Raw genomic sequence first — 135691 nt, forward strand, 5'->3', positions numbered from 1 at the left:
ATTAGGATTCCTAGAAAAAGGGGGAGGTGCGCAAAGGTGACAAAAAATCTAAAGAGGGGGATCGTTTTGCGCAACGATCGACCCCTATAAAAACGGCCACCGATCACTCGATCGTCCTCTTGGTTTCTACCACCAGATTCGTCATCTTGTTCCGGTACAGTCTCGCGGTAAAATCCTTTTACCTTTTGCATTTAAACTTTTCATACAACGTTCAGCTCCATCTTGTCATAGCAAGTTTAAGATCTTACACTGTGTAACTCCGTTTTGTGACTTGAAATATTAAACTTATAAAATAAATCGAAGTTAATCAAAGTATTCAAATATATTAGAGTCAGTTATTCCGTTAAATCCTCTCACCAATCTACGCTGCAACTCGTCACATCCAGAGTATCCTCAAGAGGTAAGCCAATTAATTAAATCTTTTATCCAATAATTACTCCTTCTTCGGTTCGTTCGATTAGAGCGACAGAATGCCCGTTGTCCGGTGTATTTCAATACTTGATCGGTAATTGGTGACCCAAACTACTGATGTGAGTCTATCTGTGGCTGTGTGAATGATTCCAGTGTCTAGCATCTGGAAATTTCCACCAGGTACCGTTCGACGTCACAGTAGGAAAAATGCGTCCCGTAAATCAGTGGAGCCGGAACGCCTCTGATTGGGGCTTGAAAAGTCACTGGATTCCGGGTTCGTGGACACGGAACAAATTCCGGACTATGGGACGGCAGCCTTGCTCTGGACCGATAGCTATATGTATATTAAATATAATAGTCTCCATGATGCCGCACATATTTACGTTTATTATAATTATTATAATTTTGGTCACTATATCACTATATTACTATATTTAAAGGATCAGAACGTCCGGAGCGACGCTGGTGATAAAACCGTGCACTATTAAATCTCAGAGTTTCGCGGACGCCTGTTCTGCCTCTCCGCCTTAGAGATTGGACTCTTGTACCCTAGTCTCCGTGGTCAACTGCTTCGCCGGCTATAGACACATAAAACACGAGAAGAAAGGAGATAAAAGTCGAAAAAATAAAGTTAGACACGGTGCATGCATCAATTACTGTACATACATACGTAACCGTTGCTGAGAACACAGCCGTCCCCTTCCACTTATTTGAGAACTCTGATAGCATTGCATTACCACAGCAAGAAAAATAAATGTTGCCACACAAATTGACTAGTAGGAGTGGTAGCATTGATATAATAATAGGAAACATTGAAAATTTGTTTGCTTTCTATCTCGAGAGTGCGCTGGTGGTGCGCTGCGATAAAATTGTGTTACCAACAAACGTGAAGGAAAACTCAAAAGTTCTACTATCCTTTGGTTATTTCATCACCCAGCTCGATTCAAGTGGTAATACTTGCAATCTGTGTCGAATCAAGAATCCTGTCCTAAACTGTCCTAAAGCAGTGAGTGTCACCCCACTGCACTAATCTTCAGTCGAATGAGCCTTTAGTTTGAAATAGACAGAAATACTTAACTGAAATATTTTGCTGTTGTGTGGTTCGTAATGAAAGAGTAATGACTGGGTGTTCAGTTCGAGGATGTTCGAATTCCCGAGAAAAAGGTTTTCTAATGAAAACATTACCAACCGATCCAGATAGGAGAAGACTTTGGCTGACAGCTATCAATCGGCCTGCTCTTATGAAGAGTAAAGCACCTGCTTTATGTGAGGTATGCGAATGTATGTATGTGTATATCTTTCCATCATACGACATTCAGTAAAAATATGTTATTGACTAGAACCATAGTCTTGTATACAAGACCGTGATCAGAACTGTATAAGCTGAAAGTATTTAGTTGCTTATAATAAAGTTAATGCATTCTGCCCCACAAATGCCAGGTACATTTTGACAATGATTGCTGGGAAATGCCGGGTGTTGGTGGGAAACGGAAGCTGAAAGATGATGCAATGCCAACCCTCTTCCTGAATTACGTTGGCAGAAAACAGCGTGATGATGTGCCAATTGTTACTCCACCTCCAAATTATGTATTCGAAGTAATGGTTCCCGACCTAATCATCCAAACAGACATGACCAGGGTGAACCAGCAACACGCAGTTATTACTCCATCTTCAAACTATGTATATGAAGTGATGGTTCCAGAACTAATCGTCAAGGCAGATGTGAACAAGTCGACAGAAGAACCAAAACCTCAAAGTTCAAACACAGATCACGAACATTGTAATAAATTATATGACAGATGCTACCAAAGATTGATGTACTTAAAAAAAAAATTAAAAGCGTATCGAGCTGAAAATAAGCGGTTGCGAGCCTTGACTTGTGATGGAGATACATGTAAAGGCATCCTGAATGATGCCGAGATAGAAATACTTGAAAAAAGATATAAGAGGTGTGAAAAGTGGTCCAAAGATACATTAGAACAAGCTTTGTGGCTCAAGTTAGCGTGTGGAAATGCTGGATACACTCAACTAAGAAAACAAAATATTCCACTGCCATCACTGCAAACACTAGCCCACATGCGACACGTTGAATTTGACTGCTGAATTAAAATACAGTAGAATCTCAATTAACTTATTCTACAAAACTTCACACGATAGAAATAAAACACTACTTTTTATGTCATAGTTGCATGTTGCAAACAACATATTGTTTGTTATAAAATGTAAAGCAAGGCAACAAATTAAATTACATTTCACTTTCTGTCATCCAAGTACAAATAAGATCTTGAAATTCAGTAGTCACTGCGTGATGGATGGAAAGGAAAAATCATAAAGTAATAAGTAACAAAGTTCTATAAATCAAGATTCATCATTTACTGTATGAAACGAAATGACTGTACATCATACTGAGACCCTGGTTTGATTACATTCATAACAACGGGTATGTGGGATAATTGTTTTTTACTACTGAACACGATAATGAGATCAAATTACAAGATACTAAGTTACTAAAGATCACGGAAATGATAGCCAGATTTCCCATAATGAGTTTGCAACTTGGTGCTAGTAAGAACAAAAGCAACTACATGGTTCACAGTTGGATCAGAGATTAAAGCAGCTAAACTTAGATAGTGATCTATACAGAGTGTTTCTATCGAAGTGCTAACAAGATATAATAGGATTTAAAAAAAAGGAAAGAATCTAGCCAAAAAATTTTCGGTTTAGAAAATTACATAATGAGATAGACTCAGACGAAATATTAATTATTTTGCATCGCTTGCCAATAGGGATCTAGATACAATAAATCAACACAATACATACGTTCACAAACACAATACGTAGAATTTTTACGTGTGGATTAATTTATATTCCGTTTTCATTGCAGTCTCAGTTGTAAAATGGTGAACTCATAGGTTTGTTGGCATTGTAAAGCATATTGTTCAAAATGGAAGTCAAACTCTTTAAAGCTTACTTTGGACTCACAAGGAAACAGAAAAATTTATTTTACATTGTGAATAAACGTTAAAGACTATCAGTTATTTGATTGGATTGATTGTTACTCCTACTACTCCATGTCAATTACATTTCTAACTCTTAAGTTTACTTTTTTCGTTCTCACCCTGATACATCTCCAAATCATCACAATATAAGGTTATTAAATATAATTGACGTGTGTAAATATTGTAAATCAGATGTTATGCAAATAATTATTTGATATATGAACTATCATATCATTTCCGAACAATGTGACGTATATAGGGCATTCCATGCCAACTCAAACAATGTTGAATCCTCATCACTTTTGATATTGTTCAAAAAAATTTTACCAGATTGTCCCAACTCCAAAACAGTACCCAGAATTGTTTTAGATTTTTTTGAGTAAATTTGTATTACTGATGATTTTCGAAAAACAACATGTCTTATACCGTAAATTGAAAATTTGAAAAAATATTCAAAAACCTTGTGTCAAGTATAAAAATTTTTAGGCCTAGACCCAGCGTGGGCTGGCGATCCCTTCTGCTCTTTTCTGAGCTTTCTAAAGAAATAAAAAAGAATTGAAAAAATTATCAGAATATACATTAGGGTGGTATTTTTTTTAATTTAATTTTTTTCTTCTTACGTACCCGTTGAAGTTAGTTGTTGGCCTCAAACGAAGCTTTGTAAAACCGGAATTCTGTATCAAAATACTAAAAGATGACTCGTCCAGTTTAAATGTTTCAAACACTAACCGCCATAACTCGAAAACTATCCCAGTTGGGAAGCTGTTTTTAGTTTCATATTATAAATAATGAAATTTTCTAAAAAAAAAAAGATCCAGACTACTATACACCTAAATATTCATCTTCTATTCGATTCGAACGTGTGTAAAGTGGATGGAAAGTTGCTCAATTCGAGTGGAGACTTCATTACTTCCCTAGGGAAGTAATATGCAATATAACAAAACTGAATGATTTTATTTATGAATCAGTGTTCTTACATTTGATTTATATAAGTAAAATCAAATATGAAACGTAATTATTTTATTTTTCCCTACATCATACATGCACAAAAAAGGGCCTATACGTGCACTTATTGAAAACAGTACTGTGTGTAACAGGAGGAGCAGGCAATTACTTACTACTCGTATAAGATGATGATGCTCAAGTCGAAGTCGCGGTTGCCGAGGACACCCGGCATAATCTTACCCAAGTTAGACATGGCCCATTTCCCTCCTTTGTTGCACGATGTACTATTATAGATTTCCGGCAGGAACAGGATATGTATATTTCGTTCAGCTACCATTATTTTTCGAGTCAACTATTCACACCAAATGAGAGAAAGCTCGGGATTGTCACGGTATTGTAGTTTGCAAATAATGATTCAAGCAAAATTCAAAGATAAATTTACTTTTGCGAAAAACCATAGTTCATACCTAAATTCGGAAGTTAGGTATCCAAGAGATCGATAACGCGATTCTTAGAATACAATTTTGAAGAAATTATTACTGACACGATTGCTTTTACTTTTATTTTAAGGATCGGTATTTGTCCTCACAACATATAGTCTTCTCGGAAATCGGTTACAACGATATGTTTGACATATTGTCTTAAAATCTAATTGAAAGTATGACAATTCATACATATCTTCGAAATTTACGAAAGCAAATATCCATTTATTATTTCTCCCTTCCCCAATGTCCCTATTTTCAATATATTCTGTAAATATGAAATTTTGTTTCTGAATAATCCAAAAGTGTTGCATGAACTCTGAAAATATTAGATATATTTTGATACAACTTCGTAAATCTTACAATTATCTATAGTACTATAATTTCTTTGTAAACTTGGCTACCAAGTTGTCCAGAGCTACTGCAAGTTCCACACAACATAATGCAAAGTTAACCGATACAGATTCTTCCTTTTTCAGCTTATCGCAGTTTACTGAAAATGTTTTGCAGTGATAAAAATAATCATGCGATTCTGTTCATGCAGTGTTTCGCGTATCATGCCACATGAAGTACCTTGCTACTTTCATTTCGACGATCGGGGTCGCGGCTTTTTTTACTTCTCTCGCACTTGCCCATTTATACGTGGCACAATTTTTTTCGAGTCGCCGTGTGTATCTCTCACGCACGTCTTTATTCACTACACGCGTACAATAAATCCCGCGTCAATAATAAAATACAGCGTATTGCAAATATTCTATATTCACCGTACGTGATCTTCAAATCATCTGATAGCCAATAGAATCCTGACGTACCGGTGTCCTTAGTATTGGCCTGTAACATAATCTACAACATGCACATACAAAGAAAGAAAATTAATCGTAATTGTTGAATGTACAATTTGACAACGTTTATCATTACATGAACTGTGGTAGTGCTAGAAGTGGCGAATAACTTTATAGTTAATCCAACGATCCAAACCTCTTATATTCTCGCAGCGTGTAATCATTATTGTACCGAAAAGCTGTTGATTTTTCTCGGTATTTTCTTACCAGAAAGTTGTGTAATCGCTTGCATCGATTACTATAACTAATTTTCGGTTCGTGAAGTACATACCATCTCAATCTTGAATATTATATATTCAAAATTTTTTGGTAACTGATTATGTCATGTCCTTCAAATTTGTCAGGTGTAAATTTCACGTAACAGCAATGAGAGTGAGGATGTTAATAATGATAAATACGCACGGAGCACGGTGAAAGTTGGGCGAAAAGCGAATTACACGCACGTGCATTGGTGAGCATCTGAAAGTGTGATTGAAATGATTGAATTTAGACTATAAATTCTGAGCTTGACATTGGTTCGAAATTATTTTTTATCGATGCTTGGCACGCAGCAAAGGCTGTGGAACTCAAAAGTACTCGCAATTCGCAGCTTTCTCCAAGTTCATTCTGGGTCAAAATCACGGTTACACGAGTTCCGTGATATCTTTACTAAAGTTTTAACTGTAATTATCAACCAAGTAGGTTTATGCATCCCCAAGTGGCACATCAACGTAGCCTAGAATTATTTTCAACGTATTGTTGGCGAACAATTGCTGAATCACCTAATTCAGATGATAAAAAGTGCTCATATTTCAAGGCTGCGATAATTAATTGAGTGCCATCTATGAATACACTATCTCGTCTGAAAAAATCAAGCGGTAATCAAAATAGGAACCTACCGGCAGTTGACCTAGATAGTATGCAAATTCTCATGTCTTATGTGTCCGTGTAGGAATTCCGTATTTTAGTTTTCACGTTTCCAGTACGAGTGCTAATAGATTAAATTCCAAATATCCGCACATCCCTGCAGACAGTGATCGATCTTGCATGGTTTTCTTCTATATAAGATTATTTACAACCACTAACATACATGACAGCCAGTAGTACAACAGTTAAATACAAGTCGGTAGGAAATTTTTCATGGGATGGTCAAAAGAAAGTATCTGCAGTTTCGGATAACTCGACGTGGCTTTTGAAGTATCGCTCGTTTCTAAGAAGTATTATTTATTGAGTTCTCGACAACTTAACAATATTTTGTTGCTGTCGGTCATTTTGGTTTTCAATTTGATATAATTTAACAGGACGGGCATATACAAGTGGCACAATGTTGGCATAAGATCGTTCTTTTGTGTAGTTTTATGGAATTCTGCGTTGTTCTACAAAGAGTCGCATAATGGCTCATGAAAGTATCAAGCCATACTCAACGCATGTTACTCAACTTGATGTTTTTTTGGTATCTTGAACATGCGTGATATGCTGTACGCATAACGACTGACAGAATTAAATTGTAATATAATAATTTAGTAAGAAAGTATTCAAAAGTCACTCATCCTGAAGCCAACATCACAATAGCACTTTAAAAATTGAATCGTATAATTACCGAAATAGATAAATAATTTTTTCAAACATGCGAACATGAAAGCTACGGATAATATTAATTGAAACATTGAAAACATACATGTGGCTAGAGCTCAATTAAACGTAACGTTTTAACAAAAGGTGTGATTTAGCAATGGATTGTAATTTATAGTTTTTTTAATGTATTTAAAGTAATATACATAACGCATTAAAGATATTGGAAAGTAGCGAAAATAGTCGGCTGCTGTGCGAAGATGTATATTTGAATTTTAGAGATCTACCATCGAGTGAAATCCCGCAGGCCTTGGTGACTAAACTGCCATAATGACGGATTAAAATCAAGCGCGAAGCAAGTTCAGAATAAATCTGAACGTCTCTGTATCACGAAACCTACACAGTAGGTCTTCGCAATATCTAAATTCCTGAGGCAAGTAAGAGGACGTCATTTGGACGTGCAGACGAAGTGAACGCAATAAGCAAAGAACCTCGGATAGCCGGAGAAGAGAACCGGTACCCTCCACTAAGCCGACTTCAACCGAGTTTCGGCTTGGATATAAAAGCTACCTCCAGGTATGCTCCGTTTAGTTTCGTTCCAGTACATCTGATCATAAGTCCGAATACGTAAAGTGAGTACCTTAGCCAAATATTATGCTGATTGATGCATCAACATCCGGTTACCAACGTAGAACGTGTTTCTAACAATGTTAAAAAGTGGTATCAATTTATGTGTGATTATAATATGCAAGCTAATACGCTATAGTGAAGGATTACGTAGAAATTAGGCGAATGTTAATTTCATTTCTTCATTATTCAAATCTAGGGAAAAAACAGTTTCCGTTTGATAAATTACATCACCAGTAAAAGAAACGTCATCCGGATTTAATACGAGTCAATCGAATTCTTTGACACAATTATAGTCAATTCTTTGGAAGTGCTTGTGTAGCTACAGAACACAAAGTGACCAGTACATGGTCACGTGACATACACTTTTATCCAGATATTTCTTCTTATTTATACTAGAATCTTGGGGTAAAATAACCATGGTTCAATAATTGTATATTTCCCGAGTTATTTCCATATTTTCACGGTTGTCCGTTACGTGCAGGGAATATTTAAATACGCTCTGGCTGATGAATATGATACTTTACTGTCGACATCGAAAGTCGAGATATTTTTAACATGCGAATCCCAGCTATTATACTAATTCATATTTTGTCATTAAAATAGAGAAAGTTGAATATTGAATACGTGATAGTCTCACCACGGTGAAAGTATTGTATCTTCACTGGGCAATTCGCTCACGATTATCTTACCTCGGTTATTGCTAAATCAGAACATGCATTCATTTTTCCAACGTTCATCATTACGACATTATCGGTAATAGTTTGAACAGCAGCTTTTGTCGTTTACTTCGTGATATTCACTGTAATTACGTATCCTATATAGCATGCAGATTATCGCGGTTCGCACTTTCGCTACTTTACTTACTGTGCAACTTATCTCACGATTAAATATACTATTCAAACTTACATCTAATGCACAATGGGGAAAAATGGCTCTGGAAAAATTCGAAGGAAAAACGACCGTTGAATGAGGACATTTTTTTTCCTTCTACATTTCAGTTTTTCGGCCCATTTTTAAACTCGCGGGCCACGGAAATAATTATTTCTTTTGCTTGCACCATTGACCTTTACTTATGTTTCAGATGAATACGTACGTGCTCTTTTTGGTTGCGGCATTGGGCGTTCTATCAATAGCAACTGCATTTCCGCAGAAGGAGGGGCAAATCTTCAGTAACGAAGCAATAAAGCAGGCCCAAAACACTTTCCTAATCCCCAAAGATGCTACCATCCAGAAAGTCCAGGAAGGCATTGAGTTGGCAGCTTACGAATCGATCCCTGGCGACCAGAAGATCAACCTTTTCGAAATCCTTGGCGAACAGTTCCCTCCTGAGGTCGTAAATAATCTTCAAGCGCAAGTTGACCAAGTTGGACGCAACTGATTATTATTCAAGACGCAGCCTATTCGACTAGCTACATAAGATGGTCGACTTGATATCAACCTGCACTCAATTATCGTATTTATTCATTAAGTCATGCCCTGTACGATCACGAGTTGTATACCTTTTATATTTTCGTAAATAAATATGTACAAATTTTTAACCGATTGACAATCGTATCGCCAAACTTTTCAAAATTTATGCGAAAACAAAAAACAAAAACGAAAAATCTCGCAACGAAACAAAAAAAAAACTGATATTGTGATAAATCAATCATGCGATAATTGACTCCAATATGAAAAATTAATTTCAACGGCGTTATGAAATAAATACATAAAAATACGTAGATATTTTGTCAAATAATGTATCTAACTTGGCAATTCTGTCCCGAGAAAGTTACCGCACAGTTTAAAAGGTACACTTTCACTTCATGCCATGCAAGTGTAGTTAAGCAACACTTCGATCTTTCGCGTCATATTGATGCACGGCGTCGGTAATTATTTTTTGAAGACAAATAATGCAAGTTATATAACTGCGTATGAATTATGTACTTGGATGAGAAGCTTGAATATCACGTTACGGTGTTATCGATATTAATTAGTGATAAATAATCAATAAACTAACTTGAATGTACTAGATTTGATTTGTAGTCAAAGTTATTTTGCACGGAAAGACGGAGATCAAGATTTTAATTCAAACAGATTTGATATCTACGAATCTACATAAATTGAGGAATTTCAGCTATTTTCACCTATTTCGAAATCAGAAAATTAATTTTTCTTTGTTAAATTTCTATTGGCACGAAAAATCGATCTTCAACGATGCAATATTTGAAAGCTATAAATTAAATCAAAAGAAAGAAAAATACGAGTGTTCTTGCAGGTGGTACTACTGGGTGCCTGAAAAAAGATGGGCTTGCACATTTATGATTTTCAAATTCGGTATAGAGTACCAGCATTATACATACGTAGTATTAATCCAATCTGAGGAAACAGACATCCCTGTATTTTGTTGATCAATAACCTGGACAACGTGAGAATTACTAAGATGTAAGTTTCACAATATTTAATTTATTTAATAAAAACAATTGACGGTCGCTATAGTAAATATAGTAAAGTTGCGTATATTTTGGGATATAAAAATCATGAGATAATGTTTGTACAGTAATGATAAATAAGTTACAAATGATGAGAGCTTGAATCTATAGTGTTAAAGGAAAATATATTTGAACAGAATTATGAAAAGTTGCCTAATATGCAGTTTTTTCTCGTGTACAATTGCATATGATTAATATCTTCAATTGTAAAACTTCTTGTTGCATTGAAATATCAGTAGTTTTGTTAAAGACAGTACATAATATCTGTACCCAACTACTTTACCGATCTGATTCAACCAGAAATTCAGAATTGTATCATAAATTTTTGCACATTAAACCGTTTTTACATCTGAAAAATTGAGTAGAATGTACGAATCGAATCTCTCGACTGTTCCCAGAAAATTAGTTCAATTTTGTTTTGATTGCAAGTATTAAAGAATAAATTTTCGAATAGCTAACTATCCATTGGATAAAAATATCTGACAATTTCAATTTTCGTCAAATTAATTTGTTAGTGTAATCGAAAAATCTACTTGTAATTCTATAATTAGCAGTATAACTTATAGAGCAATCAAGATGCATATTGATGTATGAAGTTGAACGTGAGTTGAATTCAGATAACAAAGTTTGCGCTTAATTACGGTATTTTAATAATTATAGCAATAACTGTTTTCACGTTGAAATTATATTAAATTCCAAACTGTAGTTATTTGGTGAATGGTAAGTAAATAAGAATTATTGTAAATTATTTTACAAAAAATCCTACCATATCATTTAAATTTTCAGTTTATGCTCGAATTTGTATCATTATTTATTCAGCATAAAGAGGAAATCATAAAACATATTTGATCGTGGAATAAAATGAAGAATGCTATTTAGATTCAATAAACTTAAGTTGCTAGGGCAAAATTATATCAACAGAACGAAAAGAATTTTGATACTTTATTCTGCACTATCTTTTATGGGAATTATGCACAACTTCGATGCGAAAATAAATATTGAACTTGACCTCCGAATCATACGTGTATGTAGTTGTAATATCGTAAGTCTTGTAGTAGTTGCAGACCTCTCGAATGAAGCATCACAAGCTGTTGTTCATTCCAACATATAATTGTTGTTTTTCGCTGTGATTTTCAGTCCATAACATTTCTTTTAATTATTATATTATTATCATTATTCAGTGTCGTTTAGGGTAGCGATAGACTATGGTTTTTAAAAATTTTTCTTTACCATTATCATTTTTTTCTCGGTTGAAGATATTTGTAAGTGATTCTTAAGCCTCATTGTACACCGAGTAAGAAAAATGACGTTATGTGATTACACATCATTAAATGTGCATACTAAGAAATGTATGCAAAAAAAAATGTAATACTTAAAAGTAGCAATACAACGGATATACAAAGTAAAAAAAAAATTATCAAGTTCTGCTTATGTTCACCACGCATTTAGGTTTATGTGATGCACTGTTTAAGACTGTATTAGTCCCGGCTTAAGATTTATTTCCTGTAACATAAACATACACATCAGTTTAACGATTATATCATACTCCGAAAATGACGTATAAATAAAATAACACTAAATAAAGTGATCAAACAATAACATATACCCATTAGTCGTTTTACGTACCTAGACCTCTTGGAACTTTTTCCATTTCTCTCAGAGCTCTGATCACGGGAGCGTTTTCTGCTACTGGATGATGAATGTGAAGATTTGTGTTTGTCGTGTCTGTCACTCTTCTTGGGGCTAATTGAAATAAACATTGAACAGAGTTTAGTTTTTTTGAAAAATAATGTTGAGAAAATGTGAATCACCTGTGTCTGGATGATTTGGAAGGAGACACTTTCTTGTGTGACCCTCCACTCCGAGACCGATCCGATCTTTATCAAATGATAAATTCCATTTTAGTAGCAATGCAGCACAAATATAAGAAATTAAAAATTAAGATTTGGTTTTATTGAGTGTTGTTTGCGTAATACCTGTGTTTTTCTGAGGATTTTCTGTCTCTGCCGCTCGATGAGTTTCTGCTCTTTGAACTGGATGAACTCTTATGCTTTGAACTATGCCTTGTGAATAAATAAAATAGGATAAGTATCTATTTTACTGTTTTCATTGGAATGAATTATGTATTGAAGTCGATATTATTTACATGGATTTACCACATCTACAAAAATTCAATTTTTCTGTTCATCACTATCATAACTTTAGCACTACTTTTGAAAAGTTATACACACCTATTCTTGGAAGGAGATGATGATGACCCTTTCCCAGATTTTTGTTTACCAACATTATTGTAATCATCCTGAAATCGAACGTCTCCTCTTTCTTTATCTTCTTCTGCAGCCTCTCGTTCGAGATCAGACCAATCCTTCCCAGATTCTTCAGAGGTCCCTAATTCCTCTGTTGTGAAAATCAGAGTAATCGAAAATCATTATCACGGGTTATATGGTTTTTATTTATATACTTGCGACATTATCCCTATTCCTTTCATGTTGAATGTTATCAATAAAGCGATGGAATAATATACTCGTATGTTATACGTAATTAAAGATTGCATTCTTATATCTCATAAATTAGAAAAATATTAAACTAGGACTTTGAACCGACTAATAATTGTAAGTTTGAGTTGAAGTATGAATGAACAATTTAAATCAGGAATGTTATTGATTACCTTCACTATCAGAATCTTCGGAAGCCTCCGAATATTCTGAGTCATCATCAGATTCGTCCTCACTTTCGATGTCTGTTGGCTGAAAACGAGAATAAATATGATAATGGAGAAGATGTAATTCACATTTCGAATTTACAATTATCATTAATCTTCTCTCTATTCATTATAATTTACCTCATAGGCATCATCTTCCTCTTCTTCTTCATCTACATCTTCATTATCATCATCGGACTCTGGGTCAAGGAAAGTCCAACCACCGCTATCGAAAAATCCCTCAGGATCATCCGTGATTGTTTTCATAATTTTTGTCCAATTTAAGGATTGTACACCTTCGGAGTATCTGATATCACAAGAGCTGGAAAGAAGCAAATTTTTTAAAAATAATATTCATCTCGTTTTATGACATTTTAAGCATTTAGACATTTATATAACCATAGAAGTTCAAGTGTCCAACTTACTTTAGCCACTCTTTAACATGATCGATCATGTTCATTGGGACTGCATTGACCATAGATACTTTTCGATGGTAATCCTTAAATACAAATATCATGTCGAAATTCTTCAAATGAAATTGAACTCGTTCAAAGTGAACGAGCTCCACATCTTCAAGTGTGATCACAAATGGGGGCTGGAATAATACACTTTTAGTTATACCATTTTCAGAAGTAAACACAGCTATACTAAACCAAGTAATTGAGCAATATATTTTAGCAGAGTAATTATTATGAATTGTCTACTGTGTATTGGTAATATTGATATTTTACCCATTCTGTAAGGTTAACAAGACAACCGCTTGTAGGTTGCAGTAGTACAGTGCTGCGGAAAGGTGCACCTGGGAAACCCAGCTCCCTGAATGGTGTATCAAATTCTATCTCTTGCTTGGTCATTCCTTCTACCTAGAGGGCAAGTATTAGTAAAGGAGATTCAATATTTGGGTTGCGGTAGCAGAGTTATAACAGCTTGAAATAACTTACAATCCATTTCAAATTACAGGGCTCAAGGTAGCGAGAAAAATTAATTTCTCATTCTGGGCCGTTTTCAAATTTGATTAGTCAACCTAGCTCAATGTTCAAGATTCTCCAAGTTTCCAAGATATATTCGAAAAATATTTGGCGGAATAATTTCGCAAGCAATAAAATTTTTGATACCTCGATAAGATGTATGTTTAATCCTCTACTAATAACATTAATTATTATGTGCACTATCATTTAGATGATTTAAGGTCAGAGTGTTATACACATCATTCTGCTCATCGTGAACAAAAGTTTGTACGAAATTAACGGTCTGCTAAACATTATAAAATACTATGACAAAATTAACTTCAAGTTTCTGGTGCACAGTGAGACATAAATGTTATTCACGGAGTCTTTGGTTATTCTGTTTCCTACTCTCAATTTTTGATATAGGTAGAATGTAAGGGATTCAAATCCTTCGTGTACTTCGCTTCAAACGAAAGTTAATCATACATTACGAATTTTCTAGACTTTCTTTCGTCAGTTAAAAAAAATCTTCTTGATTCTTTCAACTTCTGCCCGATTATTAAAATTCTTAGTTTTTATGATTACTCCGAATGTTGTAGATTGACCCTGGTGAAATGAGTAAAATACAAAAGCGTAGAAGATATACCATGAGGATTTGATGAAACAGACCTTTTCAGCCAACCAAGGATACTCAGGGCTTTACGTAAAATGCTACAGGTTGGCTTCATCACCAGCGTGATGGGTCAGGTTCACCCAATCCTTACGGTACATATTCAAATGTACCGTCCATGTCGTACTTTTTCGCAAAAACTCTTGAAAGCAGTTTTCAATTTGTGACGAAGTTCGCGTTCTGACTGCTCAGCAGCTAGATCATCACGGTCATGCATGTGTTGATGTTTCCCCAGATCTGTTGTAATTTCTCCCACTTCTGTGTAGAATTGAACATCGACATGTTTTTTCTTGCCAAACATGATAGCGTGCTGAAATCCATCAAAAATAAATATAACATCAGATGATTAGGTTTGTAAAAAAGATTACAGTGAAATTTACACTTACAGGAAAATTTGCGATTTTCAAATACTCACTTTGAGATGGAAGTGTAGAAGAATGATCATTTCTCCGTCACATGGTTGGAAAAATGCATTTTTAATATTATTATACAGAATGTCTACTTTGTCTCCTCTAACTGAAGTGTAACGGAAGCCATTTGTATGAGCTTCTAGACCTCCCGTCATCCTTTTGCTAACAATATTTGGTCGAATATACAGATCTTTTAACTTTGGATTTCCTTTGTTTTGAGAAAGAACAAGTGTATCTTGTTTTACTAGATCTTCCTTTTCTCTTTCTTCTGCTTCTCTATTTTTGAACTTTTTCTGTACTTCTTTTATTAGTCTGAACGCAGTATTCAAATTCGATGATGGCGCAGATATTTCGCCAGGCTCTTTGACATTTGTACTTCGATATGTTCTGAAAATTGTTTAAAAGAAAATAAAAGACACTTCAATATTACAGTCAATCCCGTGTTTTCCGAGTATAAGCTGACTCCTAATTCTGGAACAGTATTTCAGGGAGTTTTTCTTAGTTACCCACGTATAAGATGGGGGCGATTTTGGCGAGTATTATAAATGACAAAAAACCTCAGTTTATAATCGGAACAATACGGTACTTGATTTGGGTATTAAAAATAATCCAACACTTAATGTAATCTTAGTATAATCATTTGTACTAAAAATTCTGTCAATATTTAACATTTTCAAGGTATAATCATATACTGACACTTCTTTGACAAACGTAGCATCCGGTTGTGGATAGGTACCACCTTCATTTCGGCCCATCGTTGCTCCGGGATGAAAGAAGTTTATTCTGAGGTAGGTATAGTCTCCTTCAACGGACTGAGATATATTCTTTATAGTTGAAATGTGAAATGGTACTGGTATACTGAATATTGGCAGGATAACGGTTTCGTATTTTTTATCTGAAAGTAAAACAAATATTGCGTATTGTTGATACTATTTTCAGGCGTTTGATCATCTGAAATAGCAAATGTAGGCATATTATCCTTACCAACATAGAGCTTTAGTTCTTTCACTTCCGTTTCGCGCGGCATGTGACTGAGACTCTTATAAGACACGGTAGATTTTCTCACTTTCTCTTCTTCTTTTCCTCCAGATTGTTGGGCCAAGCGAGCTTTTGCAATTTCGTTGAGTTGCTGCGCTAGTTCCTTTTGATGCTGTTTCCGCTTCTCTTCTGAACTATGTTCTGTACGCAGCTTTGATTCTATAACAGCTGTGCGCTTACCTCGTCCCAAAATTTCTGGTTTTGGTGTATTTTCTTTGCCACTTTCCTCTTCTTCCTCCTCTTCATCGTCCTTCAAATATATTCCAATATTCTTTACCTTTTTTTTAGATGGAGTCAAGACAGTAGCTGGTTGGCCCTGAAATATTATACAAATTATCATTCAATATAATAAGTTAGTAAATGTACTTCTGAGAATTCGTATTTAAAGTTTATAACTTTTTGAATATGAGGACCCCACCTCGTTAACCACGACTGTATCTCCTAAAAACAGGGCGTAAATTTTTCCTTCTTTTTCAGTTGCATCAGGGTTTGCAAGGTTTGAAAGACCGATATTAATATTAAAAACCATTCCCTTCTTAGCCAATGAATTCGTTTTAGGAGCCAGTAGCAAAGAGCTCTCCCTAAATTCAATGCCCATAGCAAATCCAAAGTTTTTTGTCAGATGGTCCAATAACTCAGGTCTCTCTGACTTGACGTATTGATGGCCAGTCTCATATACCTCGCTGATTTTTGCACCAGCTATCAATTTTTTCAATATTTCCTCTTCCAATTGAAGAAGAAAGTTATAATTGTCCTGAGAAAAAATGACGGCTTCGATAACAAATAGTAGTACAACATATTTGATACAGAAAATTCGCTGAAGTTTACTCTATACCTCGATACTTTTCGTTGGGTTCACCAGAAGTGTTCGAACTATGTTGGAACAGTAAGACTTGTAGCGAACTCCTAAGGAACAGACGATAACACCAAAGTGAAGTGTATTTTTATCGCTGACAACACTGAACTTTAAAGAGTAGTTGCCTCCGCTTTGAATAATTGCAGGGTAACACATATCAACTTGCGTCAAATCGACTCCAGTAACATATTTTTTGTTTGTTATAGCTGCATCTACTCCTTCAGCCAGTTTGGAATGTTTGACTTTCTGTAAAACACAAGCTTATGAATAAACATAATAATGTTTCATCACGTCGAAGGATTTGTCATTTAGATTCAGGTGTACTTTCGAAAAAATAAACTCCAGTACCTTATCAGAATCAATTATTTCCATAATTTGGTCTTTCAGGTATTTTGTAAAAACGTCTACCGATACTAGACAAGCTTTTTTTATAGCTAATATTTCCATGTCTTCTTTTGGGCACATTACATAGGCTGCTGCGGCACTGATGTCAACCTAAAAATAGAAAAAAAGTTGACAAATAAAATTACAGAAAAAATTCAAGCATTTAGGTTAAATGAATACAATTAAATTAGCATACTGTTTCAAAGGATTTTGCTTTCAAAGCAGCCCTCCACGAATCCATAAATGGACCCGGGTAATGTTCCTTTGAAAAAACTCCCAGAGTTTTGCCCTTTTTGCTGTTCTTTATTACCTCGATTAGCTTGGCAAAATTAGCTTTATCCTCGTCCGTCTATATAACAAATAATGTAATTTCAGATTAAGAAATTTATTTCAATTTTAAAATGCATTTGAAATAAAATGATCAATAATAACACACTAAAATATACCAACCAGACCTCAAGGCTTACTGCTAATAATTAAAAATGCGATAAAACATGAAAAATGAAGTCTCTTTACATGCTTTCTACTTTGCACTACTGCTATGTCTTTTGATCTTCATAGTGTAATATTGTTCGATATCTTATTTAAGTGTAACCAGGATATTCTCGAGTAACATTATTTATCAATAGTGAGTTTCATTGTGAGATAGAATTTATTTTGCTTATGGTATTAGATTATGACCATATCTTAAATAAATAATGCTTAGTCTAGATGGTCAGAATCTAACGAGCTAAGTATACTTCAATTCCAAATAAATGCTACAGTTAAATTACTCACCCTATCACGAACAAACAATTTTACTGGAGGGACTCCAGTGTCTTCAGTTTTCTGATTTTCTACACTACGTAAAAATTCAATCTTCTTCTTGCTGGCAAGAAAATTGATCGAGTCTTCAGCTAATATCATAATAGTATCGGTGAGCTCGTAACTAAGTAGCCAAGTCTGAAAAAGTTCCATGCATCTTTAAATATTTTATAGATATGCGGCATGAAGAACTATTGAAAAGATTGATGTTTAAAGATGTGAAAGATCGAAGACATCAAAATTCTACAAGATTGTAGTTTGCATTGTTGATGCAACAAAACATTGAAGAATAAAGAACCATGTTTTGGAACTTTAGAATTACTTCGAAGGAGTTGAGTTTGCAAAATAGAGATTTTTCTCAACATAGTTTTACATTGACATTATAAACTTTGACTTGATAAAATTCTTTTTATCAGTATACGTAGCCGGATGATGACAAGCTTATGAAAATTGCAGTCAATAACAGACCAGCAAACCAAAGACACCTTTTGTGAAATGATACAAATATCATAAGATCGTTAAATAATGGTTACGATTAATGACGAATTCAAACTATCAATAACGTTAAAAATAGGTCTGGCCAAAATTGAACCTTAAATTGACTATACTGTGCTTCCAAATGCCATGAACTCTAGGTTTCGCCAAATTTATTAATTAAGCAAGAATAATACAATGTTTACAACTTGGATTCAATCGTTTGTTTACATTAATTTTTTGTACACTCTGTAAAACAATTTATGATAGTTATACATCTAGAAATATAGAATGGATAATTGATAAATTTAGTTATATGATCAGTATCATACCTGGAGGGCTGTAGACTTGCTGTATACAATATCTTCGTCAATTCCGACCGCCGACACGAGACTATCCATCTTCGCAAAACTATCATCCGTGCCGGATTCACCATCCTGTATAAGAAGTGGACATGTTTATAAAGGCCAATGTATTAAGTAAAAGTTTTCAAAACGAGACTAACATCGTTATACTCACTTTCCACGCTGCGTATAAGCGTTTTATTCGCCGGAAAAATGTGTCTTTATCGAGAGATACGTTTGCCATGGTACAAAGTTTTTAGGTTGATCTTTGTACACAATAAATTACTATGTGAAGGATGACGTACTCCTTCTGAATTAAGGCGAGAATGATAAGACTTGTTGAAACATTCACGGTACACCGTTCAACTTCAACTCATCACGCATACTTGTGTTACCAAGATTCCAAAATTCCGACGGCACGCTCAAACTCCGACTTCCGATGCGGACATGGCGGGATTACAACCAAAGCCTGAGAGTTTGTATATGAAAGAAGGGGCAGCTTGTATCCCTTCCGAATTTCCGGAAATGTGGTTATGGTGGCTTTTACAGGCGTTTTTCACAGCCCTGTAATATCCGTCCGGAACAACCACGGGTATGTTCCGATATACACTGCGAGCACTGTTCAGTGTTCTTACTGGGGAGAAATTCGGTCCGTTATAGACAGTATACAGTCGCAGTATCCTAGGGAAATAAATGACGTCATGAATCGTCGTCATTTTTCTACTCTGAACACTGGTGTTTTCGAGGTAAGGTGCTATCAGTGCTTTGCTCACGTGATCAACAGCGTTCAGAAATTTAACAGCTTCCATTATTGATAATTATTATTATTGAATATTGTCATTTAAAAATACCGGTCGTTAAAAACAAATATGGAAAATTTGAATAAATTGTGTTTATTGCAGTGTGAAACAAATATGATGTATGAAATGAAAGTAACGCCAAAAAATGTCGATCACAGTATACTGTACTGCGTTCCGTTTAAACAGTAACCAGTATAGCTAACTATAAAGGAACGGCTTCGCAGTATACTAAATTGACGTCACACCTTACAGTGCTCGCAGTGTATGTCGGAACATACCCCACATGTATATGTAGCTCAGTTCGTTTTAGTTACACTTTTCTACACTTTTTTTACACTTACCCTGAATTTAGCCAATGGAAGGTGCCCTTTCCTAGGGAAAGTGTAAAAAGTGTAGAAATTGTAACTAAAACGAACAGAGCTATCAGGTTTGTTCGTGCTAGCTACACTCTACACTCGCGAGTGTTTAAAGAACTACGGTAGTGTACTAGGGATTGCTGGGGAGGTACGTCGGCTTCTCGAGTGTAGCTAACACCCGTATTCATAGTCCCTCCTTATCTCAAGTATAAAGGACGCCTTGATGAAGGCTTCCTTGAATCTCAGCGGCGTCCTCGTTTCATAGTCACAACTTGGCTCTCCTTTCCAGAAGGAAGACATATTTAGGGATATGTGATTGCTTATGGTGGTAAAACTGCTGATCGAAGCGCCACTCGGCTATATTTAAATCTAACTTAATCCGCTTGGCTCTCATTGTCAAGTTGCGTCGGTTGATTTCACGTTTCATAGACCTTCCTCGACAGACTGAGTAGCCGTATTGGCCTCCTTCTTTCAAGGCAGGTCTCGAGCTTCCTTGAGGAAATCTTCGGCACTGCGATTGGCTGTTTCGTTTCATGTAGCCAACGCTTGCGCTTGCGCTTGGCGTCTATGCACTTATGACCCGTATGACGCAGGATCACAGCCAGTCTACAGGTTAACTTCTTTGAGGTTATACACACTCTCATCACCGACGCAACTTGACAATGAGAGCCAAGCGGATTAAGTTAGATTTAAATATAGCCGAGTGGCGCTTCGATCAGCAGTTTTACCACCATAAGCAATCACATATCCCCAAATATGTCTTCTTTCTGGAAGGGAGAGCCAAGTTGTGACTATGAAACGAGGACGCCTCTGAGATTCGAAGAAGCCTTCATCAAGGCGTCCTTTATCCTTGAGATAAGGAGGGATTATGAATACGGGTGAAAGTGTAACGAAAGTCTAGTGACATTTGTAAAACGAACAGCGCTATCGACGTCACGTCCGCTGCAGCGAACGCGCAAGTGTACACTCCCCACGAAAGTGTAGAAAGTGTAGCTAGCACGAACAAACCTATTGTTTCCAATTATTCCGTAACACTGGTACCAACTAACGTAATTCGAAATGTAAGAATCTTGTGCTAAATCATTCAAGAAAACTGCTTAACTATCCAAATATCTCTAGGTGAGGTATAGAGATTGTCACATCCATAGACTTATAAAGATAGACTGAGCGCTCCTATAAGAGGCACTGACAATTACATACATATAAAGGACAGAGATATACCGGGAGTACTGCTTTCTCTTTTCAATCGGCGTCAGTGGAACAGCTATAGATATAGGCGCATAATTTCGCCTCGTTCTCCTCTACCGCCTCGACCCCCGCCACAAATATCGTCAGAGAGAGAAAGGAGTACTCCCGGCATATTTCTGACCTTTAAATGTTTGCTTCAAGCGGCTCATAAGAGCGCCCAGTCTATCTTTACAACCCTATGCGCGCAAGCTTGTCAGACAACCACTAGCGCCACTAATGGTGGAGATTGGCGGCAGAATCGAGGGACATTTTGCGAACCATTTTTAGCAGCGTGTGTCAGGAGGCTATCCACGGGCATCAAAATGCCTACGCAGTGCTCGCAGTATTTTGCCGCAGAGTTACATCCGTATTCATAGTCCTTCCTTGAGGAACAAGGATTCCTTATTCCTCATTTCACGTTTCATAGACTTTCCTCGACAGACTGAGGAGCCTTATTGGCCTCCTTCTTTCAAGGCAGGGCTCGAGCTTCCTTGAGGAAATCTTCGGCACTGCGATTGGCTGTTTCGTTTCACGTAGCCAACGCTTGCGCTTGCGCTTGGCGTCTATGCACTTATGACCCGTATGACGCAGTCACAGCAAGTCTATAGGTTAACTTCCTTGAGGTTATACACTCTCATCACCGTCGCAACCTGACAGTGAGAGCTAAGCAGTTCAAGTTAGATTTAAATGTAGCCGAGTGGCGCTTCGATCAGCAGTTTTACCACCATAAGCAATCACATATCCCTAAATATGTCTTCTTTCTGGAAGGGAGAGCCAAGTTGTGACTATGAAACGAGGACGCCTCTGAGATTAAGGAAGCCTTCATCAAGGCGTCCTTTATCCTTGAGACAAGGCGGGACTATGAATACGGGTGTTATTATTTATAAATAGAGGTGCGTTCCGAAACTAACTGTTGACAAGCCTTTATTTCTTTTGCGCTGCCGAGTTCGTAAGTAGCTTTGTCTCTGCCCTAGGGGAGTTTTCAGCGCTACCAGCTAATTCCGGAACGCACCTATAAAATATTCCTCACAGCACTGCGAGCTAACACATCGGAACCACGTCTTATAGACGTGATCGGAACGCATTCCTGGTGTATACTGAATACGAATTACCTATTTTATTGGTATTCCTATTGGTTAAGAACTAGGCAGCAAAAGTCCTTCCGCGGTATTTTACTGCCCATGAAAATGCAGACTTCGCATGGGAAAACGCCACGAAGTAATGAAAACGCTATCAAATGACAGCACAAGAAATCATAATAATGAAATAAACCGAACGCTTTGCCCGCCATTTTAATTGATCGTAGTAAATCTGTTATCACCCACATCCATGGTTATTACCTGTTCAGTTGATTCAGATTCTCTCTGCCTTGTGTGTGTCGGTCAATCGTAAATTTGTGAAGAAGCAAGTGCTTGTTTATTCGATCAGTATAAAAGAAGCAATATTTGTAAAATAGTGCGCAGAAGGCTGTAAGCCATGGATTCAATTCCACGAACCCACGAAGGTAGGTTTTGCAAATTAGACTTCACGCTAGCCGAGGCATGACCTGAGCTGAGAATGTTGAATTGATAACGTCGCGCCGACGAAGCTTGACAATATATTGTATTGTATTGCTGATGATGCACACTTTCATTTCTTTGCATATTTTCGCCGAATATTTACACTCCCGGCACACACCTAAGTAAGCAATATATCCTCTGTAAGAAAGTCAGCCGACATACACACAACACACCTTAAACAGTTGACGGTTATAATTGGTATATAGTTTTTAATAGTTGTATTACAGTCGTACACCGTTATGACCTTTTACATGCATTACAGACATCGAAGCTCAGATCCGTGAAATACAATCGAAAAAGGAGATACAGAATAAAGAGCTGACTGAAAAAGAGCAAGTAGGGTTGGGAAAGACTGGATTCTATGATCAGGACATATATGATGGTAGCAACAACAAATACGATGGTTATGTCACCTCTATTGCAGCTAATGACGAGGTTGAGGTAAATATCTATGTTTATTCGCAAAAACGGATTGCCAAACAAAATTGAAATAGCTTAGGTTGAATGGGGATAATGAAGAATTGAAATAATCAGGTATACGTAAGTCTGATCAAAATATTCTTTTCAGGATGAAGATTATGAACCAAGTACATTTAGTCAAAGCAAGAGGCCAGGCTACAATGCTCCGGCAGCGCTGCTTAATGATGTTGCTCAGGTAAATAATGGTTTACTGAAAATTCGAATGCCAGACCGTCAAAACTTGCAGTATAAGTAAACGAGTTTTGCTTTTGTCTCAGGAGGTCCAACAGGATTGTAAAAATTGTTCATTTTGTAACTATAGAGAAACTGTCCGTTTAAGATTTGAAATTGATCTATTTCATAAGTTTTCCGATACATTCCATTTGCCAAATTTACGGAGAGGCGGCGCAAAAGGGTTGGGGTCAATGAGGGGGTTATGTAACATCAGTCATATTGAAATAGTTGGAATTATTTAAATTGCAGGACCAAAGATGATACTTCCATTTATTTCAAAATGTGACTAATTTTTCATTTCCTGTATGACTACTCGTATTTAATTTCAATAACAAGTGTTATCTAATTATCAATATTTTTCACAATATTCCACAACCTGTTAAGAATGTTTCCTCTCCAATCTGATTTTTTTTTTAATTCATAGGGGTTTCCGCAATCGCTTAGAAGCACCTAATTCTACAAGGTTGAAATTCGTAATGTAAATGTAACAATTACACTTTGTAAAAACCATTACTTTATAACTAGGGTTGTCGGAAATTCGGCCAACTATAACAATGCAGAAAACACTCATATTCTTCAAACTCAACTCTTTTGAAGTTATTTTAATATTGTAAAATAGTGACTTCGTGTTCAGTGTTCTATTACATTGGCATTATAGTCGAACCTAGATATATGGCCTTGTCATGGGGCCCGAGAAGAGAAAAAATTCTCTATGAAAAAACTAAAACTAAGGGTTCCTCTTACAATTAAACTAAATCACATCATGCTATTTCTCCTTTAAAATCCATGATTATATTTAACAGCTGAATAATTTTTTCTTCAAAAGTATTCCTTTTTTTAGTTACGCATACCATGTCATTGAACATCTTTTTTCTTTAGTTATTGAATACTTGAGTTTTGCGAATATACTTTTTTTTTTATTAAATATTCACATGAACAGATTTCATCAGTTTGTATAGTACCAAAAAAAAAAAAAATAAATCTAAAAATATCAAGACTGTACAACTGTTTCACAATCCATAATTGAAAAATAATGTTCTGGATATGCTCCGTCTCCATGCATGCTTTCAAAATAAGATTTAGTCATTAATGAAGATATCACTATCTTGTGATATTGAAAAGACTTGAAACAGTTGAGTTCTCACAACAAGAGTATGATTTGCTTTATTGTGGCTTACTTAATTTCAGACAATGCCAAAGTTATGAAATAATAATTTATCCTGAAGGTTCATTGTTACATGATCGTTATCAACTTTAACTTCATCTTTGAGACACTGTCTCCAAGTGTGGCAGTTTTGCAGTGTAGTCGGATACTTCATCTGACTTCAAGTTTTTGGGAAACTCATTTTAAAATACCATGTCATTCCTGATTGATACTTTTTACAATATCAATAAATTAAATCTTGTAATCCAGTTAAATATTAAGTAATGGTTATGTAATCACTTTCAGAATTTGAAAACTGAAAATATGAAGATATCAATGTTGACGTTCGTATGAAAAATTGCGGTATTAATCTACAAATGGAAATTTAGCATCTTATCAAAGTTGAGCTTACCTGGGAAAAATGTTTTTATATGATCAGAGAAAGTTCTATGAAATTATATCTAGAATTTGACCTGATAAAAATATATAAAACTATATGCATGTGATTTCACGTGATTTTGTATAATTTTATCTAAGTTAATATTTTCAAATTTGCGTTATAATTTCACATGAATTTATCTGATTATATAAAAACATTTATTCCCAGGCAGATAGAAAGTGATAGTTCAGTTTAATAACGATGCTCTTGAAAATGCAATTTACACCCATTAATATTATCTAATTGTAAGACCCTGATTTGCAGATTGCCATGTAAACATCATATCTAGACCAAGCATTATGTTTAGAAATTTTTTTACATTTCCTGGAAATATCTGTATTTCTCAAGGAATATTTCTTATATTTCAGTAGATACTCTGTCTTGCTTTATTTGATCATCTCCTCGTTGAGTGCTGAGAGTATATTGATACATTGAGATTATTGTAATTTGTATCACATAAGCCTCCCTTCAGTTTGCCTTTTTGAAATAGATTTTTTGCTCATTTTGAATAGAGTGAAAAGGACTATGATCCGTTTGCTGATAGACGACGGCCGACAATTGCGGATAGAGAAGATGAGTACAGGCAAAAGAGACGACGGATGATCATCTCACCAGAACGTGTCGATCCATTTGCTGAAGGTTGGTAGTATTTTTTGTAAGGCTATAAATTACATTTTAAGTACACTGCAGGTGATTTATATTTATACATTCTATACCCATAAGTACATCATACAACAATTTTATTTTTGTGACTTCATTTTCCAATATATTTTTTAATGCATCCCCTCATTTATTTACTTAATCAGTTGTCTCAAGACTAATGCATACGGTTTACACAACCGTGAAGTCAACAATTGATCGGGTTTTGCAGAATTGATGGAAATGTAACATTTTTTTACATCTTACGCAAATTTGTCAGGCATCATAACTATCAGATAATTGAGTGGGTGGATTTAATACTTTAGCGTGAGTCGCTTCATTTACGTGCTTTCATTGAATACTGCTTGGTCGAGTTTAATTAATTTATCACTTTCACATTGCTATTGTTCGTACCTTTCATCATCATATAATAATTTGGGCAATATCAAATCCTGTTGAAACTTGAAAATCCTTTTTCTGGTTGATGATGTACCATTGAATAAAAATGGGCCTATCTGTTTTCAAGCATGAAGATATTATCCAAAACTACAATCTGCGGCGTGTGACAGTAGGTTAATCAACTTTGACATTTCTTGCCAATAAATGTTTGGGAAAAAACAAAATAATGTCGAAGACCACAAGATCCCATGTTTGGAATCGTGCAGTAGCAATTAGATTTTGGATATTTCTTGCATGGATATAATTTGTATTACAAAGGATAACTGAATTATTTCATTTCAACAAAGTCAACCTTATCTCTGGAATAGTGAAAAGTCTTTCATTAGACTGTTCAATACCATCTTGAGGTTCCATGCATGTGTTGCTACATGACTAGTTGTGCTTTGGCTATTTAATGAAACCAAACAGGAAAATTGGCATTTGTATTTGAAGAGTCAGTTAAATCTTGAAGTCAAATTTGATATTACCAATTGACTTTCACAGACGAAAGCAATGCATTCCTCTTTACGACCAACCGAAGGGATCTTGCGAATTCAATGAGTACGAAACATCTGTAAAGATACAATAAAATTGTAAGGGGTTTGAATGGAATGAGCGAGTGAGTTTCTTGAAAATACATACTAATGTAAACATTTTTTTCCAATCTTAGTGACGGTCTGCACATTTGGAATCATCTACTTACCCAGGATACTATGTCGAAGGTTAAACGACATTAAGTCGTCGCCATTTTTAAAGATTGTCTGTTTCAATAAAAGATATGATGAAACTTTTTTTTAAGACATGCAACAAAATTTTAGTGAATAGTTATATAAAATACTGAAGTTGGTACACTTTAGATAACTTGGAAAAGTACCAAATTTTTTCTGTTCACCTACATGGACTAGATAGTTTTAGATAATGTTCTAAATCCTGAAAGTCAGTACATTTGTGACAATCTGAATATAAATTTATCAAAGCGTAACTTCTACTACATAGACTGCGAACTTACACAACTACATTGTAATCTGTATCACGCTTCATTTTCATGTCTGTTTATTCTCTATGTTACTTGTTTTCTTTCCAACTTCCTTTTCATAATAGAGAATCTGTTCTTCTATATTAGTTAAAATTGTTTATCTCTATCGTTTTTTTTTTTTTCAGTTTTTTGTATCATCACAAAACTGCATGATTTAGTTTGAAAAGTTTCATCATATGTTACAGGCTGTACGGAGTCTTACATAGATTCTGACACATTCGATATCCCTAGAAATTTTACGACTCACGATGTTGGATAAATACCGTTAGCATTGCCGGCCACCCGCCGCAGACTCTGCTTGGCTTCTGCTCGGGCCTAAGCGCGCGGCCGCTAGTGCAAACGGTGTTCAATCAACACTGTGAGTCGTAAAATTCCTAGGGATATCGAACATGTCAGAATTTATCTAAGTTTCTGTACATAAGAATATTCAGTCAAATAGAATGAGTGGTCTGAATGCAAATATTATTAATAACGAGAATGAGTTGATTTTTAGATGGCTAAAGTATTTTACGATGTGGAAGACTTGAGCGGGGCTCTGCTCCCTATGGCACCAAACATTCACGTACGTATGCCAAATGTCGGCTACTGTTGCAGCTCTCTTACACAAGACAATGAAATTTCGTGCAAATATATTCTCAATGAATTTATAAATCGTTGAGTTACATTTGTTATTTTCGTAATGTTCTTCACTAATCTGTTGATACGAGGCACATATTTTACAGCGAAGTAATGCTATGAATAATCATTATTCCAATGTAGTAATTACAGCAGGAGAGCGAATTCAGTAGCTTACTTGGAATATTAATTAATATTCTGAGGGCATTGACCAGATCTTATAAAGAAATCGTATAGGAAACAATGAAAGAAAAATCAGCAAACGTTTTTGGAAATTGAAAATTTTCTAGACAATCGACTAACAGTTACGCTTTGCGTGACGTTTGATTCATGGTTACAGGCGGTAAGACTCCAGATGTCGGCTCAAGGACTTACACAGAGATCATGCGCGAGCAGTTTCTTAAAGGGGAAGAATCTGAGGTAAATAAATTCAATATCAGGCCACAGATAATCCCATTCGCTTTTTTGTACAGTGTCACGTGCAGTCTTGATTTTTGTTGTTTACAATTTTCCTGAGATATACTGCATATTAAATAATTGTCAAGTATACGAAATAGGGGTACAATTTTCTGACAATATCATTGCTGCTATTTATTGTGTAGAATTATTCTTACATTAGGAGAAGAACGCAAGTTTTGAAGAAAAAGTCAATTTTTGAAACTAGTCGAAAATATCTCAAAATTGTTCAAAAACTCAAATAAAGGCATTTTGAGTAATATTTTCATTTTAAAGTGAACGGATTATTTTATGAATAATTTCTGTACCGCACTAAGTGTTTTATTTAAAAGCTAATTCTGATTAAATTACCGTATACCATATCTTCGATGCCCTAATTCTTCATTAATACTTTAATATTATATTTACAGTTGAGAAAAAAATTAGTGGAGAAAGCTAAAGATGGCACTTTGAAGGCCAATGGAGAGCCGAAGCCTGCACCGAAAAAACGAGGTCGTTGGGATCAGACAGAGGACACGCCTGTTGCAAAAAAACCAGCCGGTACAGCAGCTACTCCTACATCCTGGGATAATGCTGATGTAAGATGAAGAACGGTGGTCGAGTTTTGAGATATCAATGGAATCACCAAGTTTTTGTACCAGGTTTAATGAATTCGAATTTACATGCTTTAAAATTCACTTCCAGGTTACACCAGCTGCTATAAGATGGGATGAAACTCCTGGCCATGGCAAAGGTGGTGAAACTCCAGGAGCCACTCCTGGGGTTAGTACAAGAATGTGGGAAGCTACTCCAGGTCATGCTACACCAGGTGCAGTGACTCCAGGGCGTGAAACACCATCGCATGACAAAGCCGCATCCAGCCGCAGAAATCGTTGGGATGAAACCCCGAAAACTGAAAGAGGTAAGCAAGTTGTAGATGGTGGCCAGTGGTAAGTGAAATTCTGGAAGTTCTGGAAATATCCTTGCATTTAAGAGTCCTCATTTATCTATTCTTCTATTAGCTTTCATGAATTTTAAAGAGTTCGAAAGTGGTTAATGTTTTTCCCGTAACCTCAATTTGTTCCGGAATTATTAGAGTCAAATTTCTCCACTACATAATGTAATTATTTTTTCTGTCAAAACACGAATTAGCTTCGAAAAACTGTTGTCAATCTTTAATAATATTTTATTGTTGTTTGTTCAATAACGCAAAAGAAATTCATACTAACCTCAGCTTCAAAACTTGTAGAAACTCCTGGTCATAATAGCGGTTGGGCGGAAACTCCAAGAACCGATAGAGTTGCCGGTGATTTAATACAAGAAACACCTACACCGTCAGCCAGCAAACGACGCAGTCGTTGGGATGAAACACCCTCTAATCAAACACCTGGATCTATGACTCCGCAAACACCTGCCACACCGCTGACAACACCTCATCAAAGTTCTATCTTAACACCCAGCGGCGTAACACCTACGGGACCCAAAGCAATGGGACTAGCAACACCGACACCCGGGCACTTGATGTCTATGACGCCCGAGCAATTGCAGGCTTATCGTTGGGAGCGTGAAATTGACGAACGTAATCGACCTCTGTCGGACGATGAACTTGATGCCATGTTTCCCCCGGGTTACAAAGTGCTGCAGCCACCTGCAGGTATGCATTCCGTTGACAAAGTAAAAAGTGATCAGTCTTCACTCATCTGTTGATTGATCGATTAATAAAACTTTTGTTTCAGGGTATATTCCAATTCGTACTCCAGCAAGAAAGTTGACCGCAACTCCGACGCCGATAGCAGGCACGCCGCAAGGATTTTTCATACAGCAAGAAGATAAGAGTGCCAAGTTCGTTGACAATCAACCCAAAGGCAACCTTCCATTCATGAAACCAGAGGACGCTCAATACTTCGACAAGCTTTTAGTTGATGTTGATGAGGAATCTCTCAGCCCTGAGGAACAGAAAGAAAGGAAGATAATGAAACTCCTTCTCAAAATAAAGAATGGTACTCCGCCAATGCGAAAGGCAGCGCTCAGACAAATTACAGACAAAGCCCGGGAGTTTGGAGCAGGTCCTCTTTTCAATCAAATTCTACCGCTCCTCATGTCACCCACATTAGAGGATCAAGAGCGACATCTACTTGTTAAAGTTATCGACCGCATTCTGTACAAATTAGACGATTTGGTCAGACCGTACGTGCACAAAGTAAGTTTGTCCATCATTATCGTTAAATATAATTTTATACCTGTTATTAATTCGGAATAAGTGACTATTCTTTTATGGTAGTAATCAATCGACAGGACTTGTTTTTATCTAGAGTCTAAAACTGTTATTTTTTAGATCCTTGTTGTAATTGAACCCTTGCTGATTGATGAAGATTACTATGCTCGAGTAGAGGGTCGAGAAATTATTTCTAATCTGGCAAAGGCCGCTGGATTGGCTACAATGATTTCCACAATGCGACCTGACATCGACAACATTGATGAATATGTGAGAAACACGACAGCTAGAGCATTTGCTGTCGTTGCCTCTGCGCTTGGAATTCCATCTTTACTACCTTTCTTGAAAGCTGTGTGTCGCAGTAAAAAATCATGGCAAGCTCGCCACACCGGTATTAAAATTGTGCAGCAAATTGCAATTCTTATGGGATGTGCTATCTTACCACATCTGAAGAGCTTGGTAGAAATTATTGAGCATGGTACGAGAATTTTACGTGTCTAATTCCTTGTAAACTTATATTGTCTAGTTTTATTTTGTCATTGATATTTTTCTCTGTCACATTTACTTCTTAATTAATATTTTGCATTCTAAACTGTGTTTCGAAACGGCATTAGAAGAAAACAATGTTCACAGGTCTCGTAGATGAACAACAAAAAGTTCGAACCATCACAGCGTTGGCCATAGCTGCATTGGCTGAAGCAGCTACTCCCTACGGTATTGAGAGCTTCGATTCCGTCTTGAAGCCCTTGTGGAAGGGTATTCGTACTCACAGAGGAAAAGGATTGGCAGCGTTTTTGAAAGCAATTGGTTATCTGATTCCGCTTATGGACGCAGAATATGCAAACTATTATACTCGTGAAGTAATGCTGATTTTGATCAGAGAGTTTCAATCTCCTGACGAGGAGATGAAAAAAATTGTCCTGAAAGTAGGTTCAAACCTTGATCCAGGAGATTAGCTTAGCTGCAAATTTTACAACTCATTTCGTTATCTCACTTTAAATTTTAGGTTGTTAAACAATGTTGCGGTACAGATGGTGTCGAAGCTCAGTATATAAAGGATGAGATACTTCCACACTTCTTCAAACACTTTTGGAATCATCGTATGGCTTTAGATCGCAGAAATTACAGACAGGTAAAGTGAAAGGAAACAAGATTTACGGCATTACCTATATTGTATTGATTGACTAATAGTGCGTTACTAATCTTTAAATTTATTCTGTCAGTTGGTAGATACCACAGTCGAAATAGCAAATAAGGTTGGTGCATCTGAGATAATAAACAGAGTCGTCGACGATCTGAAAGATGAAAATGAGCAGTACAGAAAAATGGTCATGGAAACAATTGAAAAAATAATGGGCAATTTGGGAGCCGCCGACGTCGATTCTCGATTAGAAGAGCAACTAATTGATGGCATTCTTTATGCATTCCAAGAACAGACCACTGAGGTATTTATTTGTTTTTTTTCGAATCAATCCTATTATTTATTGTATATTATGAACTTGTAGAAATTCAATAACATAATACGTAATTGTATGATTCTCGTATAGGACGTCGTAATGCTCAATGGATTCGGAACTATAGTCAATACGCTCGGTAAAAGAGTAAAAGCTTACTTGCCGCAGATTTGTGGTACGATTCTTTGGCGTCTCAATAATAAATCCGCTAAAGTACGTCAGCAAGCCGCGGATCTCATTTCACGAATTGCTGTTGTAATGAAGACATGTCAAGAGGTAAATAAAAACTTCATTTAACGATATATCTGGTGAAGAGTCCGAAACTCGAATGAGTAGACAGATGTAAAATCTCAATGAATGTACACAACCCGCCATATAAATTACATTAAATTGTTCACTCATTGGCACCATTACCTTATATTATTTGTATTGTAATAATCGGTTTTCTGCTTCCAGTATAAAATTGATTTTCTAAGCAATGATTTCCCACGCGATTTTCGCACTAAAATGTCACATGATGTGTGACTGTTTGGATTTATACGTAAACTTTTTTATACATAATATTTTTCTGTACTATTGGTATTGTTACTGTGTTACCGAAGTGACATTCGCTTCATTGGTGAAATAATCCTACTCGTGCAGAATCAGTTTTAACTGGAAACAAATACTTATCTGAAAAAAAATTTCAAATGATCTATCTGCTCACTGTTCTTAACGTTTATAGGAAAAACTGATGGGTCACTTGGGTGTCGTGTTGTACGAATATCTGGGGGAAGAGTATCCTGAAGTATTGGGAAGTATTTTAGGTGCCTTGAAAGCTATTGTGAACGTTATAGGCATGACAAAAATGACGCCGCCTATCAAAGACCTGTTGCCACGTCTCACGCCAATTCTGAAAAATAGGCACGAAAAGGTTCGTTAGTCTGTGATTATTCTTCAGTTTTTGAAAGTAAAACTATCGTCATCTGAAATTGTTTGTAAAATTTTATCATTACTTCATTCATTTATAGGTACAAGAAAATTGTATCGATTTGGTAGGAAGAATCGCAGACAGGGGACCTGAGTATGTTTCCGCACGAGAGTGGATGCGAATCTGTTTCGAATTACTGGAATTACTCAAAGCGCATAAGAAAGCAATTAGAAGAGCTACGGTCAACACCTTTGGATACATCGCGAAGGCTATTGGGTAAGTTGACCAAGTGAAACGAATAATGAATAAAATTGCCACTTGAAAGATACTTTGTTTTATATTTATTACTTTTTTGTTAACGTTTATTTTAGGCCTCACGACGTTTTGGCAACGTTACTCAATAATCTCAAAGTTCAAGAACGACAAAATCGCGTTTGCACAACAGTCGCCATTGCTATAGTTGCGGAAACTTGTAGTCCTTTCACAGTTTTGCCAGCATTGATGAACGAGTACAGAGTTCCCGAGCTTAATGTTCAAAACGGTGTATTAAAATCGCTTTCCTTTTTATTTGAATATATTGGAGAAATGGGCAAAGATTACATATATGCCGTTAGTCCATTACTGGAGGATGCCCTTATGGACAGGTAAGTGCATGCATTATTCACGACTTTATTAACGATTCGTCATTCCATTTAGCTCAAATTAGTTTGATACAATTTCTTCTTGTTTCCTGATCACTAGGGACCTGGTACACAGACAGACTGCTTGTGCTGCAATCAAACACATGGCTTTAGGAGTTTACGGCTTTGGCTGTGAAGATGCTCTGATCCATCTCCTGAATCACGTTTGGCCTAATGTTTTTGAAACCTCTCCCCATTTGGTTCAGGCTTTCATGGATGCTGTAGATGGTCTTCGTGTCGCATTGGGCCCGATAAAAATTCTTCAGTATACATTACAAGTAATTGCAAATATTAAGCAATCGTTAATTCTAACTCAGTTGTCAGTTTGTATATGCAATAAGTGTTATTATCAATCATTGAAAATTAAATATGCTATTTTTTTACAGGGGCTATTTCACCCAGCTAGAAAAGTTCGAGACGTCTATTGGAAAATATATAATTCTCTTTATATTGGCGGACAGGATGCGCTTGTGGCCGGGTATCCACGGATTTTAAATGACCCGAAGAACCAATACATTAGGTACGAATTAGACTATGTTTTATAACTGACATTATTTGAGATGTAATTTATAAATCATTTCATCAAATCGCAACGTGGTGACTTTTGCAAGAATTCTTTGCAGAATTTGGTGATTGATCACAATTTATAAATTGTACTTGGCATATTATCTATAACAATGAAATCACACTCTAATTTGTATATGTATCAGGGGAACCCAAAAGTCATTAATAAAAATTATGACTATATTTGAAATTGAAATAAAATAGGGTTTGTAAAATTGGAATTCAGGTACATTAAACAACTCTGTAAAATGAATGACAATACCCAACACTAATCTAGTAATATACTTAACTCTATTAATGGATGCAGAAAATTATGGCATAGATATTTTAGTGAGAAAACAATTATCATTTAGTTGTGCTGCAATTGGTATGTAAGGAATCTTATTTGTGTCACAAACTTTCACGAGAACCCAGTCACGACATTTCTTACACAGGCTTAAAGTCATTGTTTGATATATAAAACACACTTCTGCCTTAATATTAAAAATTGCACTTCAACAGTTTGGTTTGGTTAAACTGGATTAATCCCAAAAGTATTATTACTATACACACATATCTATGTTCACTCGTGATCGATAATTTATAACTCTGTGAACAAAACAAGATACCTCAATTTCTGGACATCAATTCATAACTCTTGCAGAAAATACTGTAAATTTAGTAATGGCGTACCCTCTATGGAAATGCACTAAAACAATCGTGATTACGAACATCTAATAAATATCTAAAGTAATGGTGATGTGCATGGTATCATTTTAAATTTCGGAGGTGGCTTTTTATGGCTTGAAGTCTGCATAAAGTATTTCATGACTAGGATTCCGCGATACAGTAAATGTCATCACCAGGCCTTCCATGGACTTGTGATGTAAATAAATTGAGAAGACGAAGCAAAATTATGTCTTTATCGTCACAGCATAATTAGTCACATTAATTGGTCACTTGACTGCAATGGTTTCACGAAATTACAATTAACTATTTGCAATTTATATGTTCACTGACCCGCTACTATCCACTAAACGCGAATTTACTTTGTACCAATTTAGTATCTATAAGCGTATAGTGTACACTCGCAACTATTTAGTGCTCTTGAGTAAACCACCTTTTTCATAGTTAATGATCGAGTGTCACAGCAAATAATAAATATTGTATCATGTTCATCTGTTCTAATTTGTCGAATTAACACCTGTTAGTCGCTACTCCTAGTGAGACTTTGACATCACCCCTCTGTAGCCTTTACTACTACTCAGTCGTATATTCACATCATTTGAGCAGATAGCCTGTACGTGATAATCATTGAGCTTGTATTGAATTAGCCTGAAGAAGTAAGCGACGCAAGTGGGAGCTCAAACTTTATTTTCAGTCCAGTTATTCGCAATGTATTTGATGCTTCAGTTTCGGAAAGATTAGGAATTAATAATATTGAATTTAAACCACTTTTGTTATCAATTTGATGGCGAAATATCTAAGAATTGAAAATTATATTCATTTTGGTGTAAATTTACGTCGTTATCAAACAAAGTACAATAAGTACTAACCTATAATATAGTTGTATAGACCAGTAAAGTTGTCGACCCTTTCCTTACCTGGGGCTTACTGTATTATTAGTTGAATATTCAGTTTTACGAATCAAATTACAGCTGATATACCTATATGCATTTACATGCAATATGTATCTATATTGGTGTATGACCAACTGGCTATCGTAATAATTTTATGTATCAATGAAGAAAATTGAATACCCATATTTATGTTTTACAAGTTTGATATTGATCTGCTAAAATAAAAAAATGATATTGCTAGAATGATGTAGATACGAGTGTGGCAATTATCTCTTATTATTATTATTATATGTATATGTATTTAACACTACTGTTTTTAGTCACCCGATCGTGGAAATAATTTTGTAACATAGTATTGTATTTAGCGTTCGTCTCATCAAATAGTTTCATCATGATATTTGCAGATTGACCGAGTAATCCTTAATCTAGTAGTCTTTGTGAGTAAGTTCGATAATAAATCTAAATGTACCAGAATGTATGTAAATTATGGTTTTCTTCACGATCCGCTATCATGAAATTGATTCCTATAATTACAGTAGAGACGCCGTTTGGGGTGCTATCTTTGGCAAGCCATCTAACTACTCAACTTTCAATTACTTCAAGTACTGAAAATCTTCTACAGTAAATGTCGATGGAACTTTTGACCACTCGATTGTTTGCAAAACAAATGTTACAACGATCAAAGCTCGTAACACTTTTGTGGCATTTCTGGTCAGATCTTTATTTACATGCAATTGGTCAAATAGATCAATTCAATTAGATGGTCACATATGGTACTAAAGTAGCCAAAAATGGTACTTAAATCTTATGTAGGCATCATGGAGGTTGATAGAGGTAAGTAGCAAAATATGTTTAATATAAAATAGATATATTTTAAACTGTGATACACTTATTTTTTTCTTTTGCCTTTTTATAATCAATTTCAACAAACACAATAGGTACAATTAAAAAAAAGATTTCATCTACGGAAAACTATCATTGTTATACATTATTGACTCAAAGTTACTGGAATATTTTGGAGAAGGAAGAACAAAGTGTTACAGGAATAGGACAGCCATGAAGCTTGAAACAAGCCCAGCATAAAAAAGTGTGCTAAATCATGAATGGACCAATTTAAATACTATGAAGTAACTATTTGTATTCTAAATGTATCAAAAAGAACGCGAAACTCCTCAAGTGAATAAATAATTTCAACAGCTAGAGGTACTTTCAGACTAATACATCAGAATCCATATTTTTGTTTGTAAGAAATTTCGTTAGTTCTCCAAAATATCCTCATTGAAAGTATTGAAATACGTTCTTTGCTAAAGTTTTTGAGCAGATTGTATTATCGAAACGTTTACTTTTATAATATAAAATTAATTTAAAATTGCATTTCAATGAAACAATGAACTAAGTTACTCTAGTTATTTTTACATTTCCCTCTCTGATGAATGCACAAACGTAGATATATCTCCTTCAGATAGAAGTTCTACACATTCGACATTAATCATGTAGCCCAAGAGTATAATTAGAGAAAGAATGCTGGACAATAAAGAAACTTGCTGTAATGAACAGCAAGCACCACAATGGCAAGTTACTTACACGTTATAGTGCAGCTTGCATGCTTTGATTTACCAATTTCTGTATGTTAATATGCTGGTATTTGACAGAGTAATAAGTATCGAAGAGTGGCTAAAAAAATGTTATATTCACATTATACCCAACACGCTTTCTTTGTGTATACTCTTTTTCCGGTTCAATCTGCGGAAAAAACATTCGCGTGAATCGCAAAGTATCGTTTACTTCCGTTTTCATTTATGTATATAGTAGTAGTCGCATCACAACTGTTAAAATATGTGTGATATTTTGTGTAAATTCAACTAGTAATAATAAAAAAAAAACAAAAATAAAGCAATTACTTTCTGTTCATTCAGATTTTTTCCATTATTGATCGAGATGAGGGTCAAATTAGAAATCGTTTTTTGAAAAAAAAAAAAAAACACCGTTCAAAATAAAATAAGGAAACTGTAACTCTCTGCACCTAATAATTTCAAATGCAAAAAACAACTGTATGGATTTTCCGATATCTCATGTTAGACAATAATAAATGGATCTAAAAGGTTTTGATATAAGTATGTAAATTTTAATTCTTTCACAGTTGCATTATGAGTGAAAAGGTATTTACAAGTGAAAATAAACGCACTGTGATACAACGTCAAGTAGATGAATGCAAAGCTGGTTGACCCACGCAATATAATCATTTCACTCTGTCCATTTTTAAAAAACCCACATTCATCTCACAATCAGCCACGTACACATACATACAATATTATTTAAAAATGTAATACATACTCTAGGAGGAAATTATATTTAATTATTTATATTGATACAGTTCTATAGTTTGATATATATTTAAAAGTCCTTGCCATAAGGATTAAAATTTTGTGCTTTTCGTTCTTGAGAATCTTCTATTTTCAGGAAACTGCCGCTGACTAAATAAATTCATATAATTGAATTGCCGACATATACTCACATTGTATATGTGTGCATGGATAATACTACCATGTCAATTTTCAATCTGCGAGATTACAAGGAACAAACTCACAAATTTCATGCTCAGGAGCTCAGATCTCTAAAAAGTAATGACATTCAGAATACAAATTGTACCTAAGAACATCAATGACTAAATGCAAGTTACTGGTTTACACACATATCTCGGTATCGACATTGAAAGATAAGCCATTTGTGTTTTAAACTGGTTGCAAATAATCAATACCATTAATCAATACCATGCATTAGAGGCTTGCGATGCATGTGTGTGATTTGAAGTTTGGATTTTATGGTCCGAATTATAACATTTGCTAAGTAAAAGTGTAGTTAAACTTTGAATATCCTCCCTTTTGGATTATTTATACACAAATATATAGAAGATCTTATGCAATGTAAAAACAATCTCGAATTCTTATCAATAAGTTATAGAATGATAAAAAGTTCACTTATACAATATGGGGTATTTATAATAAGTGATCTTATGTCTAGAAAATTCATTTTCTAATACAATGAAACATAAAAGTAAATAGTCTTAATTAAAAGTAATAATTGCTTCGAGTTTTAAAGTAGTAGAAATAAAAAATTTCTAGATATAAGATCGAATAACAATCCGTACAATCGCAAAATATCACAATAAGTATTTTCAGATCGTAGAAATTATGCAAAATTGTTTGGCATTCTAATATGGCTTTGTCCACAGTGAAAACGATAAAAGAAAACAAATATTCAAGGAGAAATAACTTAGAAACCATTCAAATCATCAGGTTTCATTGAACACACTCATCGAAAGAACGTAACGTTAATAATAATTGATAACATATTTATTAATAATTTCTCCCTATCATAATGATATGCTAAATGAAAATGTGAATCTGATAAACTTATGGCAGAGAAATATGTTAACCAATTATTATCTTTGTTTGTATAGATGCTGATTATACCTCTGATAAATTAGGAACTAATTGCAGAAAAAATATCGAGTTAGGTTTTTGTATTACAATATAATTGATATATAACCAGTTAGTAACTAACGAGAACATATAAAAACTTTTTTTGTATTCCGTCTTTGAGAAAAATGCAATATTTATGTTTTGTTTTAAGCCTTGAACTTTTTAATGTCACACTTTATTTCTAAGCAATTCTTTTTCAAAGTAACTTCGTCAGCTTCTCAAAAAAGCTTCATCCGCAGCACCCTGAAGAAATTCCCAATAAACAGAATTGCTTACAAATCATTTTAAAACAGTCTATTCTATCTTGGTCTCTGAATTTTGATGTTTTAATGAGTCGTGGCATGCACGTTGACCCTCTTCGTTAGACATAATCCCATTTGTTTTTAGATCTATCCTTCTGTCTTTGGGTTCGCTTATAGCTGCGTGTCAAGCTGTGCGTCGCTGCACTGCTGAGTGCAGTCTTGGTACATGCCACGGTACCTATTTCCTAATTTCTGTCCCTGAAAAATAAGTAAAAGTTTGTAAAGAAGTTCGTTGTGAATGATAGCATGATAAATTATTGAATCTTGAAGCACATCAAGTTAAGTAAGTTAAGTAAATTCACCACCACCAATATTTTTGTAGAAACTACATATATTCAGCCTCTAAAAATTTTGTAAATGACATCTTGGCATGAGGTACGATTCTGTCCAATTGCCTACCGAAGCAGAATATTTTTGAATCAAATTCTGAGGTACGTCATTGTTAAACTAAATTCTAAAATATTTATGAATCAAATTCTGAATTACAATGTTGTTAAAACATATTCTGAAGTACGGTGTTGTTCTGCTAAGCTGTCCACCTTAGAATAGACTTACCCTGGTCCAGGATAGTAGTAAGGGGGAGGTCGCTCATACTCGGTGCTGAGGGGTGGTGCTGCAGCAGCTGGTTGATACCTTGGTGGTCCCCCGTTTGGAAAATCCCAATTTCTAAAACAAAAAATATTTGTTTTATTCCTAATAATGCCAATGTCTATTGTATACTTGAAGACTTGCTAAAGTATATCAAAGTCTCATACAGTATATCAAGATATTCCGTAAACGAAACTGCAACTTCTCGGTCTCTTTACATTTTTGTGTAAGTGTCAATCACATGAAAAAATTATTGAAATAAATGTCAGCAAACATGACCATGATTTATTAAAGAACATTGCTGTTCGGCTAATTATGGATGCCGTTTGAAAAGTATTGAAGTATACTGCATGTCAGGTGGAAATTTGTACTACATTACTAAGAATTTTCTGGAATTTTCACCCAGTTTTTGCAGAAAAAAGTGACTGAACTACATGAATTAATAAACAAAAACTACCTTAACACATTAGAGATGTAACGTAGAATCATTTATTTCTTTACCATAACACACGTAACATAGAAGCATGTGCATGACATGAACAGATCCGTCATTAGGTGGCCACGGAATATTAGATGTGACTTTCAAGTTTCCCAAGACAGAAGGTTCATTTGTTTCCTGCTTATTATTTCACGATAAAGATTGTAACACCAAGTATGAAATGTGTTAAAGAAGATCGATGTATCAATTTAAAATTACTGTATTATGTATCTTTTTACACATATTACGCTTCACAAAAGTAAACATTTTACCCCAAATCAACCGTTAACATTCCCAAAGTATACAATCTCTTGACGATTATCAAACAGTGAATAATGGGTTTTAAAACTCTCAATTTCTTTACCACCCAGATTATATTGGTTTTCTTTTCAGCTATTTTGAATTATACGGAAATATATCGTTTGCTTTGATAACTTTACAGAAAAAACCTCTAGTAAACTAGTTCATTTGGTATAAACAATCCTTAAAAAACGACAATAGTAATATTTGTCCGCTAAAAACATCTTTCCAAAAGAAATAACCCAGGTCACTATGAGAATAACTTCACTAAAAGGTCTGATATTTAAGCTACAGTAACATAATACGTAATAAGAATCAATTATTTGGTTAAAATTTTAAGATTGAATCATTATTTACAATATATTACTAAAGAATAAATATTAAGCGTATTTTTTATCAATTAATATTGTTTGTGCATTACAATGAAAACTAATATGCAGGAAACTACCGGCTTTGCAATGACCTTTTTTTCAATAAAGCTGCTTATGCCTTAGAGCATATACCATGGAGGTAGCCTGGTATACCCTTTCGTGTAAATGGAAAACGGCACAGAGAGGGGAATACTAAACGAGAGTACCTTTGTCTCGCACGCTCGCGATTGATTGCTGTAGAAAGAGAGAAATACTCATCTTACTATGTTCCTCTCTTTCGCACTCGGGAACACTTTTTCCGTTGCCAGGCTTCCTCCATGGCATATGCTCTAAGGTCTATGTACACTTGGGGTCAATGAATCTGAGACGGCTAATTTTTTCCACTAGACAGTTATGTTGGCAACACAAAGAAACTTACAGCGCTACAGTCGGCCGAGCGCGAAACAAACTCAATCTCAATAAACATAATATAACCTTAGGATATGTGTCAATCACTGAACTCTAAAGTTCAGTCGTGTCAATCTAGCAAGTCATCATCCCCGCGGTATTTTGAGATTAGATTCGACGGTCATGGGTTATATTATGTTTGCTGAGATTGAGTTTGTTTAGCGCTCGGCCGACTATGGCGCTGTAGATTTCTCTGTGTTGCCAACATAACTGTCTAGTGTAAGAAGAGATAATGACTTTTTGGATTGACATGTCAATTCTAAGGTTAGATTCGGCAGAAATAACGATTTGTTGACGTGTCAATCCAACACGGTATTCTAAGGTTAGATTCGGTGATCATGGATTATGTTGTGTTTATTGAGATTGAGTTTGTTTCGCGCTTGGCCGACTATGGCGCTGTAGGTTTCTCAGTGTGGCCAACATAACTGTCTAGTGTAAGAAGAGATAATGACTTGTTGGATTGACATGTCAATTCTAAGGTTAGATTCGGCAGAAATAACGATTTGTTGACGTGTCAATCCAACACGGTATTCTAAGGTTAGATTCGGTGATCATGGATTATGTTGTGTTTATTGAGATTGAGTTTGTTTCGCGCTTGGCCGACTATGGCGCTGTAGGTTTCTCTGTGTTGCCAACATAACTGTCTAGTGTATAAAACTAGCCGTCTCAGATTCATTGTCCCCAAGTGTACGTACATAAGTAAAGATTGAATCTATACGCATCTTTGATACAGATTTTATGATATTGAGCAACGCGTGAAGCTGCGCAATTGAATCCAGTATCGAGAGGCAACAGTGAAATTTAATAGGCTGAGTGACCGACTAAGCATGGGCAAAATAATTAAACTATTGGCTGGCAAAATCGTACCGCAGTGATATTTTCGTTTGCAAGGCAGGGGAGCTAACTTACTCAAAGCGGAGCATGAGATGTCTAACTCTCCTCCATCAAACGGCAATTTGAAATTATGTCGTTACAATGGCTCGTAGTAGTCATCAGCGAGCAGGTAGTTAACTACTTAAATAAAATTTAACCAACATTTTCAAATTACCACATCAAATATTCTCTGATCTGAGACCTGATTGACCTAAAAAACTTCGGATCGTTTACATAATCTTCATACGTCACGTTTGATAGTTAAAGCTCGAGGTGGTCAATCTGCATAAAAATTCGGAAAAGCTCGCGCAAGCGCAGTCGGAAGCTCAATCTGCTAAGTTTCATCGCTTCTTGTCGGTCTGTGAAATTGGTTGAGTTGAGTGTCATAAAATCAAAATGGGTCTTGCGACTTACGTGTGGAGGTGTTTTGAGAGATGTGAGAGGCCTCCCCTCAAGGTTCCCACTCACCTGGAAATAACCAGGACAACAATTTCACGACCGCTACACGAAATTGATCAATTAATAATTAAATTCAAAAGAAGACAGATATTCTACGTAAAAAAAGAATATATCTGATGAGTGGGAACCCTGTTAAAAATAAATCGTAAATAAAAACCTCATACATAGTTATAACACGGGTTCGGTAAATAAATCTTTTCAAAACACCAAAAAATATAGTCGAAGAAAAGTAAGAGTAAAATACCAAGATTAACAATAGTGCTCATAATCATAAAAATATAAATAACTCATACAAATAATAATTTTTGCGAAACGTGAACTCTCGCCAACAGAACATCCTGAAGGCGGACTTGAAGATTTACTGAACATATAACGACATACAAGATTGTACGATATCGGTTGATACCTGAAATTTAAGATTAAGACCAACCAATGAAAATTGTGATCTTTGGCGAGGGAGAAATAACTCGAGATTTGAGTGACACAATGATTTTTTGAGTTAAATTAATTTAAAATAATCCATGTCATTCAACTTGAATTTTCTATTTCAGATAAATTTCTTGAAATCAACTTAATTCATTGAAATTAATGAATTTCAATTTTTATTTCCTCGATAATTCTCGATAAATCTCTTTACCTCGAGTGAGTTCAAAAAAATTTCAATTTATTCGCTCGCATTTCCTGTTAATTGAAATAATTTTTTTTTTAATTCTACGTTAATGGCGTCATCTAGTTAGGCGCAGATGTATATTCGAGTGAACTAGGACAATTGTGATTGCTTTAGTAGTTTTTTTATGAACTAAACAAATGGGAAAAATGCAAATTAAAATTTTGTTCTATCGAACTGTGTAAAAATATTAAATTCAAAGATTTTGAGTTCATTCTACTTCATTTCATAGTCACAAGCCTAAAGACTGAAATTCCGTTCGTTTTTTTGATTTTAGATGAGCAGAACAGCCGGATTCATGTCAACACTCTAACAAATTTTTTTTCCATATGCTCCTATCGGGCAGTATACATTAGATTATATTCAACAGTTCGTCTCCAAAAAATGTACAAGGTTTCTTTAAATGGCAATAAATATAATGTAAAAAGTCTGACAAATTTTATTTCAATGGTTTGTCTTAAAAAATTACCCAAAAAACCACACTAGACGACTCCCTTCATTTTTTTATTTCAATTTAATTTTTGGTTTTCTCTGAACATATAATGCTGGCACGAACCAAATTGATTCAAATCAACTTGATTTCATTTTTAATAATTCAGTTAACTTTCATTAATTCAGGTGAATTATAATCAACTCACAAACCTATTGACATGTCAATTCAAGTCGTTTCCCCCTCGATCTTTGGTGTAACAATTGCATTGTCGTCAAACTGAAAAATGGATTTATATGAATAATATCACAACGTAACGTAAGTTGATAAATTTCCACCCTAATAGAAATGGTACCTAATGTATATAAAATTGGTAATATTTCAATAATAGCTTGAAACATTAGGTCACTTTCCAATAACGAACGTTAACGTAATGAAATATTAAGAATAGAAAATCCGTTTTTGCAATATCAGAGTGAGTTTACAGGATTCAAGTATCAAATACTAAATGTGTACACTTTTCTGGTTTACTGAATTTTACGACCCTAAACTTACAAAATACCGAATTTTCTTGAACCGGTATGGTTACATTAACGTCCGAAATTCACCTTTAAACCGAAACGGGCTCACAGATCGAAATATACTTTGATGATCTGACATCGGAACGTATCCGTGTATATGAATGTAAGTTCAAATAATTTCAGAAATATTGAAAAATACTACGAGAGGCAAATTCTCACTGATTTTACCCTGTATACAAGTATGATGCGAATGTGATATTTCGTCATAGTAGGCGTAAAATACGCTCGAATATGCACCATTTGCATGCATAAAGTTGAATTTTCTTTACGTCCAGTAAGCGTAAAGTAATAAATTTAAATTGATTAAAAAGCGTGATTTAACGTGAAACAAATGATTGCACGCAATATAACGCCATCTGGTAACTACCACAGAAACTAATTGGTAAAATGCGTGTATACACATTTCACAAATGATATCAAATTCAAATGAATACAACGCTATCCCGAAGCGCATCGCACGATAAAATGACCGCTGGTGTGTCTTGGCAGTTCGCGTCATAGCGTGATAGCAATAGCTTTTAATTAAATAGTTATTTTCGCGATTTTAAATAGCAATTGAGGAAGATCAAAGTGCAGACGGTGTAGACTTTATCCCTTTGAAATTACTCGCGGCTGCCAATAAGAATAAGAATTATATTTAATAAAATTTACTTTCTTTCAATAATAGATTTTCTTTACTTATTTTTATTCTCTCATTGCTTTTTTCAATTTCTCATAGAATATTTTTGACTACAAGCCGCCAACCCCCCCTCTGCCAGGGGCTGCCCGTTGGACCCCCTCTCCCGCTCTGACCTCGCAGCTTTTCTTTTTTATTATTCGTTTCAATTAATGTTCCACCAAATGCTTTTTCCTCCGACCTTGGTTGCGTACTTTCCATATACTATGACGAAATAGTACATTCTGTATCTAGGGTGGAAAGTGAGCGATTGACGCCAGTGCGAGGCTCAGCTGAAATTCGCACGCGCGTATATCGCTTTTCGCGCATGGAGCACACGATACTTTTTGTCCACAACCTGTACCGAAAGTTTGCCTTTGAGTGCACCAGAGAAGCGGTATACCACTTCATTTTGCGCCCGGAATTCGTCGAAGCGGTCGCAAAAACATTTTACGATACGCTATTTGTGCCCGCCAGCATTTTGCGCCCGCTCATTTGTCAACGCACGGGAAATAGTGTTTTTCGATACTAGTGCGCGAAGGTGGCAATGCTCGCACAAGCGTGAAGGCGCAGCACGAGCCCGGAGACGAATTGAAGGGCGAGTGTAGCGCATTCACGCGAGATAGGTACTGCCATCTTTCGCGCGTGTATCGAACTCTATTTTTTGCTACACCTGTAATGGAAAGTCCGACATACACGATTATATTTACACGAAACCACGGCACGATGTCTGTTCAGTGACGATGTCGAGCACGGCAAAGAGTGACAAACTATTCCGTCGGTGGCGCTAGTGCAGCTGTTTGCGAAATGCGCAACTGTGGATAAAAGCGCGACCGTCTTTTTCGCACACCGCTAGCAATGTGCGAAGGTTTATCTTATACCGCCGGCAATGTGCGAAGGTTTTTTTCTCACACCGCTAGCGATGCGCGAAAGTTTTTCCCGCACGTGTGTATAAAAGACTACTTTCGGTGCTTGTAAATGGTGCATAAAAATGGACTTTCCATGCAGGTGTTGCAAAAAAGTCATTTTGCGCGCACTTTACATGCACGAAAAATCATACTTTCGGCGCAGGTTGTACAAAAAATATTGTTCACACCACGGGCCTAAACCTTTGTACTGCGGGTTCAACTTTACGCCCTAGATACGAAAACTATTATTACTGATAGCTCATTTGCAAATACGTATAAAAGTTCCATGATAATCTGACACTATTGTCATGTAAAACTTTTCAAGTTTTCTACCGTCTTTTAAGGATAATTATCCAGACTTGTTACGTTTATATCAGGGGAATCCGGATTATCATTTCACCCACCTTTAAACGCTCACCACTTTCATTTCAATGAAATAATATAAGCATTTTGTAACACTGTCAAATAGAGATAATTTCACATCTTTTATTCTCAATTTTGTTTTCTGTTTCAGAGTTGTACGCACCATTTACTATTGACCAATTTTATTATTATTTTCTTATTAAATAAAAGGACGAACGTAAAATATTTAGTCACTAAATTCTTAACTGATGTTGAAAAAAATACATTCGAACTATCACATGATCGATATGGATTTATAAAGGATTTATTTAGAAACAAAACTAGGTCGAATTAATCTAAATTCGATGAGTGATGTCCTTTTTTCATTTATTCCAAAGTTTGAATATTGCACAATATTCAACAGTATAAAAGGGTACGTTTTACATTTTTTGTTATTATTTTGGAATGAAAATCTGTCGCAAACGAGGCTCTTAAGTGGCTGTAATTCTTATGGAACGACAATGTGGTGTCAGAAAGAGCAGCAAGTAAGCCCAGCGAGTTTAATCGTTGCACTAAACGAAGCGCCAAAAAATGTTCTTAATAAATATTGGCAAGAAAGGAAAGTAAACGCGATCATGAAGGATGCCAAGGTCTGTAATTTTTAAGGTGGAAATTTGTATTCAACATTACATTAGAATTGCGCTAGCTATTAAATTTTTTTGTGTCAGTGATGCCGAGGTTTTTATCGTAGTCGAAATAATTAGCATTTAACACGTTCGGTAAGTACTGACTGCAGTCCCGCATCCTTCTGGGGATGGATCGACAGATATTAAGCGTCTGAATCAAAACTTGGGAAAAGAGGAAAAAATGTTTGAAAAATGTCCAGTAGTGATATTTGCACCAGTAGAACAAAGCAAATTCGTATAGCACAAGGTGAAGTATCAATCGTATTAGAAGAGGATTTACAATCAGAACGTTGAAAATTTTATCGGGATGATTTTGTTCATGACAGAGATTTTCAGATCTCTGGAGTGAATAAAAATAGCTTTGTGTAACTGTGGTACAGCAGATTTTTTTTCTATAATTACAATTGTACGAATCTCTGTGCAACGTGCGAAATAAACCTAAAAATATTAGAACTGGATGAAAAACGGCTGAATTTGATCATTTCGGATGTACTTACTAATTATAAAATCTTTTTCCAAATTGGTGATATCTTGACTTGCGCTATTAGAATTTGCCCGAATTTAATTTTATCACATAGACGTCATTTTGTTTCATGCGTATTCCTTACCATTGACGCAAATAACATTGTTGGAGATTTATTAGACAGTTTTTTATCTTTTCCCAAGATTAGATTTAGACGATCCAGTCAATTCACCCTTCATCCGTGTCCGCAGAAGATTGATTTTTTTGACACCGTGATTATAGATCAAGATGATCATGATTACCTACTTGTCTCCCTTTTCAATCTACGATGGTGAAAAAATAAACAACCAACCTTATTCAGTTTGATGATCACAGTTGCCAAAATGATGCATCAAAAATATTAAAACTGGTTCACTGGCCACTAGCCTGTATGAATTGATAATTAACTCGAAATATTTCAATTAACTGGGATTATCGTTACGAAGACTCACAATGATCAAGTTTTCTCTGTTCAGAGGCTGCGTTTTTTTAATTACGTTTGATTCGATTGACTTCGGTTGCACCATTGAAAACATAATCTCATCACTTTTTCATGCGTTGAAAATGTTTTTGATAGAACTACTATCTATTATGTTGTGTCATATTTTTAAGACATCCACCACCAGTTGTATTGCTGTAGTATTCGTGCTAATTGTAAGATAGAAGTATTTACTCTTAATATAAGACAGTGTTGTAAGGAAAAAATCGACCCTGAACAATCAAATAATTTGAGAATGAACAAGTCTGACTGCAGTTAATTTTTTTCACTTTTCAAAGAATACGCCAATCAAATCTTCTCTGTTCCCGAATAATGAAGCTAAAGTGTAGAAAATTTTGGCAACTGTGAAGAGGCTGATTACCGATTGATAGGCAAAAAACCGATGCCTGAAGAGATTGGCCAGTGCCGGATTTAAGGGGGGGGGGGGGGGGGGGGGCCTCCACAATTTTTGGTAAAATTTGCTAGCAAATGGTATGTTAAATTACTCTTCTGACAAAACAAAATTTGACAGTGAAATATGTATAAAGAAATTTTTCTGTATGGACGTTTTTAAATCAATTCTCTGAGGAAATCCAACTAATCTGCGATTTGTGTTATATTTCCCATTGCTTGGTCTCTCGCGATATTTAATATTCAAGTACACTTCAAGACAGTGACAGTGCATTCAGTATTATATCGGTTCATTTTATTCGATTCTAGCTATCGTTGGATAAATATCTTCACTTGAGCCAACGTGGATAATGGTTATACATGCATACGTGTGTTATCATTTGTCACAGATTATTGGCTGTAGCAAATAAACTGCAAATCTCTAGCACGAGTGATCGAAAGAAAGTTGAAGCTATCTGTCAAAGTCAGTAGTCGAATGTACTGAATACTGATTAAAAATTAGGTAGTAAAGCTTGACAGTCAGAATTTTGTCATGGAATGAAATTTAACGTGTTTAGTTGCTATGTCTGGCTGCTAATTTCACAAAAGGTTCCTGTTCAAGTACCACAGTTTGTTTACTTGGCATGGAATAACCTGTTTTCAGAATTGATTCTAGAATAATCACAACTTTGAAAGATCTATAATAATTAATTAACTCGATGCTATAAAAATCTATCTTTCACAGGGTGGCGACAATTTTGCTCAAAGAAAATTCCCTGACCTTTCCCGACAAAAAATTCCGGATCCCCTTTTCGTTTTCCCACGAAACTCAGGTAATGTTAGGCAGCTTTTATGATAAAAAGCTTCCAGAAGTTGCGCTCCTTGAATACATGAATTTGGATCTAAAAAATATATAGTATTGATTTGTTTTATACAAGTAATTAGAAATTGAACAATACCATTTCCGAAAGTTAGCTTAGCTGAATTCACGAAGCATAGCTGAAGTTTAAAACGATTTGTAAAGAAAGTATGTTTTTCCCTATGGTTGGTCATAGTTCTCCGATTTTTTCAATAGTCAAAATTCTCTGACTATTTCGTGTTTCCCGGTCAGTCGCCACCCTGTTTCAAGACTGGATAAAAGATTTTGCATAACTATAATGCAAGAAGCGATTTAACTACAAAGCTGTTTGTGGTATTTGCATAGATAAATGTACATGTTTACAAACAAACGTACTCAACATAACACTTGAGGTAATGTGCAGAAGTATTCTAGCTCGCAGGCCTACAAATAAACCAACAGCTTTATTGTATTGTTAGTTACTAGTTAACCGAGGGGTTCAGGCTCCGTAATTTTATGTAATCCGCTTGCATCCCTCATATTATATTGGAAATCATTGAAAAGATTGCAATCTTTCTAATCCCTTTGATTCTTATAATCACTTGTGATCTGTGCAATCTGTGTAATCTTACTGTAATCTTTGCAATTCCTGCAAGTTCTGTAATCAACTTGTAGATTTTATAATCACATTCAGTGTACGCCATTTTTAGATAGTGATTTTAGATTTCTATCTATCTAACTTGCTTTTGGGAACAAATCTGCCATGTTTTTCACGTTATATTCATTGGCTTTTTTAAACCGTTTACGTTCTAAATAATTATAATCTCAATTTACTCACTTCGGCGCTAGATCCGCATATCTTGAATCGTGGTTGGACGAGCTTTGATGAGCATCGGACACCCTTTCTCGATCACTATATGCAACCGCGGGTCCGTCGTAGCTTTCAACATAGGGTGCCGGATGGTGCCTACTGTGAGCACCATGTTTTTTATCGTGAACACTGTAATTGAATGGAAAAAAAAGATGTGTAGTTGCATTTTCAATTAAACCCCTTGTCGTCATGCAAGCTAGCACTACCATATAAATTATGAAATGGATTGTACGAGTAAGTATATTGAATCTGGTGGTCGTTTCGCAATGCGGGGTAAAAAAGAAAGTGATCGAAAAAATCGGGATCATTTACATCCAATAGTGGTGTGAAATATTTTACAAGGTACGTATTTGACAAGATGACTAACCATACCTTGATGGAAATTCACTACTGCGCTATCGGGTTATTTAACAATAAGTACCACGTTAAAAAAAAGATTGTTGGAAAAGTGATTGAAAATGAATAATCTGGATTAGTTGCCAATAATATTTTTTGTCTCCTGTCAGTTTTTTACTGTAATTTTCAATTTTTATACCAATTTTCGCCACTATACCAGTCATGCAAAATTGGAGTATGTGCTAATGAAATACCATTTGTGCAAAATAACAACTACATTTGAAATGAAACCTAATTGTGATGACATATCATTATCAATTGTAATGAAGATTTGATTTCGTTGGATCAATTGTAATGTCGATATACATAGGATATTCATTTTTTTCTTCGGTGTATTGTTATTCTAGAATTATCATCAACTGGATTTCAGAGGAAGGCGAATGAATTACGATAGTTTCAATATTATGGGGAATGTGCATTATCAAATTTAATAACAAACTCTAAAAAAATACTACTCAAACCAACAGCGAGAACTTATTAGTCTAGTGAAAGCTGAAACTCGACATTACTGGAGATCAGTACACTGAAAAAACTGTACCATCCATTTTACTAAAAATTCATTATAAACCATTGTCCTCTCAGCGTTATAGAACTTTTTTTTATAACACTGAAAAATGCACTTATACAAACTACTTTTTTATGCTGACTGGTATTATACTTAAATTGCTGTTGGTTTAACTATAATATTTTCTAGTTGCACTAGGCATGTCGTTTTTTTTCAAACAAATTAATTACTGGAAATCAGTAATTAAAGGACGAATTCCAGTAATATTAGAGAAATGCTGTAAAATGAAAAATAATTTGTGTGATCGATATTTACATATGAGTATATCAAACAAATAGAACATAATAATTATTCTAAGCATGAATGTTAAAAGTGTACAACATAGCCAAGTGTAAAATTGATTTTATTGAGTAAAACGTGGTATTTGTAAAAAAAAAGAAAGATAACTTTATTTCGAGGAAAATAAAACTAAGTAAATATAATATATATAAATAATACTCCTTTCATTTACAAGCATTATTCATCAACAGAATGTAACATTACAAGGGTAACATAAAATTAACGTGCAAGTATATTACGTACAAATATAAATATGCAATGGAAGTAAATGTTAGAGGCTTCTCATACAGAAGATTTACAATTCTCAAATACGTGCATACATAATAATAACAACAATAATAACAATAACAATGGTAACAGTTCAATTTGTGAAAATTTCGTGCTTAAAACTTTATTTTGTTACTTTGCATACACGAAAACTGCTATAACGTAGTTTTATGAGGTACATATCACTACACAGCCAAAAACGGTAACCAATTGTCAAAAAATTTTTTCATTCCAGCTGCAACGTTGTACACATGCAACCGAAAATTGACATATTTGAAATTTTAGTCACTTCGCGTATTGACCGCACGCAGCATAAAATTTTTGAGAAACGATTTTTTTCAAATTTCAAGAGAAATATACACTATCCGTTTACGTGTGATTAATGATAGGAAAAAATTTGCTCGACGTCCTGTTTAGCAAAATCTGTAAAAGACAGTAGACTCTTATTGGAGTGTATTCAACACAATTAATGCGGGTGCAGAAACTGGATAGAAACGGATAGCGAACTGACTTTTCATATCAATCCGTGTCGGCATGATTTTTTTCTTTGCCAGGGCGTGTCCTAAACTATCAACATGCTTGATGACATGCTACTGATTGACTTGTAAAAATACTTACTGGGCAAGGGGTATGTTATCCCTGTCAGCATATGCGTCATACAAATATTCACTGGAACGGAGTTTGAGTTAGCAGTTAGATTCCGATAGCCATTCCAGACATTAAACAACTATTTAATAACCTACTTGATTAACTTGATGGGATAAGTATAATTTCCTAGTTGTTTATTTTACAGAAAGCAAAACAAAAAAAAAAAAAAAATGGGTGTTCAGTATAATATGCTAATTTTATAGGTATACATGAAGTAGAGGATTGAAAAAAATTGAAGTAATCAATTATTGGCGTAAATGGTGTCACGCAAATCGAGCTTGGGAAATATGAAAATCATAGTATAATCAAAGTTCAGAAGAGGAAATTCAGATCGATAAGGCGGTCACAAATTTTTGGGGAAAAAATCGAATGATATTTTTAGATTTTCCAGGACCTAAAACCTGAAGAACCTAAAGAAAAAATTTTCTCAGTTCTAGTAAGTTACTAAAATCTAAATCGTTCAGCTTTTTAACTCACTTTTCGGTTCAAATGCGATTCGAATTGAAGGAAAAATGTACAAAAAAGTTCGTTTAAGCCAATTTGTTTCGTTCACGAAAAAAAGTTAACTTGTCACCTTGATATTTTCAGTTTTTTCCACGACCAAATTAATAATCCCCTGACAATTCCACGTTTTACGTAACCCGTTTTAAAAACCCTGACTTTTCGAGGTTTCCCAGGTTTACCAGGTGTGTGGCTACCCTGATCGAATTAGAGTGAATGAAAATAAATGGTGAGAAAATGTAAATTTGAACAACTGGTGAATTTGAAAAATTAACGACGGAGCCAGGAATCGAACCTGGAATCTAGCGATGCTTTACCGGAGACTTACTCCACTAGACCACCTAGCCGCCCTGACTCTGTTGTCTTTAATTTCTCTCATAACCAGTGAGTTCAAATTTGTTTTCATGTGCCCGATTTGTATGAGTAAGAATTTCTTCTCTGCATGCACGATGTAAGGAGACTGTAGTGTGTAGATGTTTATGTTTACCCCTTTCAATCCTTCGCTTCCGATGAGAAGCCCGTAAGACAGAATGCTGTCTAATAAATGAGATGCGGGTGTGCAAATCATTAATCTACGAGAGAATATTTGTTGAGAAAATGTAAATTTGAACAACTGGTGAATTTGAAAAATTAACGACGGAGCCAGGAATCGAACCTGGAATCTAGCGATGCTTTACCGGAGACTTACTCCACTAGACCAAGGGAAAATAAATGGTGTACAATGGATAGCGAAGAATATTATATAATGGGGGATAAATATTTATAAAAAAGAGAAAATGAAAACGATAACTTCAAAATGATCCAAGAAATTTTGATATACGCTGCATTGAAATTTTCTTGTCAACATTCTATAAAATTTAAAATATTTTAATCACTAGCTGCCATACCATATCACTGTTTTTATACGCGTAAGAAAAAAAAAATCATTTCTTGTTCACTTCAACTTCGGTAAATAAAATTTAATACAAGTTACCTTTTTATCATAATGTGGACGTCAGTCGCCAATAGCGAGCCGTCGATTCACAAAAAGTTCTTATATACAGTGATTTTCACGAAAAAACTACTACTGTGAATTGGCGTTTCGCTATCGACATCTAGCGTCAGCCTAAGGAATGAATGAGTAATATGCAAAGTAATGAACCTCTGTGGAAAAACCATGGTGATGTAGATATCATACTTTTTTCCTATGGACATAATCTTGAACTGATTTAAAAGCCTATTCCGAAGGACTGATATTGATAATTTAAAATTACCCATGATGCTTCATTTCACCTACGATTAAACCGAATAGACAATCTGTAATTGGGACGAGTATAAATACATGTTACATTTGTGATTTGTAACCAGAGAAAAATAAAATACGACTTACATTTTTATTTATAGTTAAATTCAATATTATATACATATACATGGCGGTACTGGTGGTTGGTTGCTTTTGCTAACTTTTCTCAGTTTCGCTTTGTTGTGTGTCCTAATTCTTTGCTGATGCCAAAACTAATGTAAGTCGAGCTTACTATTAAATTGCGAGTTGTATTTTTTTCCTAAAAATTACTATTCTTGCCTTTATTATTGGTAATTAATTTGAACTTTCTTAATATAACATATAATTCGCGTTGTGCTTACTTTGATATGCATTCCGAGACGTGAAATGCTTCATGTGCAAGAACAAAGATGAAAACTTGGCTATCAATAAAGCTACACGTTGCACGTCCTGTGGTGCCTGTTTTCATAAATCCTGTGCCGTTCGTGTTTCGCTTAATAGGCGTGATAATGAGAATATTTGTTATGCCAGAGAAAGCTGGCAATGCTGGAAATACAACTAAACTGGTGAGGCAGCGCTCTCAGCCAGTGAAGCAGTTGGATAAAGCTGATGATTCTGACATTTTTTCACATCTCGATCCTTTTTTGCACGGTCTCTGGAAGCGCATTGGTAAACATATTGTTACTAAGCTGATGTTCTTTCTGGCCTGGATGATCGGATCGACTACGTAGAGGATAGAATGAACATCCTGAAGGATAATCGGTAATTGATGAAATAAATGAACGCGTAAAGTGAGCGAAGAATATAAATATTTTTAATTATAACGATTCGCCTGGTGCTTCAAAGAATGACCTTGCCTTGGTCAAGTCATTGTTGAATGACTGCTCACTGGATATACCATTTGAAATTAATGACTTCTCCTTTGTTAGACTGGGCAAAGTGTTTGTAAGTGGAAAACAGGGACCCCTACGCTTTTCTTTTAATTCCAAGTCCGATGTTGACCGGGTCTTTCTGAACAAGAGGTCGCTCGGAGGGGTGAGCTTTTGATTAAGGGTGGTTTAACTCCCAAGCAACTTGCCACTTATAACAAACTTAGGCAGGAACTGAAATCCAGGATTGCCAAGGGAAGGCATGATCTTTTCATTGGTTATCGGAACCGCATTTTGTACATTGCAAAGAAGAAACGTGTCAGACCTTCATTGAGTACCGGGAAACAATATGATGTCAGTGACGAATAGATTAAAGGATTGGCGAACGTATCTCAAAATATTTTATCAAAATCTAAGGAGTTTGAATGTAAGGACAACCAAATTCAGATCAAGGATCAGGATTATTCTGGATTATGATCTTATTGTCATCACCGAAATGTGGCTATGTGACGATATAACTGACTCTGAACTTGGCCTTGACTCTTGAGTCTTTCAACATTGCCAGATGCGATAGATAAATAGTTACGAGTATTAATTTAAAATGTGTTAATCTTCCTTTTTTCGATATTTCCTTCGAATGTTTGCTGGTAAAAATATTCTTTGCTCACTCTTTTCTCTACGTCAGTTCGGTTTACATCTCTCTTAATGCCCTGGCTATATTCTTACTACATCAACTTCTTTGCTAGTCTTGTAAATTCCTTTGCTGATCGGGTCACTAGTGTTGATCTAGAAAATCATGGCAATAGTGCCATAAATTCATGCTTTAATGTGCTGGATCTTGTTTTCTCTAACTATCGAAGTATTACGTGCGTTGTATCACCCGACCCTTTCTTTGATTGTGACCGGTTTCACTCCGCTCTCGGATCTCTTATCCTATTACTATTTTTATAATGATTAAGCTGAACAAAGAAATTTTTAATTTTAAGAAACCTAATTTTGAGCTGCTACTTGCGGACTTAACCTGTTTTGGAATTGATCCTCCTAGTCATGATGATGCGTCGATTTCTAGTCTTAGCCGATAAATAGTTTAACTCTCTAAATACGCTTATTTCTAATTTGGTTGATAAATATTTCCCCAAATCTACCATTAGGCCGCATTCTTATCCCAAGTGGTTCTCCGCTGAACTTCTCAGATCGCTGGGTGATAAAAAGCAGTACCAAAAGTTATATAAGATGTTCAATTTCCAATATTATTATAGTTTATTTAAAGAACGGCGATCTTTGTGTGAGACATTATATGCTCGGGATGAGAATATTCACATCTGTAATGTTGAAGACTGTTTCTAGTGACCCCGAGTCATTTTTTCACTTTGTAAACTCGGTTAATAATAGCCGGTCCTTGCCTTCTTCAATGTCTGACGATTCTGATATTGCCAATGAGGGGCAACAAGTTGCTGAGCTATTTGCCAAAAAGTTTGGTAGTGTTTATGTAACGAGTGATCTCTTATCTACAAACGGTGATTTCGACTATCCAAATTGTGTTAATACGCTCCAGTTTAATGATGCGAGACTGCAAAGGCTATTTCTGATTTGAAAGTTCACCCGCTATTGGTCAAAAGGTCCTCATCTTTTTTTATCCCTATTTTAGCGCGAGTATTTAAGTTGTCATTAGCACTTGGGTATTTTCTGGGCTGTTGGAAACAGTGCTATGTCACACCGCTGTTTAAGAGGCGTCATTTCTCTAATATAATCAACTATATGCCTATAATCAAATGTATAATTTCTAAGCTCTTCGATAATCTAGTTTGTAACTCATTCACGCAGTTTTTTCAAAAGTTTATTATGCATGAGTAGCAACATATCTTTGCATCCACACCGACTACATCATTCATAGTTTACGTAATGGAAACACAGTCGACTCTATTTACACTGACCTCGCCACTGCTTTTGACATTGTCAGTATAGAGCTGCTTGTAAGGAAGCTTGCTGCCTATGATCTGGCGGGATCTTTGCTCCACTGGGTCAAACCATTTCTCAGTGATAGAGTTCAGTATTTGAAAGTTTTTAATGGTTTTTCTTCACCTATTAAGATTACTTCTGGTGTAGGTCGAGGTACACACCTTGGTCCTTTGTTTTTCCCAATCCATATCAACAATATTAGCCTGGTTCTATAGTCTGTTAAGTTCTTATACTTTGCTGACAATGGCAAAATATTTAAGGCTACTACAAATCCGTATGACAGGATGACCTAGACTGCATGTTTTGTTGGTTCAGTGGTAACTGGTTAGTTTGCAATGTCGAAAAATGCTTCTGTCTAACTTTTGATAAGCTTCTGTCGACTACTGACTTAAGCTATTACATGCTTAATAACTCGCCTTTGAAGCAGGTCAATGAAGCCAAGAACTTGGGGGTCTATTTTGACAGTTCGGCTATGTCGTTTCCAAATCTCGCAGGAAAATTAATTTTGTCAAGCGATTCTTTTCATCGTTTAAGAATGTTGCTACTTTTCGTTCACTTTATTATTCGTTCATTTTTCCCTATCTGGCTTATTGTTCTGTTATCTGGAGGCCCTGGACCTTCACTGCTCCCTATAATCTTGAAAAACTCAATCATTTTTTTTTTGCGGTTTGTGGCTTATTGAATTGGGATGCCCATGCATTTTCGTAATCATGACTACAGTATTGTTGCATCGACCCTGGGCATTCCTACACTGTCTTCTGCTATGTGTAGATTTGATGTAGTGTTTGCCTTTAAGTTTTGAGTAATAATATTGATTGTACTGAACTACTTTGTAAATTCTGTGTCTTTTTTTCCGGCTCGGTCTTCGCGGCACAACAATTATTTATTCTATCTTGATTATAATCATGACTCTCAATCGCGTATTTGTAGGCTTTCATCGCTCTGTAACGAAAATGCTCGAATAACTTGACATATATAACTCCACCTTGCATTTAGTCTCTCGTCAATCACGCATACTGTTTTCATGTAATTAGCGACTCTAATATACTATTTATTTACATGTTATTACGTATTTGTTCTTCCTATGTACCGCCATGTAAAATGCTTCGTTTTTTTATTTTGTTATATTTGTACTATGTAAAAGGGTATTAACCCATTAATACATAAATAAATAAATATAGGTTTATAATGCTTTCGTCCCACTTACAAAATAAAATGTAATTTGTGATTTATTTATTTTACGTAAATAATAAAAAATCATAATTATACAGTGCTCAGCACTGTTTGTGTTGCTCATTAAAATATGAAAAACACTCTTATTTTTCAACGTGAATTTATAACGCACTTATCTTAATATGTAAACTTCCTATAACTGGAGAGTATTCAAAAATATAATACACAAAGCAACAACAACAAAAAATAATATCGAACAGTGAACAAACATGTGTTATCGATGAAAGATGAAGGGGTTTGGTATTTTTGATGTGGAATTAATGAGCGATCATAAGAGTTAAAAAAATAAATAAATAAGAAAAACCCAACCTTCTACTATTTATTATAAGAAACTAATATAAAACCCATGTCGTTATACTCAAAAGGAATAATTGCAAACGTACAAATTACACTAATCATCTATACAAGAAGTCATAAGCATAATCAGCTTACAAGCAACGTTGATAAGAATTAAGTACTCACGCTTCGACCAGTGGGCCTGGATATGGATCAGACTTCTGGTAAAGAGCACTGAGCTTAGCGCAGAGTATTATAGTCGGTATGAAGAGAACTAAGCACCATCCAACACTCGCCCAAAAACCGTTCTAAGCAGAAAAAAAATTATTCGTAGACAGCTAATTAGTACACCATAGTAAATATCTACTTTCAAGATTGCCATGTGATTAACAGAGTTAATGGATGGATTAAGAGGATATATTAAAAACTACGGTATTTACCTAATTTTCGATTATATCTTACAGGATGCTTCTTACGCTCATATTCAAGTTTAATGATTAATTATTTATTCAACGATTCAGTATACAAGGAAGATAGAAACGGAATATAATTTTGACCTACTCTTTTCAAATATTGAAGCTTATATTGAGAATAATAAGAAAATCTATCCATAACATCGATAAAACATCAACATCTTTTCTGTGCCCTCTGTTTTAAAAGTTTGAAAAAAAAAAATTTCGGAATCAGAGAATTCTTAAATACTTGAGTTTATAAAAAACGACCAGTAGCTAGTTACATTCAAAAGTGGGAGAATGTAAAAATGTGGTAATTCATGTATTCTATGTCCAATTTTGGAAGAAAATTCTTTACTGTAGAATGAATTTTCCCAAGGGGTATTGATAATAATATTGAACAATCATAAGAAATAAATAAAATTTTTACTTACAAACGGGTCCAAGATTTTGTTACATGAAGCAACGAGTGTTGCGTCGTACGCATTTGACACTGGGGCACATTTTCCAACTGTTTCCATGCCATTCGTAGCAACGAAATTCATAAAATCATCCACTAGGCTGAGGAATTTGTCTCCGAATTTTTTAGCAACCTATCACGTTGAAAGAAATATTTGTGATTATTAAGAGCCAGGTAATTCTGACCTTTGGAGATAATTTTTTAAATTCCTCTAATACTCTCTGAATGAGTGAAAGATGTGCGTTCTAAATATATTTCTCCAAAGTTCTGTTAACCAAACGTTTACTCACATACTGAACATACTTCGGGCCCTCTTTGTTCAGTAACTTTTGTGCCTCGGTTGTCTCATTGACTAGATCATGTATTGCTTCCGTCATAGAGCTGTGATTAAACTTGATATGCTCTTGCAAAGTCAACGCATTGACGCTTAGTTGTTGGCTAAGCAACGTCATCGGGGTGACTAATGTTCTATGACATCGTTCCAAATTAATCGCATTGGTCTCAAGATTTCTTTTTATACCGTCATGTCCTTCCGGTAATTTTGCCGCCACATCTCTCAACTTGTTGGCGAGGTGTTCTAAGTTTAAATTCGTTATATTGTTTTCCAATAAGTCAGTGTACCGAGAGAACATGATTTCACTCAAACCACTCTGAGCCAAATCATTGAGCTTTGACCGAGCACTGTCACTCAAAATGACAACCCCTGGGGAAAGATTTATTTTTTTTCGTAATTGTTGGATCGTATTGTTGATGTCGTAACGTTCTGTATAAGTATGTAAGCTTGTCAAATCGATTAAGTTCTCAAGTTTTAAGACCTTGTAGAGAGTTTCGTTTGCATGGCACATACTGAAACAGATCGGAAAGATATAAGCATAATGTGGAGAAAAGTTGGAAGTACTACGTAGGAAGGAGGATTTTTCGCGTTTTGTACTCCACAGACAGAGGATATGCATGACTTACGTTATAATATAACTCATGTTAATATTCACATCAGGTTTATTTGGATACAGCTTTGATTTTATCTGAACAAAATCATCGACCAAATTGAACATCCGGTTGTCTTTGGGATTTTTTAGCGGCTCACAAACGCCGCGTTGAATGATAACACCGGTAACCATGTGAGCCACAGTCACAATCATTAAAATACTGGTCAATAGAAATATAATCCACACTGCCCTGTAAAGCACAAAAAGATTAATTGGTGATACACTTACACCAAATTTATGAAAGTCGACACGAATGGTGGCAGGACTAATTGTCGTTACACGTATACTTACATCATCAAAAATCGTGCACCTGCGCCCTTATTGCAACAATCGTCTCCGTAACCATCGGGGCGTTTTCCACAAACACCGCAGAGTAAACCGAGCGTCAAGCAACATAGGACTGTCAGTAATATTCCAGATATCCCAAGTCCTACATAGTACCTGGAATAAGATAATCTTTTATGTTTCAACGATGTAAGAATTCAATATTTGTCTGAGATTTAAAATGATGAAGTCTTTCAGCTTTGAAAGCAAGAAGTTCGTTCCAAGGAAATTGTGCGACTTTTTGTGTTGACGGAAATTATGTAAAACGAAATTTCAAAGAGAAATAACTGGATTGTTTCAACAGTCCAGTTGTTTTTGTTTTATTAGCAGGCCATTATTAGAACATTTTCACATCAGACAGTTTAAGGGGATACTTTCTGGAAAAAAACTGTTTTCACATGCGTGAAAAAGTTCGAAAAATTGATGCATGTACTATTTTATACTAGAAAACATACCCGTATACGAATAACGTTGAACTACGAACCGTTGAAGAGATGAGAATATATTTTTTTGCCTAAAAATTTGAATTTAAAAAAAATCCAACGCTCATTTTTTAGAATTTGTTTGCTGAATGCGTACACCAAATACCAGATGTCTGTATTCATTTTTGTAGAAGCGAATTCAATTTTAAGATTTCATAAATACATTATTGGTAACAATGATACTAGTTTTTAACATTAGTGTACGATTAAAAAAATATATGCTATCAACATTTTTTCCATACTTCGAAGATTGCTAACCTGATTCGAGCAGTGAAGAGGGTTATTTTTGGCATTTGCAGAAAAAACAAAACAGTTATATACAAAATTTGTGATTTGAACATAGAATGGTATTGGAAATATACGAATGGAACAAAGTCTTATCGAGTTTAGTTTGATTTATTTACGATGAGGACAAAATCAGTAATATCTGAAAATAATTAACTTTTGCGCAAACTCACTGTACGACAGTCGCGTGAGACTTTCCATAATCAATAAATGAAACTAAATTCGATTATTATTTTACTTTATTCTATTCCATTTTCGAATTACACATTTTTTATATAACTTTTGTTGGCCTTTCTACGGATACTAGGTAAAAAAAAGTAAACCTCTCTGTTCCCCGAAGTATGTTATTATTCTTCAAATAAAGAAAAACATTTTTGCCGCATATTCTTGACAAAATCCGTAACGAATATCATAATTTTTATCATCGGCTAGGAGTGCATTTTCCGTATATCAAAGTCTGAAAAATGGATTCTCTCCTAGAAAAATCAATAGACATCTGAAATTTGGTGTACCCGTTCAGTAAACGTATTCCAAAAAATGTGCATGGAATTTTCAAGTAAAAAAATTATCTTATCTCTTGAATGGTTCGTGATTATGATCGTCATCACCCGTACCAAAAACAATATTTTTCAGAGGTAAATATCTCCTCAACAAACATTTCATAATATTCAAACTCTATCCTATACAAAGTTTTCAACTCAAATGCAGTTTTGTCGAATGCCGGTGCATCGCACCGACCAATATCAGTGACCTAAATAAGGAAAATCGAAAAAAGTCGAACAACGTGATTAGAAAAGCATTGAAACTTACCGGTATTGGGAATATTGATTTATATGGGTGCCGGCAATATCAACATGGCGAATATATTTCGTATGGATATCGGAGCTGATTTTATCAAGTAACGATGTAATGTTGTTGGCGATTCCTTGCAGAGAATCACCAGCTCGTCTAATGCTAGCACTGATAACAGGGATAGTCTGATTTACAGCGTGTTGAATGTCTTTCTGAATCTTGGCGAACGAATCCCTCCCTTGGCTTACTTCTGAGACAATATTGCCTTCCATCAAAAGTGTTATGTTGTGCAGGGCATGTGAAACATCCGGCAGCTATAATAATTATATTTTTCTTTCGATTATCAGAGTCTTTAGAGATGTTCATGAAAGTAAGAGGTACATAGTGTGTTGTGATAAGAAGTAGGTTTCTAATATATTGTATTTAATCAAAATTGGGAAAATGATCGACCAAAGTTTACGGAAGACACCAAAATACGAAAGTATGATATATTTGATAAGTTATACTTGTTCCGATGACGGAGTAGCTCTTTCAGGGTGACCCTGGTAAAAATTTTGATAGATACGGACCGAAATGTAGAGAAAATGTGTCAGAAATTTTAAAGAAACAGGCAGAAGACTGATTCTGTGTATGCTTTCTATACGGTTTATGATACAATTTTTGTACGTATCTATCTGCGTCTAACAGAATATTTACCAGATGGGTATTCACCCTATTTTGTATTAGAAAGCACACCGCTGTTTCTATAAAGTTTGATATACAGTGGAGTTTGGTGGTCTTGTTGCAAAGTTTTATATTGAATGACAGAATAAATTAATACAACAAAGCCGCTATTTCGAAATGTTAATTTAAAATTCAAAATGCAGCTCGCCAATGAGGAATGAAAATAATTGGTAATGCAATTTGTATAAAATTTGTTTTCAAGCTGTTTTTGAAGTTATTGATTATGAATCTGACCTTTGGAGAATATATAATACACGTAAAGTATCGCACAATTGACAGCAAATTTCAAAAAATGATTTCCGATATAATAAGATGAAAACTGTTCCAGACGCAAACTCGATAAAATTTGAATATAAATATAACGAATGATCGATCGAAAATAATAATTGGTTTAAAATTTAAAAAGCTGCCGATTTTTAAGAGATATGAATCTTTTCTATTTTTTAGATGAATCTATGGTCCGAGACTGAATATAACCATGTGCTGAATTTTTTTTTAATGTGTTATAATTTCAATCTCGAGTTATATTCATTTGAAAATTGTGAATAGGATTTAAAAAACGATGATCTACGTGCTCTAGGACTTGATCATAAAAAAAAAAAAAAAAAAAAAAAAAAAAAAAAAAAAAAAAAAAAACTGAAACTGGCGAATAAGGGACTATTAATAAATGCTCAAAGAATTCAAATGACTATCGACATTCCTTGTTGTTCTAAATTTCATTCAATCATCTCGAATTTCGAGATTTTTTATCAGATGGACAGTTAACAACTCCCAAAACCTCTGAAAAGATACTTCTTGTGAAAACTACTGAATCTGTTATCTTGAAAGAGCGATTTTTAATGTAGCAATTGATAGTCACATATGATTGGTCAACTAATTCCACTTCTTATGGTAAAAATAACACTGGGACACCTAGATATAATGTTTGAAAAGTTGAAAAGTAATAACGTGAAGTAAAAACGATAGAATGAGTATATAATATGCATGCTATGTAAGCCAGGGTTCGTACGATTTTCGGAATCTAAAATTCCCTGACTTTTCCAGGTATTCCAGCCCGAAAGTAGGATTCTTTCAGTAACCTTTCATGAAATATGCTGCTGATTATTGACAATTTTTTTACACATCAATATTAACACCTTCGATATTACCTAGCAACTAACTTACTGTCTGACTATCAATTTACAAAGAACAGACTGCGATTTTCCATAAGAAAAAAAAATGAAAAAGGTTTGGCGTTAAGTAATATATTATATAAAATGTATGAAGTGGTGCGACGAAACAAAATTTTCGGTGCAATTTCTTTTTTCCGAAGATCGACAGTACTTTCTATAAGAACGAGTTTATTTCTTCGACAGACTCAAAATTCCATTCACGTTTTTGAAATTTCCAGACTTTTCCCTGCTGTAAGAAATTCCCTGATATTTCCAGGTTTTCCCTGTACGTACAAACCCTGGTAACATATGAGAAGTTCTCAGTGAACTATGACGTCAGCCACTTTCTTTCACCTTCGTCGATACTGATTTTTGAAATAAATTACCGAATGTATTTTCAAACAGTAATCATTGTAAAATCCGACCAATTGTGAGGAATATCGATGAGAGGTGGAGAAAGAAGCGACTCTTCACGGAGAATTCCTTTTATATATCACGTATATCTATGTATATGCCTATATATGTATATGTATATATATATCTTTTACACGTAGCAAATGAAAACATGAATGATCGTAAGAGATAAGATGTATTATGCTGATTGAAATTAAGTATGAATAATATATAACGAGGTGAGGAGGGTACATGCTACGCTTACAACTTACAGACTGAAGCTTTTTGGCGGGCATGGAATGAAAACAAGTTTATATAATAAATTCAGAGATTTCTAAATTACATGTTACTTCAAATTTAATACTGGTTTTCGACATGTAATGAACATTTAAAAAATGAAACGCTGCAAAATCCTTATACGTTATATTGCTTGCAGATCTGACAAAATTCTAATGCGTACAAGAGAGTTTCGTCTGCTACGGCAATGAACGAAAACAATTGTTTCAATCGTCTGAAACATTCAACAAGATATATGCATACGAGTGTGTTTCGTAAATTGGAAAGATTCACGTTGCGAATGAACAACAGGTACTCGAATAAGGTATACGAGATTAGGTTCACGGAACAAATACCATAAGCTAGGTAGCTGAAAATAGATTCGCTCTGGTGTTACAATATTACCTTTGATGACAACAGATTTTCACAAAGAACATCACAGTTGTCACATTTCAACGAAAAGCACTCAATAAAAGAGGGTTAAAATAAAGAGTCATAATCTACTTGGTGTATACATACATTATATATACCTATATATATGGGGCATACCGTGATATCTCAATTAAGATTCTACGTTGATGTCTCAGATTAGATTTATAATTTTTTGTATTTTCGAAAGTACACTACGTAAATCGCTGTCGAAATATTTTTCAGAATTTTTCAACTCAGCGTATCTGAAGTAGAAAAAAAAACCCCCAACTTTCTACAATCTGAAAAAATTTAGAAATATCTTATAAAATGTAACACAATTTTTGACACCTATTAGAAGTTCATCTTCTTTCATAACTTTTCGTAATTTCAAAAGATTAATAAGAAAAATGAAGATAGAGAAAAATGATCGAAAAAATTATATATTTTGCATCCCTGTAACTCTCTAAATAGACATTTTTCGGCCCATATAAAGAGCCTATAATATGTTCATTATCATTTCAAAAGTGCTCTCGAATCAATTTTTTTTTTTTTTTTTTTATCTTTAGAACTTATGAAATCTCCTTCTTTTAATAGATATCAAACATTTTGCAACATTTTGTAAGATTTTTCAGGTTTTAGAAAGTTTTTTTTTTTTTTTCAAGTTTTTGAGTCATAGTTCAAATACGCTGTGTTGAAAAATTATGAAAAAATTGCGACTGCGTTTTGTGTCGTGTACTTTCGTACAAAAAATTATAAAGTTAATTTGAGACATCGACGTAGAATTTTAATTGAGATGTCATGGTATGCCCCATATATACATGTCTACTCTACATAAAATTCAATTAGATAAAAGCAGTTCCATTAAAAAATTCAACTACTATAATTTCCAAGTAAATACAAAACGATAGTGAACTACTTATACCTTCGGGAAATATCTATCCAGGTACTGCATGTAAATGGCAAAAACGTAATTTTTTTAACATACAAATGATTTATATTTTTGAACACTCGGTGATATATTTTTTTCATTAACGCTGACAAGTTCATCGCATAAAGAAATGCAGTAATAATGGTAGTAACAATACTGACCTTGTCAAAATGAACTTGAACAGCCATCCCGTTGACATTGTACTCGTTCCTAATTTCTTGACAGTACTGTATCGTACATTCTTTTAAAGTGTACAGCAAACTATTTTTCACCTGCCGGAGTTCTGCAATAAATATTCAAAACATAAGTAGGAATTAGTATTCGCAAGGAAGAAATGTTATTCCTGTAAACAAAAGCTGGAGAGAAAATGAAAATAAGTTATTCTTACCAATTTCTAATTGAGTCGCATTAGTCCGTAAGCCTTGAGTGATATCCTTAATCATCTTCAAATCATTACCAATCTCACCAAGTCCAGAGACGATATTATTCAGATTTGTCAGTGAGGCGGCGTCAGAGTATTTCGCTAGCTGTTCCGTAACGATTCTTCCGCTTGCTTGGAGAATATTGTTCAATGTGTACTCGAGTTGGTTGTAATTGGTGCCAAGTAAATTGTCAATTTCACGGGATGTAACGCGGAGGTACAATTGGACATCCTTTAGGTTAGTTTTAAGATTGTTCGGCAGTTCGTTAGTTCCTTCTTGCATGTATTCGTTTGTAACAAACGCACAAACGACACCAAATCTGTTCGTATAAGAGAGATAGACATGAGATGTAAGACGTATATTTTAAAAAATCGAAATTTACATTCTGGGAGTCGTTTCATGTGAAACCGAAAGCTTTGCAGATAAAACATCGATCGACAATTTTAATTTTCCTGAACTTTTTTTGTGTATTCTTTCAACTTTGAATTGAGATAGTTATTCGACGGAAAGAGTGCAGTTTCCATGTATTCGACTTTACAATATAATTTCAGATTTCAAATTCGGCACACATGCTCTTCTCCTAGTAGCTATATCTTCAAAAGTAATGAAGATAATTGAACAAACACAGAAGGCATGAAATAACCTCGAAACTGATATAGATATAATATAATTTTTTTTATAACCATTTTGCCGTAAATTTCATTGATTTGATTATTTAACCTTATTATTTGTCATCGACTGCCAATGTTAGAAATATGAAGAACACTTGGTTGTATTCGTTTACTAATTGTCTATTAACCCACCACTTTTCAAAATGGACCTACGGTGGAATTCTATTTAAAGATTCAATCTTTTTGTCCAATGACGGTACACACAAAGTATGGGGTTCGTTTTCAAATGACACCTCTGTAAATATTGAAAATCGTACTTCATATTTTATTTGCTTTGTTAAATATTGAGAAATTTTTGCAAAAAAAATACCTTTTAGAAATATGTAAAAATGAACGATCTGATTGAGTGTCAGTAAAGTTCTTGTCGTTGACTTGTTCGAATCTATCGTTAAAGGCTTGCAATTTTCCTTTTTTATCAACCAACCAAACTGATGCTAATTTTTCATTATAATTATTAAACTATCAAACGGAATTTGTTCAAATTTCGTTAGCGCATTGCATTTTCATGACAGTATTCGGAAGATGTCATCTATTACGGATTTTAAGTGATAACGATGTGTATAGGTGAAGCTGAGAAGCTATTCACTCTCGAGTATACTCGTTTCTTAATACCTCATTGAACTTATTTTTTTTTTTTAAAGTTAAATAAGGTAGTAAGAAGCGAGTATACTCGAGAGTGAATAGCTTCTCGGGTGAGTTACTTTCCACCATTCTCAAACTAAGCAGGAGTAAAATGAGACATCACAGAGTTATTTTTGAGCAATATTGAGGTTGTGGAACGTAAAGTACGATTCCAAATGGTTTCTGACCAACAGAAAAAAAAAAAAAAACGATTCGAGGCAGCCGACTCCGATTTTTTTGCAAGTGCTACGTCAAAAAAATCAAATGAAGTATAAAGTGTAAAATATAACTTTCAATATTTGCAAAACGGTTATTTAAAAGAGAATTATATACCTTGGTGCGTATCGTCATAAGGCAAGAAGATTGAATTTTTCAAAAACACCTCGTCGTTCGTCAATTTTGAACATTAATGGTCTCATGTACAATTAGTTGATGAATATAACAAAATTGGTTTTAGATTATTAAAATTGGCAGTCAATTGGGTTCGTTCAATGGAATTCACGGTTAAATAGTTATAAATAAAATTATTACATTAGTTTGAAGAATATTTCATACCCCATCCCATGCTTCTTTGTTTGTTCAATTATTTGTCCGACTTTTGGAAATATAACAATTGGAAGAAGCCGAGGGCGTGTGTCAAATTTGAAATTATCAAATAGAATCGAAAATATGAATATTAAGTATTTTTTGTACAACAGATAGTTATTTTTTCGTCAGTAAAATATGTAAAAGAAAAAGATTCAGGTAAATTAAAATTGGGAATGTTGCAAGAGAGTATTCTTATTGACTTGAAACGCGTCTTATTGTTAGGCAAGTTGACCTGATTATGATGCTGGCATCGCCACATAGTGAAGATAGTGCAAGTGAGACTGAATTCGAAAAATTCCAATGTGAGATTTATTCCTTAATTAATCACTGTCGATTGACATCAGTTTCGTCCTCCTAAGACCACCCTCACCACAGATATTCTATCCCTCAGCCAATCCATTACGCAAAAAACTTGTTAATATATCGACGCGTGAATTATTCGCTAATTAGTCGACTACTTCTCCAATTTGTATTTACTTGTTACGCTATATTGGTATAGCCAGATTAACGGAAGTGGCGAGTTCAATTAAACCTTGAATCAAAAAATGACGGATTTTGGGATATGAGTAACTTTCCTGAATTCTGTTAGAAAGGAGCGATGCACCGTCGAAATCTTAACACTTTCCGTTCGTCCGTTTATTTAATACAGGAAGAAAAAGAATGAGTTTGCTCGGTCGGTAAAGGCAGGAGTACCACATGATCTTGAGAACAGTGTATACTTATAACACACTTACAATATGATCGTCGCAACAGCGATCAAGACAATGCTGAGCATAATTTTTCGGCAGTGATCATGCTTCTTGTCGAAAGGTTGACTTCGCCCGCCGCAATGACCAGCGCAACGACAGCAGCAAAAGAACAATCCAATACACGGTAGAATAGCCGCGAGTAATAGGCCGGCTATGGCGAGACCGGCCACACCGCTGTAATGCTTCAGAATGATTTTCCACTCTTTAACTGGATCTGCAAACTTCGGTTGACCATCTTCCAGCGTTATCATCCCTGCAAAAGGATGAAAGGTTGACTTTATTATTAAAAAAAACATTCGATTTTTAACAAACTCAGGACAAGCAAATATAGGACTTTTGAATGATTACATCGAATTTTATTTTCACCAACATTTGAAGCTAGAAACATAAGTATCGTCGCGAAAGGATGTGCATGAATCGCGGGGTTGTAATTTCGTGCACACGCGCCCTGAAATTTCAAGTGATCCTTGTAACCACTTTTAATCCTCGAAACCTTGTAATCTTTGTAATCATTTGCAACCTCTGTAATGCCTTGTAATCTTTTATATTATCTTTAGATTCCTAATGTTATCTTTGTAATCTTTAAAATCGTTTAAAATCGCTTCGTGTTATTCACGTTATCTGAGCGATCCTTGTAATCTCTGTAATCACTTATAATCGCTTCTGATACTTTGTGACCGTTAGTAGTCTTTATGTTACTTTTGTAATCCTCAAAATCCTTCCCATGAATTGTAATTTTTGTAATCCCTTGAAATCTTTTTCACTCCACACATTACCTTTGTAATCTGCGCAATCTCGTTGTCATTTTGTGAAATTTTTTGTACGCGTTGTGATCTGCTTGTAATCTTTATAGTCGTAATCAGTGTACAGTATTTTTTTAATCATATATATAGCATTATTCAGTCGAAATTCAATTAATCAGAGAAGGTTTACTTTAACACATACCCTACAATCGATAACCAATTAATTAAAGTTAATTAATATTTCCTTTAGACGTACCGGCTCGTAACTCATTTAGGCATGGTTTCGAGTTTTATAGTGATGAATTCTTACATGGGGAGGGGGGTCAGAGTAAATATTGTAATTGCCAACATTGTTTCTATTTTTAGGGTGAAAAAGGGTTGAACCGTATGTTGATCTAAAAAATATGGCTTGGAATTTTACACTCCTGCACATTCGTGATCATTTTTCGATCAGGCTGAAGTTCGTAACGTTAATGTAATGTTGCATCTTTTGAAAAAGTCGAGGTTATGCAGCTTTAGGATTACCTGTAATTTAGTAAACTGTTAATACATCATCAACAAGCTCAGATTTTGTAAATTCAACTTCTTCAGGTATTCTACAAAGGTGCAAATGAGTAATTTTTGTTTCAAAGTTGCGATACATTAGCGTTACTAACTTCAGCTTCATATTTTTTGTTGGTATAAATAATAGAATTCAGGTCGATCAGGAATCGGTGATATCATAATTAAAACTTGAATATTAATGGTTTCTTGTATAACGCGGTGACTTGAGTAAATGACGAGGAAATCCAAGGAATTGTTCAAGCAGAGCATGATCGGCAATGGTGAGGAAAGATTAGGCGAGCACATAGCTATGGTAATATCGGAGATGCAGGTTATAATGCGAAAACATATAAATACGTTGACAATGCGAGAGGATAAGCACGATAACTCGTCGCGTCGTCGGCAACTGTGACGCGGAGAAGAGGTCAGTGACTTTGAAAAATCGATCGAGACGCCCAGTAGGTAAAATGTGTGCAACGAATGTACACTAGGGGACAATGAATCTAAGACGGCTAATTTGTTACACTAGACAGTTATGGTGGCAACACAGAGAAACTTACAGCGCCATAGCCGGCCGAGCGCGACATAACATAACCCGTGACCGTCAAATCTAACCTTAGAATACCACGGGGATAATGACTTGTTTGGATTGACACGTCATTTTCGACGATTCGACGGTCATGGGTTACGTTACGTTTATTGAGATTGAATTTGTTTCGCGCTCGGCCGACCGTGGCGCTGCAGGTTTATCTCTGTTGCCAACATAACTGTCTAGTGTAAAGAATTAGCCGATTTAGATTCATTGTCCCCAAGTGTACCTTTATACACATCTTATGGGTCGGTCATACATTGCGTTTGATATACGTACAATAGGTGCCTGCGTAACACAAACATATTATGGGAAATTAGGCGGTGTGTAAGACACGACATCCTAATGTAGTACCTATAGAAGTATAAAATCTGATACAGATAGGATTCTATAAGCCATAGCCATAAGGTAGAAGACATATAAAAACAATGGCGCTACGGCTTCTGCAATCTGCTTACGGCACCGGGAATTTCAATCTAGACAATAGTCAATATTCCGTAAGCAAAATCACAATTGCGGTCTACAATGCTTATGGGATATGGACGGTGGATTTTTTTATAGATAGAATTATTCTAGGATCCGTTAAGCATTTAAATTCAGGTTATGGCTTTTGCAGTCGGTTTATGGCTTATAGAATTCTTCGTACTTCGGGTTTAAGGCGAGGTTGGTTGGTCGAAAATCTATAGTTTTTATTAACCCTCCGCCAGCCATGTGTGTTTATAAAAAATTCGGGTAATCAGTTTCAGGTGCCTACTTGATATTTCAACAGTTTACATTAAGAAATTTTCAATTAGTTAATTAGTAGAAATTGTTAAATAATGAAAAGGTCTCCAGACACCGATAAGTGAGAAAGTCAGGGTGGAGGATATCGACCAGATTGGCTGGCGGAGGGTTAATTTTATCATGAGGTAGTCGTAAATTTAGTATTCGTCAAATTATTATACATATTCATACGATACGAAAACCTCTTTAAAAGTATACAACGAAAATAGAAAATACGGAAATTTTTAACAAAATTTTAGATGTAGGTGATTTACTTCAGTTTGCGTCAAACTGGTTAAAAATCTAGTAGATATATTAGTTTTAATTCTATGACAGCTCTTTTTATTCAGGAGATTATAGTTCACGTATCAAGATTCGCGGCATAATTTACGAGGCTGAAATTAGGAGCGTTAACGTAGCGAAACATCAGGGAAAAGGTCATTACTGTGCAATATCTGAACAACTTTTAAGGAGTTGGCTTTTAAAAATATGAGTATATGTTTTGTTAATCAGGGTTCATCAAATTTCAGACGATCCTAACGGTGCGAAGTAACGAGATCTCCTAAACATGCATTATTAGAGTAACGTTACTAACTTCATCCTCATCATAATTTTAGGTAGACGAGGATTCGTAGAAAAATATGCGTGCATTAGAAGTTATAAACCGCAAAACTCATTGTTATGTAAAAATTTCGGTAATATTTTGTGTTGTTTCAACGTCTTTAGTGGCTAACTTATTGACTTTATATGGAAAATTCAATGAAAAATTTGTAGGAAATTTAATTATCTATATAAATGACTGCAGAGCTGTTTGCGATTTGTTCAAAATAATCTCGATTAGACTTCGTGTAATAATTGAACTCCATACAAGCCTCGTGCGAATCGTACTCGAGTTTATGAAAATTTACATGAATTTTACCAGGGTTAAGAAAAGTTGCGCGAATTTTACATGACTTGGTGCAAAATTTGCACGGACGCGCACGCACTCAAATTGAATCAATATAATTTTTGGTTTTCCACCAGAACGGATATGAAATTCTATGCGAAAAGTACTAGCAATTTTCAACTTTGTACAGCCTCAGCGATATACAACTTACGTTTTTTGCTTAAAAATTCACACTTAAACGTCGTTAATAGCTAAACTATTGACTTTACAGCAAAGTCAGGTAACAACTTTTTAAAGGCTTTAATTCTTTACAAAATACTTCCAGGATCAAGTCAGTACCAATAAATGAGATTGAGTGGCAACAGTTTTCAAGAAAGATATCACCCTCGTGTTATTTAAATGGGGAAAACTTCGAATTCGAAGAGCGACATATTCGAATTCGCGTTCAGAAACATGCTTTGATGAGAAAGAAAATATTGTTTCCAAACGAAGCACCCTAATGCAAATAGATTAATAGAGCAATAGGTGGACAGGACGTAGTTGAACGAAACCTAGGTTACATAACATCATGAGTGAAGGAAATTACGGCGCAATTGTCACAAGAGAATAATGCTGTTTATTATGTGGAGGCTTACGTGGAATGAACTATAGTTAAGATTATACAGTAGAAACATCATTTTTTTTTGGTCGAAATTTCGGCCCTAGTTGTGAGCTCTCCTCGGGACAAATTTTTATTCCGTTTAAACGTCTATAATAAACATATGAGAGAACATTTCAACGAAATCCAGAATATGAATTGAATCAGCAGTGGATCAAGTACTGACCTTATAAACTCAGAGCTAATTTAAGCTGGAACCGCCACATTCGAAAATCGATAAATCTCTTGTGGAAGAATTAAGGGCTAATTGAAGGCTAATTAAACTAAGTGCTCATTTTCCAATTAAATTCTGCACGTTTTTTTAAAAAAACCTGTGGCGGTGCCACCTCGAGATAAATCTGGAACCGCCACGCCAAGAACCACGGGATCGAAGAGAAATTGCGAAAAACTGTTCACGCTAGAATTAAAGGCTCCAGGAATCCACGGTTAAAAGATTTTTTGAAAGTCACCCATAGGTGAGAACACCCCCCGAACTCGAAAAATCAGCGTAACTCTTTGACAGAACAAGTTACAGGGTTCCTCTTCTATATGTATACATAGAGATAACAGGTTTGAGAGGACCGAAGAGGTTGTTCAGGTTATGCCATATTTGAGCAATCGATACCACTCATCTCTCTATCTTATGTCCTCCCCGCTTTACGTCCGTGATTACAGAGGATTACAAAATCAAAAACCGATGAAAATGTCCGTACTCTCTTTTCGTACGTTAATCCGGAACGAGGGTAGGGAAGAAGAAGAACAGGGAGAAGACTTATTATTTCAAATCTCAAACCTTACATATTTAACCGATTGAACATCGTAAAGGAGTATAAAATGGGAAGGTCGCAAAAAAGATTATGAACTGTAATCCTGAGACGCATCGTGATCATGACTGCATTGGTTTCAATTCGTAAGGACATGTAAGAAATGTACGCTCTATTGAATGAAATGTCGAATTTGTATATAATGTATAAGTAATCGATTTTACAATTAGTTTCGACAGCTGCTATTCTCTGTTGACTCAACGACAAGTATTTCATAATTAATACTTTACATCTTTTAAAACAGCTGCAAATCGAAACTTGCAAATAGCTTCCTCGTTATTCCGAACGATGCTCAAAAAGTCCTCTCCATGAGGATATCTATCTTAATTTTGGCTCGCTTATAGCGGAATCTCACGAAAGTAATTTGCAGCTTTTTTGAAGTGATTTATTCTTGTTTTTACGTGTAATCCAGTAATCTCATTTCGTATCAAATCATTCTTATTAATATTCCAATATGTAACGTGACGAAATTCAATCCTCGAGATGTTCTGCAGACGACGTTCTGCTTCATTATATGTATTGTTACGATTACCGTAGCCGACTGATCCACCGTTGTCTACTCCTATGCTCATTGATTTGATTAAAATTGCCGCGTCTTACATAGTACCGAAGCTGACTGCCAGGTGTCGCAGTGGTTTCTATCGGGTACATCAATATGTCGAAAAACTAGTATTTAGTTATTGGTATACATCAGTGGTATTACCGATATTTGTTCTCCTCAGCAGTAGGCAATCCAACATACCAAAGCATTTACTTGAAAATACTCGGTAATAGGATATTGTTTCATTCGAGTTCACCATCATTTGCGTAAATAGCACCAATGAAGATCATTTAAACGCTCTTATTTTACTGTCCTAACTTTTGGTTCATCCCTAACTGGAATCCCGATTTCATCCACATAACGGGATTTGTAGTCACCGTCATAGGTCGTGGATCTGCTTTTGCGATGAAGGATCTGGCAGTCGTTCTGAGCTTACAGGGTGTCAAGCACGTATCAATGGCATATCAAATTCCCTGACGTTTCCCGATCTTCCAGAAATTCCCTGACGCTAGATGCTCCGGTTTATAACCGTTTTTGAACCTACTGATCATGAGTTGTTGATAAACTGGCTTAAAAGAAACAGCACCACACGATGAAAATGGTTTTATTAGGTATGTACGTGACGTTTGGTCTGGCGATGAGATGTAGCAGCTACACTCATATATACATTTCAACAATCGCGGTTGATGATTTACGAGGTACGATAAGAGCCGGATAGCTCGTTGAAGTATAAGATTTAATAGAAATTCACCCTGTCGGTCCACACTAACCGCTAGAAATGATGAACAATCAAAAATCCACGCGCTATTTGCATATAATAACGACAACGAATGGTCAAACATATTCAAGTCGATCAATCGACTCTTCGACATCATCCATACACGCAGCAAAAGAAAATTAATGAATGCAGAGTAAAGATTGTCGGGACATGAATATTTCCAACCGTAATTTAAAGGTTTTTTCTACTTCTATGCCATTTTTAAGTGGAATCCATTACTATCGGCAAAGAATCTGTAAATTTCGGCAGCAAAATACTACTACAGTACTTTACAAGCGTTCATTTTTCAAACTACGAATACTATGAACTGGGAACGCTTGAAAAATAATTTCGGTTGATCCTTCACAGAGAATGAATCAGATATGATTCATGTTTCTACATCTACTTGAAAGGTTGTTAGGCAGGCGAAAGATGATTTTAGCGCTGTGACTTACACAGTGTTCGTTACAGTGAGCGGAGTCGTGAATACATACATAATATACACACGTATACCCATCTCATTATTTTTTGTATGAGAATAAAAGCGTCGGAGTTCTTTGAGCTTCGTTCGAGCGTTTTTATTCACACTTCTTTCATATTTTAGAAATGAAGTATAATTGGGCTTAACGAATATTCTATTCTAGAGGTACGAAACGAGTGACTTTCCGAAAAAAAGTCACCATCGAATGACTGAAAGTAGCGCTTTTGCACGTACGCATCAACTGTGCTCAAAAATTATAAAACGAAAGATGTACGGCGATTTGTTTGCTAAAATGAAAAGAAATGAATATTTTTACAACACAAGTAAAATATTTATTTACGGTGAAAATTATTGCATTGTGAGAAATTATTAATCATTTCATTTCTCGACGAGTGAGTTCAAAAGTGGTGGATAAAATTATAAAATCCGAAGAAGTGACTTTACAAAAGTATTTATCGATTCACTGGGAACTTGGTATTTGCTCACAGATTTAAAACTACGAACAATCAATTCCCCGAGGAAATTTGAACCTGTTGTACGATGTCATGTTGATATACAAAACGCAGCTAGTCTTAAATAATTTAGTGTTGTTCGTTATTGCCCAAAATGTCAGAGGCAGTGAATAACATTAAATGTATAGGCAATTAACGATATTCTAATTTACCGGGATGTCTGCAGATTTTACCGTGTTGACAATATTGTTGTTGAAACTGAGATACATCCTTTACACTTTTGCTGGATTTTTTTCCAGTACAGATAAGTGATCGAGTAGTGTTGTATTGTACGTAGATCGTTTATTGTCGATTTATTATAGTAATAACATTTTTCCTAACTGTCGTAGGCAGATAACGTTACACATCTCTAAATTAGCTAACTTATCCCAAGTGACGACGACACCACTTCTCAACATTCTCTTTCAATTCCATTTTACAGTAGGTACAGTTACTTATTTGCATAGTAAAAAATTGTCAATATTTTGTCGTAGTAATTTAGTATTCTTCACGACTTGAGATTAACGTTTCCTTAATAACAGAAAATTGTGAAAACGTATGTATAAAACGTGGTATATTGTATTTTGTTTACAAAGTCAGGAAAAAAGTGAAAAATAAATAAAGCCGCGTAGCGAGGATTCCACGTTAATCTTGGTCAAAAAAACGGGGTAGGCGAAAGTATTTTTTTATTTCACGTCGTAACGCTTGATCTATCCTCGTTTCGATATGTGTAATGGAAACTTCAGAATTTATGCATCATCAAATGTGCGATGTGTAATATTTTCGAACGTTCTTGGTACAAACAATTCAATTTCAATCATCGGTACTACTAACATTTAATGGTTGAAAAGTAGTTATTTAAACATGTCAATATTCTTCGCTTTTCTATTTTACGAATATGAGTCTGAATACCCATCGATCGTCGGAATGATCTCGTCTCTAAGTCAGAGGTTGATAGATATCGGACACACGTGTAGATTGTTAGAGGTACGTACATGTACCATTTGCATTATAGTTGTAATAAAATATCGGAAAGAGAGGAGGAAGGAGTGAGAGAAAGAAAGAGAGAGAGAGAGAGAATCGACCAAGGCCGGGTCTCCGTTCCTTTTTATTCTTTTAAAACGTCAAGCCAAGGCCTACGTAGCGTGGAGTAAAGTCATTGCCATCCTGATGCCCGCCACGCATCACAGCGTTCCGCAGTTTCTGCACCGACAGAATCAAACTCTCTGTCCTTCGTTTAATTTGCCTGTAGCAAGCAAAAGGCATTGTACGAATTCATACAGGATGTAATTTCGGGAGTATTAAAATAGTACGAACAGGCAAGTTTTTGTCCCAACTAAAAGCGAATGGCCAATCAGAGGCGCTGAAGTCGCAGTCGATTAAAATGAATTTAATTAAACACAAGGTCTTTCCTACATGTCGTTTATAGAAGAACAGATTCTTAAGCCGACAAAGTACAAATAAGAGATTCCATTTGTCGATAATTTTAGAGCGGTTAGTTCACTTATTAGTTTATTAGGAACGTATGAGTGATTTACAAGAGATACTTGGGCTTGAAAGAGCAACAGATTCAGATATTAATATCAGACAATCAGAGTTCTTAAGAAAATTTTAGAGGTTTCGGAAGATTTTATAGCACTATATCGTAATTGGCGCAAACAACATTGCTGACTTTTTGATCGACCTTTTTGGTAAGTCTGAAAGAATTTAAAAATAAAAAATAATCGTATTAAATTCTTAGAAAATAAATGTTTTTATTACTTTTCATTTTTTACTATATTTTCACGCGACATCGACTATGAGTTAAAGTAAGCATTTCTTACGTGTTATTTCAACGTAAAAACGAAAACTGGAGAGCGAGACCTCTAATTCTTATCCGATCGAGCTCAAATTTGCAGAGAATTTGTTCTTCGTCATGAACAGCAGTTTTATGAGGAAGCAGCAATTTTTCAAGTAAATATGTATCTATACTTTACAATTATGTATAGTTACCATACTTACATATTTTACAACCGTGCGCGTAATATATCTATATTTGTCAACCTTAATTAGAAGACGTAGCAATGCCTTAGTGTCTCTTTTTGTCTTGCCGGTTTAATTACTGCCTAGATAAAACTCAGCGGAGAAACCGCAGGAGCCAAGGCCTCAAGCTTAATTGTGAGATGTCGGGCGGAGAAGCAAATGTAAAGTCTCACGAAAATGTGACGACGAAAGTTTCATTTTCACTTAGAAATCGAACAGAAAATTTGACAATGGACCAATTCCTTGGAAATGAAAATGCCTTATAACTGTGATAATCAATTCTTTTTTTAAGTCTAAATCACATATATATATATATATATATATATATATTAGTGTTTGAAATAATAATAATAATAATAACAACAACAACAACAACAACAACGATTTACCATTTTTTCACCGTTACGCATTTTTTGGACATAATGCATGCAATTTTAGGAAAGTTGCGGTTAGTGCAAAGTCCGTCCATTACAATTTTCATTTTTACCGTACGTAAAATGAAAAATATAGTTCTGAGTAGGAACAAAATGAAAATGAGTTTTTTACCTATAACCTGAAAATCTATTTTTTTTTTTTTTATAAACAAGCGCGACAAAAAAGAAAGTTTAACGACTAATTTGCGGCCTATTTACGGCAAATTATCAACGAAATCAGAATTACGCATGTTTTGACGATGATTAATTTTTGAAAAGTTGGCACGCCATCCGCTTTTTTTTTTTAAATTGAGTGCTACAAAAAATAAAAAAAAAACGGATGAATAACGACAAATTATGCAATAGTCCGAATTCACATTCTCGACAATTGGCGAGCCAAGTTCACGTACGTGAAATTACTCTTGTTTGTAGTATCAGAGCCACCTTGATCATCCACGCATACGTGCGGTAAAATCGTTCAGACTTCGCGACGATGGCAGGCGAGGGCCCAAGCATTGAACAGACACTGTAATTGGGAAAATGAGCGTCGAGTTAAAAGCGTTTACGGAGTAAGAACGACCCACGCAAGGCTGGGGCGCTTCGTGTTTATTGTAGGCTACGTGTAAACGGTATAAGCAAAGGCTGAGGAAAGTGAGGGAAAGATAAAAGGCGTAGGTCTGCAGGGCAAGAGCGGCCATTTCTGATCTCTCTGATCCACGTGGCATCCACTTGCGCGCCTGCTGGAACGCGGTAAGATACACAGACTGACTGTAACACAGAGGTTTTCAATTCCCCTGCAGCGCGATCCTTTCCTCTACATGTGGGCCATTCCACGTGTAATCGACCGGGCCAAAACCCTCTGCATCTTCTCAAAACGTGTTCAAACTTTGTGAGATATTTTTTTGAATGACGAGAGGAATGTGGTGTGATGATGTGTAGTTTGGGCATTTTTATTTCAACGAAGTTTAAACGTTGATAGCGGATGATGTGTATATATATACATATATTAGGGTGATTCAGGAGAAAAAAAACAGAAATTTTTTTTTCTTCCAAACAGGCTCAAAGGTTTCGTTTGGATGTAAAAAAAATTACTGTGAAAAAATGAGCCCTTAATATTAATATTAAGATGGTCCTCATCGTATTTTTTTAATTCCCATAAGAATAACATGTGAAAAATTATTTTCCCTTCTTCTGATTTTTATACCTTCTCAACGATCAATCGATTAAAAAAGCGCTATTCTGATCTTTGTAGAGAATTGAACGTTCTACAAAAAAGGTCTGAAAACATTTTTTGATTAGTACACTCGTTAAAAAGCGATCCAAGATCAAAGTTCAATTTTTGGAGAAATCTAAGAAACTAAGGTTTCTTTTCAAATTTTTTATCAACTTTAAATTTCACTTAAAACTGAAACTTTTTCGTGTCAACGTTTGCTTCGCGTGATATACCGTTTTCGAGTTATATCTCAGTCGAAACTCGAACATTGAAACATGTCACAAGGTAGGAATCGCGGTTTTGAGAGGGTCGCAATTTCATTCGTGTCAATTAAACGCGGAACGTCTTACGTATACTAGGGTAATTCAAGAAAAGTCGATATTTTCTTTTTCGATGGACAACACACAGTTGTATATTCAAATTTACTATGAAAAACAGTTTCCGTTTCGGACGCGTCAGACCTCGAAAAAATTCGATGTTTATGCCTCTTTCTTTACCTTTCTTCTCCTTTCTCTCATTCCATCTGCCTATTATACGATAAGTGTAATTGTACACGCTTACGCAAACAGTTATTACAATTTATAATGAACTACTCTTGGTGCCGGTAAATTGCTGCGCATGCACGTGTATGAATGCTGTATGGATAGCTCGGAACACGCGAGACATATACCTATGTAATATACATGGGTCGTCCGTAACTGCATTGATTTCGGGCTCGATTCGGCAGGGTTTTTTTATTGAAATAATTTTTTTTTATTTTCTTCACTCCAAAACGAAGCTGATCTTTGTAACGATGGCGCAATAAAAAATTTTGCAACATTTCTAGAACTAATTCTTGAAGACTTGAAAATGAAACGGATCTGCAGATGATTACGAAGATCAAAACAAGCGAAAGGTATGCAGAGCAATTCTTACTAAACAGAGTGATCTAAAGGTCGAATGGCCTAAAGCGCATGCGCTCTAATTCTAGACAAAGACAGTTGTTTCGTCAGGTCAACCAACTGTCCGTAACTGTCAAAATTTTTAAGGTTACATACGTCGCGGCGACGAATTGTTTTCTGAAATTGTGACGGTTGGTCCACCTGACAAAACAACCGCTTTTGCTCTAGAATTTTACCGCATGCGCGTTACGCCATTTGACCGTTAGAAAATCACTCTGTATACTGAAAGAATATTTTGATAAATAATTTCTACAAGTTATTTGGAATAAGACGTCGGTTTGACCAACGGACTTGCTAGCTGAATGTGTGCCAAATTTCTAAAAACTAGGCTACACGTCGCCATAAAATAATTGCTAATCCTTTTAAGATTGCGTCAAACATGAATATTCGTTACAATTATTATAATTAGTAAATTCTGTATTCATAGCATGAATAATTATAATTCTATGTCGAATCAATACTGTTATAATATAATGGGAGTTTGAAACAAAGATTTTCTTTCAAGTTTGGAATTTTTCCAATTGAGTGTTTTCAGAATAAGATGATTATTAGAGACACCATATCTGGGATCATCTCTGCATATTGTACAACTGTAGCTGTTGCTACAAAATACAGGGTAGTTTTTTTTCTGTCATCAAACTTTGACGCTAATATACATTGGGGTATACTATACAAGCTAATTATTATAATTAATAATATTGCGAAATGAATAACCCGACATCATGATGGAAAGCTAAAACTTCATCCCGTATATACAATATACATGGGATGCATTTTGCGAAAGCTGTAGCAGACGCGCGGCCGGATCTCGCGGCGTTTTTTCTTCTGGTGAATCAAGTCCGAGCAGTTCCGTTTACAGAACTCGATCTTGTCTTTGAAAAGTATACCCAGTATCCATACTTATAAGTATACAATTTTATATCCCAGTGAGTGGTAATTCCGGCGTATTTTATTTTAATTTATTTCTGAATGTTTGAATGAATGTGTAATTTTTATTATTTTGACGATGGACAGGATTTAAAGAGTTTTTATATGTTATTTATATTTCATTTACATTCCCTTCATATTTTATTTATATTTTATTATATTTTATTTATATTTTAGTTACATTCCATTTATATTTTATTTATGTTATGCATATTTCATTTATATTTGATTTATTAAATTCATAGTCAATGTCGTATTTATTATCGTTCTCGTCATTTTTTTTTTTTTTTGTAAGCCTGTCGATTTTTTTCATTTACTTTTTTTTATTTGACCAATGACTCAAATTCTTACCCGTCCCCTTATTTAAATTTGTTTTTGACCTGCTACACTAATCACGATATATGCAAAAACAACAACAAAAACAATTATTTACAATTACTACAGAAGAAATTATGTATTTATATTATTTTCCGAACATATGATTTAACTAGAATTCAAATTTACCTCCATTCCTCAAAACTTTTTTGAAGAATTGCCTTTTTTTTTTGCATAACGCAGTTTAACGAGGAACTTGGCATAAAAGACTTTCCATATCATTTTTCTTCACTGACAGTGAATTTTGTCGCGTAAGACCTGAAAATCAAATTTTTTTTTTTTTTGGGTAGAGATTATTTGGAAGAAAGATTTCAATGTAATTTTCATGCGAAGTATGTATATTATACAGAGAAATGAAAATTTCAGACCTCGTTAAATGTACCCGGACCTCAGCTGCCGTACTTTCAAAGTTATAATGAAGTTTTGGCACAATTAAAACTCTCCGAGAATAAAAATTCTTTGTAAATATCATCGGAATAATTCTACATAGATATGTCTATTTGCAATTTCATACTTTTTGAACACTGCAAAAATAAAATTTCGTTTCACGAAACAATAATATTTCCGTAATTGAATTATTAGCTACCATTAATTACGGGAATATAATTTTTCTAACGTTGTTCCAGCATGATACTAAAAAGTTTTCATGAATATCTTTGTTTGGCTTTGCACGTAAAATTGCACCATTTGCGGGATTTTCGCGTTCATGACACGTGAGCTTTGATAATAGTCGATAATAAGAAACATTTCACTCGGTCGGTAACAAATGTGACTATTGAATAGCATTCTCTCAAAGGATGGTTATGGAAAGAGTGAATTGCTAACGATAGAATGGTGCGTCGTCCGCTATAGTTTAATGCGCATGCGCTACAATTCAAGAGCAGTTGTTTGTCAGGGCGACCAACCCTCATGAATGTAACCACAAAAATTTTGACAGCAGTTGTTGGTAGTTTTATCCAGCACCGACAGCTGTGAAAATTTTTGAGTTTACGTAGCAAATGACGGACCATTCTGTCCTTGGCAATTCACTACGTATATCAAGACCATGGTATATTTTTTGTATTTTCGAAAATAGCAAAATATAAAACGGCACGCAAAATGTCGCTAATTATATTTTTAATAAAAATAATTATTTACATATTTTTATTCGTATGCTAGCTCGAACGTATTTTCCATATAAATCATCGAATAAATTAATTTTGTATGTTAATTGGCAGGTATACAAAAAATTAACTATACCTTACGGTCGGTAAAAACTGGCTACCATGAAATCCTTCCTTACGGTCTACGTTACGATAAATATAATTTTTATATTCCCAAATGAGTATCCCGTTTTAGCTTGGAATCAAACTGCACTTGCCTGGTATTTGTAACGCTATCAAAATAGCGTTATAAAAAGTTGAAGATTTACAGTTAAAAGTGAAGAAACTACGACGTATTGTTGGTGTGGTGCGATTTCTTTAGTCAATCACATCTGTAGTGAACTATAATGTATAATATTCCGTAGGCCTGCATGAGTGCTAATAAAGGTACGATAAAACACAGGGCAAGCAACTGTCATTTTAGTCTGTGAAAATAACAGAGGCCTAATTCGCACGACAAGAAGCGTTATGGTAATCATGAATATATGTATGTATAGGAAGTGAAGCGAAAAAAACGCTCGCAGAGCGCACCGAGAAACAGTTACATGACGTATAGTCGCGGATTACGATCCTAACTGTTCTCAACTTTATATTCGAATATTTGAAAATACCACTGGGAAAGCAATGTTATAGGTATACGCTTGCTACCTAAATATATTCAGCTGGAAAAATCGTTGTACTTTTCAGTAGATTTGAATTAAGAATTTCATTTAAGAATTCGTGGGACGTACAGTCACGTGAAAGAGTATCGAGACGAACACGTGACGAAACAAAGAGCTGAAATGATCAACTTGAGTTAATTATAACTCCGGATAAAAAAAGATATCCCGAACTTAAACATTAACTGAACGTATTTATTTCCGTCTTTTATTGTACCGTAACACTTAAGTGGGTGAAAAATACACATTGACGAATCGATCATTGCTCTAGGCTTTAATGAATAAAACTTTGATTTCCGTTAAAACTCGAAAAAGTGCAGAAACCCCGAATTCAAGTCTTTTTAGCGATAAATCATAAAATGTGGAAACGATGAGAGCCTGTCTATTATAGTATTTCCTTTTTCGATTAGTTGGAATAATTAACGTTATTTATTATATTAATTTAGGTCATTACTAATATTTTTAGTGCGGTGAACCCAGTAAAACATTGTATAATACAATAAGCCGCATCGAATTTATAATATTTTCTTTTTTTTACTGTGATTTCAACCGATTTTTTCATAAAACAAAAAATTTCCAGAACAAACGAATAACTCTTCAAATCACAAGTGAGTATGGAAATAAGGTTGATTATTAAAATGAATAGTAATTTTCTTTCAACATCCCAACGAAGTTTTGAAAACTTTATTTTCAATTATTTAATCGAGGCTTTTGTAAACGGACAAGCTTTAGGGTTTTAATATTTATTACTTAAAATTGATTCCTTACGTAAAATGAAAAAAAAGGACGAGTTTAGGAATACTTCTCATACCATTACTTAAAAAAGTTCCAACAGACTGAAAAATTGAGAGGGTTGAAGAGTTGATTTAAACGTCGACGAATATATTTCCAAATATCGAAGTTCACGAATCTCAAACTAGAACAGAGACTTAACAGCCCCATTCTGTACACAATTATGAACAAAACCACACGAACGCATTTTCATTTGACGCAGAAATAAAGAAATTGCATGGATTCTGCGAACCTACAATTGCGGTTTCGTAGAATCCGTGCCATCTCTTTATTTCTACGTAAAATGAAAATGCATCGGTGTGTTTTGTTTTATAATTGAGTACAGAATCGGGCTATTAAACCCTTTTTTGCGTTTCAGATACGTGGACTTGGATATTTGGAGGTACGTACGTAAACGTCGAAATCGGACCATGGCACCCACGTAAAACTGGTTTATTTTCCATAGAATGTCCCGTACGAAAAAATCTCCACAATTATGAGTGTAATCAACAAAGCGTCTACTTTGGTTGTTTACGAACGGAGTTCATGATGTAAAAACGGTTTTCGACTTCCCAGAAGCAGCGCTGTCTCCGGACGTGCGAAATGAATATAGTTGCAATGCGCTTTGCCTCCCATATGGAGTGGCAGCACACATCACACGCGCACACATGCAGAGTGCTCTAAAGATCAACGACACGTGGTACAGTCCCGTGTGAAAATGGCGGTTCTCCGCGCTCTCTGTTCGGTGGACTGAAAAGCGGATACGCGCCATGCGGGGAGTTAATCACCGATTAGTTATGAGCCGCGTTAGACTCCAGGGCCTGATCGTGTAGGAGCAGAGTATATAATGCACGAGATATTTTATCAAGAGTATGATAATACCGGTGACATCGGTACGAAAACGTGCATGAACGGTTAAAATTCGAAGAAAATACAAATGTGATGAGTGTAGCTATTTAATGTAATTGCAATGGTCGACACCACATTTTTTGATTCTTAACTTTGAATTTCTTTCTTTGGTTAAAACATTATTTTAGTAGTCTAATAACAGTTTCCAACTGGATGATGTAGCCAGTCTTTACCGGCTGAGTACAACGACACTGTTTTTGACGATTATCCAAGCCTGATGTGAAAATGCCGCTGAACGCAACGCTACATGCAATGCCGAACGGAAATATCCAAAGCTTTTTCACTTCGTGCGGGACAAATACCAAGAAATGTATTCCTGTTATCGAATTATGTGCCGCTGATTATAGGGATACATTTCCTGGCTTTATTCTTGCAGCAAAAAAAAAAGAACTCTACAAAAATATACTTCGAATTTTTTTTTTTTAAATGGAAAACTTTGCCAACCGAAGACGTTTAACGATGAATTATCACATAAAATTAACTTTCGAGACTGATGACTTTTGAACCGTTTGAGCTACGGATTTCGATCACAGGATACTTTCGTAGGAAATTCAATTCACTACGAAATGCTACCAGAATTAAGTCCGTATAATTGAATCTGGCTAATCGTAAGCTGGCAAGAAATTCAAAAGAAACTCGATATTTTCTCTGTTTAATTTGAACGGAAAAACTTGGAATCCGGGAGCGACTTTCTAAAGTTCGATTAACGATAAGAGATATCTTTCCGCGAGGATTCTTTCGCTATTTAAAACAAAGTCTCGAGGTGAGAGCTAATTAAAATATTGCTTCCAAACGAAACGCACTCATACTTAATACTCATATACCGTGTATTTCTCGATCCTTCTCCTCTCTGGTCATACTTTGTGACTGTAAAGTGACCGACTAGCCGCGGTCACTCGCTCTAGGTGACTAATGCCTCGTAACCGTCAACTATAAATGCAAACAGAAAGCACAGGTTGATAACCGTTACTAGCGACTATCAGGAACTGGTTAGTCACTGGTAAGGAAATCATGTTTCAATATATGTAGATCAACCCTAGAATTCGGTATTCAACTGTTTGTCTGCATGATTTCTATTCAATTCTCCGTTGCCGTTCGTATCCAGTCATAAATTTTTAAAAATTATTTAATCTTCATCGAAGCCTTGTATCACAAAATAACGAGTGATTCTGCAGAAAATTTTGAAACGAAAGATTTTCGCCGTTCAAAGTGAAAAAGGTTCGTTCATTCTTCAAATACTCCACAGGTATAGGAATTTGTGTATTCAAGGAAATGAGAAATCTGCCCAGGTATTCTTTGGACCAGTAAAATCGACTACAGGTCTCAGCATTGGTTTCATTTCTTTGCCATTGCCCTAAACCTTCAATACTTTATGTACCTAAATTCTGTCTTCGTATTTAATCGCATTAACGTTGTGCATAAATCTTTAAAAGAAAAGTGAGTGTTGAAATTATTCTAACTAGTATACGTGCTTAAAATACCATATGTAATAGAAAGGTCCGTATTAAAATTGAAAAATTTTTAACATTGATTTTCCGCTTCTCGCTTCTCTTGACTATTCTACAGTAATCTTGAACCGACGGGTACTAATTGAAAAATACCGACCGAGTTACAGGTGTTTACAGATTCTTACGTAGATTGAAAAATATTTTCAAGTTCATGATGATACTTCCGTGAATCAACACAACGTATGTGTGAATGAGAACCGACTCAATTTCAAAACTACTCATTGTCAGCATTTCGACACCTTACGAGGTTAAGGTTCCTAACATTATTGTGATGATCAGGCATTGGATTACATTTATGTGCGTGTTTGCATGTGCAGATGCCTGCAACGCGATATTTGTAACGTTATTGCATAATTTAGTACTTTCTTGCCGATGATGCTTATTTTAGTAGCGAGAAGTGTAAAAGTGTAGGGTCTTGAGGCAATTAAGAAGATTGACGTATGTATCAACGGCACAGGTCAAACCTTGTCTCAAGAAATATCTCTAGAAATGGCGCCAAATTTAAATTTATGTCCAGTAACGTCAGTTGACGCAGAGAGCTCGTTTTCGGCCTACAAATTAATATTAAGTGACAAACGACACAAATTTGCTCCAGAAAGTCCAGAAAAATATGTGATTGTGTATTGTCACAAGAACTATAATTGATTGATTAGTATTATTAGTAAAAATAAACAAAAATCCAAATAAAATATAATATAATCCGATATGTAGCGATGATACAATTTTCGGAAAAGTTATCATTTCGAAAAACCGTAATACGGCAGAACGTACTCATATTTTGTGAACTCAACTGCCCTGTATAATTGATAAAAATATATTTTGTATAACGCGAAAATGTCTCACGCGTTTTTCAAGCGTGTTTTCCGTACGCAAAGTACCCGTTTCTATGACGGTAGCGCGAGTTTGCGAATGCGCATGCGCGCAGTACAAAAGTATTAATTCCTAGGAGTTAAAAGTGGTCTTTTCTGTACTGCGCGCATGCGCCGACGGAAAGGTATCTGACATTACGCGACCCTGATCTCAATTTCGTGCTTCGTGAGAAAATTCGCAACATACTTTTGTCGTATAAAGAATCGTGTGCAACAAGGAAGCAACGGTTTTCCACTTTCGTCTTTGGCTCGTCTACGACTAATATTGCAAACTTACGGACCACCCAAAAAGACCGAGTTTGCCTCCTGGTTACACAATGTACTAATTCTCAAAGCTTTCGTGAACCAGTTACTTCTTATGAGCGAACGTGAATTGATTCCTCAAATCCGCAAGTCCCAGAAGCATTAGCGTATCTTGAATCAGGTATCTGAGTTGATATTTTCATCGACGAAACACGTTTGTCTGGGAACGGTTGTGAAGACAAATAAAAAATAAAAAAAAAAAACAAATAGTCAAAATAAAAATGGGTGAAGATAAACTTTTCTTTGTTTCTTGAGTCCAACCTGCGGATAAACACTTTATATGCTTACAATATTCCACTTATGAGATTATATCTTCATATATTATATCGGGCTAAGCGAATACTTCTAAGCACGGTAATCGAGCATAAAAAACATCCTTGTTCCCCCGTGGAGGAATAAGATTCTCGTAGTTGATTTCCACGCATATGAAAGATACGTGCATCAAATAGCATCGACATATCGGTATATAATACTGTATATCACTGACAATGAGGATGAGAGATAAAACATTAAAGTAGGCTGAAATACATACATACCGCGAAGCAATTTGAAGCTTATTAAAATACGCAACTCGGCTTATACACCACGTCTCGGTTACGAAAGATATGGCATAAGCTGGTACAGGTATAATATACACACAGGGAATAAGCATTTCTACATACATATATAGTGGCAAGTTCCGCCCGCGTGGCATTGTGCATAACCATGTAGAGGTAACCGCATACTGACGATAAGTATACCCACTATGTTACGGTCATGTGTACACATTGCGAAATTGGCATTTGTTCTACTTTTTGCCGGCGTCACAAACTTCCCGAAACGAATTATGCCCCAGACATTTACCTTGTATGTATGTATAAGTACGGAGAATGCCATGAATCTCAATTGGATACCAATGAATATCGATTTTCACAGATTCGATAGCTTGTCGAGTTATTACGAACAACTTATCTTTCTCAAGATAGATTCACCTACCCAGAGAAATTTCTAGTCTTTGTTACTATAGTATTTAATATTTATTCATTTTTATTTTTTTTTTTTTTTTATTGTTGCCATAATAGAAAAATATATTTCTGGAAGGGTCAAAATGACGATGAGTGCTGTAGCTGTAACCAAAAAATCTAGCATCTGTTATGTACTATTCGTTTTTGTAATGGCCACTCGTACTGCATATATTACCTCGTAACTGTGCGATAATTTGATTTCGGTGAAAAATGTAGTTGAATGAACAAAGAGATTTGATGTTAGCGATAACCGAAGGATGTGTATTATTTAGGACTATAATCATACTAATTGTAAATAGGGTTATTTGTGTAAAAATTTGCCTGTAATCTCAGCAATATTTAAACCGTTATTGTAACGATATACAATTTTATCGGAAATATTGATGATGAGGCTGAAGTTAGTAACGTTAACGTAACGAAACGAAACATCAGAAAAAAAATCATTATTGCCCACTTTTAGAATCAATTTCAAGGAGTTGGCTTTGCAAAATATGGGTAAATTTTATTTATCATGGTTTACTAAATTTCAGAAATTCCGAGAGGTGCGAAGTCAAGATTTTTTTCTAAACATGCATCGTTACAATAACGATATTAACGTGATTTTAATAAATTCTAGTAATCACAGCAAATGAAATTTTTTTCAATGTTATCAGCGTAGCGACCGTAGGTACGTAAAAATATCAAAAAAAGCGATTGTCTTCGATAGAGATGATACGAAAAACTGTTGACATCCATATGTGTTAGTATATGTTATCGTTCGAAAGCTGTGCATACAATACATGCTATATTATAAAATTTAAGCCTTTCCTCTTACATCTCATGTTTTGTATAACGACTATATAATTATACGAGCAACAAAAGTTTGTCGCGATAGCTTACGGTATTCTTCAGCTCTCAGAAAAAATTTCCCATGATTCATTCGGTTAACATGACTCATTTCTGTGGTAATTTTTTCCTATTTTACTGCTCAGACACGCCTTTCTTTTTAATCGTAACTTCGAAGTAAAATATGTGCAAAAAATATACTTTGTTACCTAGTTATTTATAATGATATTGCTATCGTCTAATTATTGTAGTATCGATGGTGAGAGCTCACCGAAATTGGATCAATCAACAATACTTAAAATCAATGAACTCTAAAATCCATTGAACTTTGTTTTATTGCTAAAATGTTTTATACACGTGTGAAAATACGTTATAGGTATAAACGTATAAATTATAGAGAGATGCGTTATGCTCGTATACGAGTATGTAAAAGTGATGTTATGTATATGCACGTATGGAATGAAAAAAAAAGATACTATTGTAACAACATCAGGGAATTGTATGTCTTTTTTGTGAGTTCCAACTTTTGTCTCCAAGTTTTTTTTTGTGGTAATAAAAAGCAGCTTTGTTGGAGCAAACTCTGCTGCGGAGAAATTTTCACCGTTCAAATTTTGGACAAGGCCATTGAACAATAATCTTCTCGACGATCGTTTATTAACATGTGCATACGTATAGTGAACGAGAAAAGTTTGACAAAAAGCGTCGATAATTATTTTGGTTAGTATATTCCTGCAGAGTGAAGGAACCGAATATAGTACATATTATGTATGCATGACACCAAGAAGTAGCCCTGGTAGTAATGAATTGTTAGGCAAAGTGAGCCAAGTAGAAATGCTAGCTTTCCTGCATCGTCATTTTCCTGTGTTTCTACTCCTTTTTGTTCGACCCTGAAAGCAGCTAGGATGCCGATAGATCGACTCTCGTTCAACCCTGACTAATTCGTCATGCTTGAGCAACGGAGGAAACGCTAACAAACGGAATCCTATAAAAGGCTGTGTAACAATTTTCGCTTTGTCGACGGTATTGAATTAGAGTCAGTCGCGTAATTATTAAGGCACGTACTTCAACTTGAAAATTTAAAAACCTTATGAATATCTGATTACAATACAAAAAAAAACCTCCTACACATTTGCATAACTGACGTGCCATGTTATATTGATTTCTTTTCAGGGTTAAAAAACTATGGAAATAAACATTCATTTTATGAACACAATTTCATACGGAGTATGAAGTGTATTGAAAAAAATATTTCAATATCGAATGAAATCTATTGCAAACTTAAGTACTCGAAAATCACTCTAAATTTGGAAAATAATAAATTTCCATTTCTATGTGTATTTCGTTATATTATCGTTACGAGCTTTCAGCCTCATTGTAACAAAGAGACCGGATTGTAATCCCGCGAGAACAATATTCCCTATAAATTCAGAAAATACTCAATTGACTGTGACGAAGCTATAGAGAGAAAAAATTATTATGTCTGAAATGCCACAACCACGTCCTTTATTCAACTGATATGAATCAGGAGTTGTCGGTTTCTCTGCAAATTCTCTATCGATCAACTGCAACACACTCTCAGTAATACTGACGTATTTTCGAAATAAGGTGTATTTTTCGTGATTTAAAACCTACGCGTATCACCTTTATTGATTGTCAACCGAACAGCTGAATAGGTGACATCTTTTGCTGTTTTGGGTTTCATTTACAAACAGAGAGTGCCGTTATCATCTCTAGAATAATTGAACTCTCCTCGCAGAAGGTGTCCATTACTGTAACAATTCGGCACGTCGATTTTCAATCGAGCTGAATTCCAGCCGACTGACCCCGAAGCTGCACATACGCAACGTCCAATTATCCGAAACCGTTATTTCATAATTCTGTTTTTACCATCTGGGTCCCGGTAACAGTCGTCGGTACGACGATAAATCAACCGTTTTCAGAAACCGTTAGAAGAGAGATTTCGCTCCCTGCGTGTAAGAGGTACATGCCCACCCATACACACGACGAGGACAAACTGGTTGAAAACAAGCTTCACCGAGGCGCATCCATACGCGTATAGATTCACTTCCATGCGCGCGTATGGCCCTGATATACATGCACGGGGTTAAAATCAATACGTGAACAGGTTGCAGCCGAGGCTAGGAGGCGGTGAGGATTAAAAAAAAGTGGCGAAATCACAGGAACAAAGGAAGAGGAACAGTAAAGAAAGGAAGATAACGCAGCTACCGAAGACAGCGAACGACGCGTTTCCGCGACTGACAACGGACAACCGCTTCGTCGGGCCTCTTGACAGCTATCTTGTTTACCAACAATCCAGCCATTTTTACGCCCGCCGCCCTTCGAGGGCGTATCCGAGCGTCTGCAGGGGTTGCGAAGGGAACTGAACGCGCGGATCGTGCGACTCACCCTCGGGGTAGGCCTGCTTGCTCTGTATGAGGTCGATGAACATGTTCGTCACGTTGTACAGCTGACCCATTCCCTTCGGGTTGAACTTGGTCGAGGCGGCGTAGGCCGTCCCCGTTGTGTTTATCGTCGAGTAGGTAACCGCAGCCTCGGAGGCCATTATCTCGTCCAGCTGACGGTCGAAGTCCTCGTTTATGTCGCGCATCTTCATCGGGAAGCTCTTCTGCGCCCCGATTGGGGCCGCGAGTATCGATAGTATCACCACTTTGGCAACAAACCCCCTTGCAAGGCGGATGACACCACGAACGAATCCGGCGGCGGCCATCGCGACCACTTTTAACTACGACTGGCGGCCGAGACGCGCCGCGAGCGACTAGCCTGACAGTCTCGACTCGAGTCATCATTTCGCTGGACGACGGAACGCGCGAAACGGACCAATCCGACCAATCCCCCCAGCGCGACGGCTTCTGCACTCGATGCACGACAATGCACGATTCGATCTTCTTTGCGGTCGCCAATCGCCGTAGAACTGCGTTTAACTCGGCACGTTGCGTTGTGTCGGTTTTCAATCAATGCGTTGACTTTGCGACAAATGGGAACCGAGATGCTGCGAGGAAGCGAGTTGCTTCGTTCGATCGGTCAATTTTTTCCTCGACCTCGCCTTTCGCATGTTCTTCTTGTCTGTTTTTTTATTTACGATTTTTCGTTACAGCAGTAACTCTTACCAACCGAGGCAGGTTTGCATTGTATGTATACCCACATTTGGAAGGCAATGGTATCGGCACGGTTGACAAATTTTTCTAGATTCTGGAGGTAACTAGGAGTCAAATCGTATCATCTATGACACAACACTACTTTCATGCAATATTTACGGCACAAGTGCACGCACAGTTCAAAAATTATTCGGTCATCGAGGGTTTGCGTAAGATTGTTACATATCGTTAACAATAAGAATGAATCAGCTGGATGTCTGAATCAAAAGTTAGGACAGGGAACAACCGTCGAAAAAATCTACAGTAATGTTATTTGTGCTGATGATGGTGAAATCGACTAAAATAACGTTTCTGTACTACGCGACGAAAATGATTCAAAGCTGATTCGAATAATACATACTAACGATAAGATACCGACGATTTGAGAAAAGTTTTATGTAATTAGAGAATTCTGAATAATGAAACCCTAGTGTTTTTGATCCGACTCGAATGTTTTTGAGCTCAGTTTACTCGCTAAGTAAATCCCCATAAATTAATTGAAAACCTTTAGGAAGAGTCTTACTATATAGTATTGCCAAACCGCGCCGATTAATGTAATTGTTGACTAAATCTCTTTTTATCCGGTCTGAAAATAACCATTAGCAAAATTTTTCGCAAGCTGTCTCTACAGCTAACAAATTTATTCGAAAACATTAAATTCAAATAAAAAGAACCAGAGATTAATCATTTTGGACTTTTTAATTATAAAACCTTTTCTGAAATTACAGATATTATAGGTGGTTTTATTTGAATTTCCTCCGATTTGATTTTATTTCATAGTCCAGAAATGTGGTTTAATAGTGTTTATTATTTTTGGCATAAATAACATTTCTAGAGGTTTGTTAAACGATTTTCTTTGCTTTTCTTAACTTTTGACATAGACGGCACGGCGAATTCATCCTTGCGAGAATGCTATAATCAATCTTTACCGACTGCGTTAATTTTAATTTATTTTGACTCTTATAAAAGCCTACACATCACTAATGCGAAAATATCAGTCAGCGCAATTCTACAAGTGATGCCGAATAGTAATTTCCATAAAAAGCTCTAATAATGCCAAAAAATGTATTCCTGTTGTTAAATTATCACTCGTAGGAATACATTTCCTGACTTTGTTTTTGCATGAAACAAAAGTTTTTTGTTTGGCATTACATGTCGAATCGCGCTGACTGTGACAAATTTCGTCAAATTTTGAAAAAGTTTGCAAAAGTAACAAATATGAACCTTTGAGATTGATTTTAGATCTGATTTAGAACGACATGACTTTTTATTCCTATACGCTGGATCATACTAATTAGTTTTATAATAGTAGCTATAGTGACGAAAATATGTATTTGAAAACGTAATTATACGCCATTACGTAATTCGAGGGTTACCGTATATATTAGGGTGGGTCAAAAAAATCAAGTATTTTTTTTTTTGGATTCGACACACGAAAACTAGTTCCTAGCTACCTCTAGAAAGTACTTACCAAATCTAAGCTCTTAATATTAACGGGAAGATTATGCTCATCATAGTTTTCCATTTTCAATTTAGTCTTATATAAAAATGGCCATATCTTATCACCAATAGATTGTTAAATTAGTTGCATCGTCAATATTTATAGGAAATTGAACGCTCTACAAAAATGGTCTCTTATACTTTTTTCATTAATCTAACCATTTAAAAGATATTCAAGGTGAAAGGTTGAAGTATTTTAAGGAAAATAACTTTTTGTTTTGAATTTTGTAACTTACTAAAAAATAATTATTGTCAAATGAGTTTCAGATATTTTCATAGGAAATTGAACGCTCTACAAAAAAGGTTTCTTGTGGTTAATCGATTACTGTAACCATTTAGAAGATATTCGCAGTAGAATCCCAATGCCTGTTGATTTTAATAGTTTTTAAATAATTATTTCCAATTTATCCATTTATTTGATGGATTTTGAGATAATTTATGATCTATTCCAGAAAGAGAAGGTTTTTATTTAAGAAATATCATCAAATATCATAAAAGTCAATTTTTATAACTTAAAAAAAAAGAAAAAATATATTTTTGTATCAATACTGTATTGAATTGTAAAATTTCATATGGTAAAATAGAATTTTTTTTTTCTGCTGATATATTTGATGATATTTCTTAAATAAAAACCTTCTCTTTCTGGAATAGATCATAAATTATCTCAAAATCCATCAAATAAATGGATAAATTGGAAATAATTATTTAAAAACTATTAAAATCAACAGGCATTGGGATTCTACTGCGAATATCTTCTAAATGGTTACAGTAATCGATTAACCACAAGAAACCTTTTTTGTAGAGCGTTCAATTTCCTATGAAAATATCTGAAACTCATTTGACAATAATTATTTTTTAGTAAGTTACAAAATTCAAAACAAAAAGTTATTTTCCTTAAAATACTTCAACCTTTCACCTTGAATATCTTTTAAATGGTTAGATTAATGAAAAAAGTATAAGAGACCATTTTTGTAGAGCGTTCAATTTCCTAAAATATTGACGATGCAACTAATTTAACAATCTATTGGTGATAAGATATGGCCATTTTTATATAAGACTAAATTGAAAATGGAAAACTATGATGAGCATAATCTTCCCGTTAATATTAAGAGCTTAGATTTGGTAAGTACTTTCTAGAGGTAGCTAGGAACTAGTTTTCGTGTGTCGAATCCAAAAAAAAAAATACTTGATTTTTTTGACCCACCCTAGTATATATGTGCTGTGGCGGGCATAATTTAAGTTTAATTAACCCCTTGACTGTAAGTGACACACATGGGGAGAAAAAAAAGTCGTGCCAATTTTGTGTCATGACACGTATGCGAGCATTTAAGAAAAATTTTTATTTTTTTACTACATCAATTTCAATGGTCGCTGAATTATAGAATAAATGTATGCAGTGTTTTTTCCAACACAAGAGTGGCACGAAAATGTCATTCTCACCTGACTGCTAACGGGTTAAACGGTTCTGATTTCTTTTGGCGAAAATTGTGTGTTGGTTTATGACAAAGGTGCATATGTCACATGTCCTGCAAACTAAATTCATTTTTGACATGTAGCAAGACCTGTGATGGATAAAATATGCGTGTTATCATCATTATTTTCATCTCTAGTCGAGTGGTCGCGGATGTATTTTCGTGTAGCTACTTCATACTTTGAATATAAACTGATTCTTTTCTCACTGATTAACGGTTGTTTTTTATTTACTGTGTACATTGTACGTATGTATTTTCGCCAATTTTGTATCTTACTGTCACATCGTTACATGTAAGAGTTTGTAGGTATATCTAAGGACGAAGTAGTGTGAATTATTGTTTTCACGATTCTCCTATATTATGAGCTACATATACTCGTTTTCACTACAGGATAAAAATTATTTATTCAACACGATTATTAATACTGTAAATTGGCGTTCTGCGCACTTGAAATAAAACATACCAATTATAAAGGTTAGAAAATAGTTTTTAACACACTTGTATGAAAACTGGGGCTTTGCGTAGCAGTTGAGCGTGACGAAAAGGGTAGGGGTCAAAACTTGGAAGGGTCAATATTTAGAATGGCCGATATATCGAAATTTCGAACATGCGCAAATAAAACAACGAAAATCAAGATTTTGAACAATTCAAATTTCGATGTATGTATCGGTTATTCTAAATATTGACCCTTCCAAGTTTTGACCACCACTCAACAAAAGTAGCCAATTTTATCTCATAGTCAGTGTTGCAAAGATAGGTGCGCGCACGTGCAATCCCCAATTACTTCACTTTCGTCCCTAGAGGGAAGAAATTGAGCACTTGCATCCCGCAAAACTACCACGCATATCACCACCACTTTTCATTCGCTTGTTATAAAAACTATCCAGTGTGATTCGGGGCAAAGATCGCAACTCGTGCGATTGCCAACCTCTCTTCGATTAGGCGCACCAGCCCACCTCTTCGATGGACTTCACGTCCATCGCAATCGCCTACTTTCGTCCCTTGTCACACAATATACTGTCTTTCCAATACATTATTGGACAATTGAATATCCGAACACAGCACAGCGTACATAAAGTGCACTTTTCTGAACGAGAGTTAGTCTAGTCGGAATTTACGTGAATTTACATGAGTTCTATTCAACAGCCGTGCCAAATCGCCAATTTTTTTGTAGGTAGTTTGGACCTCAAAGAATATAGTGTGAAATTCGCGGAATCGCGAAATGACGACTTTTGGCCGAAAAAATTATTTAAATAAACAAATGTCACTATTTTGATGTTATTATCTTTGGAATGAGATTTATCGAAAAATGTTTTCTACAAAAAATGTGCGCCGTAATGAAATCTACAAAATAAGTCCCATGCAAAAATCACGTAGAATTATTAGTTTGGCGGTAAATCATTGTTGAGCAACAATTTTTCAAAAAATTTATTATTGTATTTACGTGGTTTATTTATAAAGTACTGTTCTGAAACTCATCCACCACCTAAAAAAACTGTCCTGAAGAGATATCGGTAAGTTTTGTCCAGCCATGTTATATAATTTAGCAATAATGACCGATTTTCGTAAATCCGGCGTGTCGATATAGCACTTGTTCCACAAGGCCGAGAAGGTGCAAAAAAATCAGGGTGATTCTTTCCAGCATGTACATTCAGGATTAAACTGAAAAGAATAGGTTTTCAAAAAAAACCATGTTTCTCGAGGATATAAAATTTCAGCTTATAAACAAATAGAAGTTACGCCTTAAATATTTAAGTCATTGAAAATGTTCTTCAAGATTCTCATAGGTCTTAGCGAGACGCGTAATTAGAAAAAAACGTCTCAATATCATTATTACAATCGAGATACAATCATTTTTACGTTTGTTTAATTTGTTACTGTTTAAATCAACATTTTCGCGAAATTCAAGTTCGCGGGCATTCGTAATAGTGTTAGGCACAATATTTGATATTATAGAAACAGTTTTGAGCATCAATCTCATGGTAGATCATGATTGCATTCGGTCGCTCGCGCGCGGAATATACGGATGGCGGTGTCGGTGCCGCCGGGTGGCGTGGTGGGGGCCTGCGTCTCGCCCCGCGGCTCCTCTCGCGCGGCTTAGTTAACAATTTCCATATATCCCTTATAAATTGTCGTGAAATTTTTTTTTTTTTTAAATCACGTAGTTTTACAATAATAAATTTTTTGAAAAATTGTTGTTTAACAGTGATTTACCGCCAAACTAATAATTCTACGTGATTTTTGCATAGGACTTATCTTGTAGATTTCATTACGGCGCACATTTTTTGTAGAAAACATTTTTCGATAAATCTCATTCCAAAGATAATAACATCAAAATAGTGATATTTGTTTATTTAAATAATTTTTTCGGCCAAAAGTCGTCATTTCGCGATTCCGCGAATTTCACACTATATTCTTTGAGGTCCAAACTACCTACAAAAAAATTGGCGATTTGGCACGGCTGTTGAATAGAACTCATGTAAATTCCGACTGGACTAAGTGGTAAACGACATGAGCACATGCGCTTGAGTGAAATTCTCAATTTTACTCACTCATGCTGTCTTGTTGCAAGCGCACTTTCTGATAACTTCATTTTACTTATAGTCCAGGGAAGATAGGAAATAAATCGGAAATTTTTGGAGACAGCAGATATCGAGATGCGGTTTTCTGCATTGTGTTCAGGAAGGTCCCAGGAAAAAAGTCTATATCGTCTGGTGGGGCCATTTGTCGAAAAATGCATTCTGGGCCAATAAATGCATTTTGCAATTGCATAATTACTTGCAATATTATGAGAACGACTGGAAACTCGGAAAAATCGCTTGCAAATCGTTACCCGGGGGTTTTTGGGGATGCTGAATTCAATTCTGGCGTTAGAATTATCCGGGGGCGTTCGGGGGTGGCTCTGCGGGGGTGCCCGGGGGGTGATTGGGGGAAAAATTGCAGCGTCCGTGAAAACAGACGAAAATCGTTACTCGGGGGTTTTTGGGGATGCAAAATTCAACTCTAGCATTAGAATTATCCAGGGGTATAAATTATAAGAATTTTAATTTAATATTGAATCATATTACACATATTATAAAAAAAATTGGTTCGGAAATCTTTCCTGCCTGAAAACTGGATTCGAAAAAGGCGCCAAAACTATCAAGAGAGTACAGTATCGTTACCGCGGGTACCTGCGTGAACAGAAATTTTTTGTATTGACTGGAGAGAAAAAATATAGGACTAGAATTTGTAATTTTTAATATGTGTAATATGATTCAAGATTAAATTAAAATGTTTATAATTTATACCCCCCGATAATTCTAATGCCAGAGTTGAATTCGTCATTCTCGAAAACCCACGAGTAACGATTTTCGTTTATTTTTATGGACGCTGCACTTTCCCCCCAATCACCCCCCCCCCCCCCCCCCCCCCCCCGGGCGCCCCGCAGAGTCTCCCCTGAACGCCCCCGGATAATTCTAACGCCAGAATCGAATTCAGCATCCCCAAAAATCCCGGAGTAACGATTTCCGAGCGATTTTTCCGAGTTTCCAGTCGTTCTCATAATATTGCAAGTAATTATGCAATTGCAAAATGCATTTATTGGCCCAGAATGCATTTTTCGAAAAATGGCCCCACCAGACGATATAGACTGTTTTCCTGGGACCTTCCTGAACACAATGCAGAAAACCGCATCTCGATATCTGCTGTCTCCAAAAATTTCTTTATTCCGGCTGATTTTGATCTAAATGCCCTGGACTATTACGGACTGTACGCACGACCAGTGATGTCATTGAGTTGAGTTCAATTTGAAGTTTGCGCGTTTAGGTTAGGTTTCGCGGAGTTGGGCCAGACCCCAGACATTGCAATTCTTGGGTATACCGTGCCCGTGTCACTGTCCCCCGACACTACGTAGCGTCAGTAGAGTCACCTGCTCGCAATACCAGATCCCTATTGGTTATATGAAGGTTAGAAACAACTGATGAGTAGATTTGGGGCGGTTAGGAGGCATAGGGGACAGAGCAGGTGACCAGTGCAAGTAGAGTCAGGGGACAGTAAGGCGGACATCCTGTTATAAGCGAATCTAGTCCAGTGTCAGGGAGCTGAGTTGGGCTCACGGACTTATGTACAGTTCTGAAAACGACTATAAAATGATAGGCACCCGTAGCCGATACAAATATTTTTACATTTTTCGCCGCTACGTGGCATTGCTGCTTTGTAGTGTGTGGCAAGGGCAGAGTAGTTTCTGCTGTCTCTCACTCTCCTGAACGAGGCACATGCGTGGAAAATAATAACGTAGCAAAGGGTAGAGGGGAGCACAGAACACCGTGCGTGCAAGATACTACTAGACCGCAGCGACGCATGTGGCGATGAGCGAAAGGAATAGTGATGCTCGTAACAGAGTGACACGGCTTCATTGAAATGAGGCTTCATTTCCAGACCTGTATACCGGGACAATTTCTTGAAATTTGAGTTTTATCGTCTGTTCGTGCAGGCTGGCGATCCCGAGTTTTCAGGTGTCAAACTTTTTCTGCCGGCGATGTAGTTGATACGAATTTTCGAGGTTAGAATCTTAAATAATTCAGGTAGTGACTCGGAAAGGTTTGGGCAGCACTGTTTATAAGATCGGAAAGTTGATTCTTCAAAGAAAGGTCGGGATTTAATGCTTATGCTCTTTGAAAATTCAAACGTACACATTTTGTGTACGTTGGCCCCTTGCATCGCAGACAAAAGTATCGCTGCGGGAAGATTTCGTCGACAAATGAGATTGAATTATTTGGCGCATGCGCAGTTGATTTTGAAGTTTCAAGAATTTGTCTCGGCATAAGACCGTAGCTGGGCCTATGCCTTTGGACCTTTTAATTGCCTTTGATCTGCTTCTTTTAAATGACAATATTACATTCATTCGCTCCGTAAATTAAGCTTTCGTTCACAGGTGTTGGAAAAAATAGCGTGTGTCACATACACGGATGTGTGGATGAGCAACATATAATCTGTATCTTTACAGCGCTTGCCGTGGCTCTGACAACGCATTGCGTGACTTGGCGTGCGGGAGCTGCAGCAGCCATGACAGTTGTTGTTGTCCGCTCCGATTGTCAAATTGTTAGTTTGTTGTGTTTCGTAATATCAACCATGTTAATGCCTGACGCTTCTAAAACGTGGTGCGTGCAGTGAATATAAAAAAAAGACAACAACATTGGCAAAATCTTTCGCAACGTGTCAATGCGCACAAACTGTCACAGTCCAAAATTTGAATGGATTGTAAAGAAACCCCCACGCCGCCACCGTTAGTCGACCATACATTGTGCATCAGTACTGTGAGTGCTAAAAAGAGCTAAAAATCAACGCAGGTTTTGCTGCATGGAGATCGGTCTCCTTCACTCTTACTCCCTATTTTTTAGGCGACCACCAATAACTTTTTTAACCACCCACACACGGAGACTACACGCGGAGCACGAACTCAAATGGGTGAATCGATAAAACTTGTCACAATAATTGTTCATATCAGGTTTATTTTTTGTACATCTAGCGTCGCCAGTGTTCCTTTTGTACCGAAGTGTTATTGGTTTCAGGGATGCTTAAGATCGACTAATAAATGATTTTGCAATGCGATTCGAAGAAAGGTTTAACACTGTCTTCGGTGCATACGGAACACTGGTGGCATTTTATTTCGGGCAGCTATTTGTTTACGTGGAGTTCGTGCTCCTTTTGTAGTTTCCGTAGACCCACATTTTACGCATACAGTAGACTAGACCCCAAACTAACCGGGCTACTCGGAACCGAAGAACCTACGGATAAGTGAAATTACGATTAATCCGAATTATCAGTAATTTCCGATCGATCGATGAACTATTGCCGAGCATGAGACGCAATCTCCGAGTCGTGTCACAATTACAATTACCCAGGTCTGCAACAAAATCATACTAAAAAAAAAATAATATTATAGATACGAAGGTTTTTATGTGCCGAATCTATCTAATATCTGCTTCTCTTTTTTTGCTGTCACGTATATATTGCATATGATTTTTTTTATTGTTCAAAATTCTGAATTATTGTGTTTCGTTTTTATATTTACACAACTTTAATCTATTCAAATAGTATTTGTACATACAAAGCTAGTTTGAACGGATGCACAGTGAAAGAACGATGTCGCCTAACGTCATTTTACACCTATGCATGCGCCTGTGCAGTTCTCGTTGTGATTTCATGTCCTGCAGTACGTTAAAAAGTAGTCTAGTGGTTATTTCTGTGTTATGCTGGATAGATACTAGTGGATAGAGTTTCTGACGATTTTATTATTCAAACTTTTTAACTTTATAACTTTTCTTCTTTAAATAATATAAATACTGTTGCTATCATTAGTGTTTGATTATAATTTATAAGCAAAAATAACGTTTTATTAAAAAGAACATTACATGCAACGTATAAGTGGTACATACTGTTTTTATTACTATATTTCCATTCAAGAGCATCAAATCTATTATAATTACATATAATAATAAAGAGAAGAAAAGTGTTTCCTTGGTACCGAAAAACTGGTACGTTTTGGAAAAAAATATGTATATATTCTTATTAAGGGATAAGTATAAATAAATAAAAAGGAAATTTTAAAGATGGTACTTAACTATTTTTTATTTGTACCGTAGTGTTATTGTTATGCACGGGTAATTGAAATAACTACTAAATTATATCGATTTTGATTATTTGTTTTTTCTTTTCTAAATTTATTACCCGACTATAAATAATACTTATGGTACATGGTCAATATTCTCGAATTAAACTTACAAAATCAATTTCTGATATATAATGGTCAATTGCCTATATTGTGGTTGAAGAATTTATTAATTCAGCATAAGAGTTTATTAATTACATTTACGATTTGAGTCAACAGGATGAAATATTTTGAAGGATACTTCTTCTTATGAAAATCGGTATTCAAACAGTAAGTCTACAGACACAGTGAATTCTCGCATGTATACAGATCTTCCTTTTGAAAAAACGTTGAACAGGCATCGGATCATTTGTAGGATATTTACGAGAGTGTCTCTGATGGCACAGTCTTGCACAGAGAGCATCTTTTTGGGTTTAGGCTTAGCTATGTTTACATTTAGGAAATAAAGTACGTCTAGATTTAGGTGCAAGAAAAGCTCAAGTGCCTCCTTGGTCAGAAGACGTCGGCTGGAGTCACCATAAAGAGGCAGTTGGGCTTCAGCAGAGCCTCAGCTTTCTGCCTGTTGCAAATAAATGGGGTTCTAACATCCTTCGACCATTTTATTTTACAAACTGTTGTGCTGTCGATCACGATAATCGAAACAATGGAAATTTACTGCACAGGATCGATGTGATTGTTGGTTTGAGGTTGCATCTATGGAAGTTCACTCAATAGTTTTACATCTTTTATATAAACAAAAGATTATTTATTATGTTAAGGGCAGGTGATAGTTCCTTTTTATTGACCTTATCGACTGCTCAGTATTTATATTAAAATTGGGCAAAGCATTGCGTTCACATTGGAGAAATTGGGAAATGAATACAGTGTATAATCCTTGCTGATTGATTATTTATTAATACCTCGAAGGGATATACTAAGTGAATGCAAATGATAAAATTGAGTTTTTGATATCTACTCTGAAAAAGGAAAGAAAGGAAAATAGGATGAATTGTTATCTTGCGTCGGCTATAACATATTTATACCCGGATAACAGTTTGTTCCTCAGTAAGAAATCTCTGTCACGTGTTGTGGTTATATTTCAAAAACCTAAGATGAATTAGTTTGGACGACAGATATATGAACTACGTAACCAGGTGGAACGGTAAAGTACCATAAGTTTTCCGTAATATGCGGGTAAATTTTACTTTGGTTGTCATTTTGTTGTCAATCTCAATTGATCGCAATTGCTAAAAGTACATGCTATTATTAACGTTTTTCATCAGAAACAAAAGCCAGCATTTGATTACGCAGGAGCGGTCGCCCTGAGGTAAGAGACGGGTAAGCAGATGAAGAATAATCAGTCACCATTACCATCTGCAGGCATGCAATCTTATTTAGATGATCAAAATTTAATCCAAAAGATTACCTGAAAATTGGTGAATCGATTCAAATATTCTGCCGATACAATTCATTCTACCGAAATATCTATGTTATTACACAGTAAAAATAATTTGCTGGACCATTAAATGTCTGTATTGATACAGTCACGGCAAGATTTAAAAGAAACAACAACTAATCTTATCCATTCATAATACTTTTCTTTATCTTGCCAAATTTTTACCGCAATCAGTGAAAAGCATGTTGCGAATCCTATGATATCGTAATTATTCAAAAGCTGCGATTTATTTATCAAAGTGTGGTTTACTGAATTTGAAAGTGATGCGGGAATACTTTCACTTTCTTCGTGCAAATCTATGCTTCTATTTTTCAAAGTTGCAGTCGTAAAACGTTACATAAAGATAGACTAACGAACTTCAATAAACGTCCAACAAAGAATTGCTATTAAAATTAGTTAACTCGGAGAGCTTTATGTGAACAATTAATGGCCCATTAATAAATTGAACTCATTTCCACGCATACGTGGGACCAGTAGTTTTCTATCTGGAATAAACACTCCATAAAATCATTTATATTTCCACAAGTGCAAAAGGAATAGACAGTAAAACGTATATTTAAGGATGTGGAATGAATATGTATAATTCAGGCCGAAATTTTTTTTTCCTCTTTGGACATGATGAGAGTAAGACCACAGTGTGGTATTGGTTCGTAAAAAGAGGGGAGAGCTGCGTATACGAGTTTGCGATGTATTATAGCCATTACAGCTACAACATATTAAGGTCGTGACACCAGCTTGTAGGTGACGTATTTCATTCATTCGCTGGTCACCCATAAATTGCGACAAGTTTCATCAGACGGAGCTTATAGCTTTTAGTTGTTCGCATCTACAGAGCTTCCTATTCCATCTTATTCGCATTATTCACATAAAACGATCGGCTAATCCAGGCTAATTCGTTAGTGCTAAATTACTTAGTCACAACTCTGTATTTGTTTCTAACACATAAAAATTTTTAAGTGAAAAACAGTTGTTGAAAGTGTTGTGCTTTCGTAGTAATCAACTTAAAAAAACGAGTCACTCGCTACTAAATATGTCGTGATATAAAAGAGCAATACCGTTGCTAACTGTTAGTATTAAGTCGATACATGATGTACCCTACAAATCAAAGCGATATTTCGGCGAAGAAAGGTACCCATTATTTGGCTATCTTATGTTTTTTTCAGAGCTCTAATAATTGTTTTCATTAGCAAAAAGTTTAAAAGTATGTGAAAGATAGGAAAAATTTACTAATATTAACGATACAGAAAATCATCCCTTCCAATCACATACAATTTAATTTTCTTCATTACAGATACTCGAACAAGAAAACCGTTGAATATTTCCATCTATTATCACCACAGCATGCAGAGTGAATTCCTAACGGCTACACGTCCCGTCGTCTCGTCAAATTTAATACGCACGCACTACAAGCCGAGAGCGACTGTTTGCCAGGGCGACCAACCGTCATTTAGGGCTCATCTATTGCAAGTCCACGTCGAAATCGAGTATAGCATCCCCTTAACGTGTATTAATATTGATGGAAGATATGAAGGTCAATGTCCGCTTCGGATTTTCAAACTTGCTTAATTCGTATGGAAACTGTTACGGCAACATCGATAATTTGTAGACAAAAAAGGAAAATGCTAACTTTCTGAGCGATCACAAGTGCGGTCTTGAAATATCGAGGAGGAATTTTTTCGAAAATTTAGAAATTTTTGTAATCATGAGATTCCGAGTATAAAATTATATTTTTTCTTAGCTTTAATCGTTTGTTAGTATCAATTCCATCTATTCTACCCTCTTGCTCAAATCTGTAACAATGAGCGGGTTTGTTTTTTCTATTAGAGCTTTGTTTTGTTGCACAAGAATTATTGGCGAAAAACTATGTACTATAAATTGAAAATAAATAAGTTGAAGTACATACATGCCAGCCAACAGATCCTTGGAAATATTAAAAATAGTACGCCGTATGCATTGCTATACATCAAAACTCCTGATGAGTTCGTAAATTTCCGTATTCCAAAAACTTAACCAACTAAAAATGCACGAAAACATAGAAAACCTTCGGTTCTTCGGAAGCCCTGGAGTGACGAAACACTTAATTGGACCAGGTAAAGAATGATTCGATCCACCTAACTCATGGTATGTTCGCGGGAAAGAAATTCATAAAGCATGACCTACTTGATCGTCCGTAGGAGACCAATTTGTTGCAATCAGCCGCCATGCAGGGATCTAACAAAGTGTGTGTTTTTGTTGGTATTGTGACTGATGAGCTGTATTGTTGCAGGGTACTGGGAATAAGCAACTGCTCGAAGAACGAGCTTGACGGATGATTAATATGATTATATCAAATGAATCCTCCATAGCGCTGGCATTGTATTCCTTTTTAATAACAAATTGGTTATAGTAACTTTCTACAAGTGATCACGTAAACTGATAAAGCAACAAGGCGGAGCATTTTCGAATTTGCACTATGTAACCGATCGGATAAGATACAGCTGTAGTATAGAAGGAGGCCATAGCATGAGCATGAGACTGTAACGTGCAGTGTACACACTTATAGTACGACTCTTTTATCATTTGTACCCTGATCCAACGCGACAGAGGGGTTAAACACTCATCAGTTTGTCTGTAAAACACCACATTTCAAAATTGCCCGGTTTCAAAAGATTGCACACAATTTCAAAAATTTTCGAAAAGCCGAAAGATTTCACAGGTTTTTAGAAGATTAATTCATTGGATTTTAGGGATTTTATGCGATTTCAAAGATTTCGGAGATTTCAAGGCAAGCTTGTGAAATCCTGTGGAATCTTCTTGAAATCTCCAAAATCTTTGACATGTTTGGAGAATTTGAAAGAATTCGAAACATTTCGTACAGGATTTTGCGAATTTCTGAAAGTTCAAAAATTCCGAATCTGATAACTTCCGAAGTTCGGATTATTCGTGATTTTGACTCTTTGGTATCATGGTCTGCCTGACCTTTGTCCATTTGAAACTTTAAGCAAGTGAGCTGAATAAACTCTACATAGTCGGCGAGGCATTGATTTTGTTGACGTCTTTCTCGGAGGAAAGAACTTTTACATACGTATAATTACTACATTTTTTAGATATAAGTTTCGATGAAGAATATCAACGACTCTTATGACGAAGTTTAAGTAATAAACTATGATCCAGGAACCTGAAGACTTGAAACTATAACTTCTGAAGTGTTTGATTTTACGCAGCAGGGTTCTTTTTTTTTGATTTGCAACTCACTTTCGAATAACTGAATTTGACGCACTGTGTCATTCAGCGTAAGCTACCTCACCCCACAATTTTACGTACTGTCAGTGACACCTGCGTCGTTTCTCAAATTAATGTTTCCTTAACAGGTGTTGGGAAATAGTATATTGTGCAACGAGTGGGCAAAAGTGACGATTCTCAGTGAGTACGGATTTCACGCAAACTCAGAACCGTTATTGCTCACAAGTTATAGACGATATTTTTCACAACTCCAACGTGAAAATAGACGATTTTGGCAGCCTGCTGAACATAAACGAAATATGCTATATCCCAATGAATGACGTGCGTGTTGGGAAATGGCAAACCATTTTTTCCCTAGTGGCGAAATATTTTTCCACAATTGGCAAAAACATTTTTTGGCAGTTTGGGGAAATTACGTAATCTTCCGGCATAAATTATGTATTTCATTCAAGGTTTCTGTTGTTGAGTTTCTATCATTTTTTTCGAATTAAGCATCGTTTCTCTCGTTTTACTCTTGAAACGAAAAGAAAATGGAATTTTACCAGAATGAGTATTTTGAAACCATAACACAATAATGTGTTGTCAAGTTTCTAGTTTCACAAAATGTTTCATCAATTTTTAAAATGTTTTCACGTTTCATCTCATTCAAATTTCATCTTCATGTCAAGGATATTTCCTCACTTCATGCGGTTGCCACACTTTTACAAAATGGTGGAAAATTTTTGAAAAATTGGAGATATTATTTTTGAACGAAACATACCAAACAATTCATTGGTCATCAGAATCCCAGAGAATCAGAGCGATGATCCGTTGATTTGACGTGACCCTATACACTTGCACTTACACACATGACTCTTCATAACGTTAAACACCGAGTACTTGATGATCCGACCGCATAGTCAGATAGCAATAATATTCGGCAAAGAATTCGTACCGGTAGAGGGCAGATTAGACAAAAAAAAAACTCGAAAGCAAACAGAGAAATAAAAAAATTAAAATACGTCGTTATAACAGTAGAATTCTTGAACGCTTATAAAGCATTTATTTTCTTAGCTTGTCAACACCAGATTTGTGAGAAAATTATTTGTTTAATCCAAATTGAGGTCAGATTAGGTGAATTCTCAAGCAGTTGGCTTGTCGCTTTTGAGTTTATAATTTCAAAAACTTTCACCTGTCATGTGTTTGGAGTGGCTGTACGGATCAATGATTCAAAGCTGGAAAATTCTAATACATACTTAAAGTCTTTTGAGTCAGGGTAGTAAAAGTATTCATCTTTGACTTTGTTTATTTTAGTAAAAGCCATTTTGAAGGTTCCCTATTTTGGCTTATGAATCGAATTGGACTTTTCCTAATTATTGGACAAAATTTTTGCTGGCGTAAGCATTAATATGCTTCCATTAATTATATGGAAACTGGAATGGTGAAATATCATTCGAATAAACATAATCACGTTCTTTCCGTAAGCGCCCCTCTTTGTGCCAGTCTCCCATACTCTCTACGTCAATGAGTTGACAACCAAATTTTCACGATGTAGTCATTTATTGGAGTGATTTTTTCGAAATTCATATACTTCAGTACTGCTTACAGAACTTGAAGATGAAATGTCATCAACATGTGAAGTGAGTCAATTACCTTGTCAGTAAGGTGAAGTGAGCATTACTTCTATCGTTGATTTGAAAGACGTTTATAAAGATTGGCAGAGAATTATCGATATGTGTGGAGAAATAGTCAGTGAAAATTTTACGGTCAAGTTGTGTTTAAAGAATATTTTAACCCCGTTAGAATAATCAAATTTCAAAATGCAGAAAGTCGAAATCTAGAAACAAATGTCAGAATGTGGAAAGGTCAAAGTTTAGAAAGCCTAAATATAGAATCGTCAGGATCGTGAGGAACATCATTGGGCCGTGATGTACATTCTAAAGTTCGGCTTTTATTATCTTTCATATTGTGTTGTGCGGTCATTATACTTTTTAAACCGCATCCGATCTTTCGTTACCGGAATACCGGATACCTGGTATCCGGCAAAGAATTAGCAATGGATATCCGGTATCCAGCAATTCCGCAAATTCGCTATCCGATATTTCACAAAATGCGATCCGAATCTACAAATTTACTAAGAATCAAAACTGCAGCAAGTGCTAGCAATTCTCTCAGCTCCTCATCAAGCACATCAATTATTTCTTGCAGGTATTTTAATGTTATCATAATAGCGAAAAATTTATTTGAAACTTGGTTCACGTGCACATTCCACCTCATTCGGAACAGTGAAAAACTAATATAGTGTTTTCATTGTATATAATTTCGATGTTGAAAATCTGTCTGACTTATGCATATCGTTATTCGTCTTGGCACAGGACTTGCGATACAAAATAGCACAGAATGCACACTTGTAATTTTATCCTCTGTTAGAACAGAATTATTTGTATCGACCGATATGTTTGATTTATGGTAATTAGTTGTTCGAGATATAGAAAGTTAAGGAGAGAAATAAAAGCAAATGTTAGATTCAGAGAAATGACTTGTAGACTCTTATTTACTTTGATGAGCGAGGTGTTCTTTTCACTATTATATTAATATAGTAAAATGAAAGCTATAGAATAAAATAAAGTCGAGTATCGGAGAATGGTGAAACATAGACTTATTTCCCACGTACAACTTTTGTCGCTCACCGTAACGGTTTCTTAAATTTAGAGCACCTTTCTTACTCATCTCGATGTGCCCCAGGACTCCGAACACACTTTACTCGATTCTGGGACACTACAGATACTAATATTTCCAATTCCCAACAATTGCACCCATGCATGAAAATGAAATGCCAAACATTCCCGAAACTACATTGGAAGAAAATTGTTCAACCCGATGGAATATTTATATGAAGAAACCGTAATTGATAGGTTATTGTTTGAGAAAAATATTTGAAAGTAATCTCGTTACGCCAATGCTAGTTTTGATGAATTCTCATCGTTCTAATTTTGAAAATTGAGGTAAGATTCAAACACATTTCAGTTCCGCCGATTTAAATATGCAGGATAAGTTATTCTCTTGAACACCAGCGATATGCAGATATGGAAATGGGTAGAGATTTGTGGTAGATTAGATCATAAGCGCGTCTCAGGATTGGCTGGCGTAGCTGTCACGTGGTTCTAACAAGAGCTACACGTCGACTGTTGAGTTCCCTAGCCGTGAGATCATTGTTGCCGCGACAATGCCGCAACAATGCTGCGACAATGGCCGACCGGCAAGTGAACTTAACGTTTGACGTGAAATTCTCGCTTGAACCATGTGATAGCCATGCCAGTCAATCCTGGGACGCGCTTACGATCTAAACTACCACGAATGTCTCCATCGATTTCCACATTCGTATAGCGTTGGTGTTCAGCAAACGAATAAATTATCCTAGATATATCTTATCTCTATTTATAGTTAAAGAATTTTTATTATTTACAATTCATGCAATCAGGATATGATTTTGAAAAAATACCAAAGTGTTGTTACGTACAATCGTTCAAGGCTGACAATGCGTCGCATGAGCCAACTCCAAGGAACGTCATACTCGATTGACGTTATCATGTACAAGTTAAAAAAATTTCCACCTTGTGTCTTATCGTGGTGATTTGTTCGACAGATTCTATGACGAAGTCAACGAGTGAATAACCGTGTGGTTCATTAGAATAATATAATATCATTTAACAATTAAAGCTTACTTCGTGTCATGCGTACGTGTACCATTAAGCGAATGTCATAAACGAATTTAATTTTTCCACTTGAGCTTCTCAAATATCATTTGAAAACAAATATAAATTTTGTTTACACATTTGTATAGACTGTTGTAATAGTTTAAACCTTTAAAATTCCGATTTCTAATCTTAATCGAAATGGTAAGTCACAGAGTAATGCATGTGGCTGAAAAAACGGTCCAAGTGAGAAGTCAGCGCGTGTAAAGTTACAAAAACCAGCCATAGCTGGAGCTGTCCCAATGAAAGCAATGACCTTTGGTCAATGAAAGAAATGAATGTCCTGCAATCAGGAAGATAGCTCGTATAAAAGTAGGCATATTAAACACGGGCAGTCAATACTTTCTACATACAGTCTTTGTGTCCCGATTATCTGAATCGATGACCCATGAGTATAAATAACGGTTCTGTGAAAAAAAAATGCTGTCCCATCCTTGCTAAATAATAATTGAATAGCTTTACTTATTGTATGAGAACGGTCAATGCTCTCATTCACATCAGATGTGATTTTAATTTTCGTTAAAAATTATATTGATTGACACAAACTTCAATTACATTGTGAAAATTAAAATATAACTAAAATATGTTACACCAGGTATGAGAAGATAATTTTATTACAAGGTAGTTCGCTCGAGGTATATTAAAAATTGTATTAAATTATCGGCAGGTAACAGGTGATACTCGGTCTGTAATCTTTAGGTAATGAAGTTGCAGACAATGATGCTGCTGCCAAGATGCTCTGTGACCAAGGTGCCGACTTTGTTACGAAATTTCTAACAATAAATTCTTAATCTATAGTATAGATAATTAAAGTGGCACGATAAATATTTATCCCTCCTGGATAGCCAGTCCAACATCATTTGTGCTCACTGGTACGGAAAACTGGCGGAATACCGCGTAAGTCCCATAATTTTTACATTCTTGGGAGGATCATATCGTACGATCCTCTGATCTTTACTTTATGATATCTTCATACATATTTTTTAGGTATTCAAGCAACCACCTGCTGACCAATCTTGATCCTGAATCTACTGACTGCGGTACATTGAACTTCGTAAAGTCGAAGAATATACAGAAGAAAAAATGATGCTGGCTGATCTAAATATATTTTGCTTACTTTCGATAACCCATTTTCGTAGTGTGAATCAGTGTACAATTAGCCACTTTCTGTCTTACTTCTATTGCCAAGTGTTAAACATACCGAAAAGAAATAAAATTATACAAACATCTAGTCTGCCGTGCTAAGGAAGAATGGCGTAGCTGTATTTTTCACATTTGAGGGAAGAACGTTCGAAATCGAATCGTTTGAGGCTTCAGCCGGAACAGCCAATCGCGAGACGCAATATGAAATGTTCCTCCGTGTGTGTAAAAAGTGATACCTGTGGAACGATGTTCCTATTGTATTCTAAGGCTGAAAAATTTCGGAATCCAAAATTTGTTGGTTACATCGTTCTTCCGTCTATATCGACTATATCGAGTCGTACGTCTGCCGTATGTGAGGTTGACTCACAGACGAATTACAACTGAACAGTGTGGAGAAATTACAGGTCAAACTGCAGCAATTACGATGAAAATTACAACGATCGCTGAAATCGTGCACATCTGTACCAGATTTCGTACCAGGAGACAACCAGAAAAAAACTTTGCAGTATTTGCATTAAGTCGACCTGATCTGATAAAAGATTTTTTGCGGAGAATATTCTTCAAAAACTACTTGGTGAAAAAATTGGTACCGAAGGAAAAGCAGGGGCAAAAATTTATGCTGCTATCGGTTACGACTCTACATGAATTTAATCAAGGACTGAAGAGTTTTCCTACATGAAAGTAGCTATTCGTTTTCATCTGCTCTACACCTATAGATGTGATGTGATGCAAGAATAAACCTTTTACTCGAATAATTTATCGTTGATGCGTTGATTTAAGTAATATTTATTTGATAGTCGGTGGTTGCTGAATTTGTTTTATTGAAATTTTTTTTTTTTGGTTCTATAACTTTCCTTTTGTCGTGTCCGAATAGTACGTAGACTTTGTCTGCATGGCACCGACTAGTCTAACAGCAGTGACTCAGAAATGCATCTGAAAATAGGATTCGTTGCGTTGAGTTGTGTGCAGTCCAAGTTTCAGGTCAACTTAAATTGGAACTGCGAGCTTCTCTCACTGGCTCCTTCCGCCCCTCAGCTCTCTCTTCGCATATTTTCTAGACTTTAGGTACGGTATCAAAATCGTTCTACATATGAGCCGTGTGCGGCTTTGAAGAATTTCGAGTATTCCGAACAATATAATGACAGCACCTGCCGTGATACTTTCTCACGCAATTTCTATCCGACAATTGGTGATATGCATTTGTACGATGCCTTACATGACTCTCGGATACAGTGTATTATTACAGATGATTTCCGGTTCAAGTCATTCTCACACGCACGCCGCCAAATGCGACGATGAGAACCAAGAAAAGTCTGATAAATTGATCAAAGTGAAAATATTTTCATCTTTGAAAGGATGGCTATACAAACTGCAGTGATATAAATATTTTTATGGCTCAATACTTATCCATACTATCCGCAGGAAAAAGTATGGGTAATATTTCTGAAATATTTCAGATATGTGTATGACAAATACAACATAAAATTTGTATAATATATCAGAAGTGTGGAAATACTTAATGTACTTGAATTAACTGAAAGATTTTAGAGATGTGTCGTGTATCACATAATATCTTGGTTACATTTGAAACTTGTTTCCGAAACATACCATTACAAATCCAAACATTTCTAAGACTTGGAGTTTGCATTATTGAAGGAAAAAATTGTAAAAAATGCGACGAAAATTGTTAGAAATATTATTGCATGTTTCAGGAATATTTCTGACACATCGTATTTTAGTTACCTTAGAGAACATTCACATGCTACTAACGCATTTCTGATGTGTTTTAGAAATAATTAATTAAGTCACTTGCCTGGAATATTACAAGCCGTATTATACTCGTTTAGTTTGAGTAAAACTTCGGTGAAGAATTTGTTCGATACTGCTTCATACCCTGTTGACAAGTCGTTTATTATCGACGAAATTACGTGACTCTTGGTGAAAGTCATATACAATACAGAAGATACTAAATTTCGTAATTGTTTTTACACACTTCATTTATTGAAATCAGTGAAGTTGACAGTCTTGACTCTTGAATTCGTAATGTTCATGTCTTTCGTGTAAACATCTATAGACGGTTTTCATTTAATTTACAATGATAATTTTTCCAAAATAATTGTACACAATGGGGCCGTTTTTATTTCAGAGTGTGATCTGAACTCAGCGCTCTTATCGAAATAAAAAAAAAAACGTTAAGGGGGTACCCCAGTCGATTTCGACATTGATGTATATATCTTCTTTCTTTATTTTTGCGTCAAATGAAAGTATGTGAGAGTGTTTTTGTTCAGAATTTTGTCTATAGAATGGAGCTGCTAAGTCCTTTTTCGTATTTGAGAAACGTAGACTTCCATATTTGGAGATATATACGTCGAAGTCGAAACTGACCAGGGCATCCCCTTAACCTTAATTTAGAGAGATATCATTAAGGTAAAGAAATTAATCCTTACTATACTACGTATAGTAACTATAATAACGTATTATTGTTTTCTTCTTTTACACATACGCTCCATCTCTTTATCTTTCGCACAGTTTTTTCATTCGGTTTAGGCATATCCTGTACACGGATTCTCGGGTAGTCTGAAATTATTAATGTCATGTTGAAACCGTTACTTTTGTCTTTCGATATACACTGTAATAATTAGTAGCAAATCCAATGTTCTTAGACATGAATTTATGTTTGATATGACGTCACTTTCTGCGACGTAGGGTGCAACTACCGAAGGTGATGCCATGACTGAAGCTTCGACACTTCTTGGATCTGCCTGTTACATACAGCCGTGCCAAAAGTTTTGGCTCAACGATTCCGAGTCTTGCAACTCATGGGTTAATATCCCGGTAAAGTCAGATAGTCGAGGAAATAAAGCAATAGATTGTCGATTTTTTGAGCAGTAAGACGGATTTTAATGCGGTTTTTTGCATTCGCTTCGTAAGAGCGCCTACAAACTTTGTGAACTAAATTGATTAATTAATTTTTTGAAAATGCATTATGGCATTAATAATATGCATTTTGCAAGTGCACTTCCAAGAGACACTAAATAAAAAATTTGCTACCCGGGGGTTTTTGGGGTCGCTGAACACGAATATCGCCACGGCAACCGTCTCCGAGGTACCTGGTGCCCAGGGTGGACAGTATCAACGTCTTCTCCTAGAGTTTTGGCGAAAATTGTGATCGAATTTGTGATTGAATTAAGAACAATATACTTTAATTGAGGTAAAAATGATAATACTCAAGATAATTCCAGAAAAAGACGTTGAAACGTTCACCCTGGGCACCAGGTACCTCGGAGACGGTTGCCGTGGCGATATTCGTATTCAGTGACCCCAAAAACCCCCAAGCAACGAGTTTCGACAAATTCGATCACAATTTTCGCCAAAACTCTAGGAGAAGACGTTGATACTGTCCACCCTGGGCACCAGGTACCTCGGAGACGGTTGCCGTGGTGATATTCGTGTTCAGCGACCCCAAAAACCCCCGGGTGGCAAATTTTTTATTTAGTGTCTCTTGGAAGTGCACTTGGAAAATGCATATTATTAATGCCATAATGCATTTTCAAAAAATTAATTAATCAATTTAGTTCACAAAGTTTGTAGGCGCTCTTACGAATCGAATGGAAAAAACCGCATTAAAATCCGTCTTACTGCTCAAAAAATCGACAGTTGGGCCGTTTTTAGTGCTTTATTTCCTCGACTAAGAAATGTCTTACGCAAACAGGATTTGAAGTGTGAATGATTTTAAAAGAGAATCTTATAAACAGCGATTAGTACGAACACGTTATTCTCATCAAACTGACGTTTTATATTGTCTTACCAACATATAGTAGTTGTTATTTTCCAGTCGATAATTACTACAGTTCCCTCTCTGCACAATAACATACCGACGTGCAGTTACCATAAGAGCGTCCTACGCACTCTCACCGTAGTTTTTAGCCTAATGCCGACATACATAGTTACCATCATAACGTGCAATACTGTTGCATCGATAGTACTTACATGCCACATTGTCCGTTATTTCATAAGCTAAGCTGATATCTATGAGGCGCTAACCGGCGTATGTATAATTCTCACATTTGACCATTACATCTTTCAACCTTAGGTCACATATGAAACCCTTAATTTATGATAGCAGCTGCAAGGGCTCAAAGCAATAAGTACTTACAATAGATTTCAAACTCTGTCACCGCTCAATCAAGATGGCTTCGTAGACTAAATATAGGAAACGTGGATGAGAAATCATGGAAAGTTCACTACCAGAGAAGCCCTTATTCCCAGTACTACGGATTGGGCTTTTTGCTTTAACAACGACTCAACCAATTAACGCTTCACCGTTTGCTTCTCCGCACCAATCGTCTCGCGCTAACATATCGCCAAGGCACTACGCGCTAATCTGAAACCTTGCCCTTAAGTATTAATCCCCCTAAAACGTACCTCTGGTGCAAAAATCTCTCACAAAATATATTCAAAATGTGTTCTTATCCTTTATCACAAATGATTCAAATCACATACTGATGCCAAGTACATATATGGTAATTCACGATAAAAGTATAGTTGAAACTTGAACCTAGGCTTCCGCATCTCTCTGGAATTACACTACTGCCACACTAGTGAAAACCGACCCTAAATTCATTCAACTACAGAGTATAAATAAGAAACAAAATACCTCATACGTTGATAAAAATCCAGATAACAAATTAAATTAGTACGTGAAACTTGGCGAGCCTCTTTCAAGGCATGAAACGGTAATGATAGAATTTGATTTATTTATTCTTAGGTATTTTTCTAAAGAGGCCTGCAAAGTACCACGAACTAATTTAATATTTTTCTGAATTTTCATCAATTTAAGGGTTATTTATTTTTTCAATCATACTTAATTATTATTTGTAGTTGAATAAGTTTAGGGTCAGTTTGACCCCAGTGTGGCAGTAGTGTGATTCCAAAGAGATCTGGAACCAAAGGTTCAAGTTTCAATCATACTTTCATCGTGAGTTAACAGATATGTACTTGGCAGTAGTATGTGATTTGAATCTTTTGTAATAAAGAATGAGAACACATTTTTAATGTACTTTGCGGAAGGCTTTTGCACCAGAGCTTCGTTTTGGGGGGACATCACTACTTTTTGTACGAAATTATTTGTTACTTGTTCTTATGCATAAACTACTTTTAGTAGGCAACGATAACTTCGAAATTTAGATTTTATAATTGTTTTGGAACAAAATCATGGTTAATCTAAGACGGTTATATCGCAGCATCTAGTTGGTTCGAAAGTGCTATGGATTGTCAAACCAAGTCTACCCAATTACATGAGCATTACACTTAGGCTTCGCAATACTACTAGCTTTACATCCAGCCTTATCGAGAGCTCCGCTGTTTATCAAAATAATTTAAAGTAGTCTAATAATTACGATTCCTTAAGAGGAGTCAGATTAAAATCACTGAGAATCTCTCAAATTCAAACTGTTTTTTAATGTTAGAAATCACCAGGAAGTCACTTTTGAATCGTTGATGATTTCAAAGCGAGTGGCCCCTTTGACTATCATCCTAGAATCTATTCACAATATTTTTCGTACAACTTTAAGGTGCATCAAACGTCGTCGATGCGGGTATTTGATCCTGCGTTTGGTAGTCCATATTTGAAAAATTAGCTGTCTATGCTCACATCACACCAATTCTGATTCAATCAAAGCTTTTAGTGTCTAAAATCTAGAAAGAATATTTGAATGTTCAGAATACATAGAAAAATAGATTAAATAAAACAGAGCATAATACATTTTATACACGCAAAGTTATGACTCAAAGAATATATGAAACCATGAATAGTGCTTAAGTAATTATTTGCCAACCTTGTAGCTTACATTGTGTAGCACAAAAGTTTCCAATCTACATGATGCCAATCGGTGTGCGAAGCCAAGGTACATGTGTATCTGAAAGCGGATGGGAACATCACATACGATTTTACGGTTTCTCGTCTATATAAGATATGGTCTTCCAAGCAGCATATTCATCATCGAGTTAGATTTCACAACTATGCCAAACAATAATCAGGCAATGAAATACATTCGCCACATGATATACATATTTGACTACGTTATTATCAATATTTTAGTATCTGGGGAGCCGGGAACTGGGAATACACAGTCACATGTTGAGCAATACTTTTGTTAATCAATAAGACATACATAAAATTGGGTCTCCTACCCCCACAGATGCGCATAACTTGATGCGCGGCGCTTGCTTGTCATGGCCGCTGGCACTGTATTAGTGATGAGCGAAATTGGTCTTGGGTTTGCATCATTGCATTTTTGCAAGATCAAGACCAAGACCAAGAACAACCCTGCAAGACTCTTGCAGTTTTGCTATACACTTGTGCAATGTTTGAACTATGTAAAGAATAAAAAAGGGTATTTCACTCTAGCTAGTACCGTAGGACTAACTAATATTAGCTAACATAATAATAATACCATATTAATAATAATAATAATAACACTAGTACAATTCTAGTATATATTTTTGCGTTGGCCGTCATTAGGATTTAGGTACACGTTCTTTGTAGCCGACGCCGCCGACGGCCCAATGCACTAGTCGCAACTTGTGTCGACTCGTCAGTAGTGACTCGGGTGACTCCATGACTCTGCCACCCAACATAAACGAGAAATTTTACAGTCTGGAGACACAAAGTAAGTGATACAAATTGTCAAAACGTGAGTGATGGGGACGTGATGGATTTTTCATCTGCTAAAACTAGTAGTGATACTAGTGATTAGCGTGGAAGAAAGCAAGACTGCAAGAATCTTGCAAAAATCGTCTGAGAGTGCAAGACCAAGACCGAGACTATGGTAGTCTTGCTTTTGCTCATCACTACACTTTATCTGTATACACTCTATACTGCATTATCTCACACTTATTACAATGTTAATCTCTTAAATATCCAGGATTTGCTTTGGCTTATGGTTACGACTAGATTTCCCAATCCTAGGAGTTGCAGGTTCTTGTTCTACCGGAGGTGGTACAACTGGTACCTCAACATTTTCTGGATTTTTATTGAGTGCTTTATTGATCACCTGAGATTCATTGTGAACTACCTGAGCGTGAGATGTTGGTAGTGGAAACCTTGTTGGTTCCGTTCAGTTGTGTCCGCTTTCGTCAGGCACCTGACGAAACCTGATCACCAATAACTCCTGGAATCCAGTTTACTTTCTCCTCTTTGACAATTTTTAAAAACACTTTTTGTCCCTTTTTAAATACTGTATTTCACTACGAGCATTGCTCACTTTTTCATTAGTTTCATTTTTCATATCTTTGTTGAGATTAGATTAAAGCATGGACAGAGATGTTCTTGGTTTACGTTTCAAGAATAATTCTGCCGTCGATTTCTTGGTCACAGAGTGAGGGGTGCTACGGTAACTAAATGGATACGAATCCAACTGATATTGTACTGTTCTTTGTTAACCGTTCCGCTCATCATTAGTGCTCGCTTTACTATTTTTACGGTACTTTACGCGGCCCCATTTAATTTATTGTTAGGGTGGTAAGGCGGGTTCGTCATATGTTTGATACCGTTAAATTCAAAAAATGCATCGATCGCGTCCAACACTAGTGTGGTCCATTATCATCTAACATTAATTCTGGTCAACCGAACACGGCAAATTATGCTCGGAGTTTACTGATTAAGGCTTGTGATATAGTAGCGTTCATCAAGGAAACCTCTATCCACTTGGAGTACGCGTCGTATAACACTAGAAAGTTGGTTTTCTTATACTCTGCAAAAGCCCAGGACCAATTGATTGAGTAGGAACGGGCTGTGCACTATCTGACTTGCTTTGGCAAATTATACAGCTTTTAACTGCATCCTCCACTGCTTCGTCCATTTTTGGTCACTAAAAATAGCTACGAGCTAACATTTTTGCTATTACAATGCCGGGGTGATTTTCGCGGATTAAACTTAAAACTCGTTCTTGAAGTGCTAAAGGAAGGATTACTCGGTTTCCCCATGAAACACAATTATTTTCGATTTATAATTCATTTCTGCGCGTAAAGAATGGTCGTGCCTGACTGACATAATGCTACTCATCCGAAATAAGTGAACTCGAATACTCTTGACGAAACCTTGTCTTTCAGCGTAGCTTCACCAATCTCTTTAGCTTCTAACGGTAACCTGCCCGAGTGTGAAACGTGACAGTACCGCGGATTATCCACAGTTTCATACTTGAGTGGTAGTCTACTCAAACCATTCGCGTTTCCCATGTCTTTTCTGGGTTCGTATTTGATCGTGTACTGGTACGATCCCAGAATTATAGCCCAGCCTGTTAAACGTACTACAGCCATTTCTGGTACCCCTCATTGATCACTACATATTTTTGTCAGAGGTTTAGGATTTATGTACAAATGTACACTTGGGCACAATGAATCTGAAACGGCTAATTTTTTACACTAGACAGTTATTTCGGCAATACAGAGAAAGCTACAGCGCCATAATAGGCCGAGCGCGAAATAAACTCCATCTCGATAAACATAACATAACCCATGACTGTCGAATACTAACCTTAGAATACGTGTCAATCTAACAAGTTATCATCCCCGCGGTATTCTAAGGTTGGATTTGACGGTCATAGCTTATATTATGTATATTGAGATTGAGTTTGTTTCGCGCTCGGCCGACTATGGCGCTGCAGGTTTCTCTGTGTTACCAACATAACTGTCTAGTGTAAAAAATAAGTCATCTCAGATTCATTGTCTCCAAGTGTACACGGAATTTTTCGGACCAAATGTAATCGCGCAAGCTTCTTTTTTTTATTTGTTCATAAACACGTTCACTTTCAGAGAATGTTCTGGATGCGAATGCAACGGGCTTCTCTTCTTCCTCAAGCATGATATGAGAGATGAATGCACCTGCTCCATACGGAGATGCGTCGCAAGATAGGATAATGGGCTTAGTCGGGTCGTAATGTGCAATTACTCGGTATTGCAGTAGCATTCTTTTCGACTGATTCGAACTTTTCTGCACGTATCGGACCTATTCCAACTATTTTATATTTTTAGCAAACCGTACAACGGTCTCAATAGTGTGGATAGATCTGGCAAGAAGCAGGCATAGTTACTTATGAACCCTATGAATGATCGTAGCTGCGACAAATCTTCAGATTCAAGGCAGCGTCTCACCGTTTCTAGTGTACTATCTGTCGACCAGCTCCATCAATTTTGAAGCAGAGAAATTCAATTTCCTCTTGGCATAAAAGCAATTATTTTCGTTAATTCTGACTTCGAACTGATTTAAGCGTTCTGCTAACTTTTTTGTAATTTCCCAGCACTCTTCTAGTGTGCTCCCGAACGTGATTAGATCGTCCAGGTAGGAGAGTACTTTTACTCCCTTTAATATTTTGTCAATTGTTTCCTGAAAAATTGCTTTGGTAAGTTCTAATTGTTGGTACGCGTTCATTAAGTCAAGTTTAGTGAAATACTTAGCTCCTTGAAATGACGCGAACAAATCTGTGATGCTTGGCAGTGAATAATGATTCGTATTACGCACCAAATTTATGATCTACTACCACTGTGTTGCCTAATCACTTCTAGTTACTGGAATCAGTATTTTTTTTTCTATTAAATGACCCAACTCTTTTTCGATTAGTTCTTTCTTTGCGTATGGAACGCTACGAGCTTTACAAAATTTCGGTGTGCTGTTTTCATTCAGAACGATTATCGCCTTGAAATGTTTTATAGTATACATCTAACACTTTCTATTTCTGTTTTATTTTCAACTTTTATAACGATCGGAATATAACTCAACCAATCACGGCCCAACAGCGACGTTTGATTGCTTGATTCTATTATAATTATTGGAAATTCCTATAAACTTTTCCCCCGAACTCAAATGATACCTGGATTTTTTCTATCACGTTCAGGACCTCTTTTGTGTACGTGGATAATGCGATATCGTTAGACTCGATCGTAAAGATTGGAAATTTCTGCTGAACGTTTCCTCTGACTAAATAGTTACGGCTGATTCCGTATCAATGTCGAAGCGAATTGCCTTACCTTCTACTTTGAGGATTTCTTGGAACCCATTCTCGCCCTATTGATACTATCCACGTTACTGTCTTTAACTTCGTTAAAATACAAGCCTAGTGTCGAATCTTCCACATCCTTGTCTTCGTCTGATCCCTCCTCTTCTGTTACGTAATCATTTTCAACTTGATGAACTTTCTTTGTGCGCCTTTTACTGAAATAAATCTACTGAGATGTCCATTTTCTTGATACTGGTTACAGCGTACTGTTTTGAATCTAAAGTCGTCCGTTTTGTGATTAGTTTGCGATTATTCGCATCTCCAGCATATCTGTGATTGGCTCTCTGATGCTTTCTGCTTCTTGCACTTGCCTTTTTGATAGGCAGGTTTCTGTTGGTTTTTCTTTGATATACTGTGTACCTGTGCCTATTGATGATTATCTTGTGTGATTTTAGACACATCTTTTTGTGCAGTTTTGATTAAGTTAGCAATTTTGACTGCTGCTTCGTACGTGGGTGTGTCGCCGCCCATCAGCCTCTCTTGTATAGACTTGTTGTAACCGATCGTGTAACCGATCGTTCAGCGTTGTGTCGAAATCACACGATGCCACCATCTTCTTTAAGACCGCGATGTATAGCGTAATAGACTAGTCCAATGCTTACAGTCATCTATAAAACTTGAATCATTTAGTTCTGATTGATAGTTCGGGAAACATATGCTCGTTTTTTGATTTCATGATGTCGTCGAATACAAGTTCTGACGATTTCCTTGATGTACACAAATTTCTCAGCAGTCTGTACGTTTTACTACCGATGACCATAAGCAACATGGCGACCTTTCGCCGTTCTTCCACTTGGTTACAGTCCACAAATCACTGAAATCTTTCGATGTACGCTGCCCATGACTCTTCATCCGTACGAAAACTATCCATCGAGTTTATGCTAGCCAATGATACCGCCATTACGGTTATTTTAGCGTTTCCTTCAGACTTTTTGTTTCTGTCGTTGTCATCCCCGGGAATGCTGGTTCAACTTGACTTTTCTGTAGCCGGTACTACGTAGGTAAGTCTGGATCCTCGTCACCATTTTATTATTTGGGTAGTTGGGAACTGGGAATATACAGTCACATGTTGATTAATACTTTTATCAATTAATAAGACGCAGTACAATTACAGGTGCATGGAGTTGCTTAAAGCTGACGCTTACAATTAGAATTGGGTCTTTTGCCCCCTCAGCTACGCCTCACTTGATGCGCGGCGCTTGCTTGCCTTGGCGGCTGGCGCCCTTTACGTTACACATTGCCCACTACATTGCAAATATCATATCATTCGTAATTATTTGCTAACCTTTTAGTTTGCATTATAGAGGACAAAAGTTTCCAACTCATACGATAATGAACGATTGAACAGAAATCGAAGGAATAACAGGGCTAGATGTGATACTTGCTTGCCAATCGTTGAGCCAAGCCGAGGTACATGTCAATCTCAAAGCTGATGGGGAACATTACATACGATTGTACGATCTCTCGTTTATATTAGATACTGTCTTCTAAGCAGCACTTTCAAAACCAAGCAAGATATCACTACCACGCGAAATGACAGTCGGGCAGTGAAATACATTCGCTACACGATATATATAACTGATTACGTTATCACCAATATCACACCATAGTGGTCATATTCTGTACATTTAACGTGTTTTTCTAAACTCATGTCAATAATATTAAATACTTCATCAAAACTACAGTGCGAGGAAGCTGTCGAATTCTCCACACCGATGTTGAAGAATTAAAATATTTTTATCACCGCTCTCTGAACATATTCGAAGTTAGGGATCGAGGTTAGATTGATGTGATAAATGTAGTTTTTTAATTGCATGGAAAACAACCGTGCCATCGCAGAAGGCCCTGAAGCTTTTATTCTATTACGTGTGTCAGCATAGCCTTTGTTCGAGTCGTTCATATGAGAACTGATGATAATTCATGTTTTGGTACTCTCTAATTTTACCTCTTATCGCCGTCGCATTGCATATTACTTCATGACTGATGGAATGAAAATGTATCCCACGAAGCATGCTGTTCTGCGTCACACAAATTTACTCACATAAAGCTCAAAATAATAGCTAGGCGGCAGACTTCTTAGTAGAATAATTTTTTGATTATTATCTGACTGGCAACTCTTCTTTCGTGTTAAGTGTATCTTATAGATTTTTGACACGTTCGTTTTAGAGCACGTTCAAATGCTTCCTTACTTACTCATTATCCCAACTATGTCAAGAACTATGCTTTTATAACTCTGAAAGTGAAGGCATCATTTTTCAAGAAAGCGAAGCCACACTCGGTCCAGTTTTTACGCCGCAACATTATTATAGATAAAAAATCGATATAAATGATGTTCGCCGGTTTATTCCTTATAATTGCGAGCTTTTCAACACTGGCTCTAATATTGTTTCCATCTGTTCATTAGCATCATATGTCACAAGGCTGATGAATTGTTTACGAAATTTAATCGTATACCGTACTACCACGTTACGTTATTATCGACCGAGCGCAAGTGATCGACACGCGGTTTTTTTTTTAGGAAATAAAAAGAGCAAAATGCTTTATGAACTAAAAACTATATTCTTTTATGAAAAATTGAAATAGATTCAATTGAATTTGTATGGGTTTGTGTGAAAATAATTCATTTGTCGTGCGGTTTTTTGCTCTACGGCCAACTTTTCTGGAATTTATCTAGGCCATAAGGCAAGGTATGAGTGTACAGTTCAAGCATATGTTATGCATCAAGTCTTGAGAAAAAGATAGTACGTAGGCCTGCACGCGTTTTTTTTTTGTTTTTGTGAATTTGACGCGATCGGCGATCACTGATTTTGAACAGTCTCAGTCAACCATCTTAGGCTCGCGAGAAAACGCGACTCTTTTTGAACTCCTACCTTTTCATCCGTCCAACCCGATATAGAAGACATTTAAACGTTTTACAGAACAGAACCTTTTAAAAATCATAGAGAACAGAATCAAAATCTTAGAATTAGTATTGAGAACCTCCGACACTCATTACCAGTTATATGACTGTGATAAGTGATAGCCATCATTTAATTGAAGCATATATTGTAAACCTTACCACTAAGAACTTTCAGGATATTGTGTAAATAAATGTGTATCTAACCCGAGTGTTATTAAAAATAATTATCTTAATCAGGCATGTATAGCGATTGTTGGCACGACCTAAATCTAACAAACTTCTAGAAATTGGTGAGTTAAACGTGAAGACCTGAGGAGCCATTTAGTAAATTTACTGGATTCTAATACATTAGGATACAGAAATCAAGAGTACAAAAACCAAATCACGCAGTGAATCATAATCAACTTACAGCATTTCTCTCAGACCGTAATATAGTATTGGGAAATGGATAAACGATGGAGTTGATTTTTCATTGAAATTATTGTACACACATATCGTATACCTAGATATAATAAATAGTGGTTTAATGGAGTTAAGTAATACGATTCCTAATCTAGTGTAAGTATAAGCCAATGATCGCTGAATCATGAATTTATCAATTCCACGATCAATTGATTTATAGGTATAATTCTTAAATTCCAGCGAGATGAACGCTGCATTCTATGAGGCTGGCTTACGTTGTTCCAAAGGCTTGGGTATTTCCCTGGTACCAACGAGTCCATCAGACACGAGGTTCGGCATTTCAGGGTTTGATGTTAAGCTAGAATTCTCGTTCACGTTTATCCATTCGATGTGACTGAAAATTGAATCATGTTATCCATTAGAATTGCCACCAACTTATAGAGTATTGAAAGTTGATTGGTTTTCGAATGATAATTATCAAAAAATTGGTATAGGTAAAGGCCGACTTTGTCGTACCCGAAAACCTTAGTTTGGATCTGTCTGAATAGCGATATTTCCGGTACCAATTATAATTTGGCCTCAGAGTCAGACCTGTACACGGTAGCAAGTGGATATAGGTATATACACTCTAGATGGAATCAAGTTACCTAATCATTATCCCAAAACCGATTCTCTGCTCACAAATCTAGAGAAATACACACTTTCGATTAGCAGTAAGTGACATACCTTGTCAGTATATCTGAGGCAACAAAGTGTTCTGATTTTTCTGAATACGCGCCAACCATTTCTTCCCCCTCGTCATCGTCGTAGTCATCTCCACCGTCGTAGTACTCATTGTCTGGCTCCTCCAGGACAATTGTAGCTGTGGTGGTCAGCTTAGGTTCATCGCGAGACACTTGGGCTTTTGTCTCCACGTCTGCCGTTGGACCAGGACCTCCGCCTCTGTTAGGATCCAATTTTTCGATTTGGTATTTACTGTCAAAAATAATTCTGTCGACTATGATCCCGTCGTGTTTGTTTTTGTAACTGCCAATGTTTTTATTCAAATCATACGGCGCATTGACGTAGCCGTTACTTATATCTTTAATTGCAGTTAAGTTTTCGTCCGGATACCGGTGCAAAACATTTTTTTCGTAGTACAGCTGTCCTGGTCTCTTTCGTTCGTCTGAAATTTGATGGATCAATTCGATCTCGTACGTATTCTTGTGTTCTGCAACGTCAGCAGGGTGATCACGTCCCACCTGGTGCAACGGTTTTGGAATGTCCCTCTCATTCTGAACCGGTTGTCTCTGTTTGCTGGGGTAATGACTTCCGTTATCGATCTCAGTGATTATGCTAACGCCCTGTTTTTTGAACGGTCTGGGGTTGATGTTCGCCTCGGCATTGTGTATCTGATACTCTGTATCGTAGTAATGATGGGGCGTAAGATACTTCTTCGTTGTTGCCGAATACTCAGTCCAATACCCACCATCCGGTCTCGACGGTGGGGATGCCGGTCTGGTTTGCGACGGTTTTCCGTAAGATGGCTTAACTAAGGGTTCAACAGAAACATCAGCCCACCCCCCAGTATCACTTTGACTTGGTCTACTGTTCCAACTGTATTCGTAGGTCGTATCCGAGGTCCAGCTTTGGTCGTAGATCGGTTTCTGGGGAACGATTTGATCGTCAGCTTCATGGATCGGCTTCACCACGGAATAGGAAGGGGTAGATGGATTAGAAGGCTCATGGTAACCCTGGGATTCCGAGAAGGAATCATGCTGCTGGTACTGATGATACTGGTTCTTGTCACTCTGAGGTCGGTTTTGTTCATAATAGTAGGGATCGGGACGTTGTGTCGGGATGGGTTTTTTGTAAGTCGTATAAAAAGTGTAAAGAGTTGGTCTCTGAGTTGTGGTGGCGGGAAACGCATCGAAAAAAGAATTGCTCGGCGCATAGTTGTTTGTTGGTCGAGAAGCGAAACCGTAGTTTGGGGGGTTCGGATTGCTGGGGTCATTAAAACCCTGTGGGATGTAAGGTCTCGGGTGAGATGTGGGGTTCCCATAGCCCGATGGCTTCGATTGAGGCTTCGGTTTAGGCCTTGGCACTGGCCTATAGGTCATCTGTGGTATGGAAACGGGGTTGGGCTCAGTGTCGTCATAGTAGATCGGCCTTGGCGACGTGTACCAGTCGTCGTATGTCACTGGTCTCTCAATCGGCCTGGCAGTCGATACGTGGTTCGGCTTGTACCGATCATCGTTGGACTGGGTGAACTGAAAATTGCTCCCTTTTATTGAATCACTTACAAAAACCGGTGAGTTCACCGCGTGGTTTTGCACAAGTATGGTAAGATTTTCATGCGTATCCAAGGGCCGTCTTATCACAACTTTGTTTTGCTGATTCACACCAGTCCTCACCGGTTTAAAAAATGGGAAGAACGACTTTTCCTCTGAGCTGACTCTTGCTTGCGCTTCAGCGCTTTCATGTTCTACGGTTGGACTGATTAATTCGGCTTGTGAATTGCTATCGTTAGTTTCGTCTTTCAGATGATTGTTTCCTCTGTTTTCCTTACGAATTGTTGAGCTAATTCTTGTTCTCTTTCTGTGTTTGGTTCGTTGTTCTGGTGGTAATCTCTCAGCCCAGGGATCTAAGTTAAAAGTACCAATGATCTCAGTGTCACATGGAATTCTGTCATTCCTTGCCGTGTCTGGTGTCAAAAAGACGAACGGCTGTATAGTTTCAATGCTTTCCGTACTTTTACACAATATTTGCGCAAGTGTGATGCGCTTGATCTGCTGTAGCTGTGCGGCGGTGAAACTACTCTCTCTATTTGGATTTTCGTACCAGAACCTATCTCCCTTACGAAGATTGCTAAACTGCTGTGCAATTATGCAGGCAAAAGTTGGCCCCACAAGTCCACCGGGAACTGGTTTTTCAGATAATCCAGCTGGAAACAGGTCTATGTCTTCGACGGAGGAGTAGAGAAATCTAAATTTCTTTGCTACCGACGCTGGCATGACACGATTCAAATCTTCCCAGATTCTGACTGGCGACAGACCGCAGGGTTCGCGCCAGTCTACATAAGGTGGCAACCCGTGGTCTCTTCCTCGCTGGATGTTCAAAGAGGCAAGGTCCATCCCGAATCCAAAACCCGGGGTTTCGAACAAGTGGTTTGTCAATTCTTCTGTTATGAACTCGTCTCTTTTTTGAGATGGCTGGTTTATTAGACCGAGAAGAAGACGGTCTAAGGCACCAACGGTGTGGAGGTTCACAGGATTGTTGAATTCATCATGGATTGTAACGTCTGGAGTATAAAACGATGACTTTCAAGTTTTGATCGATCGATGGATGCATAAATGGATATGTGTAGATATAAATATACGTACTGTTGAATATTGGACGATGATTAGTATCGTATCTGACAAAACTACGCTGAACCAAAGAGTGACCAAATCGATAGGCCGCAGCAGCGAAAGCATTAGCTATATTCGGGTTGACCGTGGAATCGTACCCTTCGTAGTACCCTTTCCTCTTAATTTCCAAATCGAAAGCTTTGATGACTTCGGGACCTAGATAAATTTTTTTTTAAATGATTTGGCAGTCCTGCTTTGAGGGCAAATAAACGGCATTTATTGTTTTCCGGTAAACATACCTAATACAATGGGGAGAAATTCGCGATACGTAATATGCTGTACAATGGCTCCGATAATTCGTCTTGTTTCTTGAAACAATTTTTCATCGCTCCAGTGTGGATTCAGTGCTGCCAATTCGGTCGCGATTCTATTGTGTTGCCGGAGGAATATAACGTGCAATGATATCAACGCCGGCTGTTCAGTAAGTCGACCATCTCCTGCTCGGAAGCAGTTTGTGTCTAAAGACCCACGTCTGCATAGATCACTTCCCTGTCTGGGAAGTAGGGGCTTCCTCGATTGAATTTTTCCGTATTGTAGAAGGCCTGAAAATTAGCACAAGAGGCAACGTATCAATTAACCAACTTGTAGATCTGTGTGCTCTGAATAAACTGGAATTTCAATTTTACGAAAATAAACTACCTAAAATATTATCAAAAGGACAAAAGTCGATCCTTTCAATTAAGAATTTCTAGGCTAGAATCAAAGCAATACTGTTATTTCGTGTTTTTATATATATTCTTTGGAACAAAGAACGTAGGTTACCTTTCGAAAGATTCAAATAGTCTTAGCGAAACAAAACATTTTCTGGACTCTATTGCGTGTCACGGTATAAAAAAAAACCTATTGGATTTACATGCGCAACGGTAATAATATGAGTAGCATTTTTTGGATTAAAAATTACTTCGATTTCAGTATTTGACAAGTTCACAGAACGTTCGCGAATGTAATTTTAACATACTAATAAGTAGGGGTGTGCGGGTACTGAAATTCTTCGGGGCGGGTCGGGTTGGGTAAAATGGATTACTTTCAGGTCGGGTACCCGAAAATTTCGGATTACCCGAAGTTTTCGAACTACCCAAAGATTTCAGATTACCCGAAGTTTTCGAATTACCCGAAGATTCCGGGTTTACCAAGAAAGTCGACCCGATGCAAACCCGACCCGAACCCGAGTTCGAGTACCCGAAATTTCGGGTACCCGCGCACCTCTACTAATAAGTAATTCTCACCATAAACCTTCTAATTCCTTCTTTAGAAAAGTGCTATCCATATAATCATCATCACGCATTTAAATCCAATAATTTTTATCCGTGTAAAAACAGATTTTCAATAATTTGAGTTTCCAAAACACGGTGTACTAAATTTCTAACAAATTTCAACACATTTTGAAGAATGGTATAATTCCTACAAGCTTTCTGAAACCCAGAAAATTAACAGGAATGCAGATATTCAAATTTCTCAAGGATATTTTGATATTTAAGTGATAAGATATTCTAAAATTCAAAGTCGTTGGGCGTGCAGACCGCTTGAGAAAAAGCAGCTAGCACTTATTAGATTTATTTATTTATTTCTTCCAATTATCCAAGATATACCATCAATACAATAATACTACGTAATAACAAATTAATATCATCAGTATATTGACGCCCGCAGGAGGAATCATTTCCTGTGCACGGAGTCGGGGTATTAACTAGCTAAAGAATAGACATTAACAAAAAACCTACACAGTAAATTATATGAATTATACTTAGAAAACTTTAAAAAAAATTAATACTGCTAATTGAAGTTGAATTCTTTAGCCCAAAAGTGAAGCAAATTATTAAATTTCGTTGAGTAATTTGTAATGTAAATTGTAAATTTTTATTCGGTCATAGCTTCCTCAAATGTGGATTTTTTTCAGTCTGTACGAAAAAATAAATACGTTAAATCAGTATCCAATAGCGTGTTCGGTGTTGATGACGGGTAACTATTAATATCTACCTACTTCCTGGCTTTCGGGGGTCAAATCTTAATGCGGTGAATTTTGCCAAATATCCATATTTTTAAATCTTAAGTTATCACCTCTTTCTCAACAAAATACAGTCAAGACAGGAAAAATTATGATTCTTGTAAATCTTTAGGTAAATCAAATTATAGCTACTTATTGACTTTGAGGTATACCGTTTACATGAAGTGATATTTTTTATCTAAAGGCATTTTGAGAGATAAATTTTCGGAAAATCAAGTCGCATTTTTTCGATCACTGTAATGTAGGTAGATACTTGTTCATTGTAAGAAGCCTGCCAATCTATGGCATCGAGGTTCTTGATAAGTTTGTTCACTTTTTATTACAGAAACTGTATAATAGAAGTCCGTTATGATTGGCGTGACTTTTGATGTTCTACTTCTACTATAGGCACTATTTATGGCTTTGTAGCGTATTTATTAGAGAATAAATTTTCGATTAACTGTAGATGCATAACTACAGGATTGAAAATTTTTCGACAAAGTAATGAATTCGAAGCATTCGGATGTCGATGAAAGGACTTCGTACTTATTTATTATTGTTGATTGAATTATTGCAGACCATCCAGATAGTACCAAGATTTTTACACATTAATTTGACTTCGTTCTGTTTTTTTTCAAGTCGTTTATAGTTTAGGAAAAATCGTGTAGTGGAACTCAAACCCTAACCGGATTCCAGACTATATAATTAATTACTATGATTTTACTCTATCGGAAAAACCCGAAGGATATATTTGGTTTACCATTTATAGTGCTACTCCTATTTATGTGTGATAAAATTTAATAGAATCTAGACTAACCATTCCTGAAGAGTCTTAGACTGTCGCTTGTCTGTACGTTGCTGCCATATACGGTGGACGCATCCAAGTAACTCGTAACCCCGGAGAGTTGGTCCCTGGGACCGAATCCACAGTCCTCACGTGGCGCTGGTCCGCTTCGAACGAATTCTAAACATCTCACACCCAGAGGACCGTAGAACCTGTCCGTAGCCGGTACAGGAATGGGCAGACACTCGGGATGCTACGAAAATAAATTTTGGTTATAGTACGGGTGAAGGTCGAGAAAACGTTCATGGTTTTCGGGCATAAAGTTGGATTTTGCGCCTAGTGAGCGTAAAGTGAAAATTTTTTTTACAAAAACGGCTCTGCGGCCATTTCAATCGCTTTTATGATTATTTGTAATAGATAAGTTATTTATTAATGAATAAATAATTGACCCCCCTGGTTGGTACTCAAAATCCGTTTCTCTCACGGTTATGTGTAATATAAGTTGTGTCAAATTTGTTTTGTTCCAATTCACCCCTATTCATGTATGGTACGTTAGTTGCGTACTCTACACCCATTATGACGAAAAATATTGTTCGTATCTCGGGCGTACTACTTTGAATTAAGCGCGCTGTGTGATTGCGCAACATTTAGGGCGTAAAGTCGTATTTTACGCCTTTGATAAAAAAAATAGCTATTTCATTATAGTACGCCAAAACGGTATTTTATGCCCGCGTCTGTATCATAAAATCCTATTTTACACCTACGTAGAACGAAATAGCTATTTTCGTTTCAAGGGCATAAAGTTTTACATCCTCAAGTGTTATACCCGTAATGCGAACAGTATTTTTCATCCTGCGTAGGCGCGAAGCGGGATTTTAAGATCCGAGCGCTGGCGTGAAGTTCCGTTTTCGGCTTGTCATGACGAAAAATACTGTTCGTATCATAGGCGTAATACTTTATACCCTCGTCCTATCACGCCGAGCACTCGTATCCGCTTCGTCGTCCGTTGTGTGGTGGATCACACTGGGGTCTAAAACTGTACGCCCTCGATAAGAAAATAGCTAAATTCCAGAATTTGGTTGATGGATGCCAGATATCATGACTACCGTTACTGTTTCGATCAATTGATACGTCATCCCCGAAAGGCAACCATGCAGAGGTATTTCATCTCGGCAACTAAAGCGTGCGTCATTGAAATGATTGGTATGACCTGAGCGTTTGGAAAATTGACAAGATATTTTGATACCTGTTTTTTGGTCCATTTTTAATAAGAGTGACTAAGGTAAAGTAATTCCTCTCAGGGAAAATCGGGTAAAAGTGGATTAGTGCCTAATGATCATTTTCACTCTTCTGTGCACAATATTTTTTTAAACACAGTGAGTTTATTTTATAGTCGAGTTGCTGTAAGTTATGTTTTATTTTTGACTAGCACCGTTTGTGCTACTTTTATTGCGAACTCGTTTAGCCCATTAATTTTGAAATACAATAATTAAATTGCCTAATTTCGAAGTACACTTGGGGAAATGGATTCTGAGATGTCTAACTTCATCAGTAAATCATTTACGTGAGCAATGTAGATTCAGCCATGCAGTGCTACTGTCGCGGTCGGACGGCTTCTACAGGCTGAATCTGCATTACCAACGTAACTGACTTGCCGAAAAAATTTGCCGTCGCAAAATGCATTTCCTCCTGTGGTACACTAGGCCATATATGATCATTTCGCCTCAAACACCTCCGATACGTATAATGTGACTTCTTGGCCTAATGCCATCATGATTGAAAAAAGTTTATACATAACGTGTATAGTTTTCTGCATGATATTATTACTCTTAAATCCGTAATTTCTGTCACGTGTCGGCCTTGTATAATACCAATAACAAAACATTTACGTTAGAGCAACGTTTGTTTGAACTATGTTTCATTGTTTCACGGCAACCATAAGCAGTTGTTTATATCGAATATGACGAATACACTACGCGCAATAACAACCAGGATCTAATCGCTGAGCGGCTCAAACCTTGACATGCAGATACGTCATTTTTCGCCGGTCACTCGTATTTGGATACGAAGATAATTAACAAAGAAAAAAGCATTTCGTGGTGATGTGGATATTACCATGAAATCTGGAGGCTGGAAAGATCCTCCTCCGTTCAAACAACATTGAGGAACAGTTCCGTTGAAAGCTCTGCCCTGTCCGGTTGCTAAAGAGAAGCGCATCAAAAAGATCAGCGTTCATTCATCTACGGTATACGAAGTGAATACTGCATTTTCAATTTGTACAACAGTTTCGTAACTAACCGGTGACATCATGATCGACAAATTGCCCCCACTGCATCAACATGTGAGTAACAGAAGCCAGGGGAATATCGTGGTCTTGGTGAATAAAGCTGGATATTTCTCTGGCACTCGGTAGCAATGTTCCATTCGTAGATCTGCGAATGGATTGAATCCCGTCATCATAGGCGGCATTTAGAAGCCTGCGAAAATTCATGCAGTTATATATGAGTAACTTTTTCATTACCCTTGATTGGGCCAATTTCGTTATTCCACGAAGCAAGAATAGTACGTTGTGTATCTAGGGCGGAAAATGAGCGATTGACGCGGGTGCGAGACTCAGCTGAAACTCGCACGAACCTATATCGCTTTCCGCCTATGGCGCACACGATACTTTTTGTCCACAACCTGTACCGAAAGTTTGCCTTTGAGTTCACCGGAGAAGCGGTAGACCACTTCATTTTGCGCCCGCTTACGATACGTTATTTGCGCCCACCAGCATTTTGCGCCCGCTCATTTGTCACCGGTCGGGAAAAAGCCACTTTGCGCGTAAAGGCAAACTTTCGGTGCAGGTTGGACAAAAAAGTGTTTGCTTCAAGCAGATCCAATCTTCTCGAACACGCGACATAACCGAATTGTATTCGGTGTCAGAGAATTGATCTATATTGCAACCAAACGGTCAGCCCAGTTCATCACGCTGAAAAATAATCCATTTTTGTTGCACAGTGATCTCGTTATGGCGAACTTTGATACAAATAAAACCGGCGTACCTTTGCATTGCCGACATCGCTGAACCCCACCAAAGTTCATTCGGGTTGTTGCAGCTACCGTCGCTCGTGCGATATCTCAGGCTTGCCGGAGGACACGGGGGAATTCCCCGTCGAGGACATTGACGATGGAGCGCCGTGCGTCGTGTGGTTTTAATGAGTGTCTCCGTTCTGCTTATTTTTGGATGTCTGTAAGGCGGCCCAAGAGATCACATCAGTGGATAGTAGATTATTGCACTTTTGTATCGAAGGTGAAGAAGTACGATATGTATCACCTAAATCGACGATGAATGCCAAACGATTATTTTGCCACTACAACTTATAGATATTCTCCGTATGAAATGTAGCTAG

The 135691-nt window shown here is 36.1% G+C and overlaps 6 protein-coding genes and 1 long non-coding RNA gene across 21 annotated transcripts in view; 4 read left to right on the top strand and 3 right to left on the bottom strand.

Annotated features, from left to right (window-relative positions):
* The first annotated feature begins 216 nt into the window (after positions 1-216).
* Positions 217-4123, top strand: LOC124300727 (uncharacterized). 2 transcript variants are annotated; one of them, XR_006907306.1, is made up of 4 exons: positions 217-400; positions 592-751; positions 852-1692; positions 1852-4123. XR_006907306.1 is itself a non-coding variant. In XM_046755061.1 (2 exons), exons 1-2 carry the CDS (start codon positions 1530-1532, stop codon positions 2512-2514), a joined length of 816 nt encoding a protein of 271 aa, XP_046611017.1. In that variant the 5' UTR covers positions 1166-1529; the 3' UTR covers positions 2515-4123. The 2 variants fall into 2 exon arrangements, 1 of the variants encoding a protein (XP_046611017.1); XM_046755061.1 differs by lacking the exons at positions 217-400; positions 592-751 and having other exon boundaries at positions 1166-1682.
* Positions 4124-7752: 3629 nt separating this feature from the next.
* On the top strand, positions 7753-9398 carry LOC124300733 (uncharacterized). The gene is made up of 2 exons (XM_046755070.1): positions 7753-7862; positions 8942-9398. The coding sequence occupies exon 2, from the start codon at positions 8942-8944 to the stop codon at positions 9236-9238; it is 297 nt and encodes a 98-aa protein (XP_046611026.1). The 5' UTR covers positions 7753-7862; the 3' UTR covers positions 9239-9398.
* Positions 9399-11117: 1719 nt separating this feature from the next.
* LOC124300715 (FACT complex subunit spt16) lies at positions 11118-19554 on the bottom strand. Of its 4 annotated transcripts, none has more exons than XM_046755032.1 (20): positions 19135-19554; positions 18948-19052; positions 18115-18279; positions 17534-17686; positions 17302-17448; positions 16933-17199; positions 16516-16851; positions 16044-16413; positions 15756-15954; positions 15065-15446; positions 14777-14959; positions 13764-13895; positions 13458-13627; positions 13174-13354; positions 13000-13078; positions 12563-12728; positions 12308-12394; positions 12143-12208; positions 11958-12077; positions 11118-11834 (listed from the first exon to the last, which is right to left on the bottom strand). In XM_046755032.1, the coding sequence occupies exons 1-20, from the start codon at positions 19201-19203 to the stop codon at positions 11828-11830; spliced, it is 3384 nt and encodes a 1127-aa protein (XP_046610988.1). In that variant the 5' UTR covers positions 19204-19554; the 3' UTR covers positions 11118-11827. The 4 variants fall into 4 exon arrangements, with proteins under 4 accessions (XP_046610988.1, XP_046610989.1, XP_046610992.1 ...); XM_046755033.1 differs by having other exon boundaries at positions 11958-12074; positions 19135-19553; XM_046755036.1 differs by lacking the exon at positions 12143-12208 and having other exon boundaries at positions 11958-12074; positions 19135-19553.
* Positions 19555-22595: 3041 nt separating this feature from the next.
* Positions 22596-37464, top strand: LOC124300712 (splicing factor 3B subunit 1). Of its 3 annotated transcripts, XM_046755026.1 has the most exons (19): positions 22596-22846; positions 23164-23342; positions 23470-23556; positions 25690-25816; positions 28246-28325; positions 28772-28939; positions 29046-29262; positions 29590-29994; positions 30077-30540; positions 30676-31033; positions 31189-31481; positions 31562-31687; positions 31779-32000; positions 32103-32285; positions 32734-32922; positions 33020-33195; positions 33291-33563; positions 33661-33877; positions 33986-37464. In XM_046755026.1, the coding sequence occupies exons 1-19, from the start codon at positions 22819-22821 to the stop codon at positions 34142-34144; spliced, it is 3951 nt and encodes a 1316-aa protein (XP_046610982.1). In that variant the 5' UTR covers positions 22596-22818; the 3' UTR covers positions 34145-37464. The 3 variants fall into 3 exon arrangements, with proteins under 3 accessions (XP_046610982.1, XP_046610984.1, XP_046610983.1); XM_046755028.1 differs by lacking the exons at positions 22596-22846; positions 23164-23342; positions 23470-23556 and adding an exon at positions 27784-27852 and having other exon boundaries at positions 25798-25816; XM_046755027.1 differs by lacking the exons at positions 22596-22846; positions 23164-23342; positions 23470-23556; positions 25690-25816 and adding exons at positions 25839-26976; positions 27784-27852.
* On the bottom strand, positions 36574-93249 carry LOC124300716 (prominin-like protein). Of its 8 annotated transcripts, none has more exons than XM_046755037.1 (16): positions 92880-93249; positions 69324-69591; positions 66676-67028; positions 66449-66570; positions 66282-66305; positions 64945-64953; positions 62424-62719; positions 60814-60963; positions 60497-60712; positions 59827-60382; positions 59511-59669; positions 58811-58932; positions 52496-52546; positions 50338-50499; positions 40062-40172; positions 36574-39704 (listed from the first exon to the last, which is right to left on the bottom strand). In XM_046755037.1, exons 1-16 carry the CDS (start codon positions 93199-93201, stop codon positions 39692-39694), a joined length of 2934 nt encoding a protein of 977 aa, XP_046610993.1. In that variant the 5' UTR covers positions 93202-93249; the 3' UTR covers positions 36574-39691. The 8 variants fall into 8 exon arrangements, 7 of the variants coding, with proteins under 7 accessions (XP_046610993.1, XP_046610994.1, XP_046610996.1 ...); XR_006907304.1 differs by lacking the exon at positions 36574-39704 and adding an exon at positions 42978-43031; XM_046755038.1 differs by lacking the exon at positions 64945-64953.
* On the top strand, positions 45978-46334 carry LOC124300736 (uncharacterized). The gene is made up of 2 exons (XR_006907315.1): positions 45978-46223; positions 46255-46334. It is a non-coding gene; the product is annotated as an uncharacterized LOC124300736 (long non-coding RNA).
* Positions 93250-126050: 32801 nt separating the features above from the next.
* Positions 126051-135691, bottom strand: part of LOC124300423 (uncharacterized) — a 17216-nt gene continuing 7575 nt past the window's right edge. For both annotated transcript variants that reach the window (XM_046754517.1, XM_046754516.1), the window contains exons 4-11: positions 135344-135529; positions 134598-134776; positions 134415-134500; positions 132333-132552; positions 129771-130073; positions 129505-129687; positions 126869-129422; positions 126051-126536 (exon numbers count right to left, since the gene is read on the bottom strand). In XM_046754517.1, the coding sequence (XP_046610473.1) occupies positions 126401-126536; positions 126869-129422; positions 129505-129687; positions 129771-130073; positions 132333-132552; positions 134415-134500; positions 134598-134776; positions 135344-135529 (3847 nt within the window). In that variant the 3' untranslated portion in view covers positions 126051-126400. The remainder of the gene's footprint in view (positions 126537-126868; positions 129423-129504; positions 129688-129770; positions 130074-132332; positions 132553-134414; positions 134501-134597; positions 134777-135343; positions 135530-135691) is intronic.

This window comes from Neodiprion virginianus, chromosome 3, assembly GCF_021901495.1.
Source record: "Neodiprion virginianus isolate iyNeoVirg1 chromosome 3, iyNeoVirg1.1, whole genome shotgun sequence".
In the NCBI taxonomy this organism is placed as follows: domain Eukaryota; kingdom Metazoa; phylum Arthropoda; class Insecta; order Hymenoptera; family Diprionidae; genus Neodiprion; species Neodiprion virginianus.

Excerpts from the sequence above, each read along its gene's own strand:
- LOC124300727 (XM_046755061.1), top strand. The coding sequence starts at position 1,530 with ATGACTGGGTGTTCAGTTCGAGGATGTTCGAATTCCCGAGAAAAAGGT. Across the intron at positions 1,683-1,851 it reads AAGCACCTGCTTTATGTGAG|GTACATTTTGACAATGATTG; the intron begins GTATGCGAATGT and ends CACAAATGCCAG.
- LOC124300733 (XM_046755070.1), top strand. The coding sequence starts at position 8,942 with ATGAATACGTACGTGCTCTTTTTGGTTGCGGCATTGGGCGTTCTATCA.
- LOC124300715 (XM_046755032.1), bottom strand. The coding sequence starts at position 19,203 with ATGGCAAACGTATCTCTCGATAAAGACACATTTTTCCGGCGAATAAAA. Across the intron at positions 19,053-19,134 it reads GCTTATACGCAGCGTGGAAA|GATGGTGAATCCGGCACGGA; the intron begins GTGAGTATAACG and ends CTTCTTATACAG. Across the intron at positions 12,209-12,307 it reads AAATCCTCAGAAAAACACAG|ATCGGATCGGTCTCGGAGTG; the intron begins GTATTACGCAAA and ends CATTTGATAAAG.
- LOC124300712 (XM_046755026.1), top strand. The coding sequence starts at position 22,819 with ATGGATTCAATTCCACGAACCCACGAAG. Across the intron at positions 22,847-23,163 it reads AATTCCACGAACCCACGAAG|ACATCGAAGCTCAGATCCGT; the intron begins GTAGGTTTTGCA and ends CATGCATTACAG. Across the intron at positions 32,923-33,019 it reads TGAAAAATAGGCACGAAAAG|GTACAAGAAAATTGTATCGA; the intron begins GTTCGTTAGTCT and ends ATTCATTTATAG.
- LOC124300716 (XM_046755037.1), bottom strand. The coding sequence starts at position 93,201 with ATGGCCGCCGCCGGATTCGTTCGTGGTGTCATCCGCCTTGCAAGGGGG. Across the intron at positions 69,592-92,879 it reads CAAGCAGGCCTACCCCGAGG|GGATGATAACGCTGGAAGAT; the intron begins GTGAGTCGCACG and ends ATCCTTTTGCAG. Across the intron at positions 60,713-60,813 it reads GGTGCACGATTTTTGATGAT|GGCAGTGTGGATTATATTTC; the intron begins GTAAGTATACGT and ends TGTGCTTTACAG.